Here is a 144179-nt window from a genome sequence, read left to right on the forward strand (position 1 = left end):
ATTGTGGTTTGGGTGTCACGGTGAGGTTTTAACCCCATGCTTTAGGGGTACAAATCCTTTTTACCTTCTCTCCTACCTCAGATTGTGTCTCACGCTGCAAAATACATTCCAACACTTGCTGTTTGTTCATTGGAGCAGGCATGAGGTATCTCAACACTCAGTTCGCTAAGATGCTTCTTCTCCCAGCAGACACGTTCTGGGGCCCTGTGTTAGGGTGGTGATAAATTGATAATCCCCCGATAGTACACCCCATCCCATGGTCAGGGAATGTCAGGCTCCCTACTGTCTCTGTGGTTTAGCATAATGGTTAGTATCTTTGTGTACAAAAGATTCCAGATATAAGGTAATTTAAGCGTCCTATGAAGTCAAGTACAAAGCCAATGAAAAAGTATATCTTTTTTGAGGTAAAGGATTATTATGGGAAAAATAGTGGATTGAAATGCCGGAGAGCTTGAGTTGGGTTCTAGCTTTCTGAGTGGGTTTGAAGGACTCATTCATTCTCTTTAGACACAGCTTTGTTTTGCTGTTTTCTGGGTTGGTTTTTTTTCTTTTGGTCCACACAAAAAGAAAGTTGGATTAGGCAATCTATAAGATTTTATTTCTAAAACAATTATTACTTGAATTAATAAGCAATAACTCATCCTTTGTACACTGTTTCCAAAAGATATAAGCAAGATATTTTTAAAATTTATTCATGATATAGCCCTAAACAACAAAGGAAGCATGGGCAGACTCCAGGCTATCCGGGCATTCCAGATCCCAAGGGGATATTCAAATGAGGGAGACCAGTTCAACATCAAGGGCTTGCATAATCAGGTGCAAATACTCTGGAAAAGTGTGAGTGACTTAAAGACAAACAACCCTGTACAGACAGGACAAAGGGACAACATGTTTGAGAACTTATACTTCAGTCCTATTTGGGAACCTTGACCTCAGAAAGAAGAGAACTGCAATAAAGCAAAAGCTAAAGTTATTTAATAAATATATGCATCATCATCATTCCGAATATTCTAGTGCTCACTGCACTTTAAGTGTATGAACTCACTCTGAGACTGGAGGAGATTAGCAATCTAATTGTAACTGGTTCTAGAAATGACCTAAGAGACTTGCTTCCTTATATATTATCAGTGTCATTAGGTGAAGTGTCTTTTAATTTGAGGCCCTCCTCGAACTGTAAGCTCCAACAAGCTTTTGCTAAACAGACTTCATTCACATTCTGAATCAGGTTTTTGTCTCACACATATTAACTTTTACAAAACAGAAAGAAACAATAGAGCTTATTAGGAAAAACTTGTTTTGAATAGTAAATTAAGCATAATGGAAATAGGCACATGTTTTAGCACGGTTCCCCCCCCCCCCTTTTTACCAATTGAACATTTACATCTTTTTCAAAGTGCTGTGATTTCCCCCTTAAGTCTTAAGCTGGCACCACACACTTTCAATAAATGAGACTTAACATCACTTGTATTTACTGAGAGTAATCATTGTAATACTGTGGATTCCAAATGCACAGCCTTCCGTAAAAAGAGTTTTAAGTAGTCACCCCTAAACTGTATTAATCAAGTCATTGTGGCATTCTAAGAATACAAAGAACTACCTAATTTCAAAGACAGTGTAAAATCAACTGTCAGTTTTGACTAGTTTCAAATGATGCCCCGTTCTTGAGACTGGACACCTGTACATTCAGAGGTACACCTGACTATATGGTTTGTTATTGAGAGATATGTCCCAGGTGGAAGCACTTTCAAAGCCAATATGTTTTCTTTATAACTGGTGTCAAATTGATGTATATATTAAAAAATCTTGGAAAATGATCTCAAAAAGGAAGTAACAGCCCAATGAGCCATATGTTCAGGGAACCTAACAGGTTTCCATTGGGACCAAATTTCACTTCACCTTTTTGTCCTTATGTGCAAATAAAAACTTATCTGTAAATACACCATTAAAACAATCATGCAAATTTGTGAAGTCTATAGACTGAGAAGAAATTACACTAAATCCATAATAACCAAGTTGTTGGAAGGTAAAGGATTTGATTATATATTAGAAATACATAACACAACATGGAATTGAACTAAATTTATTTGAACTTTATAGGTTTACCGCATCAGAGAGAGACACTTTGCTTATACAGAGTTGGTTAATGGAGAAAAGGCTGATGAATAGTTAATAAATTGCTTAATTTTGATGCTGATGGAGCATCTGAATCTCCAAGTTTACATTAAGAAATGTAAAGTTAATTTTTTTTTCTGTTAGATAGGTTGATATTTAACAGACTGAGATGCCAGGGAATTTTCCAAATGCCAGATAATACTCTAGCACTAAAAAGTCTGTGATGTACTAAGGGCAGAGAGGCCTACTTAGTGGTTTTCCCAAGAGTGGAAACCAAAAAGCATTAACATTTATTTACCCACAGTTCTTTATACAACTCTTTTTAAGAATTTTCAATTTTAAAACTTTTAAACATTCTGTATGATTTCCGTAGATCCTAACAATTTTGCGTTCAGCTATTGTATTGGTATACCTGGGCATATTCTAAAAGGAAAAATTATTCACTCTGTGTGTTTGTGTAGTTTTTCATAGGACTAGGTCAGGGATGAAGATAGAAAATGCCAAAATTTACTCAGGTCATTTTATTTTTTGTGTTGTACTTTTGTTATGAAACATTTCAAACAGAGAAGGGTAGAGAGAGTAATATAAATGAAACAGTCATATATATATGACAGTTTTATCAAACTTTCACATTTTATATTGATTTTTTTAAACAAACAATTGTGTGTGAAGTTATGCAATGGTAAAGGTCAGCAGAACAAAAATGATACTGAATGGATTATCGTTCAACTGCTTTCCTTTCCCATGTCTGGCTTGAGGGAAGGAAGTTTTATTATGTTAATTTAGACACCTGGTTAACTAAATAGTACGGAACACGTTAGAAGGAATTGCACTCTCCTTCAGTCCAAATTCCTACCAGTTCTCTGTAGCTGTGTTTCACTTAACCTACGTAAGCCATAAGAACGTCAATGTTTCAATGTTTTTTAATCTCTAAGGGTAGTTTATGTAAATCTGTAGTAGTAAAAACGTACGAGCTAAAGTGTATTTTAAGCAAAAGCTCAACAATCAGCTTTTAAATTCAAAAAGTAGACAGAACCTCAGGTCCTGGGCCTGCCTCAACGGGTATAAGGAGACCTTTTCCAGCGGAGACTCAGGTTCTGGTGGATTATCTGTCCAGGGGCAGCCACGGCCCTGCGGTTTTGACCAGCTTTCCCAAGGCCAGAACGCAGAGCGGAACATTCAGGCGGGGAGCTGTGCTGCCGGAGATGCCCCGGCCCGGTCCTGCCTCTGGTCACCGCGGCGGAGGGCACGGGTGGCCGGTCTCTCAAAGGCTTTCTTTCCCCCGCAACGACTGAATGGTATGATCTCCGGGGGTCCGGAAGCCCCTTAGTCTAGTCTTGGGGTCAGGAGGTCAAGCCTTGGAAGCACAACGAACGCTCAGGCCCTGTATTCGTCTTCCTCTCGGTGCTTACTAAACCGTGTAAGTCCAGTTGGGGCCTGGCTGGCGAGGGGAGGTTGCTGGGGTCTGCGGGGCTCGACCCGTGAGACTCTGCCGGCGGTGACCTCGCCCGCGGCCGGCGAGACTGCTCGGGGCGACGGCGGCGCTGGGGCCGAGTCGGCGGGCCTGCCGTCGGTCCGGGGGACCTTTTCCGTCTTCCTGGCTCCGACTCTTTTCCCAACCCTCGCCCTTCCTGACTTCGCCTGGCTTCCCACTCGCTGCCCACCGCGTTCAATTCACCAGCAGAAAGCGGTGGGCGCGAGAATGCAGGCTCCCCGGCCTCTCCTCCAAGACCCACTCTCAAGAGGCGCGCGGGGAGCGGGCCGGCCCTCGGAGCACCGCGCGGGGCAGCGCTCGCCAGCGGCTCGCGAGCGGCCCGGACCCCGGAGGGCGCCCGCGGGGGGCAGCGCGGGGGCTCCCGGGCCGCGGGGGACGCGGTGGCCCGGCCCGGGCTCCACTTGCCAGCGGCGGGAAGGACGCGCGGGAAAGAGAGGGAGCAGGAAGCGGGTGGCGGCGGCGGCGGCGGCGGCGGGCCCGCTGGAAAGGAGGGAGCGCCGCAGGCGGGAGGGGGAGCGCGGAGGAGGGAGGCCGGGAGAAAGGAGGGAGCGCGGCAGGCAGGCGGAGGGAGGGCTGATTAGCATGCAGCAGCGCTCGCGCGCCCGGCTCCATTGTTTTAACACCTCCCCTCTCCTCCGCGCCAATCTGTCACCGTTCAGCAGGCGAACGCTGCTGCCTCAAATGCTGCTCTTCTCAAATGAGACGGATAATTAGTTGCCCCGCACGAATGCCGCACTCTTCTCACCCCTGATTGCTATCACCTTCTTGCTCCTGGCAGTTTTGACACCTCGTAATCAGCCTGCTGCTTTTCTCTTTTCTTCCCGACTTCTGCTTCCCTCCTCTCTCCCCCCCACCCCCCGCCTTTCCGTCCTAGTTTATTTATTTATTTATTTATTATTATTTTAAATGCAATCCTGGTTCCTATTTGGACGAGGCCTCTGCCGAGTTAACCTTCCGCGTATACATGTGTGCATATAGATGTATATATAAAATAGTGTGCGTGTGCATGAGTCGGGGGCGGGCTTGCAGTTTTGCGGGAAACACTGCTTCCACGCGGAGAGAATTCTCTTCCCCTAAAGATATTTTTGGGAAGGGAGGAGTTGGGGAGAGGAGAGGGACGGGGGTGGGGAGAGTTAGGGAGACCTCAATTAATGCTTTAAAGATCTCTTAGAAATTAACAAACTGGGGAGTCTCGGAATCTGCTGTCATAAGTGTATTTCCCCCTCTCTCCTCTAACAAGCACTGACAGTCTAATTACTGTAGCTACAAGCAGCTGTCGAGGCAGCAGCCCGGGAGAGAAGGCGCCACCGGCTGAGCGCACCCGGCCTGCCCCTGCGCCCGGCGGAACCGCCGAAACCCGGGCCGCCTCCGGGGAGGCTGGAGAGGAGGGCAAGGCCCCGCACCCGAGAGCCCCGCGAGCAGAAGGCGGGCCTGGGAGCCAGCGGACACGCGTATCGTTTCATATTTATAAAGTCTTTACTTTGAAGGTTAAAAGATGTGAAGAAAAAAGGAGGGGACGTGGGGGAGTGGGAAGAACATCTCCCGAGCTTCCATCCACCCCTTCTCTACCTCCTCGAGCTCTCCCTCCCCCCGTGTTGGTAAAATAACCACGCAACCCGGGGCTGAGGGGGCGGGGTGAGCCAGGCTGGAGAGTAAGAAAGCAGATGTCCCCGCTGGCAGCAGCCTCAGCCTCCGGGGAAAGCTGCACCGGGGGGGGGCCCTCCCGAGGACATTCACCTCCCACTTCTCAGGCATCCCGCTCACAACTGCCTCGCCTCGGCGGGGGTGGTTTTTTCAGACTCAGCGTTTCGCGTGTGAAGCTTTTTTACCTGGGAGCTGTTCTTACCCGGCCACGCGTAGCAGATGCCAAGAGGCAGCCCCTACACGACTCGGAACTAAGAGACAGAGGGGAGACCCGGCGGGCGCCCAACTCCACTTTTCGAGCTGCAGCCAGCACCACCTCTGTAGTGCGGGCCCGGAGCCTGTTCTCCAGGCTGCCTGTCCCTTGGCCCGAGAGGGCCTCTGTCCCTCGGAAGCCGGAGCTTGGGGTAGCACTGGAACCCAATAGAAAACAAGAGTTCCCCGCTTACTAAAAGTGGTGGAGGTGTCAAAAGGGTGGACTGGAGAAGAGGAGTCAGTGATCCACTTCGAGTCACTTTCTGGGCCACAGTTTCCTTTGGTTGTCAGCAGGCTAGTAGATGTCAACTGTGTGAGAGGAACTCTTCCTCACCTAGAAAAGAGAAGGAAAAAGAATCCCCTTTCATGAGATAGGTACAGTGGTATACTCTGGCTGGAACACGCTGGGAAGTTTTTATGTTTAATTTTGCGTGTGTGTGGGAGGAGTGAGCGAGAGGGGAGGCTGGCTGGGCGGGAGGTAGGGGGGAAGGGAAGAGACTTGGATAATTGTCTAGGCATTTCCATTCAGCCCCAGCGGCAATGAAAGAAAGATGTACATGCCTCAGAACCCTTCACAGTGAATGCCTAATAATGGCTATGTCACCTTGGTGAGGAAGATGTCAGTGTGATGTGCTTGGCACCCTGAGAAGTCGAAGCACCACTCATTCTTCCACAAGTTAAGGCTCTTCACTGTGGCACAGGTGATACCTGAACAAATTGTTCCAATCCCGTATCTGAAACCCTCCAGCTTTCTACAACACTCTTTCCCAAGAAGGCTTAAATTTCTGTTTTGAGAGTTGCAAATCAGTGTTTACTTCATAAAATGGAAGCCATGCCTCGAACATTTTTAAAAATTAAGTGTGGGGTGGGGGAGGGAAGAGAAACCTAAAAGACAAGAATCATAGGGAAGAAAAATGAAAGGGAAGTCTCATTTTAAACAAAATTCTGCAGCCCTCTGAATTTGGTATCCTCTCTCTTAAATATCTGCCTCTCGTCATCAGGCAGGATGCTACCAATGAATTAACAAATTTCTCAACAAGAATGTGAACATTTCTAATATAAATTAATTAATATGGATAATCCTTACAGGGTTTTAGATTTGCTCCCATTAAAGACAAATGTTTTTCTTTAGTAAGTTTAGTTTGAAAAATAATTTTAAAATTCAAAGTGATCTACTAGTTATAATAAAATGTCACCAGATCTGGTATCACCCTTCTATCAGATTACTGGAAAGAAACATGAATTTTATGAATTTCCCCCAAATGTGATTTATTTATTTATTTAGGAACAAAGAACACATTAATTATCACAACATAAGTAACTCTTTTAATCATGTAACTAATTTCATCATGTTGCTCTACGTATAGTAAAAATTAAAACCATGTCTATTATTTAAAAAAAAAAAGTGTTCAAATAATCCTACCAGTGATCTTATCACTGAGCAACAAATGTCTTAGGTTTGGTGTTTACTCAGATGTTTATCTTGTCTGCTATTCTCTATTATTGGTTTATTCAAAAAGAACACCCACAGCATAAATAATCTAATCTTTTAAATGAAAACAAGCGAAAAGAACCCTATAAACATTTGACATCACCAAATTCAATAGATCTAACTAGAAATCCAAGCAATAAGCTTAGACATTTGAAAAAAACATAAATTATTGTTATACAATTCCATAAGTCACATACATAATTCTGAATTATGGTAATAAACACTGTAAACATGAGTACAATGAATTACAGTTTTGTACAGAATGATCTTTTAAAAGGTAATAAAAGAAAGTTACAATATAAGTTTAGAAAAAAATTCAAATAGCTGTGACACTGGATTTTTCAATAAATTATCTTGAGCTAAGTTTGCAATCAAGTACATAATATTACAAACCCAGAATCATCGCATAGAACTTGATATGTCTGTTTTCAAATGCGTCTTAAGTCTCCCCATTAAAGTGTGAATTAAGATGCCGGAGGAAATCCCCCCTGGATGTAATGGATGGTGGGAAAACTGCTTGACAGAATTCACATACTCGAGGTATATGCAGTTCTGAGCCTGTGCCACTTAGTACCGATAAGTCACTGTCTTGATTAGGAAAGGGCTTCCAAACGGGCTGCAGGAAACAAATAAAAACATCTTCTGTTATTTGTATTTAAAATCAACTTGCATTGAATTTCAAATTCAAATTTTTTGAACGGGTTATATGAAATTCCCTAATATGAAAGCGAATTACCTTTCCTTTAGAATTAGCATGAGGACATGACTCAATTCTCTTTTTCATAAAGGGCATAATTTAACTTTAGGAATCACTTAAAATACACATTCATGCACTTTATCTTCACACATTAAAACATCTTTCAGCTTTAACACCAGCATGTTTTAATACCCCTTATCCCAATGGGTTTTGGAGTTTTGGAACAACAGTCAATAATTGAGACTTTAAAAAAATTAAATTCTATCTTTTCTATTTTATATTGGAACTTTAAGTTATAGGACCTTTACTAATACACAGCACATTAGACACGATGTGTGTGTACATGCATTTTGATCAAGAGCAATGTAATTTCGCTACTATGTATAAGCAAATACACAATGAATAAATCATATAGAAATAAGTGTTCTAATTTTTGAAAATAATTTTTTTAAAGTATGAAACAAATTCTATTGATCAGTTGTTTTTTGAAACCTCAAATATTTAATCGTTCAACAAAGTCCAAAATTGGATGCATTCTTTTGACTTCTTATTTTGCTCCTGTTACAAGCGCATACTTTGGCCTTCTTACCCTTTCTTGTGGCTAACTAAAGTGAAGCCTGTCAACAGTTGCCAGTTAAAGGATTATGGGAAGCATAATTCTACAGAGCTACCTCCATTACTATAAGCAACACCTACATACTCTTAACTGTACTTATTATTAAAAAATATCTAGAAGGGCCAGAAAAAGCATTTAGTTCAAGAGTAGGTGCTCAATATATGTTTGTTGACTGGAATATCTTATTTTCCTGAAATGTTGTAAACCAAATTATTTCTAAAATTTGCTTTCTTATCTTGACATATCTAAATTCTGGCACTTTGAGGAAAATCACCTCGAAATGCCAACTTAAAGAGACCCCTTTGTGTTCCTATTACTAATATGCTTTTAAAATAACAATCTAGTTCAACTCCTGACATAGTGTTAGTTTTCATTCCCTTAACCAATCTCTTTCATCCTAGTTAACCAATCATTACATAAACAGTATATTACTAACTGAAGCATTTGGGTTTCACGACATCACTGTCTTCTTATAAACATTTTACTGGACAGCTGTGTACAGTTGGTGTAAATATACAAAGTCTGTCTAAGCACCAAGATACATTCAAATATCAGTACAGGGGGTGTATAATAACACTGACAAATACTTTTGTGAGAAGTGGCAATTTTATTACAAAAAACAGTAATATTTAAAATACATATTTGAAATCTGGAGTAAAATAATTTCCTCTCTTCCATGATAAAAGAAAAGCAGTAATAATTGTGAGTATATAACAGAGTTAACTAGATTTAAATTTTAGTGCTGGCAGTTTAAACAAAAAGTACAATTGATTAATATCCACCACTCTAATGGGAAATTGATATGGATATAAATAAAAGATTATTATGTTAAAGATACTTTTAATTAAGATCTATAAAATAGTAATAGACTCAGAAGCAATTTAGCTTCTAAATTTGATGAGCCAATCTTCTACTGCCAATTTATTTTCAAAGTCCATACTTATCCTTCTCTATTAGGAGCTATTAGTTCGGATTTGAGCTTTTCATAGCATTCAGTTGGGACCCCAATCACTGACTCAGCAAAAGTAGGAAGAAAAGAAAATCACATAGAGCAAAAATAAGCAGATATATTTTAGACTTTATTATGATAGCTGAATGTATAAAAAAAAGGTGTTAAGTAGTAATGATTGAGATAAAAGTAAAAATTTGAAATATGCAAACAAAATTTCACTTCCCTTTGTTATTATCGACAACTCAAGAATTTTGTATTTCTCATAGTAGCTTTATTAAAACAAATAAAACAACAAAATGTTTTGAAAAACCCATTTTAAGAAATATCCTTTGAATCCTAAACTGTAACATGGCCTTCAAAACAAACGAATTTCTTTGCCTTTTCTGCCAAAATATCAATTATCTAACCTTATGCCCCACGTCTTGTGACAGCTCAACACCAATTCTCCTGCATTTTTTAAGCTGAATACTTTTCCATCAAGTTGTAATCACATACCAGCTGTTTCCCTTGCTGTAGCATAGAAAGCAAATGCACAATGCAGGGTGCCATCTACTGAAACATGAATGCACAGACTAGTAAAAGAACAAGCAAGAGATGTAATGGAGAAAAAAATAACAAGCATTAGAACTGATGCACTTCACAGCTCCACAGGAATTCTACTTGCAATAAATGAAATTGTTTAATCTGTTTCATTAAGTAGTAACTATAACTGTGACTATGATGTGAAATAAGGTACAATGTAGAACATAAGTGAGTTTATAATTAAAGCTTATTGTCAGAGATGCCTAGTTTTCTCCACTACTAAAATATACCACAGCTTGACTATTGCCTTCTTTGTATGCTGATTTAAAAGTCTATAACCTATAAAAGTACTTATAAAGCCAAAGGGTATTAATCAAGTTGTTGGTGTTTTTTGGTTTTTGGTAAATTAAATATCTCAAGGCAAAGAGAAATCAAACAAATGTCTGCAAGTTATATTAGACACTTGTACCAATCTGCTTTTTTTATGAGCTTCTGTTTATTGTAACAATTACGTACTTTTCATTTGCCTTCAGGCATTAAACACCTTTTTTTTTTTTTTTTAAACTTAAAGAATCATTTTGTAATAGAACCTGAATAAAAGGGAGGGTAGGAGTGGATTGGGGTGGGGGGCTGTAAGTAGTCTGCAAGCTTTAGAAACATGAAAGTATTTGATTAGAATCATACATATGTAGAGACTATTTAAAAAATATATTAGGCTGCAGATTAGAAACCAAAACCAAAACCAAAACCAAACCCTACAGATCTACGTACTGTATAACTGAGAATGTAATAGAAGTATTATTTGAAAGACAGTTCGCTTATTTTCAGAAATAGAAACATACAATGTGATTATTTACTTATAAAAAAAAATCATGCATTCTTGTAAAGATAAGTATGATACACACAAACTTTTTGATAAAAAAATGCCACCGGCTTCACAGAATGGAACTTAATAAAGAATCCTATTATAACAATGATACTGAGTTAAAAGCTTTGAACAAGGGACTAAGTAAGAAAGTGACACACACTAGATATGGATAAGGTTTACATGTATTTTAAAATGTGCCGTAAATTTTAAGGTACTTTATAACGGAGCTTCATCATATTCACCTTTAAAATTTCATGTCATTTATTACAGGACTTGGATATTTTTAGAAAGCTTAACTTCGGCTAGTCATTAGTTTAAAAAAGATGTCTGATAATCTGAAAGATGCGTATCTGTGCATGCATGGCAAAATGTGTGTTCACACTTAATATATTTGTTAATGCAAAACAGTTACCTGCTGTGGTCCTCGGATAGCTTTTCCTGGGGAATTGAGTGAAGGAAAAGGTGCATCAGATGGGTCCTGAAGTGGGAATGTATTTACATATAATGCATTATGGTCTCCAGGTGGCAAACACGGAGCTCTATCCAGAGTTGTCCTGATACAAGAATTTACAAGATTTGAGGGTTTTGTTTTGTCAGTTGTTTTAAGGTTTTGTATAGCTGAAGCTATGGGGTCAATTCCCTGAATTTCAAATAAAGTTTCTTCTGTTTTGACAAAGTTTCCCGGGTTGTCTCTGGGCTCCATATTAAGTTGATCCTGGCACATAGCCTCACATGAGGCAGGACCAAGGACACTGGGTCTTTCTGGAGTGCTGTGTAAGAAAGTAGAGTCACTGTCCGTAGGTGGAAACTTGACATTGAATTTAGAAAGTGATTCAAAAGAGGTGTCTTCCTCATCTTGGCCCAATCCTCTTGGTGCGACAGATGTGATGCATGGTGCACCTCTATTTATATCATCTTTTGCCTGAGGCTTAAATAGCACTTCTTGTTTATCTGTTTTATCCGTACACTGTATAGGCACAGAGCACTGTGTCTCTGCAGGGGAAAAAAAACAAAAGGAAAACAGTCGCATTTCAATCCTTCTTAAAAATCTGAACGTTCAATTAGCTTTGGATAGATGAGTAGTATTTTTTCTACTGGCTTTTACAGCAACTGAAGACAACTGGGAGTTTTTTACATTTGCTACCATCTTACACAGAAATATTAGCAGTCTCCAGCGGGTGAACTGGAACGTAGCTTATTAGTCACAGTTTAACTACTTTGTCTTTTCCTAGGTCCTTGTGCTGTAAGCCTTGCATCTTGTTCACAGTTATACTGCTCTACACTTAAAAAACATTTGCTTGTAGTGTATACATCTAAACATTTTGTCACTAATGGAAGCTGCAACTGTGAGCTTGCTTAGACAAATAAGTTATTAAAAGGGAAAACCCTTACCAGGCATATATATAGTATACAGGTTATGAATCTATATGAATTAGGTCATTTACTCCCCCTAATATCTCTGTGTGACAAAGTGTATCACCAATCAGCTTAGCCATTGTCTACTCTCTTAATACTATGTGAGGGCGTGGTGGTGGTGGGTGCTGGGAGAGAGAAGACTGGAGGCAAAAGAAGGATGAAATTTTAGGATACGTGTTCAGAAAGCGCTATGTGAATATATGATTTTCTCATCTTATTAGAAAAAGGCCTCTGTAGATAACAGGTAGATATCAGGTAGATACCAGGACCTCTGTAGCTCATTTATCTAGAAGCCACTTATCCAACAAATTCAGCTCTCTAGGACATAGGCAAAAGCTAGAAAGTAAATAGTGCTTTTGAGGAGTCAGGCTAAGAGCCACAAGGCCCACAGATGAATTTTGCTCTTATTCTCATTTTAGATTTATTCTAACAAGCTCGATGATGTCTCCCTAGTTCATAGCTGGTAACAAGCAGCAAACTACAAGGTATGGATATGAGCAGTTGAAAGCAGATATAGATATCAATAAGAGCTGAAGGCACGAGAGGAGACAAGAAAAACAAAAAAGCAGATACAAGAACTCAGAAAACACTACAGTCTAGTGTAGAGCCAACAAGGGCTACATTTTTCAATGCAAAAAAACAATGATCAAAGCACTCTCCATGTTGATGATACCGAGACATTAGAAAAAGCTAGATTATATTCCACAGTGTTACTTCAAGAAGACAGTGAGGGACTGTCCTGGTGGTGCAGTGGTTAAGAATCCACCTACCAATGCAGGGGACATGGGTTCGAGCCCTGGTCCGGGAAGATCCCACATCCGTGGAGCAACTAAGCCTGTGTGCCACAACTGCTAAGCCTGTGCTCTAGAGCCCTTGAGCCACAACTACTGAGCCCGCGTGCCCTAGAGCCTGTGTGCCGCAACTACTGAAGCCCACGTGCTCTGGGGCCCACATGCTGCAACTACTGAGCCCGCGTGCCAAAACTACTGAAGCCCATGCGCTTAGAGCCTGTGCTCTGCAACAAGAGAAGCCACTGCAATAAGAAGCCTGCGCACCACAACAAAGGGTAGCCCCCTCTCGCCGCAACTAGAGAAAGCCTGCGGGCAGCAACGAAGACCCAACACAGCCAAAAAAAAAAGAAAAAAAAAAAAAGAAGACAGGTTGGAGGTTGGTAATGTGTATATTTTCATTAAATGGACAAAGGGTAAACATTTTATTTTAAACTAGCACTTTAAAAAAGTAGTCATCAGTGAAGTTGTACATTAACCAACGATGCCTATTTGAGCAGACACGTTATACAGAGCACTGCACACAGTGTCCAGATTCGTAGGCACTTAACAAATGTCAGTTCTTTTCCCTTCCTTTGGTCTTTGCAGTCTCGTGACACTTTTCTCTCTTTTGCCACAGCACATTCCAACACAGATGTTTTCTGTTTGGACATGATTGTAGTACAATGCCAACAGCTTCTTTGGTTCACCCTGTTATATGCCTACTACCCTCTCTTTAGTATGTACCATCTTCTCTTACTGGATTACAGCAGCCTTTGAACCACTTCCTTGCCTCTAAATTTTTCTCATATCCACTCTATTGTCTACACTGCTTTCCCCAACCCTCTCTTAGTTTTTCTAAAATACAAATCTGGTCGTGTTACCTTCTTAATAAAACCTTTTCATGGTTCTCCAAGACCTTCAGCCCTAAAACTCATATAAAGCTGTGCATGATTGGCCCTCTGTCACCTCTCCATGCGGTCATCTTTCACCACATCTGCTCTACTCCTTACTCCAGCTATAATGAACTTTGGTACAGTTGTCCAAACAGCCATGCTCTCTTGTCTTTGGGCCTTTGCACATGCTGTGCAGACTGCCTGAACTTCCCCCTTCCATTACTCTTTGCCTGACTCTTATTTGTCCTTCATTTCTTGGCTTAGGCATTAATTTCTCTGGATGGTTCTCTCTGGTTTCCCAAGGCTGGTTTAGTCATGACTCTTGGGTGCCCTGAGGACTATACACTGCATTGTATTTGCAAATATACCTCTTTCTCCCATCAAAGTAGGTTTCTTGAGGTCCTAAACTATGTTTTATTTCCCACTTATCTCCAGTACCCTGCCCAGCGCCTGCACATAGTATGCCCTCAATAAATGCATTCTGAATGAATCTGTGTTCTCTTTCCCACAGAGCCTAGCATAATAATGTACATTTACTAGATAATCTGTCTGTAACTAGGAGTGGTACAGTAATTGAGACCAAGCTCAACTGCTGTCGTTTTTCCTGGTAGTAGACGTAAGAGTGGCAGGAAATTCCAGGAAACAGTACTTTCTTTGTAGATTACATTTAATAATTGCAAATAACAAATCACGAAAACCAACTGTTGATGTAACCAAGTTCTTTAACACCTGAGAAGGAGGAAACACTTATCAAAATGTTCTTCAGTAGAACAGGAGAATAAAGAATCTGCTGCTGCTGATAATGACAACTATTAACATATACAGCACTTCTATGTGCCACACACTTATAACCATTGTTTGTGCATTAATTTAGGGGTTAATTCCAGGGCTACACAGCTAATGAATGAGTGACAGATCTGGAACTGGAACCCAGGCAGCCTAGAGCCTGTGCTCTGAACCATTATGATAAATTGAACATGCTGGTTTCTACATTATAGAGAAGAGTCTCCAAAATGACAGAAATGTGCTTTGAATTTCTTTTCCAGTAGTAGATATCCCCTTTGTGAACAAAACATGGAAAACCCAAACAGGTGTAATAAAGCATATATTTTCTTTTAGTATAGCTAGCTGGCATACCTCAGCACATTAATCTTTTGAATTAATCTGTTCAAGCAATGAGAGTTACTATTTACAAAAAAAAAATTTCTTTTTTAAACGTTAAGATTTCTAAGGTTACTAGAAATCCAAGCTTAGAAAACTTAAAACTCAAACAAGGTGCATGAAAGCACTTGTCATTCTGACACTATACTAAGAAACATGATCAGGTGAGCTAATTGTCTTTCTATTTTGTTTACTTCAAGACGTGTACTCCTGCAAGGAAAAAAAAGTAAAATGAGAAAATGTTTTAGGTTTCTAAATTTTAAGTATAGGTTGTCCATTTGGATGACTTTTCAGTTTAATTACCTTGTATATTGACAAAAGAAAAAGATCTGAGGGTTATTTTAACCTCTAGTCCTATATCCTTGTCTCCTGATCGCCACTGAAATATGATCCTACTTCATGGACCAAATAGTACTTTTTTTTGAAGCCACAATTACTTAAACATACATTTTTACCTTTGTCCTTTCTCAAGGCTATTGTCATGTGGATGAGAAGCAAAAAAATAAAAAGAAAATGTACAATTCTACTAACTCAGCAATTTATGAATTATATCTGTTTACTTAAAAGTAAAAATCAAATTTTAACAAAAAAATAACACAGGGGACAATAATGTTAAATAAACTCTTTCCAGCTGTATTATGCAAATCACATTTAAAGTAGTTCCTTTCCATTTGTATTCAATGTAGTGTTCACTCTTAAAAAACCTGAATAGGCATCTTTTTCCAAAATATTTCTTTTTCTTTCTTTCCCCCTTTGATCTACTACTGTCAGAAGCATAATATTTGATATTGTGGTTTGTTTGGAGCCAGCAAAACTCCACTGGAGTCTGTGGCACAAAAGACCTAAAACATTTCAAGAATAATGTTGTATTTATTATTTGTGACACAGTTAATATAAAACATAAGAATAATGTTAGGAAGCAGTTTTAGTGGGAAGGAAATTGAAGTTAAACACTCAGTATTCTAGTTGACAGATACATACTCAGATTTAGACTTGTGCAATTTAAAAATGGTCAAAGTATTAAGCCATTGATAACGGGGTAGGTTCTTTGTGTAACAATGAATATGTCACCATTACAATGTTTTGATACTACGCTGATGTTCAAAAAAGCATGATTAATTCTAGGTACTACATCTCTATAGCTAGTAGATTTTAAATAAAGATAATTCTTTTATTGGTACTTCAGAAGTACCTAGTGTCTTTAGTCTGCACAAAAGATCAAATTCTCAAGAAAATGACAAAAATTAAGGTGGAAACATTAGAGTTCCTTTTGGGGAAGCAGAGGGAAGGGAGGGGAAGAAGTAAATTATGTTTGTCTACAAAGATTGTTTTGCTTCTCCAACAGCACACTGTGTACATTTTCTGAAAATAAAACGGTAGTAGTAAGCAAAAAGTGAATTTACACTATAAAATGATTTTTTAAATAGCCTAGCTATAAGAGCTGTAAGAAATGGAAAGTGATCTTTAATTAAAGGCGTGTTAGCACTGCTGCAACATCTTTCAGAGTAAAAACTGTAAATCACAGCTCTTGGGACTTGTAGGCAGAATATCTCAAATCACAAGGGTAGAGGAGAATTTATCATCATAAATGATCAGTTTACCTTCCTTTTGTTTACAGGGGTGCATGGTAGCCAGATTCAATCCCTGGTATTTTGCTATTCATATCGAACTACTGAGGCAAATACCAGGAAGCCGGTCTGGGGTTTTAGGGAAGGGTGGAGCTTTTAAAAAACACATTGCAATATATCTGTAAAACAGATATTCCTTTTAAGTTATATTTTATACTTAATTTGTACTTTGTACCTCCAACAGAACTGGCCTCATGAAATGTGAAATGTTTATTTCTTCAATCAAATTACAAGAATCTATCCATGGTGTCCAATTAACTTTCAGGCAGAAGTTAAAAACAAACCTAATATTATAATTTTACTTACCTCATATGTGATAGTGTAGCTTCAAGGTTGCTTACTAATATATCAATTAATGTTTAATAAGACCCCCAAATAGCAACTGAAGACTTTGAGAGATATATCCTATATTTATTTTTCCAAGGTGGGACTTCTCATTAAGATGATTAGTAATTATGTCATTCAGTTCAATCTACACAGTGCCACATAGAGAGGGAAAAGGCCAATAATTATATAATGCAATACATTACAGAATTTAAACAGTACTTACCCATTATAAGTGGTGAGAGGCACAAGTTATAGATCCTCAGCACTTAATAAGCATTTAGAAATATTTTCACAATCAAAAATAAATCAGTTTCAACCAATAAAATTAATATTACTGTACATTAAATCAAACCTTACCAGTTACAGTGGCTGGTACATTAAGTTTGCTTAAGTGGTCTTTTTGTGCTTTGGCTAGCATGCATATTCTATGAAATTCTTCTTTCAGATCCCAGAAAGTCTTCTCTATATAACCTCTAAAAATAAATCAACATTTTAAAATGTAAGGCTATATCTTCAAATTTTAAAAATCATGATTGAATTTACATAGCACTTTTTAATGCACCACAAAATAATTACTGAAAGGTTAAAGTTAAAAAAAAATCATTTTAAATTCCTTGAAAATGTTTCCTAAAACAACTTTAATATTTGGACAGCCAGGTACAAAGTAAGTGATAAATTAAAGTTCTAATACATAAATGTAGCAAAGACTAGCATACCTACTTATTCATATATCACACTTATGCTGGCTGTCTCATTCTTACATTAGAAATTTCAGTGTATTGACTTTTTGTCCTCTGTGAACATCTTAAATAGAAAAAATTAAATATTCCTCACTTTGATAAGGTTAACATTAAGAGCCATCCATATAAAACAATCTGGCCATAGTACTTGTTCTATTGAAATAGGAGAACTTCAGAGAATTCAGTTTTTAGACCCATTTCTGCTATTAACTGTATGACTTATTTAGGTCATTTTAACATGGACGAGCCTTGAGTTGTTCTCTTCTAGTTTTAAAAGGCTGCTTTTTCTTACAATTGCTAAAAATTTAAAATATGTACATAAAAATATATTTCAATATTTATAATTTGTAGGGTTGGCATAAAAGGATATAGAACTACCTTTCATGGAATAAAGGAATGCCAAGACTCCTTGGTGAAGTTTCTTTTCTTGGAGAAGAAACCTCTTGTCTTCTTACCTTAAAGATATAAAATGATTACCACTTTAAATTGCTTCTAAACTCAAATGAGAATGGGTTAACAGAAAACACAATAGAAAATTTATCTTCCTCAATGAAAAATAAGTTTAGTTAGCTTACAGATATATATATATATGGTACAATAGATTTTTTTTTTTCAACGAGAACATTCAGGGAAAAAGGAAAATGAAAGTAGAAAAATAAGATGAAGACATGAAGTATTTCTGGTAACTTCTTCAATTACTATTTCCAGTATTGCTAATTCAAGAAATTTCCTCAAATTCACATCTTGATGAAATTGCTACTCTGATCACCAAGCATCTGACATGACTAGAAACTTTAAGAAAAATATCCGTGTGAGTTTCCTTTTTTTCCCATTGTTGGCCTATACATTTAAATCAATGTCTTTGTATTTTGTTATAGATTCTTTGCTGAGAAATGCGGCTGTATTAGAGGAATAAAGAAAACCAAGCTACAGCTCCTTAGCATTTAACAAACATTTTAAAGATATTATGTATTTAAGCTCCTTTAACACAAGTTCCTGCCACCACCCTGTGGCTTACACTGGTATTACATTCATCATGACACAAAAGTCAACATTTAGATTTTTAAAAAATCTTCAGTCATACCTAGAGAACTTTGTGTACCTTTTAAAACTACAAATTGATAAATCCAAATATTTGAATAAGTCCTAATATTATTCAATCATTTATAATTTGGCCCAAACTGTATAGGGTCTTATTTAAGTTCAAATTCAAACCAGTGTTTTACATTAGGTGACTTTTTAGATTTTATTCAATTAAGGTCATTGTAGCTCTTACTAAAATGGATGATTTTACTTCATTGTTTCTTATCATCTGAGTACATCTCCCTTATAATCTTGCTTTTCAAAAGGTTCTTTCAATTTCTTAAGAGTCTTATTTGTTCTTTAGGGAAAAAACCTGATTCCAGTTTGTTTCTCTTAAGATTAGTATCTTCTCCAGTTTCTTCAGTTTATTGCTCTACTTTTTCAGCTTTTTCTAAATACTAGTGTTTGCTTACCATTTCTAAAATACTATATTACTTTACAGTAATTAGCAAAATATAATCTTAGCAACCCAAACAATTTTTTTTATATATTATGTCATTAGACTTAGGTAAAATAAAGATCATTTGCTGCTGCATACTTTTTGTCTGACAAATATTTAGGCCATGTCTTCTTCTGGATTAAAACTGCTTTACTGAGCTTTATAAAGTAGTCATATCAAAAGACATTTTCACCTTCACAGTTTGTTTTTAAAAGTGGTAGACAAGGCTTTAGTGTTATGTGCAATTAGAACACTCAATGGATTTTAGTGTGGACTAGGAAAAAAGGCAACATTTTAAAGCTAACCAATCATTCAGGACGCTACAAGTATAAAAACAAACTCTTAAAAGGTTATATTATATTAAATCTATAGCAACAAAATCAGAGAAGAGGTAATATTAAGAGAATAGAAACATTTGACAATTTAAGATATTAAATAAATAATAAAACAAGTGATTAATAGAGTAATTAGCCTCCTTTTAAAACTTACTATTTGAAATTCTCAACATGAAATAAAAATGTTCTATTAGGAGCTAGAAAGAACCAAAAAGAAGTGCTTCTGTAATTTTAGTCTGAAAATGAAGGTAGTTACAGAAAACAGTAATGAAGACTACTCTGATTTTCAAAGTACTGAATTTGACATAAAGTAGGAATGATTGCTTCTGAAGTTAAAGAAGCCTAAAAACTAAGGGGTGGGGGTGGGGGTGGGAAAAATGTGAAGGAAAAGGCAGGAGAAGAATGATAAATTTTAGCTGGCTCGCCAAATAACTGGTGTTGACTTACTTCTGCGATGTTTAGATTTGATAACTGGTGTGGGTGAATTTATCTGGAAAAGATTTCTTGCTTGTGTTGGCAGGGGGTAAAAGGAGGACTGACTTATTGAGGAATTTCTATGAAGTATCTAAACTAAGGACTTCAAGCTTCTTTGGGGTTAGGAACAGTTCTGCTTACTATCATTTTTGTTATCATTATTGAAGAGACGTATTACTGATTGTACTGAGCAATGCATTGCACCTTCTATCATTTGCACCAAATAAGTCTACTGATATATTTCAAATGAAAGTTTTATGTCCCCACATCCTAAGAAAAAATTTCGAAAGAGACCATAACGTGTTAGTTCAAAAAAAAGCAAAGCAGTTCTCTGACATTTTGAAGTAGGGTTTATCTAAAATGGGTATAGAACGTTAATATTATTTTCCACTGTAGCAATCGAACGCAACTTTCTGAAAAAGATCATTTATTTTTTCAAAGGATTTAGGATTAGTATAGCTAACAGCAACTCCAACACTTTCCCCAGAAACTCAGACTTTCTTTTAAATGCTAAATGATCTTACCTAATGAAGACTACTCAGTTTGCTGAACATCCCAGTGAGTAAGTAAACATTAAAAGAGATAATTTGTATTTTTCTATTTTCAAATATTATCCAGGTGGACCCCGCACTGCAGGAAGTTGAAGTTATTACAACTTCAAATAAGAAAGCAAGAGAATTCTGAACATTATATTTTAGGAGATTTTAACATTAAATCATTCAACAAATGAATTTATTTTGAGGTACTAAAACTTAAAATACTTAACATTATAAACTGTTCCAAGTACTAGTTTGGAAATGGCGAACTTGTGGAATGAATACTGAAATAAGAGTTTTACACGTCGTACTTTTCATTTACACTTCCAGTATGGCACTGGATAAGTCATTCAACTAAATCATTAAGATAAACCCATTTGAAGCAGTTGGAAGATGTTGTGAAATGATTCCTTAAATTTCCTCTTATGTAAATTGGGAGAATTTGTTTTAGTGTAAATCAATTTAAGCTTCTCATAGATGTGTATTATATATAAAAAATGTTCTGTTCAAGACTTAGTTGAATATGCAATGATATTTAAGAAGGAGAAAATACAAAAAGTGGCTAATATTTAATTAGTCCAAAACCTTCTTATTCTTAATGCAGCGATAATGGGAAATCTTTTTGTGTTGGAATCCAAGATCTGTTAGATACCAACATTTCAAAGAAAGAAATGTATATTTTCCTCAATACCTGCCTTTTTAATATTTGGTACTAAAAGTGAAAGTATTTTTTTTTTTAATAAATCAATGTGAAAAATACAGAAATGATTCACAATAGCCAAGATATGAATTCAATCTAAGTGTCAATTGATGATGGATGAGTAAAGAAAACGTGGTATATATACAATAGAATATTGTGTGTGTATACACACACACACACACGCACACACACACACACACACATTTTAAGGCCGAACACATCAGCTTTAAAAAAGAAGGAAATCCTGTCATTCGAGACAATATGGATGAACCTGGAGGACATTATGTTATGTAAAATAAGATAAGGCAGGCACAGAAAAACAAATATAGCATGATCTCACTTATATGTGGAACCTAAAAAAGTCAAACTCATAGAAGCAGAGTAGAACGGTGGTTGCCAGGGTTTGGGGGGTAGGGGAAGTGGGAAGATGTTGAGTACAAAGTTTCAGTCACGCAGATGGATAAATTCTGGAGATCTAGTGCATAGCATGGCAACTATAGTTAATACTACTGTATTGTATACTTGAAATTTGCTAAGAGTATAAATCTTAAATGTTTTTACCACAATAAAAAAGAAAAATAACCATGTGAAGTGATGGATATGTTAATTAGATTGACTGTGGTAATCATCTCATAATGTATACATATATCAAAACATCATGCTATACATTGTAAATATATAAAATTTTTATTTGTCAATTTATAGCTCCAAAAAGCTAGGGGAGAAGAAGAAATGCAATAAAAATTTTTAATCAGAATCATGTTTTTTCTTAAAAATTTTAAGCAACTAAAGTCAGCAAAATTAAATTGAGTTATGGAACTCTTAAAGATAATTCAATTCAAACTCATTAATACCTCTCACATGGAAGGAATCTAAACTTTATTTATTTATTTATTTTGACATTGTACCAATTTATTTGATTGCCTGAAGCCATATACTTCAAAAGGAAATTAAAACCAGAAACGTTCTCTTCTTTATGGTATATAAAACAACCTCTTAGTTATTTTTTCCATTTTTTTTTCCAGAATCTAAACTTTAAAAGGCTAATACTGAATAAAGGTGGTAAGCCTTCAATGATACATATTTAACTTATAGCAATGACTATCACTTTATTCCAGGGTTCATATCAAAGATTCTCTCTAAAATTTAGTTGAGATCCTTCCATGCAAAAGGAATATTTATTTTCAGGTGGCTCAGGCAACTGAGTGTAGCCAATGTTTGGTTTCATTTCTGAGATTACGCTTTTAAAACAGAAAAGAGCTATGTTCTTACTTGGAACAATGTCAGCCAAGAAGTTAGCCCAGGTGAGATGGGATGGATTAGTAAAGGGAATATAAACTGTGGAATAGTTATAAATACTAACTTAATAAAATTTACTACAGGAAAAGAAAAAATGAGTAGTGGAAAAAGAAAGTGAAAATAAGGATTCACTTATCACTTAGATTTTTGAAACTAAGAATGAAATGTTAAAGGAGAAACTGAGGTTGAATTTACCAGTTTTAGATATATTGAGACAAAAATGTTATGGTGAAGTCAAGCACTGAATATGGCTGAATTAGGGAGAAAGTGAAAACAGGGCTGAGAAAGTGAAGAGCTTAAGGTAGAAAATAGGAACAGAAAAAAGTTACAAGAGATTTGATAAGAATATAAAAGCATATTAAAAAAGAAGTTTGAGGACAAAAGATAATTTAAAAAAATACACAGAAATTGTATTTAGAAGAACTTATGGCCATGTGAAATCTGTGGTTCTCTCACCCTCAATAATATTACTGAAAATCTAGAAAAGCAAGAGGAACACAAATCCTAGGAGCCTTGTCTGTTCCGCATGACACAGTGTGCTAGGCAAATCCACTGCCAGTGCGGGAACAATTCCAGGGCAAAATGGGATCCATCCCAGAGTTCTGAAGGAAGAGGCAAGAAAATAAACAATATAAAAATAAAATTAAATATCCCAATTACTTCCAAGTTCTTTACAAGGTTTTGATTTAACGTAAATCCCCCAAAACTTCTATCAATTCAATGTTACAATAAAACATTAAAAAAAAGTTATCTTTCTGAATTAATTTGCTTAATAGGAAGAAATATCTAATTGTGGGAATGCCTTTTTATGCAAAATAGAAAAATAACTTAAGTGACTAATTTTAAAAAGTAAGGTTTCCCATACTTCCTTCACCCCTTCTCTGAACACTACTTTAAAATGAAATGATTTGGGAAAACCCTTTTCATTAACTACTACTTTTTTGTCATACCACTACCATGGTGAGCAGAAAATATCTTCATGAAAATAGTTATTTAAGCAATTTGCATACATTATTTAACTAAATCCACATAATCTTGTGAATTAAGTACTTTAATTTGATTTTAAAGTTCACTATAGTTACTAAGGCTCTGGAGAGATCAACTATTTGTCTACAGTCTAGTAGGTGGAGTAGCTGCAATTGGAACCCAAGCCTTACCGCCCCAGGCTCTTAACCTCTCAGTTTACAGGTCCGGACTGCTAGAGAAGTGAAGTAGTAGGGTTATTATCTAGCATGGTGAGGAAGATATAGAAGGGTAACATTTACAAAGTGCACCAATGCAAACTACTTTTAAGACTCTAAAACCTGTCTGTCATACAACAAATATATTTCTCAGTGAGGCATAGTTATAAGCCAAGTTTTGATGTTTAAATACTGCCTGGGGAAAAAACCTTTGGTATGGCCCTTTTTGTGCTCAAGAATGTCCAAGAAGAAATTTACACCCCACAATCACCCTAGATAGACTTACTCAAGTTCTGCCAAACCAGTTTACGTGTTAACAGAGGCGATTTGGCAATAGCTTCTTAACCAGCATTTCACAGTTCAAGTATTTCTCAAACTTGTCATTAAAAGTTAACCATTTGACAAAGCATGACAGTGGAGTACCTTTCTGTTAAATGCTATCCTCTCAAAACCTTAATTCTCTTCCTGCCTTCCTAACTACCTCCTAATAGATGACTGGGCATAGTTATAGCAGCTGACTTAAAATCCTTGTCTGATAATCTCAATATCTGCATCATCTCAGGGTTGGTATCTGTTCCCTTGAAACTGGGTCATATTTTCTTGACTCGCCATATGTTGAATAATTTTGGACTGTACCCAGAACATTGTGAATATTATGTTGGGGAGATATTCTGTTATATGGTGCCAAAGAGTGTTGATGTTTTTGTTTTTGCAGGAAATTAAGTTGGTTAGACTCAGACTCCAAACTGTCACTCCTCTGAAGAGCAGCAGCTCAGATCTCAGTTCATTCCTTTATGCTTCAGCTGCAAAATGCTTTCAGTTTGCCCACACATCCTTGGTTTTAGGGAGAGCCAGAGACGGGCTGAGTTTAAACACAGAACTTCAGGTTTACTTTCTCTGGCTCTCTCCTTTATGGGGCTCCTTCCTTCTCTGGTGACTGTGGTTATTCTGGGCTCATTTTCCTTTCTGGTTCTTCCAGCCAGAATGGTGGTGGGCTTTCAATTGGAATTTTAGCCACTGGGATGTGGCCACCCTCCGGACAAAACCACAGAAAACTGGGAATTTCACATTAGTGACAGTATTTCACACTAGTGAGCAGCTCCTCCTTCTTGATACCTTTTTGGCTACCAGTATAATATTTAGGTTTGCTTTTTAAGTTTTGGTGTTTTCATTGGTCCCTGTTCTTAGACTAAAAATGTGGGCATTCTCTAAGGTTCACACATGGGTACACTGTTCTTCCCTCATTATACACCTTTCTTATTGTTCATTCTCGTGTTAAGTCTATTGAGTATTCATTTCCTAAAATCTGTATCTTGAGGCCCACCCTCTCTCTTTTTTTTTAAAAAATTTATTTATTTATTTATGGCTGTGTTGGGTCTCTGCCTCCGTGCGAGGGCTTTCCCCAGCCGCGGCAAGCGGGGGCCACCCTTCATCGCAGTGCGCGGGCCTCCCACTATCACGGCCCCTCCCGTTGCGGAGCACAGGCCCCAGATGCACAGGCTCCAGATGCACAGGCTCAGCAACTGTGGCTCACGGGCCCAGTCGCTCCGCAGCATGTGGGATCCTCCCAGACCAGGGCCCGAACCCGCGTCCCCCGCATTGGCAGGCAGACCCTCAACCACTGTGCCACCAGGGAAGCCCCAACCACCCTCTCTCTTGATAGCCACTCTCAATTCTCTTTCAATCCAATATATTTTCACTTGTTCTGCTGTCTATTGTAGAGCACCACATTTTAAAATATAACACAATCAGGGGCTTCCCTGGTGGTCCAGTGGTAAAGAATCCGTCTTACACTGCAGGGGACGTGGGTTCGATCCCTGGTCAGGGAACTAAGATCCCACATGCTACAGGGCAACTAGCCCACGTGCCACAACTACTGAGCTCATGCGCCTCAACTAGAGAGCCTGTGTGATGAAAACTATGGAGCCCATGCGCCCTGGAGCCTGCGCGCCACAACTACAGGGCCCACGCACCCTGGAGCCTGCGCGCCACAACTAGAGAGAAGCCCACGCGCTGCAACAAAGAGCCCGCGCCACAACAAAGACCCGATGCAGCCATAAATAAATAAATTTTAATAAGTAAATCTTAAAAAAAAAACAAAAAAAAACCATAATCACCTTTTCCTCAAATCTGGTTCACACTTCTAATCTTCATTTTCCTTTGTTAATGCAAGGTCATTCTCCTTAAAATAAAAAAATCTTAGGGAAAGATAAAAGCTTAAAGAAACTGAGATTAAGCATTCCTAGAACAGCAAAATTCAAAACAAAACTAGGGGTCTGATAAAGGGCTACCAACTTTTTACTTTGCCAAGAAAAAACTTAGTAAAAACAACTAACTATAAAGATCTATTATCTTCTTCATGTAAAAGAGAAATGGACATTTATCAAAAAAGTAGAAGGGAGAGTTTTAGATTCAGCTTTATTAAAAAGTTTTCACTCTGTCCTCAGGACAAGATGAGAAACAAGAGCCGGGGACAAGAACAGGGATTCTGTGGCTGCAGCATGTGGAAAGAGGAGGAAGAGAAAATGTTCAATCAGCAGCAGCAAGAAGGAAAGCAACATCTACTGTGGCCACAGGCCATCCAGCAGGAATACATTCTAGATGACACTTTCAGGGAATCTGGACAAGTCAGTGACCTCCTGCACATCATTATTTGGATGAAATGTAGAGGGAAACATGCTGCCTTAATGTTAAATAGTGAAGAGCAATTAGAGGTAGAAATAACGGTGGGTAAACCCATCCAATAAGGAATATAAAAATCACACCACTACTGATAAGCACAACAGGAGAGAGAAAACAAAAGATACCCATCTCGGAATTATTTGGTTTTCCAAAAGGAACTTATCAGAAAAGAAAAAAAAATCATAGTTTAATGACTTACAGAATGCCTGGGAACTACTTTACAATAGTTTTATCAGGATTCTAGGATCTATCTATTTATCTTAGAGCCAAGTATCAAGTGTATGGAAAGATGTCTAATTGGCAAAGAAAAAAAATCTTTCAGGGAAAAAGCTTTCATAACATGGCAAGAGTGCCTTAAGCAAGCAACAAAGACACTGAAAGAACATAGCATATTAGGTGCAAATGATAAATTAGGTGTGCCCTCCCCATCTCTCCCCCATCAAATTCTAGCAATATCTTAAAGGGGACTACAAATTCAATAAGAGTTGTTAAAATACAATATTGGGAAAAGTGCTAGCTAGAGATTCTATGGTAAAATGAAGCTAAGTAGTTTTCTTTTTTTTTTTTAACTTTTTTTTTTTTTCTTTTTGGCCACGTTACATAGGTTGCGGTATCTTAGTTCCCCAACCAGGATTGAACCTGGGCCCTCAGCAGTGAAAGTGTGGAGTCCTAACCACTGGACCACCAGGGAATTCCTGCTAAGTAGTTTTCTTACTGTTGATTTTGGATCCTATAATACATTCCTGTGCCTTTAAAAATTACCACGAAGAATACATGCTGTGCAACATTTCACAGGTCTAGCGTTCTGTGGAATAGCTCAAGAAATGCATCAGGCACCACACCATCTTTTAACAGCATAATGCAACCCTTTGCATGTGCAGGCATCCACCTGGGTCCACCTTGTGTCCCCCACCATGAGACCAATGCAAATATAATGCTCTAGCTGCTTGCTGTTCTATAAATAACAGAGACCTTTTTTTCTCTGATCCAGTAGTCTCATGTCTTCTTCCAGCATCCATGAAGTTGTAACTTATTAGCTTGTAGGTAGGGTAAAATCAAACCCCAGACCCTGAAACTCATGGGGTCAACAATTGTCACAATAGTATTAAATATTATTTGCCTTTTTTACTGTGTTGGCATTTATACTGATGATACAAAAGCAATGGTGAGTAAAACTGCTGGTGCCTGAGTATGACCAAGGCCATGTTACCAAACTGTACTCATTGTATTCTTCAATGCCGTATACTCGATCAAAAAGGAAGCCATTTTCACCTAAGAATATCCTTGATGATGACACAGTAAAAACTATTAATTTTATTGAATTTTGATCCCAAGCTAACATTTTTTAGTATTCTGTGTGACAAAATGGGAAATATACACAAAGGACTTCTATTTCATACTGAAGTACAGGGGGAAAAGCACTTGTGCAAGTGTTCGAGCTGCAAGCTGAACTAGTCACTTTTTTAATGGAATGCCATTTTCACTTGAAAGAATGATTATCATGCAAGCTATGGTTATTCAGACATTTTCTCAAAAGCAAATGAAGCTAGCTTCCCACTTTAAGGAAAACAACTGAAAAGATTTGTTGTTTATGAAAAAATTTAAGTTTTCAAGTGCAAATTTTGGAAAACTTCTGTTATAGTAATCTTGACAGCTGCCCAGTAAAAAGACTTTTCTGATGAGATCAGTGATGATGTTAAATGTGAGTTAAAATATTATATCATGAAATAAGTCAATATTTGGAAGTTGTGCATAGCTCCCTGAACCGGTATTTTCCAAATGACCAATTCATGATGCTACAAAATCATACATAAGTAAAAGATACATTCAAAGTACAAGACAGACCAATGGCTTTTAATGTACCAGAAGAGTTCACTGGTTTCAGCTTTCATACTGCAACTAACATTAAGAAATTACCACTTGCCAAGTTTTGGTATAGTATCAAAGGAAAATATCTACAATTTCTAAAAAGGTTATTAAAATACTCTTCCCTTTCCCAACTACATATCTGTGTGAAGCTAGATTTTCTTCATGTAATTCAACCAAACAAACAAACAAACAAAAAAACCCCACAACCACCCCCCCAAACCACCCACCACAACATATCACAACAGATCAAATGCAAAAAGCATTTCTAACTAAAAAACAAATATCTTTTTTTTTTTTGGCCACGCCACGCAGCATGTGGGATCTTAGTTTCCTGACCAGGGATCAAAATTTCTCCCCCGGCATTGGAAGCGCAGAGTCTTAACCACTGGACCGCCAGGGAAGTATGAAGAAACAAATATCTTTAAAACAGATTTTGAGAACTTTTAGGATGACAGACTATAATATATTAATACGAGAAACTAGATTGTTTTGGAGGGCTAGCCCCAACCTACTGAGGTTGAAAAAACAGCCTTTCAGGCCTTGGTCAAGATTAATCAGGGAAGAACAGAATACAGTAACTCTGTTTAGTGGGCTCTGGAGAAGAGTAGAAAAAAGAAAAATGGGAAATGTGAGAAAGGGTACAAAAAGGGGAAATATACAATATTAGAGCTATTTAAATCTGCTTAGAAGCCAGGGAAGAGGATTTAAAGAGTGATATGCCACTTCTCAGTTTCTTCTCCCCTCAAAAATTATTTCTAGTATAATAACAAAGCAAAAACTAAAATTATGTATTAAATTAAGAAACAGAGACTCACCAAGATTAACATACAGAAATCTGTTGCATTTCTTTACACTAACAATGAAGTATCAGAAATGGAAAGTAAAAGAACAATCCATTTTAAAATCCCATCAAGAGGACTTGTCTGGTGGCGCAGTGGTTAAGAATCCACCTGCCAATGCAAGGGACACGGGTTCGAGCCCTGGTCTGGGAAGATCCCACATGCCATGGAGCAACTAAGCCCGTGTGCCACAATTACTGAGCCTGCGCTCTACAGCCCACGAGCCACAACTACTGAGCCCGCATGTCACAACTACTGCAGCCTGCGTGCCTAGAGCCTGTGCTCTGCAACAAAGAGAAGCCACTGCAATGAGAAGCCCGCACACCGCAACAAAGAGTAGCCCCCGCTCGCCGCAACTAGAGAAAGCCCACGCACAGCAACGAAGACCCAACACAGCCAATAAATAAATAAATAAATAAATTTATTTAAAAAAAAAATTGCATCAAAAAATAAATAAAATACTTAGAAATAAATCTGAGCAAGGAGGTGAAAAGACTTATAGCTGAGAACTACAAAACACTGATAAAGGACACTGTAGATGATTCAAGGAAATGGAAAGATATTCCATGCTCTTGGATTAGAAGAATTAATATTGTTAAAATGGCCATACTACTCAAAGCAATCTACAGATTTAATGTGATCCCTATCAAATTACCCATGATATTTTTCACAGAACTAGAACAAACAATCCTAAAATTTATATGGAAACATACAAGACCCAGAATTGCCAACACAATCCTGAGGAAAAAGACCAAACCTGGAGGTATAACCCTCCCAGACTTCAGACAATACTACAAAGCTACAGTAATTAAAACAGCATGGTATTGGCACAAAAACAGACATATGGAACAGAACAGAGAGCCCAGAAATAAACCCACACACTACAGTCAATCTTTGACAAGGGAGGCAAGAATATACAATGGAGAAAAGACAGTTTCTTCAGCAAGTGGTGTTGGGAAAGCTAGATAGAAATCAATGAAGTTAGAACACACCCTCACACCATACACAAAAATAAACTCAAAATGGCTTAAAGACTTAAATATAAGACATGACACCATAAAACTCCTAGAAGAGAACATAGGTAAAACATTCTCCAACATAAATCATACCAATGTCTTCTTAGGTCAGTCTCCCAAGTAAATAGAAATAAGAGCAAAAATAAACAAATGGGGCCTAATCAAACTTATAAGCTTTTGCACAGCAAAGGAAAGCATAAAAAAAATGAAAAGACAACCTACAGACTGGGAGAAAATCTTTGCAAATGATGTGACCAACAAGGGCTTAATTTCCAAAATATATGAACAGCTCATACAACTCATTAACAGAAAAAAAAAAAAAAAAACCCAATCAAACTATGGGCAGAAGACCTAAATAGACATTTCACCAAAGAAGACGTAAGATGGCCACCAGGCACATGAAAAGATGCTCAACATTGTTAATTATTAGAGAAATGCAATTCAAAACTACAGTGAGGTACCACCTCAAACTGATGAGAATGGCCATCATTAAAAAGTCTACAAATAACAAATGCTGGAGAGGCTATGGAGAAAAGGGAACCCTTTTACACTGTTGGCGGGAATGTAAACTGCTGCAGCCACTATGGAAAACAGTATGGAGGTTCCTTAAAAAGCTAAAAAGAGAGATGCCATATGATCCAGCCATCCCACTCCTGGGCATATATCCGGAGAGAACCATAATTCGAAAAGATACATGCACCCCAATGTTCACTGTGGCACTACTTACAATAGCCAAGACATGGAAGCAACCTAAATGTCCATCAACAGATGAATGGATAAAGAAAATGTGGTATATATACACAATGGAATACTACTCAGCCATAAAAAAGAATGAAATAATGCCATTTGCAGCAACATGGATGGACCTAGAGATTATCATACTATGTGAAGTAAGTCTGAAAGAGAAAGACAAATACCATGTATCATTTATATGTGGAATCTAAAATATGACACAAATGAACTTATTTATGAAACAGACTCACAGACACAGAAAACAAACTTATGGTTACCAAAGGGGAGAGGGGGTGGGGGAGGGATAAATTAGGTATTTGGGATTAACAGATACAAATTACTATGTAAAAAATAGATAAATAACAAAGTCCTACTGTATAGCACAGGGAACTATATTCAATATCCTGTAATAAACCATAATGGAAAAGAACATGAAAAAGAATATGTATATATACGTATAACTGAATCACTTTGCTATGCACCAGAAACTAACACAACACTGTAAATCAACAATACTTCAATAAAAAAAACAAAAACAAAACCAGAGACTCAGAACAGGAAAGAGTTAGGATGAATTAATAATTCAGATTTGGAAACAATTTCTACAACGGAAGTTTCAATGTAAACATTAAAATGATTTGGATAGCAATTTTCTTAGAGTTTGTGATATATTTATTATGACACCTTGGGAAAAACTATGAACTTTAATGAATAAACTTGTTGAATAACTTTTTTCCTTCTAATTATTATTCTACCAGAGAGTCTATAAACAAAGACTAATCTCCAGAGAAAAGTAATATAGAAGTGTTACATATAAAAAGAAGGTATATTTGATCAAATCTCTAAAAACAAAACCAGGGGGAATGGGACATTTGCTCTGACGAAGAAGGTAAGTTGCTACGTACACACGTTTTCTCCAATCCTCTGTAATCCCCAGGCTAGGCTGTCATGTGCCATTGTATAATGGGCATTTCTATCTAATAAGAGATGATGAAAAGAAAGAATCAAGCCTTAAAGGAATACAGGGATAAATTTTTTTTTTTTTTTTTTTTTACAAAGGTGAGTAATACAAAGGTGAGAACATAAGCAGTCATATTTTTTTTAAAGTTCCTCTCTCAGGAAAGGTACTATGTGTTTTGATAATGTAAACCATATTTTACTTTGCCAAGGAAATCAGTTGATAGTTACATATCTTGACTAATGATATAATTTCTAACTTCTGTTCAAATAATAAAAACATATTTAAAAACAGGTGTTTTTATCATATACCTGTATACAATACTCTATTTTAAAGCATTTACAATGTATATAAAACCAGGTACCTGACAATAAACCTAACCTACAAATAAATATAGTTTAAGAGACTTGCAATAGAGAAAGTATCTAGATGTTGAGAGAAGCTATGGGGGCCTGAAACTCAGATGGAGATCCCTAAGTGGGTGGTGCACCTGAAGTCCAGAGTATGTGAGATATGAACAGTTTAAGGATGGAGAGGTCATCCAAGACCTAGACTTGTGAGGCTAGGATTTTATAAGCTACAGAAGGCCAGACAGCAGAACAAGTTAAAGTTCATACAGTGTCTGCCAAAACTGTCATATATAATAACTGGAGGAATACACCATGGGCAAATGCCTTTCACTGAAGAACCGTCTACAGAATAAAGAAACAAAAATAAAGAATAAGGAAACAAAAAGAAGCACTCTCTCCTCTGAAGTCATGATTACGTAATTTTAAAAAGTTATAGTAAATGAAATTGCTCTTTCAAAACCCTCAGTTTTAGCTTTCAGTTTATTTAATGTTCTCCAAAGTAGCCTGGAATAATATGGGTTCTTGCCTAGAGATTATTTTTTTTCTATTAAAATGCTGCACAAAATTTAAGTTTACATATCTATGCACATACTACCACATAAGCAAGTTAAGAATTTGTTTTCTTTCCCCTACTTAAACTAAATGTTGAGTGCCTGATCAAGCCTACCTTCAGCTCACTGGGAATTTTTATTTTTAAAGTAAGGTCCTATATGTTTTATCTGTACCATAAAATGATAATTAGGATTTCATTTTGTCATGTAATCTGGACTTCACATTGTCTTTTAATTTGCTTGCTAATTGCTTTGGGTCTCCAAATCTTTGTTTTCCCGACCAGATTGTAGCTCCTTAAAGGGGAAAGATCTTACTCTTTTTTTTTTTTTTGTATTCCTATCAAGGACTACCAAGACTGGGAAAATAGGAGGAGTTCAATAAATACTTCTGTCCACTCAGCCATAAAAAGAAACGAAATTGAGTTATTTGTAGTGAGGTGGATGGACCTAGAGTCTGTCATACAGAGTGAAGTAAGTCAGAAAAAGAAAAACAAATACCACATGCTAACACATATACATGGAATCTAAAAAAAAAAAAAAAAAAAAATGGTTCTGAAGAACCTAGGGGCAGGACAGGAATAAAGACGCAGACCTAGTAGAGAATGGACTTGAAGACATGGGGAGGGGGAAGGGTAAACTGGGACGAAGTGAGAGAGTGGCATGGACTTATATATACTACCAAATGTAAAATAGATAGCTAGTGGGAAGCAGCTGCATAGCACAGGGAGATCAGCTCGGTGCTTTGTGACCACCTAGAGGGGTGGGATAGGGAGGGTGGGAGGGAGACACAAGAGGGAGGAGATATGGGGATATATGTATACATATAGCTGATTCACTTTGTTATAAAGCAGAAACTAACACACCATTGTAAAGCAATTATACTCCAATAAAGATGTTTAAAAAAAAAAACACTTCTTGTCTAACTGATTGACAAGTGAATTTTTAGACATCAGCTTTCTTCAAACATGTCAGAGCTTCTATGTTTACTTGCAATTGCCAGGTACAGCACATCCTACTTTCTTAATGTTAGCACTGATGGCAGCTCCACAGCTCCATCACTGTTTTACTGTTCTAAACCTATAAAATCTATCCTGCTCCTCAAAGCTACCATGTATCTGCTGATCTAATCACAATGATAGCTACATTAGAAATTTGCCAACTGTCTAACTGGCATCTTTCAGTAACAACTGCATTCTTTGTATTTTTAAACTTTTGTTTAAAGCATATAACTTAGATGAAAAAAGATGTATAAAGAATAAATTATATATAGAAAATCAGAAATAAAGCATAAAAACATTTCTATACACATGAACACATGGTCTCTAAATAATTAAAAGTTCAAATAAACTCATATAATATATACTTTGTATCTCGGATCCTAGAATCTGAAAAAACTTTACAACATTCAATAATGTCTATTTTGGTTATTAAAACAGGACTTTAAGTCAGAGGGCAGTTTAGAGTTATTGAATGAGTGAGTGAAGAAAATTTACCAACATCACTAAATTCTTTTATGTATTCTACATTTTTGCTCTCTATATTTTCTTGTGTCAAAACACTCTAGACTTTTGTATAACTTCCACACAAAAAAAATAAGGGATAGAAAGATGACAAAATCTTTTGTTACACCCTACACACCTAGGGTAGCATTTAGTTTGCAACTGAAGTGGTTCCCAGAGCCGTATTATAAAAAATTCTCGTTTCCAAGATCATAAAAATGATCCAGGGGAACTCCCTGGAGGTCCAGTGGTTAGGAGTCTGCGCTTCCACTGCAGGGGGCCTGGGTTCGATCCCTGCTCAGAATTTGTATTTATATTAAAATATAAAATTTGCTAAATAATAACTGCTATCATGACATATGTTACTATGTCTGACAATGGTGTCCTGCAAACAAGATAGTAGTCTTTGCCAAGAATAAGTGTATGCATTTTTGTGTTACTTGATTTCTCACAATTTTTAACTTTTAAAGTAATAACATGCGACAGTTTCTTGGTTCTCTAAAGCACTGCTCAGCTAATCTCCTCTGGAAAGTCTATATTCATATTAGAATTTTTGAAATTATTCTCAAGATAATAAGCTATGACTATTTCTTTCCTCTGAGATGAATAACAATAGGATTCAGGAGAGTCAAATTCATTATTAAATTCTGCCAGGTTCCTTTAACTCTCATTAATATTTATCATATGGTAAATGATATACTATGCTGCCCCCACACACACCCTTGATCTTTTGGTACCCTCTTCTGTATACCACAATCTACAATCCCTGTGATGCTTTTATTTTTATTTTTAAAAATATTTATTTATTTATTTATTTAGGCTGCGCTGGGTCTTAGTTGTGGCACGCGGGCTCTTTTAGTTGCGGCATGTGGGATCTAGTTCCCTGACCAGGGATGGAACCCGGGCCCCCTGTATTGGGAGCGGGGAGTCTTTTTTTTTTTTTTTTTAAATTAATAGCTACTTTATTTATTTATTTATTTATCCATTTATTTAGCTGTGTTGGGTCTTTGTTTCGTGTGAGGGCTTTCTCTAGTTGCGGCAAGCGGGGGCCACTCTTCATCGCGGTGCGCGGGCCTCTCGCTATCGCGGCCCCTCCCGTTGCGGGGCACAGGCTCCAGACGCGCAGGCTCAGCAGTTGTGGCTCACGGGCCCAGCTGCTCCGTGGCATGTGGGATCTTCCCAGACCAGGGCTCGAACCCGTGCCCCTGCATTACCAGGCAGATTCTCAACCACTGCGCCACCAGGGAAGCCCTTTTTTTTTTTTTTTGATTTATTTATTTATTTTATTTTTTTAAATGGAAGCTTCTTTATTTATTTATTTTTGGCTGTGTTGGGTCTTCGTTTCTGTGCGAGGGCTTTCTCTAGTTGCGGCGAGCAGGGGCCACTCTTCATCGCGGTGCGTGGGCCTCTCACTGTCGCGGCCTCTCTTGTTGCGGAGCACAGGCTCCAGATGCGCAGGCTCAGTAGTTGTGGCGCACGGGCCTAGTTGCTCCGCAGCATTTGGGATCTTCCCAGACCAGGGCTCGAACCCGTGTCCCGTGCATTGGCAGGCAGACTCTCAACCACTGCGCCACCAGGGAAGCCCTTGATTTATTTTTAATTATTTATTTTTGGCTGTGTTGGGTCTTCGTTGCTGCGTGCAGGCTTTTCTCTAGTTGTGGCGAGCGGGGGCCACTCTTCATTGTGGTGCGAGGGCCTCTCGTTGCGGTGGCTTCTCTTGTTGCGGAGCATGGGCTCAAGGCGCACGGGCTCCAGTGATTGTGGCACGCAGGCTCAGTAGTTGTGGCTCGCGGGCTCAGTAGTTGTGGCTCGCGGGCTCCAGAGCGCAGGCTCAGTAGTTATGGTGCACGGGCCCAGCTGCTCCGCAGCATGTGGGATCTTCCTGGACCAGGGCTCGAACCCGTGTCCCCTGCATTGGCAGGCGGACTCCGAACCATTGCGCCACCAGGGAAGCCCAAGGGAGCGCAGAGTCTTAACCACTGGACCACCAGGGAAGTCCCCCTGTGATGCTTTTAAATACAGTATGTCTACAAAATCTTTGATAATCTTTTTTTTCAAGAAGAAGAACTTATTTTCTTATCTCTGGAGCACTTAGTGACTTGCTTCTAATGAACAGAATAAAGTGGAAGCAAAGGTGTGATTTTAGAGACTAGCTTGTAGAAAGCACTGTGGCTTCCTCCTTGCTCTCTTGGACCTCTTTCTTTCTTACTCTGAGGAAGATAGCTGGCACACTGTGATGAGAGGCCCATGTGGTGAGGTATCTTGCCAACAGCCATCTTGAAAGTGGATCCTCCAACCACCGTTAAGCTTTCAGGTGACTGGAAACCCTTGGCCACATTCTGACTTCAATCACATAAGATCCTGAATCAGAACTACCCAGCTAAGTCACTCCTGAATTTCTGACCCACAAAAAGTGATTAATAAATAGTTGTTGCTATATATTGGGGTAAATTTGGGGTACTTTGTTACATGATAGATAATACAATGAATCCTACCTCAACAAGAAATACTGTACAAACTACAGTGGTGTACAAGAGGTGAAACTCAAGTTTTCCATTAAATTGAGTACTTCTCCTCTAATGTCGCTAAACTATAAGCAGAATACTAAGGGTCATCCAATGATACAGGTTCTGCGACCTTGACTTTTTTATGTCCTTTTAGAAATCAAAGGACTCTTGCATGCTCTTTGTGTAGGATTTCTATGAACAGACTAAACTATAAATTTCATGTTTCTCAAATACAATTTTCTAAAAGGTCCTCTTTTCCCTCAACATATTCCTTTTTCCTACACTCTATGTGTCTCATTTTCCAAGGCAGCCATAGTTGCCATTTGCCATAATGTCTGGGGGTCTTTCCCTTTTCAAATATCCTAACCAAGTCCTAAACAAGGTAAACAGTCCTCAAACTACCCACCAAATAGGAGGAGGAAAGGACTGTGAGTGGTTAGCAGTAGCCTCCTTCTGTTGTTGGTTCAAAACATTTCTATTAAGTCACTAATTCATTACAGAGGCTAGGCCAACTGATTGAGAATGTAATTTCTAAAATCAGTTAAGTTTTTCATGACACAGAGAACTATATTCAGTATGATAAACCATAATGGAAAAGAATGTACATATATGTATAACTGAGTCACTTTGCTGTACAACAGAAATTAACACAATGTTGTAAATTAACTATACTTCAGTAAAAAAAATAAAACCAATTAGTTTTTGAGAAGGCTAATAAAATTAAAGCATACTGAAAACAGAAAATTGTACCATTATCTTAGCCATTTCTGCATACTACCTTCTAGGTTTTGCCTTGTGTATACATGTATACTTTGACAAAATTGCAAGCAACCAATATGGAATTTTTTCATTTTGGAAAAACCTTAATGATATCCATAACAATCAAACTCCTTCAGGAAAGGATTTCACTTGTATTACCTAAACGTGTATTTAATTATAACTTAATTAGCTCAGATCAACATATATGCCAATGGAAAAGATTTTAATTTCAACTGGCCAGTATTTTTCTAAATTAGGACTAATTTTTGCATGCATATATAGCCAGCTCTTAAATATTCAACAAATCCAATTTATCCATTCTTTTAGAATACATTTCTTCTCTTTAATCCTTTATATGTTTAGTGCTCATTAGCACTTTGGCTCTAGATATATAAAGGAAGATGAGAAAACTGAAATATAAAACTGCTAATTTTTATTATAGTACAAGAAGATTGAGTTGATGAGCTATTCAAAGAGTTAATTATGTAGCTGTCAAATAAACCTTTCCCCTGTTAGTAAAGATAATTAAGAGAACTCACTGAATTTAGCTTTATTTCCTACTTGGAGCTTTATATTTTTCCCTCTTATGGTCTGTCCACAAATAAGGTTATAATTGATGCAACATTATTAATTTTTTGGAAATAAGCTACCTTTGACATGATTTCTGTTACTTACACTTAATTTCAGCACAGCTGTTCAGATATATATATATATATATATTTGAGACATAAAGACATCTTACAAAATTAAAACAAACATAATTTAAAAAACAAATCTGTTTGAAGGTTCTCTTTGAACACTAATTGACAAACTCTAAAACTTTCATAATGACAAATTATCCAAATTCAAAATAAACTAAATTATTAATATATCTTAGAGCCTTTCACTTTATCCCCTTTGTTCTAATCAAGACTGCTACTTTCAAAAATACTTTCTATGTACTTGAACTGGAGATATTTTATTATTTTCAGAGAAATGTTATAATTGGAATAATATAAGAATTTTGACTAAAAATTGATGATAAATCATGACATTTAGAAGTCTTTGAAACAGGAAAATGGCCTGCAAATATTATTTACTTAAGCACTAAATTTATGTCAGCATTTTATAGTAGTTCAATGATTTTAAAATGTACTATAATAGGCTCTATCACAAAATTGTATTCTAAAAGTCAGAATCACTATTTCTGAATTTTGTCTTTTGCAAAATAAACCTGAACATGTTCCAGTGGCACAGTTTCTTGTGTTTACTAGCAGTTTCAGATAAACGGAAATTGGAGTGGGGGTGAAGAGAGCTGAACGATTCAAATAAAAAAACCAATAACGATTCTAAATAAAGAAATATGAACTGGGAGATACTGTAGGGAAGTTTTCATTCTAAAATTTTTATTTATAGGGAACTGTCAAACTGGATTTCTCAGATTTGATGTTAAATAAAAACAAGTTAAGACAGTCTTAGTTATGGGATAAGTAACTGAATAACCTTGACACACAAAGTTAAAATCTCCTACCTGATTTAGAAGGAAATAAATAAATAAATATAGCACTCTTGACTTAATTGTCTTGTGGTTGTTAAGTGTCCTCATTTGTTAGGAGATATTATTTCACTCAAGAGCTGTTTCATCTCACTAAAACCCAACTCATCTAATTAAAAAAATTCATTTTTAAACATAAAATTCCAATGATTCAGAAAAGCATGGAGAATAATACAATATACATCTATATCTCGACCACCCTGATTTAACAAGCATTAAGATTCTGCCATATTTGCTTCAGAACTTTTCTTCAAAAACAGAAAAGTTACAGATATACCTGAAGCCCTCTTTATTCCTTTCCCAGAATCAGTCTCTTTTCTCCCCACCTTCATTTTTCTAAAGAATATCCTTCCTGCATATGTTTTTATACTCCTACTACACATTTATATTTTTATAAATGATGTCATAATGTTTTATATTTTTAAAAAATCTAAATAAATTATTCCCATTTTTTCATTTTGTAATTTCCATTTTTTACTCAACACTGCTTTTGAAATCTAGGTATATTAATATATAAATATTTAGTTTAATTTTTCTAAAATGTTTAATTGTAAAGATGTACCATTCTGCTACTGACAGATGTTTAGGTTGTTTCTAACCAATGTACCATTAACATCTTTGTACACATCTCTCTGCAGATATGCAATATTCCTTTTTATATTGCTTCAATGAAGACTTTTGCTTAAGCTAGTTAGGCGGATTTTGTTTTTTAATTAAGCACAGGCAAATGAAAAAACTAGAATGCTATTGTCTAGCCCAGAATCATCTCTGTCTTACTATCTTATTTCTTTCTGTGTAAAATCTTTTATTTCTCTGGTAAACACAGGTGAGATAGAAAAGAGAATACTAGGAAACAGGAAATTTAAGTATTTATTTTACTTGGAAATACTGCTTCAAATATATTTAGGAACATGTAAGTTACTTGTTTGTATATAAATAACTTCTGTTTAGAATTCCAGTGGTGGATCCATTTCAGGAAAATAAAATGGGGAAAATGTGTTATGTACCACCGTTTAAATTTTGATTCTTGCAATAGCAGTGTTAGGGTTGAAAAGAATCTTATCCACTTTCTCCACCATTCCTGCCCATCTCAAATGTGATAGAATACTGACTAAATAATTCAAGAAGCCCGACTTCTCATTTATTTCCTTTAGGGAATAAACCGGCAGCGCAGTCACCTTTGATTCTTTTTCTTTTGGTATTCGTGATTTTACTTTATCATGTGGCTGATCAAGAGTCAAATTATCCTTCCTTGCTTCACTGTCTTCAAGCAGGGGAACACAGCCATAACTGTTATCTGTAAGACAAAAACCTCTTAGGAATAAGTGGGAAATCCTTGTTTTTGGTACCACCTGGAAAAGTAAAAAGAATACAAACCCAAACCCCTAATTTTAGAGTAGAGATTTTAAACTATGAATTTTAAAAATTCTTTAGATAATAGTTATTTTGACAATTTAGATTTGCCCATTTAGATTTTGGCATATTTGATTAATATTTTTTTTACTTTCATTCCCACTAAACACACAAAACCCCTACTCTTCCAATATCAGTAGTATATAAAATATGTAGAATTTAGAAAACTAGAAGTATGTTCTTTGTATGTTATCATCAGCAATGTAATTAAACTTTTATTTAAGTCATATTTTCAGGTATGCATTTCTTGTTTATGATAATTATTTGCATAATACTCTATGCTTATTATTAAAAAATTAGAAAATGCAGACATGCTGAAAAGAATAAAAATAATAAAAGCTACCCACAGTTTTTATTATCTATGAATTATTCCTGTTAACATTTTGGTTTATATTTTATCAGAATTTTTCTTTTCCAATACACATAAATTCACAAAAGAACCTTTTTTTTTTTTTGCATAGATAAAATTACATTTATTTTTTATCTTGCTTTGCTCAGTTTGCTATATATCATGAATATGTCTCATGTTTATAACTGAACACCTGTTATCACTTTTCTTGGCTACATAGCTGTTCACTACACAAATGACTGTAATTTAACTGTTGAACATTTATTTATTTCTAGTTTTCCATTATTAGAAATTATACTGTGATGAGCATCCTTGCATATATACCTTGAGTACTTAAAGAAATATTTTCTTATGATATATTCTTAGGACTTGAATTTTTGGTTTAAAAGGCACAGACATTTTAAAAGCTTTTGCTATTTACTGACAAACTGTCTTCTAGGAAGTTTTATCAACTTAAGAGTTCCACCAGATAATATATGTGAATGTCCATTTTCCCATTTCCTGCAACTGTTCATTTCTCAAATAAACGTAACTGTACCACAGTTATTAAAATATCAGAACTACTGAGAAACAATGGAGAAATAAAATAGAAAAACTTCACTTCCATCTTTCTTTTCTCCCAGAGGTTTAAGAAATAAATAAAAATTTAACATGAACATACCTCGACTGGAATTCACAAGAAGTAACTGTGATTTTAGCTTGTCAATAATAGTTTGTTGAAGGGACAGCTGTTCCTGTTGCTCACGTATTCTCTGCTCATAGTTCTCAGTCTGCTGACATAAAAACCAGTTAGCCTGATATTTACTGACAGACATGTACATATATTTACTGTCCCTTAATAATTACATATAGATATGAGTTACCCATATTGCCATTTCCCAGGTACTGGAGCATTTATTTATGAGCTAAAAATAGGATCCAATAATGCATTTATAATCATTACAAACATAAGTGATTTAAAATGCTTTAAACACTGTAAAATTAAAAAAATCTTCTTAATTAAAGAAATTTCAGTTAAGAGTTCAGTGTATAGTTTCTTGGATAAAAATTATAATTTAGAATTTAATCCTTAATAATAAAAAAAAGCATGAATGACAAAATGGATATTATATTAAAGTTATTCTATAAAAATATCCACTAACTTTAAAAAGTGAAGATTTCATGTCTTTTAAATAAACACACTTTTGAATTTACTTTTAGAGTACAAAAACACAAAGGAAGTAGCTATAGCTAAAACACTATGAAAATCAAAGGGACATGTACAAATTATAAAATTACATTGATCAGAAACTTCTAAGATTAAGTTTTAAGAAGTCAAGAGAACACATGGTTAATCTCTAGTGGATATCTTAAATACTTCAATTTCCCTTATATTTTTAATCCATTCACCTCACTATTTCATTGCAGTGGCTGTGAGAATTAAGCAATGAAAGAAGACACGAGTTTGCATTAGAGAATACAAATGCTGCAAACCCGAAATTTGAAAACGTTCCATTACAATTATCAAATTAGCACAAAGTCTGAAAAATATATGACCAAAAAATAATAGAGAATTCTTTAACAATTTCTATCACTAGAAGAACATATAAATGACTAAATTGTAAATTCCTTGAAATATGAAATGGGGTTCTAATAATCTTGGACTGTCCTTCAATAGATACTAAATATTCGATTTTGAATTGATACTTAATCAAAGTTCAAAATTAATGAAGCTCTATTATTTTCAGAGATCTATAAACCTAAAGTTCTTTATAAATTACACAGCTGTTCCTAGATTCCCAAAGTAAATTAGCTTAAGAAATGAAAGCAAAATACCACATTTTCCCAAATAAAAGGTGAAATTTTGTAAGTATTACACTTCAAACATGAGTAACTGACAAAGCTGGTAAATAACCCAAGTGGTGTGTTGTCTTTGCATGTTGCCTGTGGGTAGTATCAGATAACTTGATACTCCCATAGAACTCTGCAAAGTAACTTACACATAGGAGGAATTCAGTACATGCTTATTGAAAAAATAAAAGAAATAAAGAATCCAATTAAAAGAAAATCCGAGTAAATTTTATTATTATGAATAAAAGAATGAGTCTTTTGAATCGGTCTGAACCATATGTCCTATGACTAGGAGTCTGAGAACAGAACCTTGGATACCAAATTCCAGTCGAGGGCCAGGCTTCCCCAAATAAGACTTCTTATTCCTACATAAGCTTACATCCAAGCCCCTAGAAAGAGTGGGTAGGTTGACTGTAAGAAGGGTTTAAACCTCTAATGCAAATTCTGTAATACTTTAAATTTACCTGGCTACACAGAGCCACCGGGGCTGAGGAATCAGCAAACACACTAATATCACAGTCTGTACTATCTACTTCTGTGTATTTAGAACTTTCTCTAAAGAACTCAAAGCTTTTCATAAATATCAACGAAAAATTACCCATTCTTTCACTATTCTTTGAGAGCTACATATATTCTACTATCCAGCATTAAGTAACCAGCACAAAAAACTTAGAGACGGGCCCAGAATAAATGTATAAGTTATGCAAGCCTCAGTCCATTCTCCATGTACTATATATTTTTCCCCAACCTTACTGAAAAAACAAATGACTTGTATTTTCTTTTGGAACCAACTCAGAAAGCCTCTGCCAGGTAATTTTCATCTTCTAGTTTCTGGCTTAAAAACATACTTTAGCACATCTGCATATAACATATTACAATAAATGAATAATGCTGAAAATGTTTTCATTAGCTGGAAAAAAAAATCTATGGATCAACAATAATTTCAAGTTGAAGTTTTGAACTATTTCTTAAACAACTTAACAAAGTACTTTATAAACTTAAGCAAATTCTGTAATAATTTAAAAACCAATACTCTGGAAGTATAGCAGGGGAAATAGAACAGAAATGACCCATGTTCTTTTACTGTTCTTTCCACATACTTACATTGTATCAATTACAGTAGTCTAGCCTAAATGTTTATACGTATGATTTCCCTTTAGACTATGACCTCCTCAAGGGCAGAGACTATTTTCTCCTGAGTACCCCATCTCCAGAGTACAGCAGAGTACCTGGCACACACTGAGACGCTCAATATTAGTCGAATAAATAAACTAATTAAGTTTTATAAGGAAATATAAGGGAAATAGATATGCCTTCAGAAGTAACCTGAAGGAATGGAGATAAGGTTTTGCTTACATTTCTATAAGGAAAATAGGAAAAATAGAGACAGTAGGTCAGTAGGTAAATAAGACAAAAGGAAATTAAGTTTCAGAAGACGGATGCAAAAAAAATAGGCCATGTCTGAAGATTTTCTTTTTCTTTTTTTGGAAAAAAAGGGAAGTTTATACTATCAGAAAAAAACGTACTAATTCAAGAAGAGAAAATACATATTTAGAAAATAGTATAAAGCTTCTGACCACAAGACTATGAGAGGGGAAGTCCAGAAGAGGATACTGTATCAAACTGGGAAATAACCAGCAGAATTCAGTTTACTTGCTATGTTTGGAAACTAACAGGAACAAGAAGTTTGGTTTTTTTTTTCTTTTTAGTAAATGCTTTTGTTCACTGAACAGATGTTAACAAACTTACTATCTGAAAAGTCCTTTTAAAAGGTCAGATAATTGTTGCACTGTCACAGTATTTTTAAAAAAAACCAGTACAATTACAAAGCAAGTACATTCCAGTGCTACCAAAGACCCCACAAAACAGAAAAATCACTAACAACCACATTGAAAATGTACAACAGCAATGTCTTGTCAACACTTCTGTACAGAGCACAGACATGACAGCTAAAACAGACAGAAGAGAAGATGCTTTTGACAGCCAGTGTGTGTGAATGATTCTTTGAGTCAGATGGCAGCAACAAGTTACCAACTAGGAGTTCTGCATGACAACTAACCATCCATCTGTATCAAACACCATCTGGCCGAGATGACTCTGGCTTCTGTGTATTTGACACTCCTTCCAGTTCCAAAGACTAGCAAAACAAGTGGTCTACCAGCATCTAAAGAGGTAAACAGGTACTTAGGTACTTGGTGCCAGAATGTACTTCGTATTCTTTCTCAGTGTTCAAAAGCAAAACTTAAAACAATGGTGATTAAATACAGTACACATCTTGAATTTACTAAAAATGGTTGTCCATACATACTCTCGACTATCATAAATAAAGCAAAAAGCTTATCTTAAGAAATGTTCCTTTATCCAGGCAAAATTTCAATCCATCTTCAAAACTAAGGCAGCATAGTCTCTATAAGTTTGGACATACAGCTGCTCAAGTTTTCGTGGGTTTCATAAATATTAATATAGAGTTCTATAAATTGAATTTTTTTCTACTGCTGATACTAAAAATTCTCATTTTTCGTATTTTCCAAAGCACGTATTTCCTAAATGGCAAAAAAAGTTCAAGTGTCCTTAAGTCATCCATAATTCTCTAAATAGGTCAAACATTATCTCTTCTCATCCTCAAGAACTAATCCCAATATTCAGAAATACCATTCTTTTCCTCTAAGTATAAAAAGAGTAAAAATTTTAGTAAATATTGAATGGATTAAAAGAAAAAGCCTTGGTTTAAAAACCTTTCAAACTGTTCCAAGATTAACAAAGAGAACAAAAGCCTTATTGAAGGATTTGCTTGGCTACCACAAAAGCTCTCAATAGGGAGCTCCACAGTTCATGAAGGAAGATAATTAAATATTAATTATTCCAATACATAACACTTCAGACACAAACTAACTGTCTTATCTTGAAACTTTGGTAAACTAAAAACCAACTTCAATTTTAGGTTAAAAAAAAAAAGAGACAGTATAGGATTAGCAACTCGGAGATCTGGTTTACACAGCTCATTGCTAAACCATTCTCTGCTATATTCTCCTATAACTAGGGAGTTATAAACCCTGCCCTCTCCCACCTTCCTGATACCAAGACTTACCTAGGAGATCTGCAATTTGACAGATCAGATTATCAATCTGATTATCTACTATTAAGTGACAGTGCTGTCACCAATTTCTCTGCATGCCAAATGGTAAACTATTTTTATTTTACAATATTGCATTTTGGTCCTGTTTAATTTATTCAGCTTCTTTGAGCCTTGGTTTCTTTCACTTTGAAATGAAAATAATACTTACTTACAGGATTGAAGGAGATTGCTTATTATGGCACATAATAAGCTCTCTGCAAACATTAGTTACTTTCCTGTAATAATGAACAACGTTTCCACATAATATGTATTACTATAGCATGTAGTGCATATGTCCATTAACTAAAGCTCTGATTATCACTGTACATAGGCAATTTGTCACCAGACTTACCACACAACCACCCCATGCTCTAAGCCAGTTTCTCAGTCCTTCTAGTTCACTGTAATCTAGGACTCAGAAGCTTCTTTTCAAGAAATCAGTGTGGTATCTCCATTGAATCAAAAACATTCTGTCAAGCAAAAAAACAAGCTCTGGTTGTTCAAAGTTTACAAAGAGACAAAATAGGCTCAGAAATAATTAAGAAACAAAATTGTCGTTAAAAACTACAAAAGTAGCACATTAGTTGAAAACAATGCAAAAAACAACAAAATGTCCACCAACACCACCATAACAAAACCCCAGATATGTACAAAGTAAAAGTGACAGTCTCTTCCTTTACTTTGCTCTCCTTTCCTCCTCAGAGGTAATTACTACTGACACTTTGGCATTTGCCCTTTCAAAACTTCTGTGTACATGTGTATGTATCTTCTTTTAAAAATGTGAACTGTTCTGCAACCAAATTTTTCATCAACACATTATCATCATATGATCATTTCACTATTTACTATGCTCCAGAAATTAGAGAGCTTTATTTTCTCTATCTCACTTAATCCTTAAACTAACCTTCTGAGATTATTTCCCACATGTTATAGATGAGAAAACTGAGGCACAAAGAGTTACAAAATAACCTGCTCAAGGTTTCTCAGTAGGTAGTAGGTAGTAGAGCTGGGATTTGAATACAGGTTTGCCTGACCACAATGCCCAAGTCCCTAAATAAGCACCATGGCTAGACTCATGTGAGTCTATCTAGCTCTACCAAGGTCCTCTTTTGCTATATATTCTCCCTTCAGGCAATCTCATTCCCAGTGGTTGGTTATTTCCCAGACTTTCAAATTCTCCTTCTAGCAGAACCCTCCTTTGAACTCTGTATCTATGCGGCTAAGTGCTGCTGAAAAAGCATTTCAAATTTTACTTACTCAAATTCGATGATCTCCTCCCTCCAACTAACAAACCCCTCAAACCCCCCGCAACCCCACCAAATCAGTCCTTTTCTAGTATTCCTTCTCTCAATACATGGCACCGCTATTTATCCAGAAAGCTATAACCATCCTTGACATTTACTTGTTCTATTGCCAATCCACCACCAAGTGTCAATTTTAATCTTAAATACTCTCAAATCTATCCACTTGTTCATTTCCAATGTAGACGTAACAGTTCAAGCAGCAAACATTAATGAACTACTGCAACAGCCTAACTGCTCTTTACAATCACTTCATAAAAATTGTCTTCTCTAAATTAGGTCAAATTCCTAATAGATATTTTAAAAGCAGTTTACTTTTCTTCCTAATACTTATCAGAGTTTGAAGCTTTACATTTACAGGATTGTTTGACTAGTCTCTGCCTAACTAGTCTGTGCCACCATTTCATGAAGTAGGGAGCATTTCTGCTGCTCATTGTAGACCCAGTAACTTAGAGCAGTTCCTGATACAATACATTGAGTAGGTGCTCAAAATAATCTTTGAATGGGTATCATAATTTAAATGTTCCTAATTATTAATGAATCTTCTTGAATATATATCCTAGCATACCTGCCTAAAAGTTTTGACAGGACATATTTCTGAAAATTAAGACCTGGAACAAAGGATACAAACATTTTAAATTCTAATAGGTGGAAAACAAATTTATGGCAAAGTACTCACAATGTACAATAGAAGAAATAAGGCTTTGATCAGAAACAGCCAGAAGCACCTTTATTCTAATACCAGTAGCTTCAGTAGAAAAAAAAAAGAGTGAACTACTTTATTCCTACCGACACTTTACACCAAGATAAATGCTTTGAGGAGCAAAGAAAGGAAAAAAGGAAGAGCAGTACACAATAATGAGGCCATTCACATCTTAAGTGAAAGTAAAGACATTTTAAAATAAAGTAGTACGTAAAATAAAGGCATGTTACGCCTTTATGCATTCCTTTAAAACATGTTTTACAAGCTTTTATAGGTAACATAAGCCTTGAGAGTTTACATTTCACATGGGTCAAGACTAGCTCTAGAATAAAGGAATCTGACAACACAATCCTTATGGCTTTACATTTATTGTCAGAAAAACATTTAGATCTGTAATTTATGATAAAAAGACGGCATAAATTTAGTCTTATTTGAGGTTTTCACCTTATACCCACTGGTTAGTCAATAAGGCTCTTTGCTTAGCACACAGGATGATTTGAAATATTTTATATCCTTCACCTTACTTATCAGTACATAGAAAAAGCAGTTTATAGCACAGCATCTGAACTATTTTAGAATTAAGAAAATTTCTTCCTTTCTATACAAGTTATTGTAGATTTTTCTCTTTTAATCAAGAACTGGGCAAGAAGAGACAAATACTTCTTTTCTCAACAAGCAGATATTTTCTGATTACATAATACAAAGGCTCTGGGGACAAGCAGATCAAATGCAGGAAGTTTTCTGTAACAATCATTTATGAATATGGTAATCTGACTTTTAAATTGGCAATCAGTTTTTAAATTTTCAGATGTTTTTATTACTTTATTACTGATTCTTCTCTTGGTCAAAGAAACAATAGAGGGTACTTACGTCTTTTAAAAATATATTTGGTTTCTCCCACAAGACAGTGGCAGAAATGAGTGACAAGCCGCTTGGTATAATAAAACTGATTTAATATTTAATTCCACACTGTGGAATCTTGTGATATTTGAAACTCCCTAGGCAACGTAACTAGTCAGTCACAAGATATGGCAAAGACTGCTAATTATTACCACATATGCATTCTCATTCTTTCTTTTAGTAATATAGACTTTTAAGTGGGCACATGATCATCCAGCTAGAGAATATATGTACTGGCCTTCCCCACTGCTAGGTGTGACCATGTAACTAAGTTCTGGCTAACAGGGTATGAACAGAAGTGACCTGTCCAAATTCTGGACTACATCATTAAAAGGAAGTTGTTTGCTCTTCCCCACTTCTCTCTCTTCTTACTGGCAGGGAAATGATAACAAGTAGAGCAGCCACTGTGATTCCAGAGAGGGAAACTGTAATTTAGGGGTGAATGAGCTGCCTGACTAGCCCTGGCTACTCACTTCTGGACTGTTACATGAGAGAGAAATAAACTTCTATCTTATTTAAGCATGGTATTTCCTGATCTCTTTGTAACAATAGCTTATTCTATCTGCACAAAATTCAGGGGCCAAGCCAACTCTACCACTGCCCTATATAATAATCTCTTCTCTTATTCTTTAAGCACATTAAAAGTTGTTTATGTCAGGGGCTACTGTGATTAAGATATTCCTCTACTTTGCAACAGTCAGAAGACCTTTTAGTCTGGGTATACCTAAGTGCTTATACAAAGCAAGAAACAGAATAAGCCATATTAGACTGTGAATCCTTTAAAAGGTACATTTTATGTTTTATGTATCTTTGAATCCCTAGCATTTATTATGTTCCTGAAACATCATAAATTATTTGTAGGATGAATAAAAGAAATATGAATGGCAAACTTTATACTCTAGCCTCTCTTAGTAAGAGATGTATAAATCACAAAGTAAGGATTTATCCAAGGATAGGGAAGATTATATTTGGTTATTTATAGCAATGGGAAGAAAACAGTTTGAAAACTTGGAATGGGCTGTGATTTAACTAGGTTAGTATAATGAATATGGACTTTTGAGTCAGATAAACTGTTTCAGTATAGATTCTGCCACTTACGTTAAAAAATTAACTTATTTCTGAGAGTCTCAGTTTCTTCATTTAAAAACGGGGTTAACAATGCCAACTTTGTAGGGCTGGGAGTATTTACATATAAAGTATGTGACTCTTGTAAAATATGCTCATTCATAAAAAGTTAATTCTCCTTTCTGCTTTCTGAAGTAATATGAATTTAAGGATTGAAGGAGGGAAAAGGATACAATTCATTCAGTATTTTCTGGGATTACCTGACATTTTTTTTATGGTCTAGAATAAAGGCTATACTGTAAGGAAGAGCTAAAAATATTCATGTTTTCTTATAGACGAGAGGTTCTAAGACAAACAATTTAATGTCATGGTGGTAGGTGTGCCTAGATGTAACAATGGAAAATTTGGTATAGAGAAGAACACCTCTTAGGGGCCAGGGAAAGTAAATATACTTGATGATCAATAGTAGGGTATGAGTAGCAGTATGAAGGATCATCCTTTGAAATTTAAGTGAGGTAATTTAGGATAAAAGGCAGTATTATTCCACACAGTACCTTATAAAACTCATTACTCTATTAATATGGTATAGGTGGGAAAAAAATAGTGGATATATAAGTTCAGGTCTGACATTCAGTTTAATGTGCCTTCCAAGTGACAATAAGATATATGGGTCTAGAGCTCAGAGGGTAAATCTGGAGTAGGGAGATAAATTTAGGAGTCACTGTCATAGGTATTTGAAGCCACAGGAGAAGATGAAATAGCTCATACAAGAATATAAAGTAAGATGCAAAGAAGGCCTTGAATAAGTCTAATGTTTAGTGACCTGGTAGTAGAGAATAAACCTACAGAGAAGAATGAGGAAATGCAACCCAAAAAGGAATGAGAAAAATCAAATATGGTGTCTGAAATGTTAAAGAAAAACAGTGCTTTAAGTAAGAGGTAGTACAAGAGATATGATCAGTTATTAGATGGAATGAGGTAGTTCTGTATGTGTGAACTTGAAAGACTATGGATGATTTTAGGCAAAGAAGTCATAGACATGAAATCTGTGGTCAAGCAATTTTTTTTTTTTCAAATCATAGTTCTACTACTTATTAGTGATGTGGTTATGGGCAAGTTATTTCACCCTTTTTGTACTTCAGTTTCCTCATATGAAAGATAATTCTTCCTCATAAGAGCTGTATAATGATTAAATCAGATGACTGTAAAGAACTTTGGCAAACGTAAGCCTCAATAAATCTTAGTGATGATGATGGTGAAGATAAAGACATTTAAAAAAATTTAAAACCTTTTTCAAATTAGCATAACTCCATTTTTGAAAAAACATGATTCACATATTCTGGAAGGATATACATATATTACTAACAATGACTACCTCTGGGAAGTGAGGGAGAGGACCATCACTTTATATTCTGTGTATCTTGGATTATTTGCATTTTTTTCAATAAGCATGTGCTGCTTTTGTAATTTTGGCCAATAGTATTAAAAAAAATCACTTACCTGCCTTATTTGTCTTTGTCTCCTTTATTGATTTGGAATACTCAGATGTCTTTGCTTGACAGAATGTTCTTAAATGGATGTAGCACACTGACTTCAAAAAGGAGCTTCTGAGTCTTAAACTGCAGTGAACTAGAAGAAATGCTGTGAGAAGAACTGACTTGGAGTATGGACAGCTAAGTGGTAAAAGGCAGGCGAATCTGTACAAACTGATGAATGACAGGTGAACAGCAATAAAACATCGATAGTAGGAGAATCTAGGCTACACTGATTTTTGTTTTTTGGTAATAGATTTTTTGAAAGTTGTGGTAAAATATATGTAACATAAAATTTGCCATTTTAACCATTTTTAAGTGTACAGTTCTGTGGCATTAAGTACACTTACATTGTTGTGCAACCATCACACCATCCATCTCCAGAATTTTTTCATCTTCCCCAACTGAAAATCTGTCCTTTTAAACACTAACTCCCCACTCCCTTCCCCCAGTCTCTAGGAACCACCCTACTACTTTCTGTCTCTCTGAATCCAACTAGTCTATCCATTGTATGTATATACCACATTTTGTTTATCTATTCATCCATTGAGGGGCACTTGGGTTGCTTCCACCTTTTGGCCTCTAAATAAGGCTGCTATGAACATGGGCATACAAATATCTCTTTGAATCCCTGCTTTCAGTTCATTTGGGTATATACCCAGAAGTGGAATTGCTAGATTATATGGTAATCCTATGTTTTGTTTTGAAGAAACATCATTTATTTTCCACAGTGGATACACTATTTTACATTCCCATCAGCAATGTACAAGAGTTCTAATTTCCCCACATCCTCACCAATACTGATTTTGGGTTTTTTTTTTAATTTTATTTTTTATAATAGCCATCCCAATGGGTACAAAGTAGTGTCTTACTGTGGTTTTAACTTGCATTTCCCCAATGATGTCGAGCATCTTTTCATGTGCTTATTGGTCATTTGTTTTAACTTCTTTGGAGAATGTCTATTCAAGTCCTTTGCCTATTTTTTAATCACGCTGTTTTTTGTTGTTGAGAGTAGGAGTTCTTTATATATTCTAAATATCAATCCTTTATCAGATAAATGATTTGCAATTATCTTCGCCCATTCCTTGGGTTGCCTTTCACTCTGTTGATAGCGTCCTTTGATTCACAAAAGTTTTAATTTTGATGAAGTCCAACTTATCTAATTTTTCTTTTGTTGTCTGTGCTTTTGGTGTCATATCTAAGAAGTCATTGCCAAACCCAATGTCATGAAGCTCTCCCTCTATGATTTCTTCTAAGAGTTTTATGGTAGCTCTTGCATTTAGGTCTTTGATCAGGTTTAAGTTAATTTGTATATGGTGAAAGGTAAGGGTCCAACCAAGAACACAGACTTTCCCCCATATGTTTCTCCTTTTAATTTTTTTTTCTTCTGGCTGCTCTGTGCAGCTTGCAGGATCTCAGTTCCCCGACCAGGGATTGAACCGGGCCACTGCAGTGAAAGCCTGGAATCCTAACAACTAAGCCACCAGGGAACTCCCTCTTCTTTTAATTTCTTTCAGCAACATTTTGTAGTTTTCAGTGTGTAAGTCTGTCACCTACTTGGTTAAGTTTATTCTTAAGTATATTATTCATTTTGATACTATTTTAAATTGAATTTTCTTTTTTTTTTTTTTTAAGATTTTTAGAAATTTCATGTAATGTCTGAAACATTTATATTAACATATTTCCATACATATTTCCATACAAATACAAATATAAGATTTTTAGAAATTTCATGTAATGTCTGAAACATTTATATTAACATATTTCCATACATATTTCCATACAAATACAAATATAAGATTTTTAGAAATTTCATGTAATGTCTGAAACATTTATATTAACATATTTCCATACAAATAACCCAATGAAAGTTTAGTATTAGTTGTTTTGTTTGTTTTTTTATACTGCAGGTTCTTATTAGGCATCAGTTTTATACACATCAGTGTATACATGTCAATCCCAATCGCCCAATTCAGCACACCACCATCCCCACCTCACCGCAGTTTTCCCCCCTTGGTGTCCATATGTCCATTCTCTACATCTGTGTCTCAACTTCTGCCCTGCAAACTGGCTCATCTGTACCATTTTTCTAGGTTCCGCATACATGCATTAATATACGATATTTGTTTTTCTCTTTCTGACTTACTTCACTCTGTATGACAGTCTCTAGATCCATCCACTTCTCAACAAATGACTCAATTTCGTTCCTTTTTATGGCTGAGTAATATTCCATTGTATATATGTACCACAACTTCTTTATCCATTCGTCTGTTGATGGGCATTTAGGTTGCTTCCATGACCTGGCTATTGTAAATAGTGCTGCAATGAACATTCGGGTGCATGTGTCTTTTTGAATTACGGTTTTCTCTGGGTATATGCCCAGTAGTGGGATTGCTGGGTCATATGGTAATTCTATTTTTAGTTTTTTAAGGAACCTCCATATTGTTCTCCATAGTGGCTGTATCAATTTACATTCCCACCAACAGTGCAAGAGGGTTCCCTTTTCTCCACACCCTCTCCAGCATTTGTTGTTTGTAGATTTTCTGATGATGCCCATTCTAACAGGAGTGAGGTGATACCTCATTGTAGTTTTGATTTGCATTTCTCTAATAATTAGTGATGTTGAGCATCTTTTCATGTGCTTCGTGGCCGTCTGTATGTCTTCTTTGGAGAAATGTCTATTTAGGTCTTCTGCCCATTTTTGGATTGGGGTGTTTGTTTCTTTGATATTGAGCTGAATGAGCTGTTTATATATTTTGGAGATTAATCCTTTGTCCGTTGATTCGTTTGCAAATATTTTCTCCCATTCTGAGGGTTGTCTTTTCGTCTTGTTTATGGTTTCCTTTGCTGTGCAAAAGCTTTGAAGTTTCATTAGGTCCCACTTGTTTATTTTTGTTTTTATTTCCATTACTCTAGGAGGTGGATCAAAAAAGATCTTGCTGTGATTTATGTCAAAGAGTGTTCTTCCTATGTTTTCCTCTAAGAGTTTTATAGTGTCCAGTCTTATATTTAGGTCTCTAATCCATTTTGAGTTTATTTTTGTGTATGGTGTTAGGGAGTATTCTAATTTCATTCTTTTACATGTAGCTGTCCAGTTTTCCCAGCACCACTTATTGAAGAGACTGTCTTTTCTCCATTGTATATCTTTGCCTCCTTTGTCATAGATTAGTTGACCATAGGTGCGTGGGTTAATCTCTGGGCTTTCTATCTTGTTCCATTGATCTATGTTTCTGTTTTTGTGCCAGTACCATATTGTCTTGATTACTGTAGCTTTGTAGTATAGTCTGAAGTCAGGGAGTCTGATTCCTCCAGCTCCATTTTTTTGCCTCAAGACTGCTTTGGCTATTCGGGGTCTTTTGTGTCTCCATACAAATTTTAAGATGATTTGTTCTAGCTCCGTAAAAAATGCCATTGGTAATTTGATAGGGATTGCATTGAATCTGTAGATTGCTTTGGGTAGTATACTCATTTTCACAATGTTGATTCTTCCAATCCAAGAACATGGTATATCTCTCCATCTGTTGGTATCATCTTTAATTTCTTTCATCAGTGTCTTATAGTTTTCTGCATACAGGTCTTTTGTCTCCCTAGGTAGGTTTATTCCTAGGTATTTTATTCTTTTTGTTGCAATGGTAAATGGGAGTGTTTCCATAATTTCTCTTTCAGATTTTTCATCATTAGTGTATAGGAATGCAAGAGATTTCTGTGCATTAATTTTGTATCCTGCAACTTTACCGTATTCATTAATTAGCTCTAGCAGTTTTCTGGTGCCAGTTTTAGGATTCTCTATGTATAGTATCATGTCATCCGCAAACAGTGACAGTTTTACTTCTTCTTTTCCAATTTGTATTCCTTTTATTTCTTTTTCTTCTCTGATTGCCGTGGCTAGGACTTCCAGAACTATGTTGAATAATAGTGGTGAGAGTGGACATCCTTGTCTCGTTCCGGATCTTAGAGGAAATGCTTTCAGTTTTTCACCATTGAGAATGATGTTTGCTGTGGGTTTGTCATATATGGCCTTTATTATGTTGAGGTAGGTTCCCTCTATGCCCACTTTCTGGAGAGTTTTTATCAGAAATGGGTGTTGAATTTTGTCAAAAGCTTTTTCTGCATCTATTGAGATGATCATATGGTTTTTATTCTTCAATTTGTTAATATGGTGTATCACATTGATTGATTTGCGTATATTGAAGAATCCTTGCATCCCTGGGATAAATCCCACTTGATCGTGGTGTATGATCCTTTTAATGTGTTGTTGGATTCTGTTTGCTAGTATTTTGTTGAGGATTTTTGCATCTATATTCATCAGTGATATTGGTCTGTAATTTTCTTTTTTTGTAGTGTCTTTGTCTGGTTTTGGTATCAGGGTGATGGTGGCCTCATAGAATGAGTTTGGGAGTGTTCCTTCCTCTGCAATTTTTTGGAAGAGTTTGAGAAGGATGGGTGTTAGCTCTTCTCTAAATGTTTGATAGAATTCACCTGTGAAGCCATCTGGTCCTGGACTTTTGTTTGTTGGAAGATTTTTAATCACAGTTTCAATTTCATTACTTGTGATTGGTCTGTTCATATTTTCTGTTTCTTCCTGATTCAGTCTTGGAAGGTTATACCTTTGTAAGAATTTGTCCATTTCTTCCAGGTTGTCCATTTTATTGGCATAAAGTTGCTTGTAGTAGTCTCTTAGGATGCTTTGTATTTCTGCGGTGTCTGTTGTAACTTCTCCTTTTTCATTTCTGATTTTATTGATTTGAGTCCTCTCCCTCTTTTTCTTGATGAGTCTGGCTAATGGCTTATCAATTTTGTTTATCTTCTCAAAGAACCAACTTTTAGTTTTATTGATCTTTGCTATTGTTTTCTTTGTTTCTATTTCATTTATTTCTGCTCTGATCTTTATGATTTCTTTCCTTCTGCTAACTTTGGGTTTTGTTTGTTCTTCTTTCTCTAGTTTCTTTAGGTGTAAGGTTAGATTGTTTACTTGAGATTTTTCTTGTTTCTTTAGGTAGGCTTGTATAGCTATAAACTTCCCTCTTAGAACTGCTTTTGCTGCATCCCATAGGTTTTGGGTCGTCGTGTTTTCATTGTCATTTGTCTCTAGGTATTTTTTGATTTCCTCTTTGATTTCTTCAGTGATCTCTTGGTTATTTAGTAACGTATTGTTTAGCCTCCATGTGTTTGTCCTTTTTACGTTTTTTTCCCTGTAATTCATTTCTAATCTCATAGCGTTGTGGTCAGAAAAGATGCTTGATATGATTTCAATTTTCTTAAATTTACTGAGGCTTGATTTGTGACCCAAGATGTGATCTATCCTGGAGAATGTTCCGTGCGCACTTGAGAAGAACGTGTAATCTGCTGTTTTTGGATGGAATGTCCTATATATATCAATTAAATCTATCTGGTCTATTGTGTCATTTAAAGCTTCTGTTTCCTTATTTATTTTCATTTTGGATGATCTGTCCATTGGTGTAAGTGAGGTGTTAAAGTCCCCCACTATTATTGTGTTACTGTCGATTTCCTCTTTTATAGCTGTTAGCAGTTGCCTTATGTATTGAGGTGTTCCTATGTTGGGTGCATATATATTTATAATTGTTATATCTTCTTCTTGGATTGATCCCTTGATCATTATGTAGTGTCCTTCCTTGTCTCTTGTAACATTCTTTATTTTAAAGTCTATTTTATCTGATATGAGCATAGCTACTCCAGCTTTCTTTTGATTTCCATTTGCATGGAATATCTTTTTCCATCCCCTCACTTTCAGTCTGTATGTGTCCCTAGGTCTAAAGTGGGTCTCTTGTAGACAGCATATATATGGGTCTTGTTTTTGTATCCATTCAGCCAGTCTATGTCTTTTGGTTGGGGCATTTAATCCATTCACGTTTAAGGTAATTATCGATATGTATGTTCCTATGACCATTTTCTTAATTGTTTTGGGTTTGTTTTTGTAGGTCCTTTTCTTCTCTTGTGTTTCCCACTTAGAGACGTTCCTTTAGCGTTTGTTGGAGAGCTGGTTTGGTGGTGCTGAATTCTCTTAGCTTTTGCTTGTCTGTAAAGCTTTTGATTTCTCCATCAAATCTAAATGAGATCCTTGCCGGGTAGAGTAATCTTGGTTGTACGTTCTTCCCTTTCATCACTTTAAGTATATCATGCCACTCCCTTCTGGCTTGCAGGGTTTCTGCTGAGAAATCAGCTGTTAACCTTATGGGAGTTCCCTTGTATGTTATTTGTCGTTTTTCCCTTGCTGCTTTCAATAATTTTTCTTTGTCTTTAATTTTTGCCACTTTGATTACTATGTGTCTCGGCGTGTCTCTCCTTGGGTTTATTCTGTATGGGACTCTCTGCGCTTCCTGGACTTGGGTGGCTATTTCCTTTCCCATGTTAGGGAAGTTTTCGACTATAATCTCTTCAAATATTTTCTCTGGTCCTTTCTCTCTCTCTTCTCCTTCTGGGACCCCTATAATGCGAATGTTGTTGCGTTTAATGTTGTCCCAGAGGTCTCTTAGGCTGTCTTCATTTCTTTTCATTCTTTTTTCTTTAGTCTGTTCTGCAGCAGTGAATTCCACCATTCTGTCTTCCAGGTCACTTATCCGTTCTTCTGCCTCAATTATTCTGCTATTGATTCCTTCTAGTGTAGTTTTCATTTCAGTTATTGTATTGGTCATCTCTGTTTGTTTGTTCTTTAATTCTTCTAGGTCTTTGTTAATCATTTCTTGCATCTTCTCAATCTTTGCCTCCATTCTTATTCCGAGGTCCTGGATCATCTTCACTATCATTATTCTGAATTCTTTTTCTGGAAGGTTGCCTATCTCCACTTCATTTAGTTGTTTTTCTGGGGTTTTGTCTTGTTCCTTCATCTGGTACATAGCCCTCTGCCTTTTCATCTTCTCTATCTTTCTGTGAATGTGATTTTTGTTCCACAGGCTGCAGGATTATAGTTTTTCTTGCTTCTGTTGTCTGCCCTCTGGTGGTTGAGGCTATCTAAGAGGCTTGATGGGAGGCTCTGGTGGTGGGTAGAGCTGACTGTTGCTGTGGCGGTCAGAGCTCAGTCTAAATTGAATTTTCTTAATTTCCTTTTCAGTTTGCTTAATGTTAATGATTTCTGAGTGTTGACTTTGTACCCTACAACTTTGCTGAATTTGTTTATTAGTTCTACTAGTTTATTTGATGGAATCTTTCGGGTTTTCTACATACAGGATCAAGTAATCTGCAAACAAATGGAGATAATTTTTCTTCTCCCTTTCCAATTTGGATATTGCTTTTCTTGCCTAATTGCTTTGGGTAGGACTTACAGTCCTATGTTGAATAGAAGTAGTGAAAGCGGGCATCCTTGTCTTGTTCCTGATCTCAGAGAAAAAGCTTTCAGTCTTTCACCATGGAGTATTATGTTAGCTGTGGGTTTTTCATATATGGCCTTTATTACGTTGCAATAGTTTCCTTCTAGTCCTAGTTTGTTGAGCGCTTTTATTAAAAAAAAGGTGTTATCAATTCTTCTGCATCAATTGAGATGATCGTGTGGTTTTTGTCCCCCTCTTCATTCTGTTAAAGTGGTGTATTACATTGACTGATTTTGATTACATTGATTGACTTGACCATCCTTGCATTGCAGGAATAAATCGCACTCGGTCCAGGTGTATAATCCTTTTAAAATGCTGTTGAATTTCGTTTGCTAGTATTTTGTTGAGGATTTTTGTATTAATATTCATAAGACATATCAGCCTGTAGTTTTCTTGTAGTGCCTTTGTCTGGCTTTGGGATTAGGGTTGCTGGCTTCATAGAACTGAGTTAGGAAAGTGTTCCATCTTGATCAATATTTTGGAAGAGTGTGGGAAGGTTTGGTGTTAACTCTTCTTTGAATGTTTGGTAGAAATCACCAGGGACGCCATTAAGTTCTGGGCTTTCTTTGTTGTAAACTTTTTGGTTACTGTTTCAACCTCTTTACTAGATATAGGTCTATTCAGATTTTCTATTTCTCCATGTTCCAGTCTTGGTAGGTTGTGTGTTTCTAGGAATTTGTCGATTTTATCTAGGTTATCTAATTTGTTGGTGTACAATTGTTCATAGTACTTTTGGAATTCTTTTTATTTCTGTAAAATTGGTAGTATTGTCCCCTATTTCATTTCTGATTTTAGTTATTTGAGTCTTCTTTTTCTTAATCAATTTGGCTAAAGATTTGTCAATTTTGTTGATCTTTTAGAAGAACCGATTCTTGGTTTCATTGGCTTTATTAGTTTCTAGTCTCTATTTTGTTTATCATTGCTCTAATCTTTACTATTTCCTTCTTTCTGGTAGCTTTGGGTTTATTTTGTTCTTTTTTTAGTTTCTTAAGGTGTAAAGTTAGGTTACTGATTTGTGATCTTTCTTCACCCTTTCAGCACTGCTTTCACTGCATCCCATAAGTTTTGGTATGTTGTGCTTTCATTTTCATTTGTCTCCAAGATATTTTCTAATTTCCCTTATGATTTTTTCTCTGACCCATTGGTTATTTAAGAGTGTGTTATTTAATTTCCACATACTTGTGAATTTCTTAGTTTTCCTTCTGCCATTGATTTCTAGTTTCATTCCACTGTGATTAGAAAAGACACTTTGTATGATTTCAATCTTTTTAAATTTATGTGCCTTTTTAATGGCTTAAAATATGGTCTTAGAGAATGCTTCATGTTAACTTGAAAAACATGTGAATTCTACTACTGCTGGGTGGAATATTCTGTATATGTCTGCTATTTCCAATCAGTCCATGATGTTGTTCAAGTCTTCTATTTCCTTATTGATCATCTTTGTCTGGTTGTTCTATCCATTAATGGAAGTGTTGAAAGTGAGATATTGAAGCCGCCTACTGTTACTGTAGAGTCATCTATTTCTTCCCTTAAATACTATAAATGTGTGCTTCGTATATTTTTGAGTTTTGATGTTCAGTGCATATATGTTTATAACTGTTAAATCTTCTTGATACCGTGATCCTTTTATCACTATGTAATGTCCCTCCTTTTTTTTGTAACAATTTTTGACATAAAGTCTACTTTGTCTGATATTAGTATAGCCACACTTGCTCTCTTTTGGTTACTATTTGCATGGAGTCTTTTCCCATCCTTTCATTTTCAATCTATGCATGTTTTAAAATCTAAAGTGAGTCTTACAGACAGCACATAGTGGAATTCTGTTTTTTTTTATCCATTATGCTAATCTATGTCTTTTGAGTAGGGTGTGACCCATTTACACTTAAAGTAATTACCCATAGGGAAGTACTTACTTCTGTCATTTTGTTCTTTATTTTTTGTATGTCTTATAGCATTTTGTTCCTCATTTATCCTGCTACTGCCTTCCTCTGTATTTAGTTGGTTTTTTGTAGTGACACACTTTGATTCCCTTCTCCTTTCCTTTTGTGCATATTTTATATTTTCTTTATGGTTATCACTGAGATTACATATAATATCCTGAAGTTATGACAATCTATCTCAAATTGACAACAACTTAACTTCAGTTGCATACAAAAACCTTATGCCTTTACAGCTCTGCCCCCCACTTTGTTATTGATGTCACAAATTTCACCTTTATATGCTGTGTACCCATTAATATAGACTTAAAATTATTTTTTATACATCTGTCTTTTAAATCCTGTAGAAAATAAAAAGCAGAGCTACAAACCAAAATTACAATAATACTGATTTTTATATTTGTCTATGTATTTACCTTTCCCAGAGGACTTTATATTGTTACTTGGCTTCAAGTTACTCTCTAGCACTCTTTCACTTCAACTTGGACATTCCTTAGCACTTCTTGTAAGTCAGGTCTAGGGGTAATGAACTCCTTCCACTTTTGTTTGTCTGGGAATATTTTAATTTCTCCCTCATTTCTGAAGGACAGTTTTGCCAGATATAAAATTCTTGGTTAACAGTTTTTTCCCTTCAATACTTTAAATACATCATCCCATTGTCTTCTGGTCTGCAAGGTTTTTGCTGAGAAATCCACTGACAGCCTTACTGGGGCTCCCTTGTACATGATGAGTCACTTTCCTCCTGCTGCTTTCCAGATTCTACCTTTGTCTTTCAACAGTTTGATTATAATTTGTCTTGATGTAGGACTCTTGGATTTATCCTACATGAAGTGTGTTGAGCTTCCTGGATTTGTATATCCATGTTATTCCTCAAACTTGAGAAGTTTTTATTATTTATTCAAATAATCTATTTCTTCAAAAGAATTTCTCTCTTCTCCTTCTCCCATGATGCATATATTGCTGCACTTGATAGTGTCCTATAAGTCCCTTAGGTTCTGTTGACTTTTCTTTCTTTTTTTCTTTTTGTACCTCAGGCTCCATTTTTTCAAATGACCTGTCTTTAAGTTCATTGATTCTTTCCTCTGCCTGTTCAAGTGTATTCTTGAACCCCTCTAGTAAAATTTTTATTTTGTTCATATTATTGCTTTCCTGATTTCCTTCAGTTCTTTGAGTCTGGCTTCCTTCAGCTCTTTGAGCATATTTACAACAGTTATTTTAAAGTCTTTGTCTATTAAGTCTGATGCATGTGTTTCTTCAGGGGCTGTTTCTGGAAATTTATTTTGTTCTTTTGAAAGGGCCATGTTACTTCCCTGGTGGTCCAGTGGTTAAGTGGTTAAGAATGTGCATTTCAGCAAGCCTGGCATCTCACATTAAAATGGGAATAATTATGTTGTCTCTTGAGGATACAGATGCCTCTGTAACCCCCTCATATGAAGCTGTCTAGTGTCATATCAAACCACAGGGGCTGGGTGATGGAGTTAGATGTGGGAGAACAAAAAGATAAGTGTGATCTTGCTTCATTATTGCCACTTCTGGGCCATTACTCGTTTAAACTTAAGCAAAAGACCATTCACAAGGCATTCAATTATACCAGTCTCTCCTCAAAACAGTTATCTTCCAAGATACTAGTCATTTCCTCACATTCAAGAATTTTTGCTCTTCTTTTCACAACAGTCCCTCTAAATGCTCCTAAACCTACCACCATTCTAGGAGAATTGCTCTAGTCTTAGAGTTTCTTGAATTCCTCAATCTCATTCCAGCTACCCACTTTTATGACTCATTATGAAGATAGAAGATCCTAAACATCAATATTTACTCATTGACAATAACCTATCCTTTGAACTCTCACATTCTTCTACTCCCTCTGTATCTGTTCTCTCACTTCATGAACACTTCAGCCATAAACCCTCTTTTTGTTCTTAGTCTGTTAGATTCCTCCTAGATTAGCTTCTTTCTGATTTTAGCTTATATCGCAAAGCACATATTTCAATTGCTTTAGTACGCACTTTCTGGCCACCTAACCAGAAATTCTTCTACTCTTAACTCTACAATCTCTTAATCCTGAATTTGGCCACCCATTTGTTCTACTTCTATATCAAGAAACTTGCTGAAAAAATAACCAGCAAACATGGATTGACACCACCAAAAATTCATGGTAAAGGCTGGATGCAAAATTTTTCTTCTTTCTTTTCTTAACTGAAGCTTTCAAGTCTTTATTACCACTTTCAGAATATCCGAAAATTATTTCACTCAGTAGATGACCTTATCTTGTATTTCACAGGAAAAAAATGGACTCTCATATGATAACCCTACTATTTTTTGTTTATTTGACTTTTTAAATTGAATAAATTTGACACGTAACATTTTGTAAGTTTAAGGTGTACAGTGTGTTACTTTGATACATTTATATATTGCAATAGGATTGTTGTAGTCATATTTATCACATTAAATAATTATAGTACAATACTATTATATTTGTTATACTGTGCATTGGATCTCTATGGCTTATTTACTACTTGTTACAAATTTAAATACCATCAGTCTTATCTGCCCCCCTCCAATTCCTTAGTAACCACCATTTTACTCTCTGTTTTTTACAGGTTTGACTTTTTTTGGATTCCAGATATAAGTGATTCATGATAACCCTTTTAACTTCCTGCCACCTCCACCTCTTATCTGCAAACTTATTTTCATTTGCAGCTATTTCTCTCTCTTGCTCCCTCCAATTCTTAGAGGAATGGGTGTCTCTCCTCTTGTTCATAGTAAATTCCTTAACCTATTTCTGACTCTCCAGCGACCAACTGGTTTTCCTTATTTTCTTCCTCTTACCCTCCTGTCCTTCATATATTCCTTCACCCCATACATATAACTCAGAAATGTTATAAACATACAAGGCTATGATGAAATCTGTTGTTCTATAACCTATATCTATAATCTCCAATTCAGAACTCTACCTAGGCTTTTAGGTCCATATTTGCAACCATCCATTGGACATTTTCACCTGCATGTCCCATAGGTAACCAAACCTAATAACTAAAATCTAATTATACATCTTATTTCCCAATCCCTTAAATCTGAACCTTCTTCTCCATTCTTGGTTTCAGTTCATCAGCACCACGATTAATCCGGTCTTCTCTTCCAGATACATGGGTATCATCTTAGAATCTATGCCATCACCCTCAGAAGTGGCCTACATTCAGATGCCACCTGCTTTTCATTCTATCTCCTAAATAAATCTTAGATTTCTTCCCAAATTTATTCCCAATGCTTAATTTAAGTCCTCATTTTGATCGCTTGAAATGACTGCATTCATTCTTTCTTTTGTAAATTGAAGCATATGTACATATGTATTTAATATATGTATATTAATATAAATATAATTTTTATATATATATATATATACATATATATATATATGTATATATATATATAAATGCAACTTGATGGTTGCCACTTATTTTTATATTCCTGGATCTTAGACCATTGCTTAGCATCAATATATGTTTGTTGAGTGAATTCCAGACTATTCTCTATCCTATTTATCCTCTATCCCACTGTCAGGAAGACTTTTCTAAAGCATGTATTAAATCCTTCAATAAATTTTGAATGAATAAGAATACAGTACAAACTACATAGTCATAATCATCGAGATAGGGCTCTAATCTACCTTCACAGCTTCTTTTCCTATACTGCCCTATAGTTCCTTTTGGAGCCATAGGCTCACCTTATGGTACATAAAACATACCATACATTCCCTCATTTCCAAGATTTTATTATATACTATTCTCTCTCTGCTTGCAGGATCCGTCTTCCCTAATTTACCCAACTCCTCCTAATCTTAGCTAAAGGGTTGGGCTTAGTAGTGGGCTTATGACCCGATCCTTCCAGACTGAGACAGATGCCTCTTCTCTGTGCTCACATATTATCCTGCACAGATCTCTACTGTAGCACTTAGTATGCTATGGTAATAACTTGATTTTCCTTTTTTACTTATTGAAAGTTCCTTAAGGACATAAACTATATTTTATTTCAGTATTCTCAGAACCTCATTAAGGACCCAGTACACAGCAGACACTCAATCATGTTTCTTAAATAAATCAGGATATTTAGAGTTTAACATATAAGAATATATAGTATACATTTTTTCTTCCCCTGTTCTTGAGAAATGTAAAAAAATATTTCCCCTTCCCCTCTTTAAGATAATTGCTGCTGTGAGTGAAGGGTTCTTCCATGGCAGATAAGAGATTAAATTACAAAAGTTTTCAATTGCTTACCACTGGCCAGTGCAGAAAGAGGAGGAGACAGAGAAATTCCTGTGTCTGCCTTAACCCAAGAATATCTCAATACTCCTTTTCCCTAATTCTGTGTTTCCTAACTTTCCTAGAACAAGTACAGCATTGTTGAAGTTTCTTAATGAACCTAATGGGAAAATAAGAAGAATAAAAGCTGGGAGTTTTTGTTTTGTTTTTTAAAAAGTGATTATGCCTTATACATGAACTGGAAAGGAAAAGAAATCCAAACTTCATTTCAATAATCGAGAAAGTGCCTGTCATTATCCCATCTCTGTTTCTCTTATGCACCCCTAATGAAGACCTCTAGCCCATTAAGTTTACCTGTATAACTGTGAGTATTCTTTTGTAAATCAAAAGGAGAATCACAAAGAATAATGATAATTTCTGAGGAATGCAGTGAAGTATGTATAACAGCTAGCTTTATAGTAGATGTATCAAATGGAAAGGAGGAAGGGAATTGTGTAGTTCCTATATTTATGGAAGAAACTAAGAACCGCATGGCTAGCATATTTCTTAGACTTCAGAATTTCACAGGCTAGTAAATTTTTTTTTTAACTGAGGGAACCAACATAAGATCCTCCACTTTCAACTGCCTGTGCAGGAATAATTTAACATAGCAGGCCTTAGGCTGTTTATCTTCAGAAAGGCCTATTTGCAAGGCTGGCCCTTGACGGCATCTGGGAACTTGATTTTTGAAAACATTTAAGTGATAAGATTCTAAATGCCGTGCCAGCCTACTTAGACTATACCATGAGATTTATGGTGAATAACTACTTTCTTTCTGAGAATCTGAAATTTTGGTTGACAGAGGGTGCCTATGTAACCAGCCCTTAAAAAAAAACCCAAGCTCTTGAGTCTCAAATGGAGTTCCCCATGCCAAAACACTGCAAGTGTGTTGAGTGAAGTTTTGAAGCTGGAGAGAGGGTGCACTCTGTGTGACCTCTCACAGGAGGGAAAGAGCGTAGAAAGCCTGCGCACAGATTCCTCTAGACTCCACCTTATGTCTTTTTCCATTAGTGATCTGGCTGTGTATCTTTACAATGTCTCTGTAATAAATCTTAGCTCTGAGTATGACAGTATACTAAGTCCTGTGAGTCCTTCTAGAGAATCGCAGAATGTGTGGGTGGTATTGGGGACCCCCAAAACACTAAGTAATGATATTAAACAAGCAAACGAAAAACTCTATGATCATCATTCAATGAATATATATGTTAATAAAATTTTGCTCTTTATTCTGACAGTACAGAAACATGGAAACAGTATCAGAATAAAGGACAGAATTTTAAACGGAACAAATTCAGCATTGTAAGAAGTTCATTACATTATTCTCATTTTTCTCATTTTGCTGTAGATCAGTGAAAACCTTATAATGGACCAATAACAGACATGTGCCTGGTAACTACTAGACCAAGTAATTTTTGCCTGGTATACCTTTCTTCCAATTTACTTTCTTTTGAAACTAAAAGCACTAAACAGAAGTTTTATGTGTACCGGAGTAATTTTAAAAAGCTGAACATTCTGGTAAGCCACTAAAGACTTCACTGAAATAGTTGATTTTTAACTGTTACATTTAAAGAATGGAAGACTATTATAAATTAATAACAAATTTAGTTCCAGGATATTTTAAGATTTGTACAGTCCTCTCACCAGCCAAATAACAATGTAAAAAAAAAACCAAAAAATAAAACTAGCTGAGATAGTAATACTTCTGACTTTCAGTTTGTCATTTTATTTAAAAATTATTTATGGAAGATAACATTCTTATCTTTCCTCAATACAATCACCTTAAAATGAATTCTTCCCACAGGTCACAATGGTTTTAAAAAAGATAGCAAATAAAAATCTCAAATTTCATCCATTAATATATCACTGTGTTTTAGTTCTTCAAGGCACTTTCTAACAATATAATATTTTCCATTGCACAAGACTCAAATTCCATTTACCAGGGTAAATAACTTTCAAAACCAAAACCACATACCTTTTGCTGTAGTTCTTTTACTGCTGAATCTCTATCCATGCATGCCTGTCGAAAGGCTTCATAAGCTTTATTGAGTTGCTCGCCAATGTTTTTATCCATTCCTCTCCGTCCTGTAGCATCACTATAAATGATGGAGTAAATGACAGGTCTGGAAAATAATTGAAAAATTTAGATAGCTATTAAGTTATATAAATCTCATTTAAAAAATGTACCTCAAAGACAGTTCTATATGGTTTATCATGAACATTACAGCACCAAGTACTATAAAGTTTTATAAAGGCAAAAAAGCCTCATTTAAAATCCTGATCAGAAAATTGTAAAGCCTTAACTTCTACAATTTTTAAATATTCTTTACTAATGTTTAAGGAGCAATTAGGGTTCCAGTTCATAAAGATGTTACTTTGTAAATGGTATTCTATAAATGCAAGCTAAAAATGGAAAAATATAAAAGGCCATTTGTTATTAATCTTTATTACAGAAATGCACAACAGGATTAGCAATGTGAGAAGGGACTTCTTTTTACTAAACGGACAGTTACTCCCACTTACAAGGTAAATGCTTGCTACACTGAAATTAGAGCAAAATTAAGTAGATAAATGTTTGTGGATGGAGTTCACACTGTTGTTATCACAGAGCAATTAAAATGTGTGAAAATGCTCTTATTTTAGCACGAAATCTAGGGAGAGCTGCCGTTGGACTGTACATTAAAAAAGAAAAATCACATCCCATCAGTCCTACCCCTATGCTCTATTAGTTTTCCAACTTTTTTGCTATTTCTGAACTACAGGTGATTTACTCAGTGGAGGTAATTTACTTTTATCGTCTCAACTTGCATAACAGCTCTAACGACATTCCCTGACTCTGAGCAGAGGGTCATCTAATGACTGATTCTTCCTGTCAAGCTGTAAAAACCACACCACAGAGCCTTTCTCTTAATCCTCTGAAAGCCACAGAGTAGACAAAGTTCTCTATCAGTCATAGGGGATTTGGGGGGTACCAAATTATTTCACTCCCTTATGATTGGAAATCCTTCATAACAGTCTCTAACCTTTTATAACACCTTTATTTTATCTTCGGGTATACATGCTTTAAAAAACTTTCAGTATTTTACATTAAGATGTTCATATAACATAAATTCACCATTCTAAAGTATACACTTCTGTGGTTTTCAGTATATTCACAATGTTGTGTAACCATCACCAATATCTAATCACAGAATATTTTTATCACCTCAGAAAGAAACCCTGTACCTATTAGCAATTAGTCCCAATTCACATCTCCCTTCTATCCCCTGACAACCACTAATCTACTTTCTGACTCTATGGATTTGCCTACTTTGGACGTTTGGAGTCATAAAATACATGGCCTTTGTGTCTGGCTTTTTTCATGTAGCATAATATTTCCAACCTTTATCCATGTTGTAGCATGTAACAGTACTTCATTGTTTTTTATGTCTGAATAATATTTCATTTTATGAATATACTACATTTTGTTTATTCATTTCTCAGTTAATGGACATTTGGGTTGTTTCCACTTTTTGGTTATTTTGAATAAAGCTACAATTTGTGTGTACATATCTGTGTGAACATATGTTTTTAATCTCTTAGATATATGCCTGGGAGCAGAATTCCTGGGAGAGATGACAATTATGTTTAACTTTTTGAGGAACTGCCACAAAAGTTCCAGACATTTCCACAGAAGCTGTACCATTTTATATTTCCACTAGCAACGTACAAGAGTTCCAATTTCTCCACATCTTCACCAATAATTGTTGCCCATTTTAAAATTATATGCTACGATCCTAGGGGGTATGAAGTGATACCTCATCAGTTTTGATGTTGAGCATCTTTACAGTGCTTATTGGTCATTTGTGTATCTTCTTTGGAGAAACGTCTAGTCAAGTCCTTTGTCCACTTTTCATATATACATACATATATATATAATCTGTAATATTTTCTCCCATTCTATAGATTATCTTTTCATTTCTTTGATAGTGTCCTTTGACAAAGTTTTTAGTTTGATGAAGTCCAATTTATCTATTTTTTTTTTGTTCTTGTGCTTTTCATATCATATCTAAGAAACCATTGCCTAACCCAAGATCACATGGATTTTCACCTGCATTTCCTTTTAGAAATTTTATAATTTTAGCTTTTACATTTAGATCTTTGATCCATATTGCATTAATTTGTATAATATGGTATGAGGTAGGGCTCCAGATTCATTCCTCTGCATGTGGCTAGCCAGTTGTCCTGGTATCACTTGTTGAAAAGGCTATTCTTTTCCCACTGAATGCCCTTGGCAGCCTTGGTGAAAATCAGTTGACCATAAATCACAATGCCCTTTTGAATACCTAGGTAACATTTCAATCCCATCAGCCAGTCTTTCACTTTAAGATACTAAATACACTCCTAAGTTATTTTCTAGGCTTGATAAAAACAATTTCAAGAATTTTATTATGGGGATTACAGTGTCTTTACCTTGTGAAGCAATGAAAGAATGATATATTTTTTAGGCACGCCACTTGAAATTTGTTTTTACTGCTACCTCTGATAGATGGAAAAGATGAAATACTGTTAGGATAATTAACATTGCCAGGATCTCTGACATACCATAGACACTATGGAAACATGAGTAATTAGCATGAACACAAAGCATCACTTTGAGTATTTATTTAGATACTATTATCATTCAAAAAAGTGATTTAGGGTGGCTTAAAAAAACACACAAGATTAAAAATAAGTATATAAGCAGGAAAAGAAAAATAAGGGTAGGTAGCTACAGGGACTATAGTATACTGTAATATGCTCATGCAGAAATTGGATGATTTAATTAGCTAAGTGGCTAGGTTGTCTATCACTGTCTTAATAAGCTGCAGATGTCATACCAAATTGTCAATGTAAACCACACCTATATTTATCTGGGACAAACAAGAGGCTTGAATTGGGAACCTATCTAGTTTCTTGTTTTGTTCTATCATTGACTGACCCTGTGAGCTTAGTTCAGGGCCACTAAATCTTTTTGGACTCAAGTTTCTATCTCTTCAAAACAAAAAAAGATGTCTGGATTTAATTGCTAAGAAACTTCTTTGTTCTACAGTTCTTGAGTCTGTGAATCTAAAAATGTATGTCTGTTCCATCAAGAAGGTGCATTCTTGTTTTTAAAAATGTAAATACAGTACTAAAAACAGCTGCATCATATGCAAGTAAATCATGTGCAGCCTTCATTTCAGTTCCTTGAATTAGATCACACAAATGTCACTAGGAAGAGTTACTGAGTAAATTCCACATGGATGCATCCTATTTCCTGAAATAAGAATGTATGCTGGGGAGATATGATTCAGGTCAATACAACTAAATAAATGATACATTTAATTCCTATCTCACAACCGAGAAAATTGGGTGTTAGATCAGTGACACTGACCAGAGAAAAAGGAAACAGTCTCTGGGACCCAGCTAATTAAATTGGACAGATTTCAAATATTAACACCCTGAACTTTAAAGCCACTTGTTCCTCTATTTTTTAAAGCATTTGTTAAGTGTAAAATTAATTTCACAATTTAAGAGGCAGTCACAATTCAATTACATTTTGGTATGCCTTCTGCAAAACTTGCCAGGCTCCAGGGAAATGGTTTTATTTATAATAAACATGCTCAAACTCAAATCAAATGGCCACTCTCATCCCCTAAACCCAGGAGGTCCAAGCTAGAGCCAGCTCTGCCTTGGAAACAGTCTTCTAGTTATGGCTTCACTCTTTTAAATGTATTTTAAGGAAAGCCTTCAGTGGTAATTTCTTTATTTCTGGGTTTGGTTTACTGGTTTCCTCCACAAGGAAAAACTTAACTCACTGATGCCCAAGACAGTAGCTGGGTGGGCAGAATACAAAGCATCCCACGCCCAGGGTAATCCTGGCTTCAGGATAGTCCTGTCACACCCACCTCTATTCCTCTGACAGAAGTTCCTTTTTTCCTTTGGGTTGTTCCTGTAAGATGGAAAATGGAGGGTGGCAAGTTCCTATTCTGCCTCCCAGGTCCAGCATGTGCTTGCACAGGAAGAAGTACTAAGAAAATCCCTGGGCATCAGGCTGCTTCCTCTTTCATTGATCCTTGGTTCATAATGAAACTGTTCTAGGATAGGAGAATCAGCCTGCATGAGGGCAATAATTTTATTTTCCCTTGGTAAAATTTCCCAGCTCCAACAAAGGTGTGTCAACTACTAGGGCCAAACTTTGACTTCAATAACATATATGCCATTATGATTCAATTAAATTAGAAAAACTGAAGTACTTGTTCGCTTAATACATGTAAGGCACTATGTGGGATGCAGCAAGGGGCTTTAGGGATAGTGCCACCTTAATGTTGTGTTCCTTTTACAAAGTTTTCCACCAGCTCTTCATTTCCTGTTACTCGTATTCCAATCTGACTGATAAGGCTCAGAGGAGTTAAATGACCTGCATACAGCTACAAGGCTATAAGCAAGTGACTGGGACTAAATCTTTGAAACTCTTAGTTCAAGAATTGTTTATTAAAGCCAGCTGCAAAGTATTCTCCTAGAATGCCATGATGGATATTTCATTCCATAAAACATTTACTGAGTGCCAACAAAAAACAAAGCCTGGGCTGGGCGCCACTGATGTAGTGAAAACAAAACAGACATGAAACCTACCCTGACCAAGGCACCATTAGCTGTAACTTAAAGAATATATATGAGTACCTGGAGATATTTAAAGGCTAGAGTTTGGAAAGGGAAGTGCTCACATCTATTTACAAGGTTTAGGAAAGGCTTTGAGAGGTAGATGGCATTTGACTTGGGTTTTGAATTATGGGTAGGGATGACCTCACCCATTCCTTTTATTTGACTGTCAAATAGCAGTCATCCTTTCTAAAACAGGTTCCTGACAGCTATAAAGATGTTTTTTTGTGCTAGATAATATCCATTCTTCACCAAAACAGCCCAGGATTACATACATTTCTCATGCATCGTTCAGTTTGAACTTCCAGATCAGGACAACTCTGCAAACCTGAGACAATTCTTAAGTATAACAATTACGGTTACTTATAGAAGTGATTAATTAGGCTAGTGCTTGTCCATGATGCTTGAAAAGAAGCAAGGGTAGTAATGAAATAAAGGACAAGTCCTATATCTGCTCTGGACCTCGATTTTCCTTGCTTTTAAAATGAAGGGGTTACAAGACATAATCTCCTTCAACTTTATGATTAGACAGCATTTCTAAACAAATACAGAGTATAGAAGCTTTTGCTTGGCAAATATAGTGATTTATTTTTCCTCATAAATGATATCATGGATTTAAAAGTTACAAGCCAGTTGATATGGTAATTCATTTAAAGATAGTGAGAAGTATGGAATAAAGTTATATGGGATGTCCTAGAAGAGATATGATACTGTGAAAATATGTGATATGAAAATACATGATGTAACTGTGAAAATTAATGACTTTATTTAATAACAATTATATAGTCCCTCCTAACACTTTACTAGGTAGAATGAAAAAAAAAGTACAGGCTTTGAATTCAGATCTCAGATCTGCAGTTTTCTAGCCATTTACTTAGCTTCTCTGAGTATTAGTTTTCTTATACATAGTTTGTAGGTTTATTGTGAAGATTGAGATCATATATGAAGCAATATCTGTTAACTGTTCCTCAATATCCATTCTCTCCTCTTCTAGTATTCCTGATTTTTAGCTGATGTGGTCATGTGACTGTGTTCTGGTCATCGGCTAGTAAGCGTAACTTCCAAGACAAGCTCTCTTCTTTTTCCCTTTCCCAGTTGGATGGAATATTGTGGTTAGTCACCCGAAACACTGTGGTGAGGGCAACACTTCCAGGATGGTGGAACAAGGAGATGTGGAACAACAAGAATGAAGATGCCCAGGTCCTTGACACTGTGGAGCTGCCAGATCAGCTCTGGACATCTTATACTTTGAATTCTAATGCGTGAGAGAAATAAAATATCTGTCTTATTTGTTTAAGCCACTGTCTTTGGGGCTGAGCTGTATCCTAACTGACAGGAGCTGAGCTGTACCCTAACTGGTACAATATTCAAGACTGGTTCAGTGCTGAACACACAGTAGGGGAAAGAGACAAACTCACAGTCTTTGCCTTTTAAGCTCTAATTAGAGCTTATAATTTAGTAAGGCAGAAACACATGGAAGTGATTAACCATATCAGCAGGTCAATTATAAATGTGTAAAAATGTATAAGCATATCTTGATAGGTATCTGGGAAACACAGGTAGAAGCATTTGTAGGAACTGACCCAAAGGATCACTCAAGATTTGTACATTTCATTGTATTTAAGTTTTATCTCAAAAGAAGAAGAAAAGAAAGAACTGTTAAATAAAGAGTATAAGCAGGAAAAAGGCTCAATAGAAGGAACAATTAACATGAGAGGAACTGTGGAAGGCTTCACAGAGGATCTGACGCTTATACTGGGCCCTGAAATTCACTCAGAAAGAGCAGAGGCTCTGAGAAATCACTAGTATAGTGCATTTAGGGACTGGTGGTGAGTATTGTATTTATGAAAGTAAGGTGTATGTACAGAGAGGATGGAGAGGTCAGGGTGCTAAGACAGGTGCATAGTCAAGGCCACCATGTGTGATTGTGCTGCACTGAAAGAACCCTATGGGTACCATTCATGTAGGCCATAATAGGAAAGAGTTACACCCTAGAGTTACAGAGTGCACTAACTACTTAAACTATACACAGCAGATTTAGATACGGCCAGATTGCAGTAGACCTTGAATGTCACTCTAAGAAATTTAGACTTTAACTTGCTAACATTAAGGAATAATGGAGGATTGTCAAGCAGGAGATGGATATGTTTTAGAAAGATTAACTGGATACCAGCAGGGAATATAAACTAATGAGGGAGACAAAGTGAGGATATCCATAAGAAACTACTGCTGTATTCTGGGTGAAAGATGAGGGCTTAAACTAGAGTAGGGAAAATGAAAGATGAATGGATTCAAGACACATTTTAAAGGCAGAATCAACAGGATTTGTTGGCCAACTCTATCTGTACAACAGACAAGAAGGAAGCATTCAGGGCCCAGCAATTCTGAATCAGTTGGCCTGGGAAGGAGTCCTATAATCTATATTTTAATAAGTAAAGTAACCAGGTTATTTTGTTAAAGATAGTTTACCAGCCATATTTTTCAAAAATTAGGCAAACAGTGATGCTAGTCAGCCACAGAGAAACAGGAAGAAATACTGAGGGGGAGAGGAGAGGATATTGAATTCAATTTTGAACAAAAGTGCTAACAGAGACATAATTAACAACAGTCAGGAAAAATGTACCAATTGAGTGATAATGGAATCTAAAGGAAGAAATGATGGCTAAGTATGCCTTCCCTCCTGCTTATATTCTTAAAGTTTTTAATGTCCTCTGATACTGGTTGACAGTCAACCAGGCCAACATCTTTTTACCAAAAAAGAAACAAACAAAACCCTTACATTTTTAAAAAGAAAACAGTGGAGCGAGAAAGAAGCAATACTTGTTATTGTACCACTTTGTGTCACAAGATGTACACTTTTTTTCTCCCAAATATAAACCAAAAAAGAGGATAGGCCCACTGGACAATGTCAGAAGGAAAACTAGGATATGCATAAAATAGTAAGGCATTTTAGTATAAGTCTGTTACCTTATATGAAGACATTATTAGCCAAACAGGTAGGAATGTTATCTAACGTTCTGTTCTGTTAACCTTTATACAGTGTTAAATAACAAGAAAAATAACTTTCTGGTAGAGTGTTTGAATGTGTTATTTTTCTTAAGTCTCTCTTCTTCTACTCTACCAAATTTATGATAATGAAATAGTATTATTAATGATCTTTCACAAGAGTAGAACGTTAGCACCTATCTTCTGGTTTTAATTTAAAAAGTGTGAAAAAATATTTTCAGTAATCTTAAAAAGGTCCCCCCAACCAGAAGAGATGACACAGGTTGCACCAGATTCATAAAGGGCAAAGTTGTTTTTGAAAAAGAAGTAGTTAAAATCTCATGAGTTAACAGATTAGGGGCCCCTCCAGCATCTCTGAGTCATTTACTAAATCATAACCACTACGAAAGGAGAGAGCTCTTCTATGAAAAGAGAATGAAACTTCGGGAGACAGAGGACCTTTTCACAAAAAGGCCTATTTTCTCTTAAATCGCAGTTGAAATTGCTGAGCAGTCATTTAGCCTTGAGAATATTACCAATGATAAATGGGAACAGGCAAAAGCCTACATAATTATAAGCTGTACTCTGTGCTCTTAATTACCAGCACAGAACTCTACGGCTCTTCATACCCCTGCTTTTAATTTCCCTGAGGACACCTAGAGGCTGCTGGGCAAATGTTTGCAAGTCACAACTTGTCTTATTAGAAGTAACTGAGAGAACTCCAGTGAGAAAATAAATAAGGTTTCAGAGATATCCAGATCTCCATTCATAGTCATTCCCAAGATGTTTAGGTTGTGACTTTAAATGTATAATATGATAAAAGTTTAAAACCAGATACAACATTTTTATACCGTGCAACACACTTTCTTACTCCTACTGTTGAATACTCTTGAAGACAGGACTAAAAATCCCCGGGTAGCCTGACAAACCAACTTCTCAAACCTGCCTCTGTGCCAAAATTACGCAAATCTCTACTCTTTTGAGGGCCACTCCAGTTTTCCTCAAATGTGAATATTCAGATCTAGTTAAGTCCCAACACTTGTTATGCTACCCTACTGTGGAGGAGCAAGAGTTTATTAAAAAATTTGATTCTCTGTTTCATTTCCTTTTGCATCTGGAAAAAATAAAAAGATGCTATAAAATAAAGATTCCAAATCTTATTTTTAACTGAGACCACATCTTGTGTAAAATGTGTTAATTTCTCTCTTAATACAAGTCAGAGAATAAAAATTAAAAAGCCTAGTCAACCAAAGATAAAATCAGAGTTGAAGTGCAGAAAACATGTCCAGTCTAGATATGCTTGTTGATGGGTGAGAGTGAATAAGCTGTAACCTTTCTGTGGACCTCAGTTCCCTCATCTGCCCCAGTTTAGAATGTCTGGGGTACAGCATGCTGTAGGACATGGGTTCCCAACCTGTCAGTACATTAGAATAATCCAGGGCAGTTTCAAAAAACAGATCAGCCATACCTGTCCAAGACTTCTTGGATCATAATTTTTTTTGGTGAGGGGGGGGCGGTGAGAGGAGGAAGAGGGAGAAGCAAGTGTGAGAGATTTAGAATCACTGCCATTGGGGATCAAGTCATAACTGGGAAAGCACTGTACTCTGTAAAACACTACACAAATATGCACCAAGGCAGGGAAATAGGCTTTCATAAAGTGTCCTTTTGTTCCACAGTGATCTGCTTTATGAACTGTTCCAAAAGAAGTGTATAGAATTGAGAAACAAAAATAGCAGTTGCTAAGGTAGATGTTCTTAAAAAAAAAAAAAAAAAAAAAGGAATTTTGATACTTTGGCAGATGGTCCAGAGCAACAGCACTCTTGTTGATCTTGGTTCCATGAAATTTCCACAATTCATCAGTCTATGTGACAACTGTTTTCTCTATTAATGGAAGAGACACCATTAATGGCATTTGCACTGAAGTTCATGCTGAAAGAGAAATCTGAGTGTGACCAGAGCTCTTCTCCCACCAAGCAGTCCTTATAACTTGATTCTACCCCTACCAATACTCTAAATCATCTCAATTCTATTTAAATTCTCTAACTATCTACAGATAGTTTAGAAAGAACATAGATCCCAGTGCCATGCCTTCAATCTGAATAGGCACACAGCTATGAACCAGAAGGACCATCTTAGTCTTATAATTGAATGGGAAGCTTCCCAACAGTGGTGGTGGTTCCCTATTTCCTCCTGGGAAACATTAGGGACAGGGGTAGAGACTGACACCTGCTGAGGTAAAAATTGCTTGCTGCTTTACATAAACTACCTTATTTTAATGTTCCCTTTCCAGATAAGGAAACTGAGCTCCAAAAGGTTAAATACGTTGCCTGAGGTCAACGAATTAGAAAATGGAAGACCAAGATAAATCCAGGTCTCTTTGATGTGAGAGTCCAACATCCTAGCTCTTTTCACCCTAATTTAGTTTTTATTTTATTTTTAATCAAAGCATAACATATCTACATTTTAATTAGTAAAATAACTTTATAAGGTTTAAGAAAAACAGTAGTACCTTACTCTCCTCCCTTCCCATTTCCTGCTTCACCCTGGCAACAATTTTCAGTTCTTTTGGTTGATTCCTCTTTTTTTTTTTAAATAAATTTATTTTTATTTTATTTTTAATTTTTGGCTGCGTCAGCTCTTCGTTGCTGCACACGGGCTTTCTCTAGTTGCAGCGAGCGGGGGCTACTCTTCGTTGCGGTGCAGGGGCTTCTCATTGCAGTGGCTTCTCTTGTTGCGGAGCACGGGCTCTAGGCGTGTGGGCTTCAGTAGTTGTGGCACACAGGCTCTAGAGCGCAGGCTCAGCAGTTGTGGCACACGGGCTTAGTTGCTCCGCAGCATGTGGGATCTTCCCTGACCAGGGCTCGAACCCGTGTCCCCTGCATTGGCAGGCGGATTCTTAACCACTGCGCCACCAGCGAAGTCCCTTTTGGTTGATTCTTTTTGGTATTATCTCTGTATCTCTAAATAACATGCTAATATTGCCACTACTGATTTTTCAGTTTTACTTGTCTTCCCACTCTGCAAAATAAGGATTCAGCTCTCTTTAAAATCTCCCCTCCCTTTATATCCTCCCCATTCTCCTCATATAGTTATATCCTATTTTTTGGTTAGATTTGCATTCTACTTTAACTTTTTTATGACTACGTAATGCTATTCACTGCTGAGCCATATAATATACTATGGCTCCTTTTCCTTTCCTGAAAAACATTTTTCCTGAAAAAACTTCTTGTTTGTTTTATTTCTTATTATCATTACTACAACTCCTCAATCCATTGGGACACTTCAATTATTCTATCCATTTCATCTACTTAGAAGAATCTCTCCTTGAGCTTTCTGACTTGCTCAAGACTAGATTTGTTGATTTCTATGCCTAGAGGAAAGTCTTCATCTTGAGACCCTCTTTCAACTTGAATTTGATGATTCCCTTTATTCACCTCTCTCTCTAGCTGAATCCCTCATTTTCAGCATCCCAAATCTTCATCCTTCTTGTTTTACTCCCCAATTTGGTGGAGTAAACCCTCTAGTAGCTTCCTGATAAAGTGCCTGCAAAGTAAATTTTTTGAGACCCTGCATAACTGAAAATATCTTTACCCTCAGATTTAACTGATAGTTTGCCAGGTTAAGAGTTCTAGGTTGGAAGTAATTTTTCCTCAGAATTTTGTAAGTTTTACTATGCTCCCTTTTGTTTTTGTTGAAGTCCAGAGCCATTCTGATTTCTGATCTTGTACTTAACCCATGTGGAAGTTCATCCTTCAGTCCTTGCTAATTTTCTTGAATAACTTCTTGGGCAATTTCATTCTTTCTGTGTCCCTTTCTGGGACTCCTACTATCTGGATGTTAAATTTTCTGAAGTGGTACTCTAACTCCTCCCACCCTCCTTCTTCTTTATTTGTTTGTTTATTTATTTATTTTTCGCTGCATTGGGTCTTCATTGCTGCGCGCAGGCTTTCTCTAGCTGTGGCGAGCGGGGGCTACTCTTCGTTGAGGTGCACAGGCTTCTCATTGTGGTGGCTTCTCTTGTTGTGGAGCATGGGCTCTAGGTGCTCAGGCTTCAGTAGTTGTGGCATGCGGGCTCAGTAGTTGTGGCTCGTGGGCTCTAGAGCACGGGCTCAGTAGTTGTGGCGCATGGGCTTAGTTGCTCTGCAGCATGTGGGATTTTCCTGGACCAGGGCTCGAACCCATGTCCCCTGCATTGGCAGGCGGATTCTTAAGCACTGTGCCACCAGGAAAGTCCTCCTCCTTCTTTTTAAACAAACATTTCTTCCCTTATTTTATAGATAAAAATATCTTAAGCCTGTTGTCTTTGACAACCAGCATTATGATACCAAATGATATCTAACCAATCCTGAATAAAAAGTAATAACCAAAGAAAGTAGTGGTGTTTTTGGAGCTCCACTGAGGCTGTAGGTGTATGAGCCAAACAATGTTCTACCACCAACTGCCCAGTTCAACCAGAGCAGCTCAACTGTGATTAGTTATATACATTGGGATTTCAAGTTTGAAAAGAATCACAGGCCTAAAGGTAGATTTCCACCACCTCCACCCCTAAAATGATTTATAAATCTTTAACAAGTCAACTTTTTGGGGACAAGTAGAGACAAGTGTGGGTGATTTAGTAAGTAGAAAAAGGTCCTCTGCTGGGTTTCCCCCACTGCTGAGACTATTCTGCTTCTGGGTAAGTGTTCTACCAGGGTTCACACTTGTGGTAAGAGGTCAGTTTAAATCTACAGAAGCTTCCGGATGGGGGAAGGATCCCATAGAGTAACTATGACGTCTTCCACTCTGCCCTAGAAAAGAAAGTCACCTGCTTTTCCCAACCCCTCAGGGTATGAATAATAATAAGAGTTCATATTCTATTTCAGAAAAGTTGCCATCGTAGCAAACGAAGAGGTGAATAAGTGAGATACATCCTGTCTTTTCTCTATCTTAGCTCTATGTTTGCCTCCTCACTCACAAAAAGCAACAGAAGCAAAAAGCAGAAAATAAGTCAATAATGTAGTATATACACATAAATAAAATAACATCCTCTGTCTTAGATGGTTAAGGTAAACTTTTAAAGACACTAAAAAGTATGTGTGTTTTCCTTGCTTGAAGAAAGGAAATGGAAGAGAAAAACTGTCACTCCTGACATTTACTTACGATCATTTCCCACTTTTAAGAGAGTTCCATAACACAAGCAGCCAATTCCCCAAAATGACAGCTTGCATTTCTGTTCTCACTTTCCAGGTTGTAAACTTCGGTTATGGATATACCCATAGCACACTGCACTACACTGTTACTGTGTTCCAATCAGGCAGCTAAAATAATAGAAACTTAAATATCATAGATCCAGCGATGTCAGAATTTGGATTTTGTATTTTTTTCATAAGCTGGATTGCTAAATGCATCAGGATAAACAAGGTAAGACAATCCCACTGATCAAACCAAAAGCTCCCCAGACCAGGTTCTCCACTTTGCTGGATGTTAAAACTTGGTGAAACTTTTTGTGTTATCTTCTAAGAGTTAAAAGAAGACTTTACAGCCAAAGACCACACCCATGAGTCTCAGCTTTGCCTCATTTCCTTTTTTATCTCCAGTAGGACCTCTCTCAAACTGTTTATCAAATTCTATGGGTTGAAGTGCAAAACTAAATAGTATTAACACCAAAAAGGAAATTAGGCATGTGATGTTCTACCCATCTGAGGTAAACATAAACACTGCATTGCTCAGTTAGCTTGCTCAGCCCATGTAAGGGGTATCCTCTCTTCTGAGTAGGGGCCATGTTAGAATCTGGAGATGGGGGAGGGGGAGTTATCAGTTTAAAATGGCTATTTAATATTAAAAATCTGTTTTCATAAATCATATAAAGAAAGGCTCTACAGAATATTCTTGGGTGGGGAAAACTGCAAGAGAAAGTTTATATTCAGTATGAGGAGGTGTAAGAGAGGACTTCGTGGGAAGGAAGGGCACATATCTCCTAGGATTTGTGGTATTTTAATGTTTATAAAAAAGGAAATATGGATTTAAAAAGGTTGAAAAACATCGATATCAAGGGAAAGGCATTTCTAGTTTAGGGATAGCAAATATATAAAATCATGAAATTACATTAAAGTAAAAGCCACATATTTATTAACTATAAATAGTAAAACCACTTAAATATCCCACAGGAACAGTTGATTTTTTTCAAGCAATTTACAATAGTATATTATCTTGAAGGGACCTGAGTCCCTGATTTCTGTCCTTAGAGCAAGTCATTCTCCACAGCAAAATTACCTGAGTGCGTTTATTCTGCTGCTCAAGAGAACAATTCTCCATACCTCATTCTACTGCAAATATCTCAAGCATTCTTATAACTTCAACTAAGTAACCATCAAAATGGAACTCATATTATTTTTCTTAGTCCACTCAATTTCCTATAATTCCTTACAGCAATGACTTGAAAGACAGACTGTTTTCACTGTTAACGACCTATTTTCAATAGACCCTTCTTTTTCGCAAAGAAAAAGTATTGGTGGTAAGTGAAAGCTATTACAGATCATTGGTGCTCAAACTCTTTACTCTCATAATTTAGTAATGATAATTACCATCACAGAGAGTGTATCTCTGAAGGTAAAAGGAGGAAAACTCAGGTTACTGTCCAGGACATCTCCCCCATGAGACAAATAATTATCATTGTTATTTACTTCCCAAACTTTTTTCTTAAAAAAAAGTAAGTCTCTTAGGGATGTTTTTCTTGCTTGTACAATACCACAATGTGAATACATTCAACACTACTTAAAAATGGCTAAGGTGGTAAATTTCACCACAATTTAAAAAAATGTTTTTATAGACTAGGGATTGAAAACCTATAACATATGCATTACATAGGTCCCAAAGGCTTGTTTTCAGTTGCAAAGGCTCTGGTACCACTGCCTGTTCCAATCCTCCTCAACTTTTTTGAACAGCTGTCAAACACTGCATGTAGTTCAAAAGACTGTACACTAATTAGTCACCCACCCACAAGGGAGTTCAATACATATTCTCTCTTATCCTTTTTTGAAAATGATTCAGAATCTTGGTCCTGGACCAAAAAGAAATTTGGTTACCTATTCTCGGTAATAGTCTCCTCTTTCCCTCTACCCATGACTGAAAACCAAAGCGGCAAGCATAAAAGATAGCATGGGAGGAATGGCAGCCACAACATAAATCCAACAGAAAATAGAAACTAAAATTTGGCTTGACATAATTAAACACAACCAAGTTGAAATTGAACAGTAATATTTATTCATGCTTAGAAAGCTGTTAGAAAACAAAACGATAAATAGTAGGAAGAGCTAATCAGCTAAAGCATAAGAATACGGTTGGCTCTTGAACAACAAAGGTCTGAACTGCACAGGCCTACCTATCCACGGATATTTTCAAGAGTAAATACTACAGTACTATATGATTTGTGGTTGGTTGAATCCCTGGATGTGGAACTCCCAGTATGGTGGAACCACAGATACGGAGGAACCTTGGATACAGAAGGTTGACTGTAAAATATATGCAGATTTTCAAATGAGCAAAGGGTTGGCATGCCTAACCCCTGTGTTGTTCAAGGATCAACTGTCGTTAGAATAGTGAAGTTTTACATCAACAGGCTATCTATTTTTTACCATTTCCTCACAGATAATAGGTATGCTTTCAAAAAACATGCAAGTCCTTATTTATTTAGGGCACGCCCCCCAAATTATGCCAATAATTATTTGTTCTAGATTAATAGATAATAATTTAAGATACTCAAATATCCAAGCATTGACATAATGCCTGTATTCTTCTGTAAATAACATTTACGAGTGTCTTGAAGTCTCCTCCACAGTTCACAGATGTATACTGTTAAACTGCATTATCTAAGGTAATAGTCTTGAAAGTAATCAAAAAGTATTTGAAATAATCATTTATAAAAGTTAATAACTCTACCGAAGATTACATAATACAATACTATCCACATATTAACAGTAAACCGTTAGCTGAATAAAACGGTGGGCTTTGGTTGGATGGTTTGTATTCCTTAGAAGCCAGCCCTGTTCTTATGTGTGTGCACAGGCCATGTACATACCTAGACTGTGCTACTGATTTTCACTTCATATTAAATAAGTAAAAGCATGCTGAGCTTGCATATTTTCTCAACCACTCATTTTGAAACTCCTCTATGGGATTTGGCTAGAGTAGAAAGTCAGCTTGGTTACTACCTCTAAAGCAAGAAATTTCCTGGCAAAATTGGGAAGCTGATGACAACAAAGTGAAACTGATGCTTTCTCAGTTGAGTTTCCCTCTTGGTTTCTTTCAGGGCATAGAAGAGCTTGCCCATGTAGAAGCAACACTCTTTCCTTCATAAACTGGAGTAGAGAAGAGAAAAAACAGTAAAACACTTTATTATCAGCCTCAGTCTACCTACAGCATTTTCCCAGAACAGGGGGAAAAAAAAAAAAAAGATGGGGGACAAAAATAACCAGGATCAGTACAGCAGTTCTTCTTTCTTGACATTATTGGTGTTTCACACCCTTTCTTTTATAAGGATTTACTCTAAGGAGTTTTTGTTTGTTCACCTTTTAAAGTTCTGGACCTTTTTGCTGAATATTATTGCTGTTTTTAAGAACAATGTACAATTGACCCTTGAACAACATGGGTTTTAACTGCATGGATACACTTACAGGTGAATTTTTTTCCCACTAAAAATATACTACAGTACTATACTATCTGCAGTTGGTTGAATCTGAGGATGCAGAACCTCGGACACGGAGGGCTGACTATAAATTACATGCAGATTTTCAACTGCTGGTAGGCTCGGCACCCCTAACCCCCAAGTGTTATTCAAGGGTCCACTGTACTTTCAGATGGGTTCATGAGTGAACCCACCAAAAAGATGGGTTCAAATAGAGAGCTCTTAAGACTGTATTTAAAATACCTCAGAGCAGAGAAAGAAGGAACTCTTCTCAGTTCTTTTCAGAAAATCAGCATAGCCTTGACATCAAACTCTGCCAAAGATAACAGTAAAAAGATAACTACAAATGAAACTCAATTACTGATTTTAAATAAAAATGTGACCGAAAAGAAACCTATATGCTTGAATATTACACAATGACCAAGTGTAAGGTTGGTTCAAAAACTAGAAATCGGGCTTCTGCCTGCCAATGCGGGGGACGCGGGTTCGAGCCCTGGTCTGGGAGGATCCCGCATGCCGCGGAGCGACTAGGCCCGTGAGCCACAATTGCTGAGTCTGCGCGTCTGGAGCCTGTGCTCCGCAACAAGAGAGGCCGCGATAGTGAGAGGCCCACGCACCGCGATGAAGGGCGGCCCCTGCTTGCCTCAACTAGAGACAGCCCTCGCACAGAAACGAAGACTCAACACAGCCATAAATAAATAAATAAATAAATAAATAAAAATAACAAAAAAAAAAAAACTAGAAATCAAGGGTAAAAATGAACTTATTTACAAAACAGAAGTAGAGTCACAGATGTAGAAGACAAACTTACCAAGGGGGAAAGTGGGGGAGGGATAAATTGGGAGATTGGGATTGACATATACACACTACTATATATAAAATAGATAACTAATAAGAACTTGCTGTATAGCACAGGGAACTCTACTCAATACTCTGTAATGGCCCATATGGGAAAAGAATCTCTAAAAAAAAAAAAGTGGATGTATGTATATGTATAACTGATTCACTTTGCTGTACACCTGAAGCTAACATAACATTGTAAATCAACTATACGCCAATAAAAATTTTAAAAAACACAAAAAACAAACAAAACAACAACAATAAAAACCCTAAAAATCTACTAAAACAATCTGCCATTCTAACAGGTCAAGGAAGAAAAGCACATGATAGGCCATGATAGATGCCAAAATACCGTATGACAGAACTCAACTTCTACTCCTGATAAAAATGTTTAGTTAAGTAGTAATGAAAAGACATCATCTTGACAACAAGAAATATACAGACCAAATGAACACTCAACATCTGTTAGTTAAAACTGCTCTCCAAGTGCTAGCCAATGCAAACAGACCAAAAGAAAAAACAAAAACAAAAAAACCCAACTTTAGACACAATCCAAAATCCATTCCCTGCAAAAATCCCAGTAGCTAGAAATATTAAAGACACTTCCTTGATAAATAAAATTATTTGAAATTTACTCTAAAATTCATATTTAATGATGACACAGTAAAAACATCCACAAACTAAGAAATATGATAAGGATGGCCTGAATCAATGTTATTATGTATCACTGTTCTGGAGAAGCTAGAAATTTATTAAACCAAAGAAAGAAAGAAGTATAAAGAAGGAGATAAGATTATATTTAGATGACTGTTTTCCTAGAAAATTCAAGAGAAAAAATTTATTACAACTAATAAGTTTAGAAAGTTGGCCAGATATATGAATTATCTACATACCAGTCACAAAATATTAGTGGATGGCTAAACCCCCCCCCAAAAGTTATGTTTTAATGAAACATAAACAGTTTACTTTAAATTTTACCTGAGAAGAGAACGCAATCACCAAGGATATTTTGAAAGAGGCAAATGAAGAGGGACTTGCTTTATGAATTACTAAAAAGTGCCTAATCAAAGAGATTGGTATTTGTATAGGAAGAGGCAAATAGAACACAGCAACAGAAGAATCCAAAAAAAAAAAGACTCATGTACAGGTGGAAATTTACTATATTAAGGTAGTATTTCTAGTCAGTTGGGAAAGAATTGATTTCAGCAAATGACTTCAGGAAAAATGGCTAAACCCTATCTTATACAATGTACAAAAATAATTTTCATACGTTTTAATGAGTAAAGCATACAAAACTATAAAAAGAATTAACAGACAATACAGGAAAATATTTTAATAATTTTTGAGTAAGGACAGCATTCTTAAGCGATACAAAACCTGGGCATTTAAACCAAAGACTGATAGTTCTTGAAAATATTTGCCATATAATTCACAGAGGATTAATATATCTGTATCCTAATGAAATACAGATAATTTTGTAGAACAAGGGCAAAATATATAGACAGGCCATATCAAGAAGCGGTTAACTACATATGGTACATCCATGCAAAGGAATACCATGCTGACATTAAGATAAGGTAGAGCTACATGTGGTAAGATTTCCACCATATATTTTTCATCTGAAAAACCAGATAATAGAACTGTATGCGTATATGATCTCATTTTCATAAGAAAGCGAAACAACATGTTTACGTACACATAAGAGAGATGTGGAAGGCGTTGGAGTACCTGTGGTTGGGGAGAGGGCTGTGAAAGAGTTACATTTTCTGCTTTATGCATGACTATCACTTCAGGGTTCTCCTCCCCTCCCTAATGAGAGGGGCAAAATAATTTTTCAGCAGAATAGAGCTTGCTTCTCTGCTACCTCTCGTTTGAAATGTGTATTCCAACCGTGGTAGGGAAGCAGATCACGTTATTTTCCTTCACTTTCATGTCATTTCACTTCCTTTACTACCGTTTCTCTCTTAAGATATAACTTGTCAAAAGAATCTGTGAGATAAATGACACTTTACATAGCAAAGGCTGCACTACTTCTGCTTGTTACAGCATAATAAGAGACACAAAGACTCTTTGGTTTGAGTGTCTTCCCCCTTCTTTCTTCACTTCGTGACAAGCACAGCTTGTGACACCCGTAACTCGTCGCTAGTCAGTTTACGCCGCGCTGGGGATTCCACCTAACGCCCGGTTCCCACTGGGGGCAGGGTTTGCTTCTGCTCTTTCCGCCTCAGCCATCTATTCTCTCCGTGACCCTCGGGGAAGTTACCCAACTTCTCATTGACAAGGCTATGATGCCACCCCACAGGAAAGCTGAGAGCGGAACTGTGCAATAATCTTGGGGAAAAAACAACAGAAAGAACCGACGAAGTTTTCGGAAGAGTAACAACGATAGTACTAGCTTCTGGAAGGCAGCCCGCATCCTCAAAGGAGGCTGGGACCTCCAGGCGGGGTCCACTGCTCACCCTGACATCGCAAGCCCTGCCTCCCCGGTGGCTAGCCAAGAAGTCAAATCACCGAGAGCAGCCGACGCGGAGTCGGGCAGGATCCCTCGCCTGCTGCCGTCGCAGCGGGGGCCGTCGTTGCTGCGCTGACGTCGCGGGCCCGGAAAGCCCCTCCCGGGTCCGCTAGGGGATGGGGACCCAGGTGGTTTCTCTCGCACAAAGTCCCTTCCCACTCAGAACTGGTTGTCTCTGCAGCTCCTCGGCTTCTCTCCCTGCGGCTCCCGTACGGCCAGCGTATCCCTCTCGCTCACACACACAAGTTCTCCGTCGCCGTGCCCGACGGCTTCGGACACACCAACTAGCTCGCGAAGTTTCTTACTCACAGTTCAGGGCTTCCGCGGCAGTCTCTCACGCCTAGGGTCGCCGGCGCCCGGCGGAGTGACTCCAACCGGAAGTTGTTTTCCGTTCCAGTTCAGAGGGCAGCGCCTGCGCGCGGAGCATTAACCCTTCACCCTCCACCTCTCCAGGCCTGACCTCTTCGGCCCCGCCCCTCCCAGCCCCGCCCACTCTCGCCCCTGTCCCGCTCATCCAAGCGAAGCCCCGCTCATCCAAGCCCCGCCCAGCGCAGCCCCGCCCCTCCTCGCAGGGAAAACCACAGCCACGGAAAGGCATACAATGTCAAGTTTCAAGGTCACCTGAGTGTGTTGGCTAGCTTTTTGCCAAACCACAAATAACAGGGTCTAGCATCACCCAGTGTGTGAGCTGAGAATCACCTGAGAATTACGCAAGAGTCACCTGAGAGGCTTGTTAAAGATGTAGATTCACCCCCTAGAGATTCCCAGAGTCCAGAGCAACTGGGGTGAAGCCCAGGAACCCGAATTTTCAACATATCCCTATATGAATGTGATTACGGTGATTAAGCTCCACACTCTGAGAAAAATTACATACACACACACACACACACACCCATTTGTTTTTCCCCCAACTAGTAACACCTTTCATTAAAAGTACTTGCTAAAGTTGAATGATTGCTACATGCAAGTAGACCTTTAACATTTCCCATGACTTAACGATTCCCCATTATTCCATTTCCTAGCCATGCTTGAATATTCTCCAAGAGAGAAAGCTTAGACAGATACCTCAAGAAAAGTTTTAGCTCGGATACCTACTACCTCAGGCAAGTTGCTTAACCTAAAGAACACTGGTATTCTAAAATCTGACAAATGACAATGATAACCTACTGCACTGGATGGATGGTTGCAGAATCAATCGATAATGTAAGCAAAAGACGTGGTAAAGTTCAGAATGCTCTGTAAATGAAAGGTGTCGTCTGGAGTCACTCATGTCATGCTGGCTCCTTCCCACCACCAAGGTCATCCCTAGGACTCCTTTCAGGAAAAGAGCAGTCAAATCCACAGCACATGTGGAAGCTTCCTGAGAGCACTGAAGGCTGGGACTCTCCACATGGACTGGAGCATAACTGTATCTGGCTGAATGCATGTAGCACTTCCAGAAGCTTCCATGGTGATGACCTACTATTTATTTAATTAAACATTATTTTTAAAACTCACTATTTTTGCATATATCTGACAAGGGTTAATGGTGTTTGAAAAAGACTTTATCACCAAGCACAAGCATACTAAGGGTGCTGAAATAGTGATTTCATAGCAAAGATTAAAATGACCATGAGTACTATATATTGTTGTCAGGCAGAGCCTGCTCTAGAACATAGCTCTATATCCATAGACTTGATGAAATTTCCAAAGTTGGGAACTCTCCTGTCCTAGTGATCTTGGCTAAGCCATACCTGGACAGGTCTTCAGTCCATCCAAGAATCTTTATTCATCCTGAGAGTTGCAAGCCTAGCCCTGGGATCTTGAGCTCCTTTTTTTTTCTAGTCATGCTGTCCCATATAACTTAGAAGCTGCTATCTCCCCAGGGGAGTCCAGGATCTTGCTGCTCCTAGGATAGTATCTTTTCTCTGTTAGAGCAGAAGGATGGGTTTCTGACTGCCTCAGTTTCTCCCTGCACTTCTGAATCATGGACGTTTATACTTCTTTCCTTAGGCCAGTAAGTCCAAGAATTTAAAAACTTGCCAAATTGCAGTGTATTCTACTTGGTTAACTTGAATATTGGGCTTATTTTTTAAAGTCAAAGCCAAAACATAATTTAACAAACATTTTCTTTTTTTAAAACAGAAACTTCTTGTGTATAGCATTGTGACCAGTTGAACAGTTTTCTTGTAATAAGTAATTGAGTTAAACATGACAGTACAGCACATTTTTAAAAAGAATTTTTAAGAGTAATTTTAATTTCACAGTAAATGTGAGAGGAAGATACAGAGATTTACCACATACTCCCTACCCTGAAACATGCATAAGACTCTTTCACCATCAACACTTCCCATCAGGGTGATACGTTTGTCACAGTTGATGAACCTACATTGACATACTATTATCATTCAAAGTCCATAGTTTCCATTAGGTTTCACTCTTGGTGTTGTACATTTGATGGGTGTGGACAGAGGCATAATGCCATGTATCTATCATTATAGTATTATACTACAATATACTGGAGGATACTAGTATACTCTATACACTCTGACGTGTATCCATCATTATAGTATCATACTATACAAGAATAATTTCATTGCCTTAAAAATCCTCTGTGCTCCACCTATTCATCTCTTCCTCCCCCTAATCTCTGACAACCACTGATCTTTTTACTGTCTCCATAGTTTTGCCTTTTCCAGATTGTCATATTGTTGGAACCATACAGTAGCTAGCCTTTTCAGATTGGCTTCTTTCACTTAGTAATATGCATTTGAGTTTCCTCCATGCCTTTTCATGGCTTGATAGATCATTTCTTTTTAGCACTGAATAATATTCCATTGTCTGGATGGACCACAGTTTATTTATCCATTTGCCTACTGAAGGACACCTTGGTTGCTTCAACTTTTGGCAATTATGAATAAAGCTGCTATAAACATTAGTGCACAGGTTTTTGTGTGCACATGTTTTCAACTACTTTGGGTAAATACCAAGAAGCGTGATTGTTGGGCTGTAGAGCAAGAGTATGTTTAGTTTTGTAACAAGCTGCCAAAGTGTATTCCAAAGTGGCTGTACCATTTTGCATTCCCACCAGCAATGAATGAGAGTTCCTTTTGCTCCACATCCTCATCAGCATTTGGTGATGTCAGTGTTCTGGATTTAGACCATTCTAATAGGAGTGAAGTGGTATCTCATTGTGTTTTAATTTTCATTTCCCTGATGACATATAATGTGGAGCATCTATTCACATGGTTATTTGCAATCTGTATATCTTCTTTTGTGAACCATCTGTTAAGGTATTTGGCCTATTTTAAAATTGGGTTGTTTGTTTTCTTATTGTTGAATTTTAAGAGTTCTTTGTATGTTTTGTATAACAGTCCTTTATCAGATGTATCTTTTGGAAATATTTTCTCCCAGTCTGTGGCTTGTCTTTTCATTCTTTTTACAGTGTCTTTTGCAGAGCAGAAAAATTTAATTTTAACAAAGTCTAACTTATCCAGCACTGTTTTTGAGCAAATTGAAGGAGCTGCTTTGACTATTTCTAATTTAAATAGTAGAATTTAATAATACACTCAGAATCTAAAACTGAATTCATGAGCATTTTGAAATATGAAAGTGCTAAACACTTTAAATAAGGAAAGAAAAAATTAAACACACATTTCTTAACTATATATTTTTATCTCTTTCCACTCCCATGATGTTGTAGTCATGAAGAGAAGTGGCTGCATACTGCTCCAGTGTCTGAAACATGCATAAATGTTGGGGTAAGTGGATGAGTTTTGTGCTAAAACGGTGTCAAACATTTTCCTTTTTTTATAATGATGATGAATTTTTTTAGAATTGACATACGATATGTTTTATTAAGGTTAGGAATTGAGTTGAGATATTCATTTGAGGAATAATTCTTTAAAAATGATATAATTTCACTCTAATTTTCCTTATATTATTATATACCTCAGGTTAACAAGCAGTACTGGAGGGTAGGGTGGAATGAAAATGAGAACTGCAGCTTTATTAAAACTGTTTCAGGACCTGTTTTCAAAACTGCTTAATATTTTATTGAGAGTTCTGAATATAAATCTAGAAACAAGGAAAGCTGCCAGTATAAACACTTACTACAACTAACTTGGAATGCCAGATATGCATCAATGATCTTAGTCAAATCTTTGATGTGAAATATCATTATTAATAGAATCTGGTTGACTTCTGATTTAGAATGACATCTGGACTAGCTGTTTTTGTCTCAGACTCTCTGAATTAAATGCCTAATGAAAAATCAGAAAAATATGAGAACTCATAATAGCATCAAAAGGCAGGATTGGTGACCAGACCCAGCACATATGGCTGAGAGGCTGTGCCCTGTACAGGGCACTTGGCTGAAATAGGTGCTCACTTGCCAAGCCTTGCTACCTTGGCCTTGAGTCTTCCAGAGTTGCTATAACCCCGCTGATAAGCATCCTACTGACAGAATTTGACAAGATTTTCCACCATTTGCAAGAACTGTAGGGCTGAAATGGACATGAACTTTGTTGTTTGAAGGTGAGCAAACCTGTGACCCTGAAGGATAGTAAGAAAGCTATCTGCTTCATGGCACCTACTAGTGAATTAGACAGTAACCCCGCTACTACGTGTTACCTGCAAGTACTATGTTACATCTTGTTGCCCCATTGTCCCCCATTAGTACTTTTTTTTATTATCTATTGATATTTTGGAGCTCTGGTTTGGAGTATACAAACATGATCCCAATGGGAGTGGACAGATGTGATACTCTGTATCTAAGGATATGTGAAGCAAATAATGGAAGGGCCTGGGCAGACAGAGCTGTGTGTTTGACTCTCTGGGAGTTTAGTTTTTCATACATGGCTCCTATCAAGGAAAAGACCATTGAGTTTTTTCTGATTAACCAGGAATTCTCTTCTTCATATTAAAACAACTAGGCAATAAGGGTGAGGGATCTTGCCTCGGGCCAGTACTCATAGTGACAAAGTTGGTAAATGTTAGCTTTAGGTCCAAAAGTTAGCTGTGAACTATGCATGTCTTTATGTCTCCCAGCTCAAGATCTGTGCTGGGGAGCTAGTAGAAATCAGGCAGATAACGAGAAGAACCAAATAAAATCCACACATCTGGTTAGTAAGGGCTACACAAACCTTGGAATGAGTTTAATACAAGATGTAATATACTTGTATTAATGAGTGTAATACAAGATAAAGCATCCCTTTGAAAAGACTGTGCTGCATAAAGGAAGAAGAGCAAAGTCTCCCCAAATCCTGAGAAAGTGAACACTTTAGAAAATGGTTTGCCAGAAGCATAAGTAAGTGGAAAGAATCCAATTTGTATTTCCTGTGATAGAAGAGTTGAAATCTAAGACATGATATTGAACTAAGATTAGAAGGGAGAAATAAAAACAAAGTTGGGTAAGTTAAGGCTGTAAGGACACAGAACATGCAACATCAAAATTCAAATATTATTTGAACATAATAAAAAAGGGAATCCATACTGCAGAATGTTAAATCAATGATTAGAGAAAAAGCTTGAAAAACTCTCTCAAAATGTGAATAGAAAGGATAAATAGACGAAAACCATTAAACGTAATAGTGGAAAATAGTGCTCCAACTTCTGAAAAAGAGATCCGAGTAAATGGAACAGAAATAGCAACTAAAGATATATCAGAATATATTCGAAGTAATACTTTGATATAAGACAATCAGAGATGAAAAGAACTCAGTGGGTTTTGAAATGTATTAATGAAAAGAGCCCAACATTTTGACCCATCCTGATAAAAATTGTAATGTTAAATGATGTATCAATTCATTCATTTATTCAGGAACTATTTTGTGAGTGCTTGCTATATGTTAAAAGTTAGGGCTACAAAGATTACCAAGACACAGTTCTACCTTGAAAGAACTTAGTGTCTATTGTGGGTGATATACATACGAGAAACAGGCAATTGCTATACAATGTGGTATTACACCATAACAATAAGGGTAAGAATAGAGTACTCAAAAAACACATTGGAGAGGCCTTAGTCTAATCATGAGGGGGTGAGAGAAAGCTTTCTGAATCTAAAGTATGGAAAAAATTCAATAAGAATACAGATTAAAAAATGAAACTATTTTCAAAGGAAGAAAAAAAACAAAAAATAGACTTAACTTCAACATTAAACTTCAGAAGCTGAATAGAATAACACGTACAGCAGCCTGAGAAAGATTTGACTTACAAAGTCTATACCCACTCGAATTATCATTTGCATAGGAAAGGAAAACTAAGACATTCTTAGATACCTTATAGTTCAGAGATATTTCACCTATGTCCTGAAATAACTGGACATGCACTTCAGTTAGTCAGGAAGGGAATCAAAGTGCAAAAACTAAGAAAGGTGAAATTCTGATATAAAAGAAATATCTGTAAATATTTGAAAAAATGTAAATATTGGAGTAGGGAAAGACTTGATGCAAATATAATGAGAATATTAAAAGTAATCTTTAAGATATAAGGTCCAAGTATAAATAAATAGTTTAGTAATAATTTGTTCTAAATTTCCTGATTATAGCAACGAAAACTCAAGTGGGTAGAAGAGAGGTGGCAGGAAGGAGAAAGTTCTAATTTACTCATTTTCTTATCTTCTATATGTGAAAACAAGGAAATGATAGGCTCTCATTCTAACAATAATATTATAATGGAACATATATTATTTCAGGTTTTTAAAAAAAATATAAAGGTAAATAACTACAAGTAGAATTAAAAGCAATTATACTCCAATAAAGCCATTAAAAAATTATATGCTTATTGTTTATGTTTATTTTTTTGGCCGCACCTCATGGCTTGTGGGATCTTAGTTCCCCCACCAGGGATTGAACCCTGGCCCTTGGCAGTGAGAGCGAGGAGTCCTAACCATTGGACCACCATAGAATTCCCCATTTTTTCATGCTCCTCAATAGAGGAGAAAGAAAGGAAAATATTGCTCATGTAATGAAGATGTAAAACTCTTCCTTTCCAGCATTTTATCAATCATTCGATAAGGTAACTCTTGTGAGCACTCCTCTGCAACATTTTTTTTGCATGCATATACTCTGTCCTCATTGTCAACTCTGTCCTCACTGTCACACTCTGACTCTATTGACACCCCTTGTTCAGGCCATCATCAAATTCATATTTACCATACAATCTCCTAACTATTCTCGTAACTTTTTCTCTTGTCAAATTCTAAATTTTATTATGTTCCTTTAGCACCTAAAGTCATTTCCTATTAACCTTAGAATAAAATCCAAACTCTAAACATAGTATGAGGTTTCTTCTTACTTCTCTAGACTCATATCCTGCCTCTTCTTCTGGCTTCTTTCAACACCTCAAATGCTCCCTGTTCTGTCTTTTTCAGGTGTTTGCTAGTGTGTTTTCCTCATCCTAGAACACGTTTCCCTCACATTTTGCTTGGTCTGTTAAGGCCTCAGCTGAATGGTCTAATTCAAAGCAGGGCCCCACTTGACTTCTCTTCCAGGTTAGAACTATGGGCTCCTATTTCACCCTGTCCTTCCCCCTTTATGACATGCCTCACACTTGAAATTCCAAGACACATATTTGGATGTTTTTGAAGTTAGGAAGGCTATTACAACTGATTAAAGAAACTTGTAACACAGTCTGAGGCCTAGATGGTCATTACCCTCACAAAGGCAAACTCAAGCTGACATAGGCTAATGCAAGCAGGCTATAAATGAGAATTCTCATTAAAATTGCCCCAGTTATATGTTGGTATTGCCATTTACTAACCATATGACCAACACTGAGCTTCAGTTTCTTCTCCTGTCAAGCATAGATTATAATAATACTGTATGTTAAAGTTGTGTGTGTATGTGTGTATGTACAGTGAGATAATATACGAACAGGGCCTGGATTATAGGAGGAACTCAATAAATATTAGCTAATACAGTTGACATTTGAACAATGAGAGGGTTGGGGCACCAACCCCCCTATGCAGTTGAAAATCCACATATAATTTTACAGGCAGCCCTCCGTATCCATGGTTCTGTAACTGCAGATTCAACCAACTGCAGATTGTGTAGTACATGTTTATTGAAAAAAATCCACGTATTAGTGGACCCATGCAGTTCAAACCCATGTTGTATAGATAATATCTGTAACTTAAGTAGGTGGTTCTGCATGCAGTTGATTTCTAATTTAAGTAAGTAGTCAGAATTATCATTTAAAATGTCTTTAAAAGTTCACCCTAAGGAAGTGTAGAGATTGTACTTACTAGAAAAATCTCTTACTCTAAATCAATTGTCTTACATATGCCCAAAAAGCCAAAGGAAACTGTGGACCAAAAAACCAAAGGAAATCAGAAAATGATGTATGAACAAGATGAGATTATCAATAAAGAGATAGAAATTGTAAAAAGGAACCAAATAGAAATTCTGGAGCTGAACAGTACAATAAGTGAAATGAAAAATTCACTAGAGGGGCAACAGATTTGAGCAGGCAGAAGACGTCAGTGAATGTGATGATAAGACAATTGAAACTATCTAGATAGAGGAACAGAAAGAAAAAAAGAATAAAGAAAAGTGCATAGAGCCTAAGAGGCCTATGAAACATCATCCTGTAAGCCAAAATATGCTTTATGGAAGTTCTGAAGGAGAGGTGAGAGAAAAGGAGCAGAAAATAGATTTAAAGAAATAATGGCTGAAAACTTCCCAATTTGATGAAAGACTGAATCTGCACATTCAAGAAGTTCAATGAACTCAAGTAGGCTAAACTCAGATTCACACTGAGACACATTATAATCAAACTGTTGAAAGCCAGAGACAATGAGAGAATCTTGAAAGCAGCGAGAGAGAAGCAACGCTTTACTTACAAGGGATCCTCTGTAAGATTAACAGCCAATTTCACTTTGGAATCATGGAGGCCAGAAGGCAGTGGGATGACATATTTAAAATGCTGGGAAAAAAAAAGAAATAGGTGCCAACCAAGAATTCTATATCTGGCAAAACCATTCTTCAAAAATGAAGGAGAAATTAAGACATTCTGAATTTATGAAAAACCCACAGCTAACATCATACTCAATGGTGAAAGACTGAAAGATTTGTCCCTAAGATCAGGAACAAGACAAGGGTGCTTTTTTTCACTACTGCTATTCAACATTGTCATGGTAGTTCTAGCAAGAGCAATTAAACAAGAAAAAGAAAAGGCATCTAAATTTAAAAGGAAGAAGTAAAACTATATCTGCAAATGACATTATCCTACATGTAGAAAATCCCAAACAATCCACAGGAAAGCTACTAGAGCTAATAAATGAATTTAGCAAAGTTGCAGGATACAAGATCAACACTCAGAAATCAGTTGTGTTTCAATATGTTATCAATGAACAATTCAAAAAGAAAATTAAGGAAACAATTTAATTTATAATAGCATCCAAAAGAATGAAATATCTAAGAATAAATTTAACCAAAGAGGCAAAGGACTTGTACACTGAAAACTACAAAATATTGCTGAAAAAAATGAAAGAAGACCTAAACAAATGGGAAGACATTCTGTGTTCATGAATTGGAAGATTTAAAATTGTTAAAATGGCAATACTCCCCAAATGATCTACAGATTTAATGTAATCTGTATCAAAATTCCAATGGCTTTTTTTCAGAAATGAAAAAGCCAATCCTCAGTTTCATGTAGAATTGCAAGGAGCCCTAAATAGCCAAGGAATATTCAAAAAATTAAAAGAGTTGGAGGACTCACACTTCCCCATTTCAAAACTCATTACAAAGCTACAGTGATCAAAACAGTGTGATAAGAGTACAAAGACAGACATATAGACCACAGGAATAGAACTGAGAGTCCCGAAATAAACCCTTACCTCTATGGCCAGTTGATTTTGAGCAGGGTACAAAGACCATTTAATGGAGAAAGAATAGTCTTTTCAACAAATGATGTTGGAGCAACTGATATCCATAATGAAAATAACAAAACTGGACCCCTATCTTACACTATATACAAAAACTAACTCAAAGTGAAAAAGTAATCTAAATATAAGAGCTAAAACTATAAAACTTAGAAAAGACATAAATCATTGTGACTTTGAATTTGGCAATGGATTCTTAGGTATGATACCAAAATCATAAACATAAAAATACAATCAAGAAAAAAATAAATTGAACTCTCTAAAAAATTTTGAAAATAAACTTTTGTGCATTGAAAGACATTATCAAAAGGCAATCTGTAGAATGGGAGAAAATGTTTGCAAATTATGTATTTCATAAGAGTCTTGTATCCAGAATATTTAAAGAACTCTTTATATATTAGCCTAACAACAGAAGGACAACTCAATTAAAAAATGGGTAAAGGACTTGAAGACATTTTTCCAAGGAGACTATACAGATGGCCAACAAGCACATGAAAGGATGTTTGACATCATTAGTCATTAGGGTAATGCAAATCAAAACCGCAATGAGGTATCCTGTAACATCCATTAGGATGACTATAATAATAATAACTTAAAAAACAGAAAGCGGACTTCCCTGGTTAAGAATCCGCCTGCCAATGCAGGGAATGTGGGTTCAATACTTGGTCTGGGAAGATCCCACATGCTGTGGAGAAACTAAGTCTGTGTGCCACAACTACTGAGCTTGCGCTCTAGAACCTGTGAGCCACAACTACTGAGCCCATGCGTTGCAACTGCTGAAGCCCGCATGCTCCAGGGCCCACCTGCCACAACTACTGAGCCTGCATGCTGCAACTACTGAGCCTGCATGCTGCAACTACTGAAGCCCACGCGCCTAGAGCCTGTGCTCCACAGCAAGAGAAGCCACCGCAATGAGAAGCCTGCGTACCGCAACGAAGAGTAGCCCCTGCTTGCCACAACTAGAGAAAAGCCCGCACGTGGCAACAAAGACCCAACGTAGCTAAAAACAAAAAAACAAAAAACAAAACAGACCAAAAAAACCCAGAACATTACAAGTGTTGGCAAAAATGTGGAGAAACTGGAACTTTCATGCATTGCTGGTGGGAATGTAAAATGGTTCAGTCATTGTGGAAAACAATTTGGCAGTTACTTAAAAAGTTAAACATAGAATTAGCCCACAATATGACCCCACAATTCCACTGTGGGGTATATACTTAAAAGAATTGAAAATAGGTAATCATACAATGTAAATGCATGGTCATAGCAGCACTGTTTACAATAGCCAAAAAGTGAAAACAGCCCAACTATCCTGTCCACAAATAGATGAATGGATAAATAAATGGTGTATACACAGACAACAGAATATTATTTGGCCATAAAAGGAATGAAGTACTGACATATGCTACAACATGGGTATATCTTGAAAATACTATGCTAAGTGAAAAAAAAACCAGACAGAAAAAGTCACAAATTATATGATTTCATTTATATGAAATATCCAGAATAGGTATATTCATATAGACAGAACACAGATTGGTGGTTGCCAGGGATTGAGGAGAGCAGGAAATGCAGAGCAACTGCTTAATGGGTAAAGGGTTTCCTTTCGGGGTGATAAAAATGTTTTGAAGCAAGATAGAAGTGGTGGTTGCACAACATTGTGAGTGGACTAAATACCACTAAATTGTTCACTTTATAATGTTTAACTTTGTTATGTGAATTTTACCTCAATTTTTTTAAAAGGAAAAAATAAGGAAATTTGAATAAACTATAAACTGAGTTAATAAAAATGTATCAATATTGTTCCTCAATTGTCACAAATGTACCATACACTAATAGGTTAATAACAGGGGAGATTATGTTGTGGAGCAGGGGTAGGGGGGAAGAGGCAGGGTGGTACATGGGAACTCTCTGTAGTGTTTACTCGTTTTTTCTCTAAATCTAAAACTGTTCTAAAAAAATAAATTCTGTTAGGTAAAAAAATCCAGAAAACAAGAAAAACCTTTATTGTCCTAAATAACTCTTGGATCAGAGAGGAAATAAAACTGCAATTAGAAAAACATAAAATAATAATGAAATAATGTGAAAATGATATAAACGTGTAAGAACAGTTAAAATGGTACTCAGAAAATTCCTAGCCTTAAATACTTTCATTACAAAATAAGAAAGAAAAAAAATAAACGAACTAAGCATCCAAATCTAAAACCGAGGAAAGGAAAAGCAAAATAATCTAAAAGGAAGGAAAGGCAGTAAGAAATAGTAATAAAGATAAAAGCAAAAACTAATCATTTAAAAAAGAGCTAACCATAAATGAGATACATCCAAGCGATTAACCCTTTGACATGTCCAATCAGGAAAAAAAGAGAGAGAAAACATAACGAAAAGGGTTATCCATATGGTTATGGAGACGGTAAAAATTACAATACCATGTATACGAATACATTTGAAAATTTTGATAAAATTTTATTTATAAGCAACAAATAACCTAAACTGTGGGAAAAAATGGCATAAAACCTGAATAGATCAATAACAATAGAAAACGTTGAAAAGCTTTTAAAGAATTACTTCCAAGAATTACTTCCAAAAGTGCGTGCCAAGGACAGAGTGCTAAGATATGCTCTTTAAACATTTCAAGGAGCCGATAAGTCCCACGAAATTTTTTTAGAACATGGAGAGTTTTGGTATTTTTATCAGAAAATAAAAATACAGATGAATTTCACTTATGAATAGGAATGCAAAAATTCTCATTAATTCTTTTTCAGTATGTATTTTCTTAATATAAATTGGTGTAAGATAAATCAATTTGGACACACATTTTGCACACCACTGTTGGTTGTAACTGAATTGTGGTCTGCAGCTAGCACTGTTAAGATAGGGAGAAAGCTTTTTGCACAATGTGTAGGAACAGCTGCTTTGTTTGAGTATTGGTTGCTCTGCCTTGATAGGATTCCTTGGCTATGCCACATTGTTTTCATTCTTTTCTGTTAATTTGAGTTGTGAACTGAATTGTGAAGCCAAAATAATAGGGGAGAGGCGTTTAAGCATGTGGATTGAAGAGAAAATGAGGAAATGTGTAGGTTTGGTTTGTTTTGATCAACCAATTTATTATCTTAACCAGGGCAATAACAAAATATACTTTATAATTATAAACCTACTTTTATTACTGAGGGATGATTTTTAACAACATGTAATTTTTTAAAAATGCAATTACTGTACTGTGTAACAACAGGGCACTATATAGTTTAAAGTAGAAAAACCATACGGCTGTCTCTGATGATATCAAAAAGACAATGAATATAGTTTAACATGAAGTCTTGATACACTTTTAGCAAGCTAGGGTTAGAAGCATATTTGGTAGTTATTTGGTCTTTATGATTAATGTGTTTATCTCAAACCAACAGCCTACGTCATTCTTAATGTTAACCACTAGGGAAATTCCCACTGAGATGAGAACATGTTGAGGTTGGCTGCTATCTCCTCTGTCATTAAACACTGTTCTAGAAGTTCTGGCCAGTGTCACCACCAGAAGAAAAAAAGAAGACAAAAGTAAATTCTTCCTATCTAGGCTTTGCATGTGAATTACCTAAAATAATTTAGAATAATTTAGAAATAAATAAAATATCAGTATAATGACTGGACGCAAGATAAAATTATGATATCAAGAACTTTCCTAAATGTCAGCAGTAATTAGTTAGAAAATATAGTGGGAAGAGTACCCCTATCAAGATAGCATCCCTATGACACACATGAAGAAGATAAAATATATTGGAATACATTTTATAATAAACAAACAACCTATGTTTCCTGAGGGCTTAACGCATGGAGAGAAAGAATGTTTGCAGACAGTAAGGCTCTCTCCTGTAAGGATGATTATTTTCTTCAAATTAGTGCATAAGTTTCATGAAGTTCCAGCCAGCTCTTTTGGGGAGGAATTTAACATATTTATTTTAAATCTTCCAGTTGGCCATCTCTTTCATTGTCATAAGTGTTTAAGAGAAATAATTGGATGTTGCTCTAGTTGGCTGCTAGCAGGAGCTTCAGTCAGGTTAGACCTGGTATACAGCCCTAGGTCCCCCCTCCTGCAGGGGAGGCAGACTAATGTGTGCACCTGTGCCCAGGTGGAAGTGAGCCCTGGAGGGAGTGAGGAGATGGGGTGGGCAAGTGAGGACAAGGAAGACCTAGGAATGAATTCTAAGCTTCTATGAATGACTTGGCTTCTCTGTGATCTTGGCCAAGTATTGTCCTTTTCCCCCCGTCCGTTTGCAGTTTGGATAAGATAACTCAACATACTTTTTCAGTATAGTAAGAAGGCAGGGCAGTGGTAACAGAGAGCCATGGAAAAAGAAATGATGTGGATTTATGGTTAAGCTCTGGCTCTACCACTTACTAGCTGGAAGATCCTGTGACCATTTCCCTGTAGCAGACACTCAATAATGGCAGCTATTAATATAACAATAGTGATGATCCTTGAGGTTTAATCTTTTTGAACTATCTACTTATTCTTAAGAATATACTATACAATCTTTAATATTCACTTTTTGTGAAAATAAAGGCCAAATGGTAATAGAATAAGACTGGATTGCTATTGTTGTGTAAATTTAAATGTTCGAAGATAGGAAATGCAAAGTTTTCTATAAGGTTAATACTTTACTGTAAAGAAATATTCATAAACATGTGTTTCTTAGAAGACAGAAAAATAGTAAATGTGAGTTAATGTTTGAATGAACACACTGGATCAGGCCAGAATTGATCTTTAAAAATTTAACCAAAAAATGTATGAATATATACAGTATTTACTTTTCAACCTAGTAAGCGGTATACAACTTAACTTATGCTAAATATATATCTTTTAAGTCTTATGTTATAAAAACCACTCACTGGAGAAGGCTATATTCCAGATATAAACTTAAAAAAAGTCATTTCAAATAAAGACTTAAATTCTACCTTAAAAGTTGAGAAGAATGCAAAAAGATCACAGTTTAAAAAAATTTCCTTTAGTCTTGGCTAGGGACCCCATTTTTAAAAGGCCGAATTTCCAACTGTGGCAATGAATAAAAGGCATTACTGAATCACGTCATAAATTACTCACTTAACAGAAGGAAATTGTAGAGCAAATCTGCAACACTTCAGTTTAAGGCATCCAGGCCACCTTGCTAGTTTGAGAATCGGTAGGAACTACTAAAGTTTTGATTACCTCTTCTCCAGGTTACAAGGCTTCCTCCATAGACTATTGCCCTTAAAGAAGTAGGCAGTTACAGAGTCTGCAAGTGCCGCCCAAACTGTTCTGAGATTTCCCTTGTGTTAAACTGGGAACTTCCACTGAGAAATCCCCCGCCTTGAAGACTTCCTTTTTTGTAACTTTCAACAGCCAATCGTGACAAGATACTGAAATGAAGCAAAGACTACCAGAAAATGTTCTGTAAACCACCGTGGCTGTAGCTTTGACTTCCTTTTGAAGCAAAGATACTTTACTTGAAGAGCTAGGACGTTTTAACAAAAATCCAGAAATTGTAAACCCCAAATTATATTTGGATTAAGCACATTTTCATGTAAAAAAATTTTAAAGTAAGCTTATTTGATAAATGGCTTTTTTTAGGTTTTAAGAAGTCACTTTTTGACCTGAGCAGTATATTTATAAACAGTAGGTGAAGACTAGATTTGAGTATAGTTGTCCTTGCTTCATGGCCTACAGAGATCACTAGGATGAAGCCTAGTAATATTAAAGTTTATCCTGGATTCCAGAGCCTGACCTCATGTACTTAGAAGAGAGGTGAAACATAAAAGGCTCTTAAGAGCTTTTCTCCCTGGGACCTAAGATTCTCTCTTCACGTGGATAAGTGTATATGCCAGCACACTGGGGAAATGCTTTACAAATACATATATTCTTCTCAGGCTACTTGGAGCAAAACATCAAGTTCTACATGCAAATGGAAGGCGGCATATGCACCCCAGACATTTTTCTTTGTTATAAAATTTTAGGGCTGGAAATGTCCTTAGACACTATCTGTTCCATTTCCTTTTTATTACAGATGAGGAAACAGGAGAGGGTAAATGCTCAAAGTCACCAAGAAAGTTAGAGGCAGCACTCAGACTAAAATCTGTCTTTTGAATCTCAGTGTATTTTTCTCAGTGTAGCAAGTTATTGAACAGGAAAAGGACTATAGCGATTGAGCAGTCTCTTTGTTCAACTCCTGCATTTTATAGATGAGGAGTTTGAGACCTTACCCAAAGGTTCACAGTTAGCAAAAGAACTAGAATTTAGAACTTTGGATTCTTGGTGTAGTTTCTTTTCCACTTTAAAACACCACCTCTGTTAAATTAGATGTTAAATAAACCTGAGTTATTTCTATTCCTGAAGAAATTATTCTATAAAAAGGAAATAATTCTGAATTAATCTAAAGTGATGAATAAGCTTATGACTAAAAACATTCCATTTACTCATCTAACGTATCATGAAGTATTAATTTCCTTTAGCACCTTACATTTTATAATTAGCTTACTGATATCAGACATTAAACTTTCTTGTGTGTAATGGGAAAATAAAACCTATCTAATACTGTAAATACAGCAAATCAAAACAAAAAAGTGAGATAGCCATTGGTGGAAGGAAAACTTTTTTTGTCAAGAATTTACACTTTTGAATTGGATTTTAAAAACATAGGTTTTTAAAAAATTTTTAATTTTTATTATTATTTTTTAAAGCAGTGCTGATGTCTTAACTGGGAAATGCCCCTTTGATCTCTTTATTCTGTGCCCCCTCCCTCTTCTATTTACTTTGGCATGTGAGCTTGGCATGAGCCCAAGCCCCAGCAGAACTGGCTAATCCAGGGTAATTGGTCTCAACCTGGCGGGGCACTGTTTGCAAGAAGATCCTGAGGCCAAGACAGAGAAGCTATAGTTAGAGACGCTTGTGGAGGAAATTTTGGCTGCGTGCATGGAATTTAGAACCTCTGTCACGGACTGGTTCTGGCTCTAGGCAAAACATGTGAGGCGGATGGAAGTTTTAACCTTTGTTGTCTCTAGTGGTTCCTTTTCCTATTCCCTCCCCCTCCTTTTTTCCTCTCAGGGTCATAAACCATGTGACCGGAGCAGATAGAAACGCAGAGATTCCTGCAGGGGAGGGAGGAGCAAATTGGTACTGAGGGATTGGCAAGGATTAGGGTCCAATGATTAGAAGAGAAGGGGATTCAGAGGGTGGGGAGCTCCAAGCCCAAATTAGACGATGGGAGGCACAAGTCAGGTTCCCATTCAGGCAGAGGTGAATGGCCAAGGGTTTGCTAATCAAAGAATGAAGAAATCACCACCAAGGGACAACAAGGTTCTCTAGGCAGGTCTGGGTGAAAGACCTCCCGAAGAAGAATCCCTGGAAAGCAGAGTCTTCCCTGGGGATAGCGGAAGGCACAGAAGCCTGTGTTCTTCATTGCTGACTGGGATTCAGAGATAGACTTCCTCCTTCAGAACGGAACCCAGGTGCCTGTAACTCTGGCCAAGAAGTTAGTTAGGCAGCTGGGCTGCATGGGGTAGGTGTTTAATTGGGAAACTTCGTTCAGACTATTACAAGGACACCTGCAGTATAAATCCATGTTCCAGGCATGGTATTTGTGGGAGGAACAGAATTTTCTAGCCTCTACTTGCTGGTGAGCTGATGCTACAGGATTTCATTGGCCCATGGCCGCAGCAGGGCTGGGATCAGCAGGGATGATGGATACTCTCTTTTGCTACCACCTCAGTCTCTATAAAGTGCCCCGTGGGGAGTAGTTGGTATCACTACTTTGCAACTTAACGTAAATTTATTCCAAAGTATTGCTCCAGTGGGGATACTTACATTTTCTGTCTTAGAGACTTGTAGAATTAAAATGTCCTTATTTAACTGAATTTCTGGTCATAGTGAACAGGGGAAGGGGATTTGGTGGAAGGAGGGAGGAGGTAGGCAAGGGGAAATGTCCTTACTTCTTACAATTCTTCTACTTAAGCTGTAACCTAAATTAATGACGGGCCTCGTATCAGTAGGTACATGCGTTTAGCATGCTTATTCAATAAACATGTATTATCTATTATGTGTTAGGTTCCATGCTGGGTGTAGGAATTATTAAAATGCTTTTTCTTGCCTTTGAGGAGCTCATGATCTTAAGGAAGAGACAGACAGGCAAACAACATTTTCCTCCGCCCATTGCCAAAATGAGAGCAGAGATACGTACAAGGTGCCGTGTGGGCAGAGAGGCAGTTCTCAGAGCTAGAGCAACTCATGAGGAGATGCCTAGACATCCAGGAACTGAGCAAGCAAAAGATCAAGGGTTAAAAATCAATTTTGTACCTTTCTGCATATTCTCAGTAAATTCATTCTGATTTCTTTTAGGCTAACCTTGTGGCTTTTTGCTCACTTCCATAGCTTTATAAGTAAAAATTTTCTAAAATTTAAATTTGGTTTTTAACATTCTAGAGGATTATTTACAGTCTTGATGATAGGTAGATACCATTTTAGTGTTTTGGGTAACTCTCGTTACAAAACAAAGCTGCGAAGTACACAGATAGCCTGAGCAGTTAAGAAGTATGTTAGGCCTGTTATTTTTGAGACTAGGAATAAAAATACGACCCTGGTTTCCACAGTACTCTGTCATCCTCATTGTATGATGGCTACATATTCTTGACTACCGAAAGGAAGAGGACACTTCGTGATGTATGATGAAATGAAGGTTGATAAAACTAAAATCCACAAATATCTTGACAAACTCATGTTGTAGGCTGCTGCCACATGAAATATAACAGGAGTAATCACTGCTCTCACTTACAGCCTACATCACCCTACAACCATCCACCATCCTACAAACAAAAAACACGAAAAAATTGCGTAAGGCCAGAAAGGGATGGTGAGATGCAATTTGTAGCAGTCATACAAAAGTGACTTAAGAGTTTCATTTGAGGTGGTAATACGGGGATGCTAAAAAAATTCCAAAATGAATAGGACCTTTGAATTCCCTCTAGAATGAGGGAAGCACTAGTTCTGCTTTCAGACACATCTTTCCAGGTACCATGCTTTAAAAAGACCATAGACAAACTAGTTATGAAATACTCATCCACATTATATATGTATGATTGCAGGAATGGAAGATATTTAGCTTAAAGAAAATGAGAAGGAAATAACCGTATTTATACCTGAATTAAATTCTTCTATAGAGCTCCAAGGTAAACCTCAGACCAGTAAGTAGGAGCTAAAAGGAAAACAAATTTTGGTTCACTGTAGAAAGATCAACATTACAATAGTGAGAACAATAGTAAGTTACCTTGGGAGATAATGAGTTCCATGTTCTGGGGACAAATCAAGCATAGGATAAATGACCGCTGCTTGGGAATATTGAAAGGTTATTAAAATCTCAGATGAGATAATAATGAGTGCTATACCTATATAGCATTTCCTGTGGTCCTGGCACAATTCTAAGTGCTTTACACGTATCACCTCATTTAATCCTTAGAAGTATCCTATGAGGAAGGTGCTCTTTTATAGATACAAAAACTGAGGCATAAAGAAAGTTAACTAATTTATCCAAGTGCATGTAGCTATTAAGTGGAAACCCAGACATCTGTCTCCAAAGTCCATGCTCTTAAGAACTTCACTATAGTGCAGCTGGGATGTCCATTATCATGCACTTTATTGAATACAGATTCCTTCATTTACTGAGGGCACATTTTAGAGGCAGTGAAAAGAAATTCAGATGTTTTCTCTGTCACTTTTTATTCCTCCTTATGTCCAGTTTTGAAAGCTTCCAGCCTGCCAAGAAGTAAATGAACTGAGCATATGCCACCTCCAATCCCTGCCCAACATCTACCAGTTTGGTCTTAGGATAGGCATGTAAGAATGGTATAATTGGAGACAACAAGGTGATGGGAAAGGAAAAGGAGGGTGGGGCAGAAGTTGGGCTCCTGTGGAGAAGTGGAGGAGGTATTAGACTTGCTGCCTTTTCTCAAGTGTCAATTTAGAAAAAAAGGGCAGCCTTGGAGCAGATTCAATGCCATTAGTTAAGGAAGATGACAGTGCACATTTTGTTCCTGCAGATTTACTTAACCTTAAATTTTTTTCCTTTCTAATCTGTTATGGATTGCTAAGTAAATCTCATTTAAAAAAAATCCATGATACTTTCTACAGGATACAAGGTGAACTATCTAGGTCTCCATAAAAAAATCTCTATAAGTTGACAGAATTTCATCAGGGAATGAAGGTACCTCACCACGGAAAGGTTTGTTTCAGGTATTATATATTCTACTTTCTCTTTTAGTGGCCAAGGTAGCAATAGTTTATTGCCAAATGGCCCTTTCATTTTGATCTATGTACTGGGATTTCTCTTGTCTGAGGTTAATGAGAATTACCAACCAAAAGAATGAGTCTCATAGGCACTTTCTTTCTAAGCTGAGAAACCCAGAAAATGATTTAGCTATTAGAATAGAGAAAATAGAAGTTACCTGGATCCTTCACAAAGGCCCAGAATTTATGAATGGTGCTTTTGCATTACCTGAAACATATTTATTTTGGATTTATAAATTTATGAAATTGAAATTGCTGTGAGGTGCTTAAGGTCATCAATAATTTTCTATGCGAGCACACAGTACAGTAATTTAGTCCTGATATAGTTTCTAACATTAGCAGGATTAATAGTTCCAATTTGTAATTCTATATAAATAAGGAGATAAAAAACATGTTAGCCCATCTATAGCCTCTACAACACAACACAGTGAGAGAAGAGAAAAGAGGGAGAGACAGGAAGGATAATCCTTAAAATCTGGGTTTTTCTATGGCTTTAATAAAATTAGTCAGGCTTTCAAAGATCTGACCTTTGAAAACGATTAGCTTGACTCCAGAGGGATGTTGGGAGGATTAACCAGCTGAATCTTGCAGAGAGATTTCAAGATTTCTTGTGTGTTATTTATTCTTTGGTTTACCAGTTAAGTTCCTTTTTAGTTTGATCATATTTGGAGGGATGCCAGAGGCATGATGAAAGATTTAATAAACATGGGTTCCAAGTAAAATCACAAGCTATTGTTTGAGGGGGAAAAATTGAGGTAGTGCTAGAAGTGTAGGAGTAATTTTGTGTGTGTGTGTGTGTGTGTGTGTGTGTATACATGCTGTTCTTTACATAACCTTGTTGTATTCCTTTACTTCACAGGGGAAGAATCTGAGACTCAGATTGATTTTCTCAATTGATGGTGTTGACAGCTTTCTAATCTTTGGAATTAGAGATCCTAGATCCAAGATCATCTCTGACTTTACAATTTGAGGATGCTGTTAAGGTTTGGAAGCTGAGTGGAATGTGACTGAAGAACTTCAGATTACTCTGTTGGTGAATGGCCTATGTGCTCTGTCTCTTGTCATTGGGTTTCAGGTTTTAAAATATTGTTTGAATGGAAAAAAAAAAAACTTTCTAGAACACCTCCTTCCCAAGTCATTCATTTACTCATTAGTCCTTCATTCATCAATTGCTCTGTGCTGATCACCCCTAAACAGAGGGCACCATAGAACCAAGCTCCATAACATTTCTGTAGCACACCAGAGGAATTAAATATCACCGCTTTGTTGAGAGACAGTCTAACGGAAGGGTTAGGCACATAGTTTCTGGAGCCTTATTGTCTAAGTTTCAAATCCTGATTCCATTCTTGGATAGCTCCTTGCCTAAATTTTGTGGTAGTTTTGAGGACGGTATGAATGAGTATATCTAAAGCATTTAAAACACTGAGCGCATGATGAGACTATGTGAGATTTTTGTTGTCGTTTATTCTTTGTTATATTTGTATTCACTATCTCTATAAAATCATAATGTGAATTTATACAAGCTTTACAGGAAAAATAGACAAGGGAAATTAAATTATTTAAGCAGGATCTTTTTATTTTTCTATGCAACGTCCATATTGCTTTTTCCTTTTCCCCCTTATAGCCTATGTGCAGTTTGGGAAAACACCCCTGATTTCATGGGTAAGCTAGGATTGGCTTAAGCCAGTCAGCACATTACATTTCTCTGAACTTTGCTATTGGGGTGAGCATGTGACCCAAGCCAATCTAATCTGAGTGAATTTCAGGACTCTGCTTTGGAATACATAGCTCACTTTCCCTTCGCCTCTTGACTTTCCTATTACGTAGTCCCCAAAGCACTTTTTTTATTGTTTAAGCTAATTTGGGTTGGATTTTCTGTTACTAGCAACTGAAATCTTCTTGCTATAATACTCAATATAGTAGAAAAGAAGTCATGAATAAAGCAATAACCGCAAAAAATAGACTTTTGGGGAAGTTGCTAGGCCGCAAGCACTGTCCTAGGTACTGATCTTTATAATAACTCCGTGAGACAGGTATTATGATTCTCATTCTCTGTGAGTCAAAGAGTGAAACTCTGAACACCATGTGCAAAGTATCATGACTGCAGACCTTATACTTCCAGCAGGTCCTGTTTGTGGCATATTTTTGTGCTAATATTTTTACAGAAAACAAACGTAAAAGTCTAATTAGTCAGGCTTCCTCTTCCTTGATCTCCCAGATAATTTTTTAAACTAAATACAGAAGATAATCATTTGGGCACAGCAATACTGAAACTTGACAATTAAGGCCCTTGTGTATTGAGGTTTGAATTTTTAATTTTGTTTGTTCATTTAGCTTTATTTTATTGCAGGTTTAATATGAAAATCGTTTTTTTTCTAAAATTTGAATGTTCACTGCCTTTTCTTCTATCTCATTTGTTGTAATCAAGATATTGGGCTCACTTGCAATAGATTACTCTGGCAGAAAGTCAAACTATCTTTCTGGTTCTTTACATTCTTTGGGTTTTTAAACAAATGCTTTGAAGGTTTATTCCTCAGGAATGAAGTTCATTTCTCCCCTCTCTTATATCAATGAGAAGCCAATCAGGAAACAGACACCACAGAGTAATTTAAACAGGGTAAGTTTTATATCAAGAATAATTAACTGTAACAGATGGTGATCTATGAAGGGTAAAGATAACTCAAAAGAATACTCTAGGGCTCAGGAGGGTACCCAAGGAGGGAACAAATGTGGAAAAGATCTCTCTTCCCCAAGGCTGAGATTAAGGAAGGCCACGTTGGAAAAGGTGTGGCTGTGGACCACTGGATTGCAGAGAATTTTGCAATCCAGTTGCCCAGACTAGGACTGATCCATAGATACTGGACAAGCAGGAACCACTCCTCCAAATTGCAGCTGGGCCAAGGCTGGGAAACTGGCTTCTGGGATACCTGTGAGACTCATTGGGAAGCTGTCAATCAAGACGCTACTGAAACTTGATGACAAGCTGTCTGCACATGTGCCACAGAAACTTGATGAGGGTGAGTGCCACTGGAGGAAACCCAAGCATGAAGCTGGCAGCCATGAGATAGGAACAAGAAGCAAATGGAAGATACCGGAACCAGTAGGAGAAGTCCTGTTCCTCTTGTAGTGTCTCTCCAGTTGTCTTGCTGACAAAGCTTAACATCGTGCTCATTGCAAAGAAGAAATATTCCAACATTCCAGCTCCATTTTTTTAGGGCAGACAACAAAGGTGGCTTTGGAACTAGGAGGCAATACAGTTTTAGCTGGAACACTTTTGATGTAGGGGATTCGTTTTCATTTTACGCTGCTATGTCAGTATTCAACGGTAGCTTTTATTTAAGTATATCATCTATATTACTTGAAGGTAGGTAAAACAGGTCTCTTATAAAATGTCTCTTCCGGTCGTCACCAAACTCTTGGGGCTCCCCCAATCCTCCTTGACTAATGTCCAAAATAGGTTAGACTTTTATTTGTAATATAAGACTTTGACCCCAATTAAAATGTAACTACCTCATGAAAGAGAACTGTTATACTGTTATGGGCCATTAAACCTTAGGGTGACTGAAGACTCTAATGATAACCATTGATAAGGGAAATGAGAAATTTTTGAGGAACTAGGATGGGGGTGGTCACTGAAGAGGAACATGGGCTAAGAACAAAGAGGCTAGGAGTACAAAAGACAGTTTTGTCCATTTCTCAGTTTTGTCCATTTCTCAGTTTTGTCTAAACCGATCACATAGAGAAAAGGCAGGGAATAAGACTCTTAAGGATAAGGGAGATTTAACAGTAAATACAGTTACTGGGAACTTTGTATATGATAGGATGGCTTAGATATTTTTGAAGGGAAATAATGAATAACTGAACAATAGTAGAAGATGGAAAGTCCTCAACTGCATACAGTGGATGAAGGGGAGGGTAGTCTATGATGTCTAAGATGCCATCTGGCTCCAACACGTCAATAATTTGTCATTCTATTCCTTGGCATGATCGAATTTCTAACACACAGCTTGTTTATGAGGGGACAGGACACAGGAGAAAATTGAGAAGAGAAGAAGGTGGAGTGGAGGTAAAGGTGAGGAGTGAAAGTGTGTGCCAGGATGGTTGCAGGCAGGTGGGCTCCAGAGATGACTCTTGCCCAGTGTGCAAGGCTGAAGGTGGGGTTCTTGAGAAGAAAAATGAAACTATCCAACTTGGAACAAATATAGTGAATTTAGTATTTGATGGTACATTCATTGTGGACATTCTGTTCTTGAATTAGAAGTCTTTTTTTTTGCCCTAAGCTGAAACTTTCCCCTATCATTAGGGAAACTTTCCTGTCTCTTCTGAACTTTTCTAAGCAATGAGATTCTGAAACACACAGTTTAGCTATATCTTACATATTCCTTCATTGTTCTAGAATTATTCCACGTATTTTGAAAGCAGAGGCCATGACTTGCACATAATTTATACTCTCACGGCACCTAGAAGTGCTATGAGGTTAATGATATGTTTGAGTTATGATATATTATGAGTTAATGATATAATCAAAGGAAGAATTTCCTATTTGGCATTACATGTTAAGAAAAACTTCCTATAGCAACAAGACTCTTATTCACAGAAACAAAAGGCTAAAGGCTTTGGGCATTCACTCTTTTCTTGAATTGAGTCCCACCCAGAAACTTAAGGAAACCACCCAATTGAATACCTTGGTCCTGCCCATTTATAAGAATTATGGTCCAAATAAAACAAAGAAACTTTATGACAATGCTCAGTACGAGCTAAAGTCATGGATGGCAGGACTCCAAGCTTTTTTCCAAGATCCTCAAAATAATTCAAGGTATAAGACGAGAGAGCCAAAAATAAGTATTAATAAAAAAGATAAAGAAACATATTTATTAAGTAACTTCATTGTGCCAGGTGCCATACTATCTTAAGGACTCATCTCAACCACACTAGTAAGTAGATTTTGTTCTCACTCTGCAGATGAGAAAACAGAGATGGCAGGGTCACACAGTCACTGAAGTGGAACCAGGATTTGGATTGAGGCCTGTCTAACTCTGGAGCCCAGGCTCGTTCTACCACATGACATAGTCTCTCTTGAGAAGAGAATCTATAATCATCAGAATGAGTGGGAAATTCACTTACTTAGTTTAGGTGCATGACCTGGGTCTCCTCTAAAAGCAGAGAACATTTCCATGAGGATTAGGTTTGTAGCTTTGAATGAAATTGGCTAGAATGAAGTGGGGCTTGTCAGGGAAGCTGCCTAGACAAGGACCACAGTTTTAATCCAATTGGTGTGACCCCTGCAGGGCAGGGGTGTGACGGGGAAGATTTTTTCCGTTTGCCGAAATGAGGGGGCATGATCTGGAAACAGGTAGTACCACAGATGGGATAGCTTTGGAGTCTTGTAAATTTTTGAAGCTAAAAGTACCTCAAATATTTATTTGTTGGGATTTCCCATTACACTTTTAAAATTTATGTCATCTAGAGGAGACAGCTTTTGTATACACACATTCTCTTTCTGAGGAAACGGTTATTTAATAGCTGAAAGCTCTGAGTAGAATAAATTACTTTGTACTAGTATATGGGATACAGAGAGGTATAAAACATTATAATCTAATCTAATGAAGAGAAGAGAGATTAGAGGCGGGGAGATCAGTTAGGAATGATTATTTGACTGTACAATTGGCAGAACATGGGGACTGATTAAATGTGGGAAACCAAGGAAAGGCAGTTGTTGACGATGCTACTGGGTTTCTAAGTAAATGACTGGAAAGTTGGTAATGCCAGTGCCTGAGTGCTGAATGCTGTGCCAGACACCATTCTAGATGCTGCATGAAAATATCTCATTTCACTGAATCTTCATAATCATGCTAGAACCTAGATGAAGGATGTAGAGAGAACAGGACCATGGTGGTGGAGAAGAGTTGTTCACTTTTATGGAAATTGATATTCAGGAGGCAATCGAGCATTCATGTGGAGATATCTTAGCCAGGATTTATATTCACTCATAAAGTATTAAGGTGGTAAATCCTACCAAGAGTCTGAGGAGACTGGAATTGAAGTTCTGTATCTCAATCATTATTCCCCCTTTCCCCACAATTTTACTGGGAAATAATTGACATACACCACTGTTTAAGGTGTATGGCATGATGGTTTGATTTACAAATATTGTGAAATAATTACCATACTAGGTTTAATTAACATCCATCATTTCTTAAAGATAAAACAAAAATAAAAGGAAAAAAAAAAAACTCCTTGTGATGAGAACTCTTAGGATCTACTCTCTTAACTGTCCTATTTATCATGTAGCAGTGTTAACTCTAGTCATCATGTTGTACATTATATCCCTCTTACTTATTTATAACTGGAAGTTTGTGTCTTTTGACCACCTTCCTTCAATTCCCCCTTCCCCTCCCCTCTGCCTCTGGTAACCACAAATCTGATCTCTTTTTCAACGAGTTTGGTGTATTTATTTGTTTGTGTGGATTTTTATTAGATTCTACCTATAAGTAAGATCTTATTCCTTCTTTGTCTTACTTATTTCAGTTAGCATAATTCCTTCAAGGTCCATCCATGCTGTCACAAATGGTAGGATTTCCTCATGTTTTTGTATGGGTGAATAATATATTATGTATATATCTCACAACTTCTTTATCCATTCATCCACTGATGGACACTTCGGTTGCTTCCATGTCTTGGCTATTGTAAATAACGCTGCTATGAACATGGGGAGGCAGATATCTTTTCGAGTTAGTGTTTTCATTTCCTTTAGATGTATTCCCAGAAGTGGAATTGCTGGATCATATAGTAGTTCTATTTTTGATTTTTTGAGGGAGCTCCGTACTGTTTTCCATGGTGGCTGTACCAATTTACAGTCTCACTAACAGTGCACAAGTGTTCCCTTTTCTCTACATCCACACCAGCATTTATCTTTTGTCTTTTTGTTACCATTCCCTTTTGAAACTTCTTGACAAATAATTACTCCCTCTGAACAATTCCTGTCCCCAGACCCCCCAACCCAAACTCCACTCCCTGGGCCAGCTATAATCTTGTCAGGATGCATCACCTTGCCTCTTTTTATTTTGGGGGTTGAGTTTCTGGGTTAGCTTTTTTGGTGACCCCTGAGCAGATGTACAGATAATGTGGGCTCTTGACACTGTTCTCTGCTCTTGGGCTTCAGAGAGGGTATGGAGAAAATGGAACCCTCCTACACTGTTGGTGGGAATGTAAACTGGTGCAGCCACTATGGAGAACAGTATGGAGGTTTCTTAAGAAACTAAAAATAGAGCTACCATATGATCCAGCAATCCCACTCCTGGGCATATATGCAGAGAAAAACATGGTTTGAAAGGATACATGTACCCCAATGTTCATTGCAGTGCTGTTTACAATAGTCAAGACATGGAAGCAAGCTAAAAGTCCATCAACAGATGAATGGATAAAGAAGATTTGGTACATATATGCAATGCAATGGAATATTTCTCAGCCATTAAAAAGAATAAAATAATGCCATTTGCAGCAACATGGATGGACATGGCGATTATCATACTAAGTTAAGTAAGTCAGACAAAGACAAGTATCATATGCTATCGCTTATATGCAGAACCTAAAAAAAATGGTACAAGTGAACTTATTTACAAAACAGAAACAGACTCACAGACTTCGGGAACGAAATTTTGGGTACCGGGGTTGGGGGTGGGGGACGGATAGATTGGGAGTTTAGGATTGACATGTAAAATCCACACTGCTATATTTAAAATAGATAATCAACAAGGACCTACTGTATAGTACAGGGAATGCTTCTCAGTATTCTGTAATAACCTAAATGGGAAAAGAATTTGAAAAAGAATAGATACATGTATATGTATAACTGAATCACATTCTTGTACACCTGAAACGAACACAACATTGTTAATCAACTATGCTCCAATATAAAATAAAAATTTTAAAAAAACATGAAAAAAAAAAAGAAAATCAGAGGCAACAGGAACAAGTCTACTTATACTGCTACACACATCAGTAATTTTACTATTGAGACAATTTAAACACAAAGTGTAGATTTGGGCTATATCTATCAACAAGACAATGGCTTAATTTATAGACTTATTTGAAGTACTGCTTCAGTCAATATGGTTGAACCCAGTTTGGTGCGTAGAATTAGCCTCAGAGGCTTTCATCACTCTTTCAGGGTGGTTCCCACAGACAGGCAATGAATAGACTGAACAAATGAGAGTTATTTTGTTAGGCTAGAGCCAACAGAGGAGCAGATTTCCAAAACGTCTATTTAAGGTCTTTTAGGCCTTCTTTCCCAGAAAGCCTGAATCAAGGGGCTTCACTTAGTATCCATCTACCTTTGGTCTTTTACATTCCTGATCCTCAAATTATGATCCAATTCTGATCTATTGTGTTCCTAGTTTCGGCATGATCAGCAGACTCAAACAGCCTGTGGCCTGTGCTATTTCTAAACTTTACTCTTGATTTCAATAATCATATTTCCAATCTTGAAATTACAATCTTGGCCTGATTCCTGCTTCTCCCTTGCTAGAGTTCTGGTTTCTGTGGCCTTGAATTTGCTTGGGTATGAATCATCCCATTGTTGTGACTCATCAGGAAAGATCCTGCCACTGCTTTCACAGCTTGCGTGCTAGTAAAGATTTAAGAAGTTAACATATCTCTAATCCCCCAAATCTTTTCTTTGATTTCATCTTTACTGTCATTGAGGTCAGTTTAAGACCGGGAGAAAACATAATTGCTTTGCCTTCTCTTCAAAGCCAACATAACTTCTTAAAAGTAATGACAGAATTAAAACCTGACAGAGACTTGGAGACCTGTTCCTCTTCTAAGTACTTACACTGTGTGGGCTGCCTCATAAATGCAGCCCACACAGTGTAAAACAGTCTGTGGCAACTTGATAGAAATCAGAGATTCACATTCTGGAATAAGTGAAGACAGGACAAGATTGTTTTGTCTATAACCTGGCGTTTCCTCAGTAGATAGGAGAGAGGCTTGCCATACTTCGACGTGATAGAACCTATCAATATGAACAAGCAGGTGAGGGAAGGAAGCTGAGATGGGAAAGATGGATACAGAACTGCCCTTCCAGGGACGACTGGGTGTCCTCCACACAGAGCACAACAAGCATGATCTGCACAGGGCTGGTTTTGGCAGGTACTGATTTTCTAGCCTGGTTCAAAAAGAGCCAATCCATTCCCTGAGCAAAAGAAGACCCTAGTCCTTGCTGTTGATGAGGAAAACATTACCTGCTGCCCAGAGTTCAGTTACCTAAGCCTGTAGTACCCAAAGAACAGTATATGGACTGTTGTCTATTATCAGACCACGTGAAATGAGGAGCATAATGTAGTGGTTTTTCCTCTAAAGCTAAATTTAGTCACTTTAAAGAACTGCTTTGGGGCTTCCCTGGTGGCACAGCGGTTGAGAATCTGCCTGCCAATGCAGGGGACACGGGTTCGAGCCCTGCTCTGGGAAGATCCCACATGCCGCGGAGCAACTAGGCCCGTGAGCCACAACTACTGAGCCTGCGCGTCTGGAGCCTGTGCTCCGCAGCAAGAAAGGCAACGATAGTGAGAGGCCCGCGCACCACGATGAAGAGTGGCCCCCGCTCGCCGCAACTAGAGAAAGCCCTAGCACAGAAACGAAGACCCAACATAGCAATCACTCAATCAATCAATAAATATATCTTTAAAAAAAAAAAAAAGAACTGCTTTTTAGTCTGAGATTTGTTCCCTCCTACTTAATTTTTTTTGGTATTAATATGTGCTTTTAAAAAATAAAACAACAGTGTTAGTGGATGATCATTATTGGTTTTTATATCTTTGCTTAGCAAATTAAAGATGAACAACCTTATATTAGTCTCCAAAATATTTTTTGAAAATATCACTAGTTCATAAAATCCAAACAGTTTGGAAGTTCTGATGTAAGCCACACACTCTCCAGATATATACCAACTGACAAGGAAACAGGAAACCTAATCAGGGAGAGACCATGCTTTTTGCATGGTAGCAAACGGAGTGTGGAACAAAAGTGCCATCGAATTCCAGACCCAATTCTCCAAGTCAGCAGTAGGAGCTGCTGACCATCCTAAATGTCATCTATGGGTTTTCTGTCAAAGCTATTTTTGAGTACCATTTGAAATTATTGCTGTTGTTTGGTTATTATTGATAGTAAATCAGGAAGATGAAAATCAAGGATTTCATGAGAAGTATTGATAAAGCACAAACTATAATTACATAGTTACAGATAAAATGAATATATAATGTTATCTCAAGTGTGTGACCATTTAAACATATTAGTTTATTATTCACTGTCAGGTTAGTGTCACAAAGAGATGCTGTCAAATTGTCTGGCCAGGCTGAATCAAAATCCACTCCCTTTGGGAAATGCTCCTCTCGGAATTGATTGTTTCTTCGTCTAAACTCTCATCATATCCATGTCAGGGATGCAAATGCTGGACATTGGGTTAGGTCGCTGTGTTGGGAAGGATTCTAAGGCTAAATATGTGCTCAAAGAGAAAGAATGTTATCAGTGGTCATTGATATCTTCCAAAGGCTCCAGAGGCAAGGTAGTGGGACATATGTGTGGTGGCCGTGTATTTACCAACTTGGATCGATACCCTCACTTGATACGTAGCATATACTGCTCTAAATTGTAGCTATCAGTTAATTTATACAGAGACACTCTTTCTTGTCACCATGGTGCTTCCTGTGAACTGAATATAAAAGTGGGTTTTCATAAAATGGATTGTGCTTTTCCATAGGAGCAACGCTTTAATTGTGGGATATATTTCTACCCACAGACTCAACATCAAATATACCAGAAATAGCAAACAAAGAATGTCCCACAAAAGAAAACAGGCCTTGAAACAAGAGAATTGCTTTCTTCCTGAGAATTTAGAGATAAAAAAGACCATCCATGTCCTTGCTACCTATGTGTGGTTGACAGATCGGCAGCATCAACACCATTAGACTATTAGAAATGCAAAATTTTAGGGCCTTGCCTCTGCCTTTTGACAAGATCCCCAGGTGATTCTTGCTCTGTCAAGGAAACCAGAACCTGACAGAGTAGCGAACCGAACAAAGTCTATCATGACCACAGGATGAGGACATTCTTAGCACAAGTTTTAAAAGAGGAGCCCAGGGCAGCGGGGACACAGGACCGGGCCAAGTCATCAGGAGGGCTGAAAGGAAGAGCTGCGTCATAGGAAATGCTGCCGGGCTGTGCCTGGAAAGTCAGTGCAAACTCACCGGCCTCCTTCCTGGGAAGAGATGATGTGGCTCTTCTAAAATCCCAACGAGTGCCTTGGCTGGAGTTGGGACTCAGAGATTAATCAGTGGGGAGAGGTATAATAAACAGAAGGGGAGAGAACTAGTCCTGTCTTTTCCATCCTACTTCCCTCAGGCTGCTCATTAAAATCATCTGGGGAACTTTAGAAACCCTCTAGTGCCTGGGTACCACCCCAAGAGATTCTGATTTAATTGGTCTCAGGTCTGTCCCAAGTGTCAGTATTTTAAAAATTTCCCCAGTTGATTGTTCTGTGCGAACAGCATTGCAAAGTCTGTGATATTTTATTTCTTTAAAGACCTTTAAAATAAAGACCTTCAGGGGAAAGAATAATAAGTATTTACACTCCGTAAAAATGCAGCTCTCCTATAGCATGAATACATGCTCACATAAATTAATAAAAAATTAGATAAGCATTTAATTAGAAATATCTTTTTATTGTGTTAGAACCTAGAAGGATGGGGGTAGGGGCATGAATTTGAAGAGCTAAATATTTTTCTAAAACTACAAATACAGTCTTTGTACTTTAAATTTCCTGTCGCAAACAAATGCTCAGAAGTTTAAATTGGGATTAAGAATCGGGAGGCCTGGATCTGATATGTGACCTCCTGCTAGTGATGAACCATGTTGACACTGATGAAAGCGTGGGTGAAGGTGAAGAGTGGGTGTTAATTAGACGGCCTTGAAGTGGAGCAGCTCCACAAAAGGCTAATCCTGGAAATGCAGAGATTCTTTTTATTACCTTAACACCTAGTTGGAGAATTCCTATGAAGGAAAGGAGCAAGAAGCTAATGTTTATTGGGAGCCTATTCTGTGCTGGCTTAGGCTTTCTCATTGCATTTTCACAACTACCTTGTGAATCAGATATTTTTCAGAGGATAAAGTAGGCTCCCAGAGACTAAGTAACTTGGACATAGTAAATGGCAGGTCAGGATTTGAATTCTGGTATGTCTGTCTCTAGGGCCTGTGGTCTTTGTTTTGCACACATGCTGTGTTCCCCAGAGGGCAGAAGGGCCTGTTAGATCGTGTTTTTTTGATATCCATAAAGATATTACCCACACATGATAGATGGCTGACAAGTATTTCTTTAAGAATCCACAGCCAAGTTGCATGTGAAACACATATTAAGTAGATGTGTCCAGCTGTGTTTTACATCGTGGTGATGGATTGTGACCTGGCTTCTCTCACTTCCCATCACATCCCATCATTCTCTTTCTGGTAAATCTTCAACTATTCCCATCCGATGCTATACTCCTTCTCTCCCTGTAGAGCTGAAGAGCCAAATGCTTGACTAACTCCCAGACTCTCTATAAATCCTGTAACTGATGATTCTGGCCTGACAGTCTTTGCCAGTTTAGGTGGAGGGTCAGATTGGACCAAGTCTGGAGACACCCAAGAGAATTCAGTGAGTTGCATGGTGCTTGAGCCTTGATTTGAGTTCGATCCAGGTGGAATTGGGATAGAATCATAACTTCAAATACTCTAATTCAGAGATTCATTCAGGCTTAACACTCAATAGTTAACATTATGGTTTTCTAAGACTCTTTATATTTCTGAATTATTGATGGAACTGAATAAAACTATTGTCAAAGGTAATTCTGGAGCTGCCTCTTCTGTATAATTTGATGTATTCAAGACTGCTTGAATCACTGAGGTGAGCTCATGGGAAAATTTTTTTGATAGCAACTCCGCAAAATGGACACTAAATATTAAACACCTAAAATGAAAGCTGTAGTTTTCATTAGATTTGAATGAGAGAAAGTGCTAAAAATAAGCAATTCTATAAAAAAAGTACTGGTGGTTAAAGAATTGATAACAGTTGTAAGATTGGTTTGGCAGCAGAAGCAGTCTTGTGGTGGTTTGGGACAGCTGTAAGGGCACATGATTGTCACAAGTTATGGTTTCAACACTAAACATGGTGTGAACATTCATTAAGCCTGGTAAGAGTTAGCTAAGTGGAAAATACAGTTCTGGGACTAGTCTGAAACTTACCCAGTGCATTACTTTGGGATCTCCCCACCTCCAACTTAGTGTTTGACTGATTTCCTCTTTACTCAAAGTTTAGATGAGAGAGACAACAATGATGAGAATATTTGTGATTCACTAGGTACACAATTGTTCTAGGTTTTGTGTTAGGCACTTGTATGCACACATTAGCTCTGAAGTTAAAGCTCATAAATAGAAAGGACTTATTTCTTTATTTAAAAAGTTTTCTTCCAGTTTTATTCAGATATAATTGACATACAGCACTATATAAGTTTAAGGTATACAGCATAATGATTTAATTCACATACATCATGAAGTGATTACCATAAGTTTAGTGAATGTTCACCATCTCACAGAGGTACGAAATTAAATAGATAGAAAAAAACATTTTTTTTCTTGTGATGAGAACTCAGGATTTACTCTTAAAAACGTTCATATATAACATATAGCAGCGTTAATTACATTTGTCATCTTGTACATTACATCCCAAGTACTTGTTTATCTTATAACTGGGAGTTTGTACCTTTTGATAGAAAGGACTTATTGTAGATACAAAGTGCCAGCTTCCATCTTGTTCTCCACATTCTGAAGGAGCTATAGCATTTTCAGGGACACTAGCAACATTATTATTGAGCTCTCCTGGAACTGTGCTTGGGTGGGACAGATGTTAGAGTTAAGTCAGGGAAACAGAAGTCATGCTCTGTTCAGGAGTCTGTATTTCCTGAAGAAACTGAGCATCAGGAGTAGTCTTGGCAGGGTCTCATCCAGTTCCTTTGTTTCCCAGTATAGTTAAAAGTACAGGGGAAAAAAAGCATGAAGAAAGGGAACAAGTCTGTATTCACAGGTTGTCTGCTATATTGAAGCCTTTCCTGGGCAGACATTTTTGATGCAGCGAAAATCATGCCATCAAGGAGCTTTAAAAATAGACAAACAGAGCAGATTTCTTCTCCAGTGGAGAATGTACACTCCCTTCCAGGTGTTACATCAACAAAAGAAAGGACGCAGTGAGCAGAGTTCTGACTCAATGCTGGCTGCCACTTAATCTCTTGCCTGAGCTCTTGTGTAGTGTACCTCCTGAATAACCTTTCATGGCATCCCTGACACAAGATTTTATTTTATTTATATTAGTTTACTGCTTATAAGATAAGGGGATGGTTGAAGAAAAGTATTTCATCTTCAGAGTCTCAATATCATATGTTTTCAACTTGTATGTAGTGGGAAAAATTTCTCCCCTCCTAAGTTGAAACTCTGAGAAGAACAAAACAACAAAAAACCCAAATATGTCCAATTTTCATAGGTCAGTCAGTGGCTTTTGTACTGCAGAGCAAAACTTTTTGTGGATTCTACTGTGGGTTTCCAGAGAGGGGAAATGTAGGTACTTTCTGGAGGGTGGATCTTGGTGCTACCCCTTGAGAAACAGTGAACAGATGTAGGAACTTGAAGCCATTGAGGGAGGGAGGGAGGAGAAGAAGGAGAGTATTGGGTTTCTAGTTTGAGAAGTGAGTTAAAAGTCTTGATGATAAGCGTTTGGATATTAGTGGGAAGATGATGGAAATGAAAAGACCGTAATATGTTCATGTGAAATCTAGGCCCCATCAGAAATCAAGGTTAACAGAATTAGTCACTTTCACTTATTCTCGTTTCATAATACTTACAAAATAGCATTGTTAATCTACTTGATAGAATTGTCAGAGGCTGCAATTTGGATTCCCAAGCTCTATCACAATCTTCTTCTTTAGCTTAAATTGTAGAAAAAATACATTAAATATATTTTTGAAAAAAAATGAAGTGGTGTATTCATCCGTAATCTTATAACTCTGACCTTTTCTCTCTTAGATTTTCCTAAACACATACATATATTTAGTTGTAGTAATTATGTACATGCAATTTTGTGCTCTACATTTTGATGTATTTTCTCATAGATATTTTTATATTGCTTAATAGTTTTCATAATGATCATTTGTAACAACTGTAAAATATTCCATTGAGTGGATGTACTATAGTTAACTCTTTTCCTATTGTTGGATATTTAATCGTTTTAGATACTTCGCTTTTTTTTTAAAAATTAATTAATTAATTATTTATTTATAGCTGTGTTGGGTCTTCGTTTCTGTGCAAGGGCTTTCTCTAGTTGCGGCAAGCGGGGGCCACTCTTCATCGCGGTGCGCGGGCCTCTCTTGTTGCGTAGCACAGGCTCCAGACGCGCAGGCTCAGTAATTGTGGCTCACGGGCCTAGTTGCTCCGCGTCATGTGGGATCTTCCCAGACCAGGGCTCGAACCCGTGTCCCCTGCATTGGCAGGCAGATTCTCAACCACTGCGCCACCAGGGAAGCCCTCTTTGCTTTTTAATAAAGGTAATCAGGCTATTTACGTATACTATATATATCTATATATACGCATAAAATTGAGATATACTTGGTCTTTAGAAATCATTCTATTTAATTAAGAAACATTGCTTGTCTCTTGCTTGGCCTATGCTCCTGTCTTGTATTCTGTAATTTAGAAGATGAATGTAATTACTAAAATTCTCTTGGTGATTATTTTAAAGGATTGGTTCTCAAACTTTAGTGACTGTCAGAATCACTTGTGGGACTTATTAAAAAGCACATTTCTGGCTCTATCCTCAGATGTACTGATTAACTAGATCTAGAGTGTGGGCCTAGACTTTCTTGTGTAGGGGTTTTAGAGCACATTTGATAAGTAAACACTGTTTTCAGGAAAATTTAGGACATTTTTAAAAAAAATTTATTTAATTTTAGTTCACTTTAATTTTATTTTTAATTTTATTTATTTATTTATTTATTTATCTATGGCTGCGTTGGGTCTTCGTTTCTGCGCGAGGGCTTTCTCTAATTGCGGCAAGCGGGGGCCACTCTTCATCGCGGTGCGCGGGCCTCTCTTGTTGCGGAGCACAGGCTCCAGACGCGCAGGCTCAGTAATTGTGGCTCACGGGCCTGGTTGCTTCACGGCATGTGGGATCTTCCCAGACCAGGGCTCGAACCCGTGTCCCCTGCATTGGCAGGCAGATTCTCAACCACTGCGCCACCAGGGAAGCCCCAAGGACATCTTTTAACACAATTGCAATTAACCATGGAATGCTTAGGTTCTATATTTGAGCTTAAGTAAACTTTTAAATATAGTCTGTATAACCTAGTGATTCTTATACCTATAAGCATAAAATCTAGTTTTGACTTTATGCCATCACTCACCAGGCAGTAGAGAGGAAGTGAGACTGAGGGAATGAGAAGGAGATCGGCTACCCCTGAGCTGGAAGACAGACAGGAAGCAGTCCTGCCCACTGTGCGAGTGAGATGATGTGGGGTGTGGGGAAGATGTTGTAAGGAGGACCCAGGGATCCCTGAGCTACAAAGTGATGTGATAAAGAGACAGCACACCTATTGGATTTCTTAAGAAATCTAAACAGTGATTTAAATAAAAACAGAATATTGAAATACATGTAATCAGCTTTACAGTTTGATGAGATTAATGGCTTAAATTCACGTTCAGCATTAAAAAACTAATATCTCCACGTTCTCAGAATGAAATATCTATATGTTTATCACACTTCCTTCAAAGGCATCAGAGAATAAAATTGTGATTAGAACCCAGTATGTTTTTATATGGTGTTCTTCTATTTTAGTGTGTCCATCATGAAACTCAACACATTTGTCAGACTGTTCTTTTTCCTTTATTTCTCAAAATAAGCAGTGAGTGGGCAGATATCTTTCCTACTTTATAATCACAGGGAGAGAAGCACTGGAAAATGAAATTTTTTGCTTAGAATCTCATACCAGCTAATTGATCTCTTTTCCTGGATTATCTGAGGGTTGAGGCCTTTATAAATGCTACAGTAGGCTTAGCACTGTTTTCTGTGTGTCTCTCACATTTCTGCATGAGCAGAGACACAGACTGCCCTTTGCTATGGAATGTCTTTTCAAGAAGGTTTATATAGCAAACAGCCTTTGAAGACAGAGAGAGTATTTCCCACCAGAACAAAGGGCAGGCATGCTTGCTGTCCAGTATAAAAGATCTAAGTTTCCTAAGTTCAAAGATCCTTTTCTGAAATGCAACCCACTGCATATGCCGGCATCCATCTGGACCCATCTGCGTTGCCTCCCTGGGATTTGAAGACAAGGAAGAACTGACAGAAATATGCTATCCATGCTGCTTGCTGCTGTGCCGTGAGTTATAAGTCCTTCATCTCTGACCCAAGAGTCTCAAGTCATCAGCCAACATTCATGAAACTATGGCAGGCTAACTTGTCATCTAATCAATAGGATACAATCTGACATCCTTCACAATTCTTGACAACCACAAAATGGCATTCAGTTAAAGACTGTGGAAGAGAATTAAGGCCCAGATAATAGACTCTGGGTCTTCTGATTATAAACTCATGGTCCATGGAGAAGTTGGCACTGCCCCACAAAGTATGGCCAAAGAAGCAATAACGGCAACCACACATCCCCTGGGGGAAAAAGACACCTAAGTAGAATGCACTGCTAACAAATATGCTTAATCTATTTCGTTTGTGCTTGAAACTGTCGAATTTGGAATCACAAATATGTATGACCAAGAAATGTTGTGTTACTTTATTTTCTGTAGGTTACTAAGCAGGTAAAAAAGAAAATCCAATCTTTGTCATCATTGTGCTCCTTTTCCTTCCTTCCAGAGGTTTAAATTTTGCCCAGAAAATAGAGGCAGAGACAGAATGGTCACCACTGAAATGCACTTTGTCTAAACCAGTGAGGTTCCCCTTGAATCAGCAGCCGACCCTGCTGCTTCTGTGACACCTGGCCGTCCACATCATCTCTCCTGAAGCTCTACGTTGGGAGGGAAGTGCAGGTCACAGGATCCTCAATCTCTTTCCAGATGAGGGGAAACCTCCTCTCTCTGTCAGGCCAACTTCTTTCTCATCATCCTCATAACATAATACCATAATGTTTACCTTCAGGGAGCTCTCAAGTATTGGAAAACAAAGTCAGAAAGGAAACATTGGGACCTCCCTGGTGGCACAGCAGTTAAGAATCTGCCTGCCAATGCAGGGGACACGGGTTCGAGCCCTGGTCTGGGAAGATCCCACATGCCGCGGAGTAGCTAAGCCCGTGTGTCACAACTACTGAGCCTGCGCTCTAGAGCCCACGAGCCACAACTGCTGAGCCCACATGCCACAACTAGTGAAGCCCGTGCGCCTAGAGCCTGTGCTCCGCAACAAGAGAAGCCACCGCAATGAGAAGCCCGCGCACTGCAACTAAGAGTAGCCCCTGCTCGCCGCAACTAGAGAAATCCTGCACGCAGCAACGAAGACCCAACGCAGCCAAAGATAAATAAATAAATAAATAAATAAATGTATTAAAAAAAAAAAAAAAGAAAGGAAACATTGGGCTCCTGGAGCAAAGGAATCCAAAGGACATGGCTCTTTTTCTGGAAAAGGGCTTAAGAGGGAAGTGTAATTCGAGAATACAGCATGATTTAATATCTCAGTAAATTATCCTGCCACACTATGTTTTATATTTTTTCTTTCTTTTCATTCTCCTTGGATCCTTCCTTTAATGAAAGTGGTACCACCTTTAACCGGGTGGTAGTGATGGGATGAATTGGGAGATTGGGATTGACATATATATATACTAATATGTATAAAATAGATAGGTAATAAGAACGTGCTGTATAAAAATATAAATAAATAAAATAAATAAAAAACAAAACTGGATCACAACTTTCTGTAGAAACATAGGTTAAAAAAAAAAAAAAAAAGTGGATGACAAGTTTTGAAGTGTTGCATGGACCGTTTTAAGGGTGTAAATTCCAGAACAGTAGCCTGGGGGTAGGAGCGGGGTTTAAGGAAAGAGGCAGCACCTACAGAGAACAAGCAAAATGAATAGGAAACCTGTGGGTTGGTGCCTTTGGCTCTAGTCCTCTTTGTTCTCTTCAACTAGTAACCCTTCCTCCCTCTATCAGGCTGTCAAGGTAAAACCAACTAGCAGAATGCCTGCTTAGCCAACCCTTCTACATTTGAAGACTATGTAAATGACAATAAAACACTGGCAGTATGTGCAGATTCTCTTGCATACTAGATTCAGAAAGGAAAATATGGTCTGTCTTGACTCTCACTGCTGTCAAGTGTTTAAATTGTCCTTCCAGCATATATTTAAAACACATTGTCATTGCAATGTTACCAAACAGTGAACAAGTCAATGTATCTGAGACCACGCAGTGATTGACACTCTCTAAGTCAAACAGAGCGACATGGAACCTCAGCCTGGGACTGCCGTTTCCAGCTCTGAGGATGGCTGATGCTGTTTCTGACAGTGTGGAGAGATGTGTTGTGTTGGTTCACGACCACAAGCTGTAGAGTCAGAAGGTAGCTTCCACTCCTTGGTTGCTTGGCACACTTGCTTCCTTGAGTGGGAAAGAACCGAGGCAGAGTGCAGTGATGTCACAAGCACATTTTCAAGCAGTTGTTTTTTTTAATGTGAATGTTTGGGGGGTGGTTTCTTCTTTTGTTGATTTTGATCTTTTATTGTGTTTGGTTTGGAGAAGATGAGCATATCTGGGTTACATGCTCATGTAGGATCACGTACAGGCTCATGGAGCAAGCCTTCTGGGACGCACGGTCGCACGTGGGTGAGCAAGCTCCTTGTCCTCAATTTAAATCATTTGCTAAGTTGCTCACTAATCATCACAAGAACTCATCTAAGCTTCAACTTTAAAAAATGGAATTTGCACCTGGAATGAAAGGTCCAACTAACCTTCTCAGTTAGAGTGAAGTTCTAAGCAGCTGCCCGCACCACCAGCTCAAGCGAATTAGGATGAAACATTTTTTCACTCCTAGATTATGTGCCATTGTGGAAGGCAGAAAATGCATTTTTCATCCTTGTATTCTAAAAGTGTGTCTCAGTGCCTGGCACAAAATACATGTTTGATAAATTTTTGTCAAATGAGTAAAGGAATGAATGCCGACAATTAAATAACCATGCAAATAAAAAAAGAGCCTTGGACTTCCCTGGTGGCACAGTGGCTAAGAATCCGCCTGCCAATGCAGGGGACACGGGTTTGAGCCCTGGTCCAGGAATATCTCACATGCTGCGGAACAACTAAGCCCGTGCATCACAACTACTGAGCCTGTGAGCCACAACTACTGAGCCCGTGTGCCACAACTATTGAAGCCCACGTGCCTAAAGCCCGTGCTCTGCAACAAGAGAAGCCACCGCAATGAGAAGCTCACCACAAGGAAGAGTAGCCCCCTCTCGCTGCAACTAGAGAAAGCCCGTGCGTAGCAACAAAGACCCAATGCAGCCAAAAATAAATAAATAAATAAATAAATAAATAAATAAATAAATAAATAAATAAATAAAAAAAAAGAGCCTTTCGGGTTTCCTGGGTCTTGTTTTCAGAGGTTACTCTTTCTAGGCCATTTTTGGTCAGCTCTAATGACAACATCTCATTTTATTACATCTTTCATTTTTTTTCTAATTAAGTTTACCAGGGTTCACAAACCCTGAGAAAATAGCAAGGTTATCCACTAAAGAGTGTTTTTTGACCCACATTCCCTTAGTAAGCATCCCTGGCAATGTTTTTGACTTCCCCAAAGAGTTGTTACATAGATTTTATATTATTTAGATGGAGAAAGAAGAGAACAACATGATCAATGAAATTAAGGCTTTTGCATAATTAGGGAAAAAACACCCTTTGCCTGGCACAATTTCAATCTTCTTTTTCACCAGCTGCTAAGTCATTTTCATATCCCTAGCTGCTTCCTCCAAGCGCAAACACACCTGTTCTCCCAGCTCAGTACCCATTTTATGCTGGCTCCTTGTGAGCAGGAGATGTGAGTATTTTGACTTGCATCAGAGAGCTGAATAATCATCTCTTTATTCTGGGATGACAATACTTGTCTTTGGCAGAGGTAGGCAGCTGTGTAGTGGTCAAAAGAGTTATCCTCCTGAGACTCTGAGTAGGACAGCTCACTTAGTAAACCGTTTTAGGTAAAGCTACAAGCTTGGATTTCTCTCTCTGGTCAACTTGTTGCTGTAGCAATCTGTGAAAGCCCCTCTGACCTGGTTGTACTTTATGCAATGCCCAACGCTTCATGTCTGGTGGCCAGTCCAGAGACAACCAATCCTGTGCTTCTATGTTTACTGCAGATGAAGTCCCCAACAGATTGGGTGACTGGCAGCCTAAGTGGCTCCTCTTGCTCTGGCACTCGAGGAGGGAACTTGAACTAATGCATCAAGCCTGCATAGCTTATGTGTGAATGGGAACAAAGCAAAAGCAAGTGTCAGAGATAAGATTAAGTGAGGTCAAAGGCAGAGCAATTAGTGTGCTGACTGGCAGTGATATTTGACAAAAGTAGGGGCTATTCCCACCTCTGCTATTCCTATTATACTCCCATCAGGTACAGATGAATTATATGGAAGTCAGAGTTTCAGTTCTCAGTATCCTTAATGCCTTTTAGCTCAGAATGTTCAAGAGTAACTGGCTCATTTTTTATTGGGAATTGCTTATAGGTCCCCAACCCCCATCTGATTTATAATAGTTTCCAAAATAATGGTGTCATTCTGAGGATTTCTTTCCATTGTTCCACTCTGTATTCCTTCCATCTGGTGAGTACACCTCTCATCTTAATTAGTAAAGTGCCATCCTTTCTGGTTCTCCTTTGCCAGCAAGTCATTCAGTTCCCAAATCACTTCTTCACCTCCATCCCATAGTTTAGTATTTTGCAGCAGAAAAACTGTAACATACCACATTCTTCTCCCTGTTAGGGAAAAGTGAAATCCTCTACAGCAGTGCCAATTAAGCCGAGTTTAACATTAGCTTTAATTTAAAACGTCCCTCCCGAGACTTCCTAGCATACACTCAGGGTGTCATAAAATATGAAGCCACACTCCCTCTCCATTAGCGTCCATTTATTTGGGATCAACACCAAGCAGCAATAAACAGGCACAACATGTTCCTTTCTCTCCTATGCCGACGGGCAGCAGCTGCTCACTGGACACTTGCTTTAGCAGCAATAGCAGCATCCTTTAGGTGCCTGGGTTAAAGCAAATTGGGGCCAAATAAAGTATCTTGCTAGGCATCTCTCTCTCTCTAATCTTAGGTGTGTTTTACAGTTGAAAGTGCATCATGGCAGTGAGTTAACTGTTGAAATAACTTGTATTAAAAGGAAGACTCGATCACACTCAAAATGGAATTGGTTTGGCCAGAGGTGATTTTCGGCAGAAAGCAAACAGGCAGTGGAGGCTGCCGGGCATGATACTGTGATTATGATAGGTCTATGAATCAAGCTGCTTTTTAAAAACGTTTTGTATACCTGTTGGCGCACCTCCACCGGCCAGATCTAACCCTCCATCCCCCTCCTCCTGTCTCCTGGCAGCCAGTGCCCTCATTACCGAGTTTTCCTGATCCCCCTCCTTCATGGAACTGTAAATGCTCAGTGTATCTCTGGCCAGTAGCTAATGCTACTCTATTAGTTTAGTCTAAAGTGTTTATGTTAGACCTTCCAGATAAGCATTTTTAGTACAGGTAGGGTTTAAGAATTTTTTTCAATTTTTATTTTGTAAACATCAAGCACCTAAAAAGGAGGTTTTAAGAGAAGAGAAAGAAATCCTAGCACATGAGTAACTTCTTAATCCAGTTGTATCAGTTGTTCCTGCTGGTAAGACCTCAATGCATTTAAAAATGCAGAGGAGTAATACATTTTAAACTGTCTGGATAAGGTGATCTTCACAAATTCAGCCCGAACACAGAAGCCTTCTGTTTTTCTTCTTGTCATGTAGATCAGAGCTAGAATTTTAATAAATAATAAATAAGAGAGGTCGGAAGAAGAAAAATCCAAGGGAGATATCAATAATATCAAACATCTTCTAAGTCCCATCTGTTGCATCGTCCATTAGCCGAGAAATTGCAGAGAGCCCTAATAATAGTACTTGTGATTTAAATAGCACCTTTCAAACAAAGAGCTTTGCTATCACTAATCTCATCTTTTACAACTTCCTTATAGGAGCACCTGGGACAGGAATTATTTTCTATATGTCTTACAAATAGAAACACCATGGCACAGGGGGTTAGTGATTTAAACAAGGTCATGCTGTTCGCCGGGGCAGTTAGAGGATGTGGACCGTATGCCGTGACTGTGGTACATCTTTGTAGCAGCTACGTTGTTTAGATCTATGCAGACCCAGACCCAGATGTAATGTAATGACCTGAACAGCATTGTTCATAAGCTAATTGCGGGCAAAGATCAGATCCTCTGCTTAAGGGGATGATGGTTGCATGCGTAGTAATACGTGTTCTTTGTAAATGCATAATAAATGTCCTTTGCCTGGGTGAAAACACTTAAAGGACTGTCTCTTAACTGCCTTTCTCTAGGACAAATTTATTGTTTTGATGGTAATGTATGTTTATCATAGCCTGAGTTCAGTTCTTTCTGGGTGTGTGTTTAGGTATGGAATTTTTGGTATGCTGGTCAAATCTGAGCTACTGCTATTATAACAAATTTAGACAAAAAGCAACAGTAAATCTGATAAGAGATAAATATGTAATAAAGTTCTGTCAGTCTTAGATGCACTCCAGCAGAGTTCCCTGGGATATGCAGTTGCGAGTCATCTCCCACTGATGGAAAATATTCCTAGTCGGAGGTCCACGTCTCTTTGGCTGTGGGCAAGACCACGATGCTTCACAAGAAAAACTATAGGGAGAACAGTAGCTCCTTTTATTTAAGAAACATTGGCCCACCCCTTCGTTGTAGTGAGACAAACCGTCTGGGGTCTGGCTGCGATCCCTGGCTTAGCAGTGGCTCTGCTACAGTCTGTTCACCCACGATCTTACTGAACTGCCCATGAGCTGGACAGCCAACACCCTGAACAATCTTCTGTGACCACCCAGTCACGTGCTGGCCCTGGGGAAGAAAGTGCTCTCCCAGGCCCTTCTGGTCGGGCGCCTCGTTTTAGTCACTCCTGTACTGTTCAGGGTCCATGTGACTGTGGGGCTTCTCTGAGAGGCTTATAGCTGGTCCAGGAGAAATATATCTATCTATACGTGTATATGATAGATATATATATGGTATTAGTATAAGGATACAGGACATTTTGAGGAAGTTTCCTGATCCTAAAAATCAACAGTGAACATTAATAAAATTTGAAGAGTAAAATAAAATGAACTATGTGGTTCATACCTGTAAAAAATTTACAATCTGCTGACAATTTCATAGCAGGGTTCTAGTAAAATGTCCTAAATAACAAGGAATTATGTAGGAAGAAGGAGTTATTCCATATCTAATTTCATCCCCATATATTTTAATGGAGTGGGTGCCACTGTTTTCACTGTCAATTTTTCCTTGTCTCAGACTAATGATCCAGGGGCCTAATTACTTAGGGCATTAAGATCTTGATATTTAAGAGACATTCTTCCTCATTTTACCATGACTTAACTTTGCATGCTGACCCAAATATGGTGGAATAAAATAATGCATTATGTACTATGTTTTCAAAGTTATATGTTTACCGAGTCGAGTATCTGTCTTGGACTTTTTTTTTAATATATAAATTTATTTTATCTATTTATTTTGGATGCTTTTGTTCTTTGTTGTGGTGCACGAGCTTCTCATTGCGGTGGCTTCTCTTGTTACGGAGCACGGGCTGTAGGCGCGCGGGCTTCAGTAGTTGTGGCTCGCGGGCTCTAGAGTGCAGGCTCAGTAGTTGTGGCTCGCGGGTTTGGTTGCCCCGCGGCATGTGGGATCTTCCCGGACCAGGGCTCGAATCCGTGTCCCTTGCATTGGCAGGCAGATTCTTAACCACTATGCCACCAGGGAAGCCCCCTGTCTTGGACTTTACTTCCACCTCCCATCATGGTTGACCATCAGCATTGTAGTGGCTGCGGTTCATAGAGCCCCTTCAGCTGCACTCCACATGTTCTTTCCCCAAATGCTCCTGTGTCTCAATATTCTTCAGCCAGTATTTACCTGGCAGGGAAATATGTCTCATCTCTTCTCTGTGACTGTCTAAAGGGCTGCACATCTATAAAGTGGCCTCATTCTTCTGTTCTCTGCCCTACATCTGTGCCTTTGACAGCTGGCTCCTTAAGGGCCTGGGAATTGGTTGCATATGTTTATGCCACCAGCAGCAGCTTAGGGCTCAAGTTTGAAAACTGACATGTAACCTAAGCAGTCAGAGATAGATGCTAACATTTTCTTTCTTTACTGCATTTTTTCCCTGTTCGGTTACATGTTTTCTATAATCATGATTAGGTTTATGTTGGTTGTTGTTTTGTTTCTTTCTTTTTTTTTTTTTTTTAGCTTCCTTTTGTAATATAAGAACCTGAAATTCCCCAGAACTTGACCATGTCCTTAGATGTGGGGAATCTGGGATTTGGGCAGGCTCTAATCCTAACTGAGTAAATTTGGGTAAATCATTTGATAGAAGTCTCTGTTTCTTCATCTATCATATGGATTTAAGGATTTCTTTAAAGTTTTGAAGAGATTATTTGTGAGCATGTGCTTTGAAAGGTATAAAGTGCTGTACAGTTTGACTTGATATTATAATATTATATATATATTTTAAGTATCTATTTATTTATATATTGTTTATTTTGGCTGTGCCGTGTCTTAGTTGGGCACGCGGGATCTTTGTTGCGGCATGTGGGATCTTTTCATTGAAGCATGTGGGCTTCTTAGTTGCAGCATGCATGTGGGATCTAGTTCCCCGACCTGGGATGGAACCTGGGCCCCTTGCATTGGGAGGGTGGAGTCTTACCCACTGGACCACCAGAGAAGTCCCCTATAATAATGTATTTTTAACATATGTCTATCAAATTTCTGTAGGAAATCACATGGATGAATTTTTGTTGTATTATAATAACCAGCTATTTCACCTAATTCAGCCAAACATCTGGTCAAATCCATTGTAATGTTATTTTGACTGAATTAATTAATAGGCATGAGAAGAATCTCCCCAACCCCTATAGAGAAAGTCCAAAATAGCCCGGAAATTTAACTTTGCTATTTAATAAAGAAGCTTCCTGTTTATCTCATTAACGGCACCTGTATGACTCACTTTGGAGCCAGATGTTGTACTTCATCATTTCATAACGTGTCATTTCTGCACACCGGATTTCTTTTCATAGTTTCTGAAGCAAAATCTATTTCATCCCATCACCAGGATATTGTTGGTGACAGCTGCAGCACCTGAATAGGTAGCTTCAGGTTTATATGGACATAGAGGTGGAACATGTTCTCAGAACGGAGCCAGCAGGGGATGAGACATATGGCAGGAAGTGGAAGAAGTGAAGACTAGTTTCTTTTACAAACTCCTGCGAGTTTTGACAAGGCTCTCTGATATACTGTCAAACCACCTCAGGCTGAGAGGCAGGTAACGCTTCTCCATCTCTAGTCTGAACACTAAGATTTGCCTGAGGAAAGAACTTTCTTACATTGTTATCCAAAAAACTGTTGGGAGGCAGTGAGTTCTTCATTACTGGGTATAATAAAGAAATGGTTTGTAACCTCACAGCTCATCAGATTCACCTGTGTAGATGTTTAGACCATCTCCACCCACCAACCCCCATCCCACCTCTACCCTTAGATATTAAATTCAGTAGATCAGGGATGGCGTTCAGGCATCTATACTTGTAAGAAGTCCTTCTGATGTTTCTGATGTGCCAAAAACTAGGCAGAAATGTATTAGATAATCTAATTACCTAATGGATGACTGTTCTCGGAGATGGACTTTAAGGCTGGTGCTAATGCTGAGCTTACGTGAAAGTATGAAGATAAATCTTCATTTGAAGGGGTCAAAATCTGAAATGTATACGGACACTAATAGATAAAGTGGATTGTGAAGCGCTCCTGTGAAATATAATGTGTAGCGGTGGGGTTGTGGCATATTGAAGAGTGATGTTCTGTGGAAAGGCACTCCAGTTAGCAAAACACATCTGTGGACAGATTCGGCCCTTCGGTCTCCACTTTTACCTGAGTATAAAGTCTTCTGGGGGTTGAGGTGTTGGGGAGATTCTTCTCATGCCTGGAGTTTTCTTCAGCTTTTCCAGTGTGGAACAGTCAGTACTATTTTCTTTTTCAGGTTTTTAAAACAATGTTAAAACATTAAATGTAAGAGGTATATCCTGTAGATTGTGTTTTATAAAGATGAAGGGTAAGACTATGATGAAAATGGATCCATTTCCTTCTCTCGTTTTATCCCCCAGCTTATCCCATCTGATGACATGTTTGAAGCTAGTATGACTTTGATCTGGATAAGCAGAGTATGGGGAGCTTGATCTTCAGTTTACCTAGATTTCTTTTGCTCCTGCATCCAAGTCCCTAATTCTGTAGGACACTGGTAGGAAAACGTTAATAAACTAAGAGAAATATAAATGAGTAGCAAGCACTTCAAGAAGATTTAAAGAACTATTTTAAAGTTAGAAGTATTTTAGGGGCATCTGCTGAAAATGTTGCCTAGCTGTGGTATTCATTTTTTTCACTTTGGGGCAATGAAATTTTATGAGTCACTAAATACATATTTTGACATCTGGCTTCACTGCTTTTTTTTGAATGCTGTAAATTCTCATCATAAGAGTTTCCTTCTTGTCAGTCTTTTGATACTACACTTTCAATCATTTTCTGGGTGATTTACAGATGGTTGTACCTAATTGCTTTAGGTCTTAGTCTCTTGTGAATTCTCTAGGCTAGGGCAAGGCGTTAGGGCACGGAATGGATATGTTCAATTTTATGTGAGGACAAGCTAAGTTTTGGCCTTCCTTAACTGTGTCATTTTTATCCTCGTGCCTGTTTCTTTTGCTAATGTAAATTCTTATATCTAGCATTATTCAGGCATTGCTTTCAGATTTAAAGATTCTCTTGCCTTAAAATTGCTTTCTGACACCGCTAGTCTTAATTACAGCTACCAGTTTTGGAACTCTGATCCATGTGAGATTCTCAGATGTTTTAGTTTTGAATTTGTCTGCTGATTTTGTTTTGTAGAGAAATTAATTTTACATTGTTATAATGTAATGAAGGCTCTTTTTATGAGTAAATTTAAAAAATTCTAAATAGGATGTTTATGACCAGAAAAGAGTTTTAATTTCTATAACTGAGGAAGTATGTCTATGCTGTTTGATATATGGAGTCCTGGTTCTGCATTTGTGGATTCATGCTTTGATGTATGAACTTTTATATCAAGAGCTAGATGATAAATTGAAAACGACTATTGACAATACTACATCAAAACTGGTTGCCTAGAAAAAGTGTATTTTTTCCCCTCTTATCTCCCAGTTCTCAAATTTTATAGATTCCTCTAGTGGTGTTGGTAAAAGTTTCATTAAAACCTGATCATCCCCATGGGGAGAAGTACCTGTGAAGAGGTAATCAATCATATCCTCCATTAGACAATTTTGTGAGGAGGCATACCAGGAAGGTGCTGGGGTGAGTTTGCAATCCCACGTGCTGGGACATTTAGGATAAAGTGAAGTCCAGACTCTCTAATAACCACCTTGATTAGTGAATCTGAGAAAATGTGAGGGAATCCCTGCTTACGTGTGTATACTTTTAGGAAATTAGCTCAGAATCCCTCAGGAAACCTTAACATCTGAGATATCAACATCAAGCCCTGGCTGATCACATTAATTCCTTACCTGGTATTGCCTCATCTTAGACATTGCTGCCAGCATGGGAAAGAATGTGTTTCGAGCGGGTTGCTCTGTGCAGTTGCCAGCAATACTCTTTGGGGCGTCTAGAGGCGCAGAGTTAACTGCTGAAGCAAACTACAGGAACCCTGAGCGTTCTCCGGACTGCAGTGAGAAGGTTGGAATGAGGCATCACCCTGAATTGCTAACCTTTCCCAGTAACTCTGATTTCTAGTTGAGAACAACTTGGCATTTATTTTACAATCAGTGGAATGGCTTTCACTTTTTGTCTTGTTTTGGCTTACTTTCACTTTTTTTTTTTTTTTTTTTTTTTTTAGCCGCACCGCAAGGCTTGCCGGGATCTTACTTCCCGGAACCTGGGCTCCAACCTGGGCCCTCGGCGGTGAAAGCGCGGAGGCCGAACCAGTGGACTGCCAGGGAATTCCCATGGTTTGCTTTCACTTTTGACCTTGGAATTGGTGAGGAAGGTTTTGCCAGCCTAGCGGCCTGGAGCTCCTTGTTAGCTGCTTTTGGGCAGTGGACATTCAGCGCATTTGCCTGAAGGTAAATAACCAGTTCTGTTTTCCTGTTTTTCTGAAGGAGAACTGCTTCATTATGTAGCCTAGCTTTGGCTGGAGCTAGAAGTTAATAAAATTGAGACCCACCTCTGAGGGGCAATGCTTGAGCTGCTCGAAGTCAGTTATATTTTTTGTTTCAACGGCTGCCTACACGCCACTCATTGGTTTTTACTCTCACTAACATCACGTATATTCATCCCATAAAATTTGATTAGAATATTAGAATACATTTTTATTTTATTGCTTTTTGCATCTGAGCATAGCTTACCCAGACAGCTACATCACAATGAGCACATTATTGATAATTCATGAAGACACCCTAGGCATTGTAAGTATTAGTTTTTCTTCAAATTGAGTAGGCCTAGTCATAGAACTGAAAAGATTAATAGGAGCTGGAGCAGCAAATGAGGAAACCGCGAAGGCCAGCTTGCAAATCTGATTAAAATGTCTAGTATATTGAAATTGAGGAGAAGATGTAAAATTAAGAAAGTTACAAGCAGGAAATGGCAAACACCAGCTGAGGCGATAGGGAATGCCATATGTTATATGTTCTTCATGTTTTTTTTTTCTCTTGCTTTTTTCAAAAAAGACTATATATAAAATACATTTTATATATATATATATATATATATATATATATATACATGCATATATTTCCTTGGCACATGTATCATTAAGGATATCCTTGGGAAGTCAAGTTGATATATTTATTTTTTTGGAATAACAAAAATCCAAAGTTATTTTCTGCAGCATCAGGTTTGCATCGATACCAGTAATACTGTGACTCTAGTCATTGTTAAAAGATTTAAAATTCTAGTCAGTTTTCTTTTGGTTTTCCTGTTGGATTTTATCTGTCCAAGTTCTGAGCTCTGCTGTCTCTCTGTGTTTCTGTTGATGAGCATCCAAGGAATGGTTTTGGAGCCTGTTCCCATCTATTCTTCCCACAATATTTGTTTAACACGGGATAAACAACTGATCACAAAGGATAAACAGTGATAGAATATTCTTGATCTTATTGTATTAGGGCCATGCAAATCTAGGCAGCATTTATTACACAGAGGCCAATGTGAATTTTATTTTATTTCATAATGTGTAATTAGTTTTGAATGTCAAAATGAATTATCCCATGTATGTTTCCTGTGCAGATTTGTTTTAAAAATTTGACATTTTCCCCTTGAATTCACTGTTCAGAACCCATCTGCATATTTATATTCTTTCATCATATTCTGCTATAAACAATAATCAATAAAACATCCAATAAAAAGTCTAGAATTTCTAGTTGTCTAGAAGATCAACAGCTTTCGCAAAAGGAGCAGCTATTCGTCCTGTCGCCTCATCTACATTTCTCCAGGCCTTAGATGTCTTTGACCTTCCTAGTTTGCCTTCCAGATGGCAATAGCAACTAAATTTCCTCCACATGTTCTGTATTCATAATTTCATAGAGCTTATCTTAAAAAAAACTCTTAGCCCTGATTAATAATTTATTATCAGTTTACAGATTGGCAAAATTTATATCAAGAATTTGCTTGCTCCCTCCTTATTACAAAAAAAAAAAAATAGCAATGATGCTTTCCATTTTAGAAAGGAGGCTACCACTTAAATGACTTAGCCTTATTCTGTGTCTTAGCTCTCTGCTTTTCTGCTTCCCCAAACCTGTGGGGACTGTTCTCCTTTTGGGGAGACAATGGAAGTGAGCTCCAGTAAAATAAAGAAATATATTTCTTTGTTTTATGTTCTTTCTTTTCTGAATAGCATATCCAGAAATATTCATTCTGGATATGCTATTCTCTTCTGGAAGACCCATTTGCTAGAAAGAAAGGATTCCTAGTTCAGTCAAAAATTGGCAGTGACCTGGTATATCAGCTTATGCTAAAAATAGACTGCAAAAAAGGCTCTTGTTAAAATGCTTTCTAGACAATGATGACTTTAGCTAGCACAGTTACTAGGACCAACTTTTTAAAGGGAATTTACTGATAGGGATGCAAACATTACAATTCCTAATTCAGAAGTCCAAAAACTCTAAGACCTGCAGAGTGTAAAGGGTTAGGGATTATAAAAAGCTGTGTCTACAGAGATAGCAATAAGCTTTAGATTATTCTACAAAATCTTGAGTTACTGGATGTTTCAAGTAAGTCTCCCCTCTTCCTCCTCTTCATCTTTCTTTTTTAAAAATAAGTAAATTATCTATTTATGTCTTAGTCGTCTATTGCATATCATAGATGATAGTCTAGGTGAGGAAAATGGAACCTGGAAGTAGGGAAAAAAATAAAGCCTTACTCTTTTTATATTATAAATGAAATAATAGTTATAAATACAAAATCCCAGGATAATTTGGCTGACAAATGTATCAGACCTAGCTAATTCTTTGTCTCAGTCTTTACAAAGAGAGATGCAGAACAGCCGTCAGGAATCAATGTAATTTATGTTTCTCAGGAGAGAAAGAAGAAAAACTGAAGGAAATAAGGACTATGTCAGAGCAAACGATTAAGAAATTACACTGCTGTGAAGTTTAAAAAAACTGTAGTATCAGGAGAACAATTGAACAAGAAAATAAATGAGCTAGAGTAGAGCAGTCAGTAAGTTTTGGAAGTGGGAGGTGGGAAAGAAAGAAGACACTTTGGAACCTTAATGTAAGATAAGAAGTGAAATAGAACTGTATTCCTGTCTGTCATTGTCTCTCCTCGCTTCCGTCCTCCCCACCCAATCATCACGTAGAAGGTCAGTGAAACCTGTCAATTGGGACTGGTTTCTCATGAAGGTGTGCACCAGTCATCCAGGAGGTCATATCGCTTATGCAGAGTGAGTTTTGATAAATGTGCTTAAGTAAATACATATTCCCATTTCAACTAAATCATTTGGTGGGAATCACAGGGTAAAATGCCACATGATGAACCATATCAGTTGTCCCCTGAAAAAGTGAAGGTAGAGTTTTTGTTCTTGTAAATACGGAGAGATGGTGTTTCTATTAGTACTTGTTTTTTACAATGATATTTGCATTCTGTGTGATGTTCAGGTATGGAGTATTGCAGAGGTAGGAAGATAAGCAAGAAGGGGAAAATATAGGAGAAGTATTTTGCAGTTTTGTAACATTTCCAGCACACTGACGTCTCCTTTTTTTTTTTTTAAGTTTACTTTAATTGATTTTTCTCTGTTGTACACATTCCTAAACAGAGCTGTCTTTGAGTAAAGTGTTACTTTTCTTATATGATTTAATTGTTACTGGGAGAATCCTATTTCTTCCCAAATATTTTAGTTTCTTACTCTTTCAGCCTCTATGGTTTGACTCTTCAGAATTGACTTCATCGGGTCTTCAAAAATGTCCCATTGAAATTTCTTTGTACTGTGTAAGATGACATCTTGAGCTTCTGACAGTGGAAACCAGGGTGGGTGCGTGAGGGTGGACTTAGTTCAGTGAGATAAAGCTGCTTGAATGTAATATAGGCTAAGTGTGAGGATGGAAGGGACAGCAATGTTCCAGCAGGGAAGCTGAGCAGGGAGGTAAGAAGTTGTTACGTAGATGGGAGAGTTGTAAGTTACTTTGAAGAAAACTAGTTAGCAGTCAAATATAGCTTCCATTGGAGAAGTGAACAGATGAGTTACTTAGAATGGTTGCTTTGGGGGGCAGGTTGAGGAATTTCATGTCATTCATCATTTTAAAGAGAGTGATATACAAACAGGCTTACTTTCTATTTTAAAACAGAGGGCTCTGACAGAAGCACACTGTAATTGTGACCATGTGTGAAACTCATATATAGGCCATAACACTATTTCTACCTGCCCCTGCAGGAACTAAGACATTTGGTGAACTACTTTCTAAGACTCCAAATAGATTATAAAAAATTTAGAAAATATAAAGAAAAGATTACATGTAGCATCATCTTCCAAAGACAACTTCTGATAATATTTTAGAATATTTATTTCTAGTCTTTTTTTCTTTTAATCATCTTATGAAGGAAATAGATAGCCATTGTAGGAAGTTTACAAAATTCAGGAAGTGGAAAGAGAAAAATTACCCCAAACCCCGCTATAAATGGCCACTGTGAACTCCTGGGTGTATTTCATTCTTGCATTTTTTTTTTTTTTTTTTTTAGTGTGTATAATGTCATGTGGTAGACTAGTGGTTGACCTCAAAATTCATTCTGCTTTTCTTCCTGGATACATGGCCATCCAACTGAAATCTACATTTCCCAGGTTCCCTTGAGGCTAGCTGTGCCACGTGACAAACTTCTTATCAATGAGACATGTGCAGAAGTCATATGTGGAATTTCTGGTCATTTCCTGTAAGGTGATTGCTGGAGCCCTGTTCCTCCATTTTATTCCCATTCACAGGGCTTGATTGCTATGATGGAGCAGGAGTTCCAGGCTAAGAGGGAAATGGCACATGCATCCACCCCAGCCTGGTTTCTGCCCACAGTCTTCATCTTGGAGAACCCATGTGCCCTTTGGGGACTTCCTAAGGGGTATTCAGCAGAAGGAAGCCTGAGGGTTTGTAACTTGGATGTTAAGAGCTAAGGATCCCCAAAGGGAACTATATTCAATATCTTGTAATAAACTATAATAGAAAAGAATCGAAAAAAGAGAATATATATATATATATATATATATATATATATATATATATCCGAATCACTTTGCTGTATGCCTGACAGTAACACAATGTTGTAAATCAACTGTACTTCAATTTGAAAACAGATAAAAAAAATATTTAAGGTGTAAACAATCTGTTAAACCAAATAAAGGATATTAAAAAAAAAAAGAGCTAATGATCCCTTGGATTTAGTGGCCTTTCCTACAAATAAGCTGATGGGACCTAGGGGAAATTTGGATTTTTATATTAATATTTTTATGAATACTCTATACATTTATATATACTCTGTAAATATTTTAATAAATACATTAGTTTTGGCACATATCTCTCTGTATCATTAATTATTCTTTGAAAATATACCCTTTAACAGTTGTGTAATAATTAACCATATAGATAAACAGTTACTTATTGGACATTTTAGTTGTTTTCCATTTTTATTATTAGAAATAATTTTTGATATATTTAATTTTTGTTTTCTTTAACTTACTAATTTTGTATTTTGGATAAAATGCTACAATTGGAATTACTGGGTTAAAGGGCATATGCATCTTAAAGACTCTTAACATATTTGGGGGGTTAATAAACTGTGACCACAACTGTGAGGTACTAGGGATGGATCTGTAAGTCTCTTCCTAAAAGATAAATTATACATATGGCAGCAAGGGAAGAGATCATGTAATGTTCGTACAAGGATCACAAGAAGCCCCTTGTTATCAAGAAATTATGCCTGTTAACTCTCTAATGTTTCTATTAAAGAACAGAGTGGGACTTGCTTTTCAGTGCATTGAACAAATCAAGAAATTTGAGATTGATATTACCATAGATCTCGGCTTAAATGACATAAGACCCCTGCAATCTCTCAATTTCTGCTTCAGTAGAGGTAATAAAAGAGGAAATAATCTTTTTCCCATTGGAAGCAATTGCACACCTGCCACCTTGGAGCTTGGCTGTGGTCTGAGGTCAAATGCTTCCCTGGCAGCCATTCCTAAGACCAACAAGAGTAGCAGTCCAGAGGGGGTCTTAGATGCAAAGTATCCCACCTTCAACAGATGCCTAGGAGTTGTGAGGTATTATTTGAATATTGTTTAGTGCTGTATGTGTTAGGGAATAAGGGGAGAACAAAAGCATTTGGCTTAAAACTTCCATTTCGCTGTGATGAGAAAACCTAAGTAAAACTTTGCTCAGTATGGGGGGAAGCAGCCCTAGTTCTGGTAGCTCATAACAATGTTAGTGACATTGGAGGCTTCAGTTTCACAGATGAAATCTATAGCCTGGGGAAGGCATTACTGCTTCCATTGCACAGATGTGCCATTTGCTCCTACTCCTTATATTTTTTCCTATTTTAGATTACGATTTGCAGAATCACCTTTGAGGTGGATTTCACAATGAGATTTTCCAACCACACTTCACAAAAAACCCAAATTTTATATTTTTATTTTTTCTAAGTAAAAGATTTGGTTAGTAAAACTGTATTATTCCAATGACTGTAAGTGTTCCTCATAGCAGGAAAGGAGATAACTTCCTAGGAAATGTACACCAGACCTACTTAGGAGTATGCAAGACAAATTCTCCACTTCCTCCACTCCAAGTTGGTTTAAACCATTCTGAATTCATAGGATAGCCCATCTATTTGCCCTTTAATGTAGGAAGCAAGGAAATGACTTTGGTTCTTTGCCTTGGAGATAAGAACAGGAATGTAGTTTCTCTTAGCCCTATGTTTTCTCAATTGCAAATGTAATCTTCATTGCCTGTTCCCTCTCACATCCACTTGTGTTGCTCACCAGGGTTGCAGTGGCAGGAGCAATATACCCGGACTTCCCTGCTGCCTGTAGTCTAGCTAAGAGCTGGTTTCATATGGCCATCTTGTTTGCCAACAATTGGAGGAGCAATTATGTCACACGCTTAGACTGGCTGGTGAATAATTGGCCAGGTTCAATTGTGAGTCCTAGCCCTCCTGTTCTACAGAAGTTATAAAAATGAAGGAAGCTAATTAGAGTCTGTGGGTCAAGGTCTATAGTCTATATGATATCTCATTAGCAGGAACTAGCCTCTCATTTTCCAATTCTTTCTGCATTCCTGAGGTGAGGCATCATTCAAAATGATACTAAAGTTTAGGGGTTGGGTTAGGGAAAGAACCAGGCAAATTATGAGATAAAAGAGTAATAATGTGGGGGCGGGGCTAGGAGTGGAGAACAGCCACACCAAAAAAAATAAATAAGATTGTAACAATTTTAAAACTTTGAAACTAGACAGACCAAAGGAATAGAAATGAGAGTCCAGAAATGGACCCAAATGTGTAAGGAATTTAGTACGTTGGAATTTCAAATTAGAGGAACAGATATCCATTATTCAGCAAAAATGTCGGAGTTCTAGCTAGCTATCTGAAAAATATAAAGTTGTATCACTAACTTACTCCATAGCTGAAATAAGTTGCAGACCAATCAAATATTGAATGTGAAATATAAAACTGTAAGAAACGCTGGACAAAAACATGAGTAATAAAAAAAATTGGAGCAGGGAAGACTTTCTTTTCTAGCATGACATAAAATCTAGAAATCATAAAGGAAAAGACGGACTAGTGAAAATTTAAGACTTCTGAAAAGAAAAAAAAAAACACTATTAAAAACGTTAAGAGACAAGTACTGGGAAAAAATAATTTCAGCAAAGGTGGAAATAAGGAACAAATTCCTTTAATATGCAAAGAATGCTTATAAATCAGTAAGAAAAAGACGAATAACCCAATAGAGAACTAGGCAATGGACACGAGCAGCTGAGATTCACTTGGGATGGTAGAAATGGAAGAAAAGTGGGTGGAAAAGGACTTTGAAAGATGCTGGTGAGACCTAAGGTGAGGGGACTGGACTTGTGGGAATCATATGGAGAGCAGCAGTCACCACTGCAGACAGCTGAGTACTGCCAGTCTCGGGCAGCGGGGACCCCTGAGGGAGTCTACCAGTGCAGACAATCTGTCGCCATCCAGAGGACACCGCCCATAGCCTGTGCTGAGAGACCGTGTTGGGCTGTTTCCATATTCTAGCTCTTGTGAGGGTCTTGCGTGGAAAGTTACATGCATGTGGCATGTGGATTGTTCAACAGTTGTGACCTCTTAGCTGTGATGTGGTATTTTGTCCAGACTCATCTGATTTCCCCGTGTGGTTATGACCTTCCTGACTCCTTGGTGGATAAAATATTGAGAACTAAGGCGATGGGGATCTTCCTGTGTCCTGGGAAACAGCATGGCTAAATGTTACGTGTTCACCCCTTTGGAATTCTTGTAATATTAGGCTAACCTGACGAGAAGTGGAGTTAGCCCCCCGAAGTTTTTGCCTCATTAAGGGGTCATTTGCTAAAAGCTTGCCTGTATTTTTCTTATTTCACTTCTGCCAGCAAAACAGACCAAACCTAATTGCCTATTTTACAAAATTGCTGAGGGCTAGCCTTTGTTCTAGACTGCCAGTACAGATCCTAATCTTTGGAAATACCAAGTTATAAGTGGTTATTAGACACATTGCCTCAGTTTTCTTCTGGAGGAAATTCCGTGTGTACGCTTGTGTTTGAAGAGTCTTGGGTAGTGTGTTCGGCATGGAGGAAGGTCCCTTGGTATGAAAACTCTGCTTTGAGGCATAG

At 37.2% G+C, this 144179-nt stretch overlaps 1 protein-coding gene across 8 annotated transcripts; it reads right to left on the reverse strand.

Moving 5' to 3' along the window:
- Positions 1–5519: 5519 nt before the first annotated feature.
- Positions 5520–86781, reverse strand: TANK (TRAF family member associated NFKB activator). Of its 8 annotated transcripts, XM_068545014.1 has the most exons (10): positions 66669–66744; positions 51105–51245; positions 45988–46105; positions 44580–44684; positions 41352–41460; positions 40107–40225; positions 17964–18040; positions 17203–17318; positions 11063–11643; positions 7247–7611 (listed from the first exon to the last, which is right to left on the reverse strand). In XM_068545014.1, the coding sequence occupies exons 4-10, from the start codon at positions 44580–44582 to the stop codon at positions 7435–7437; spliced, it is 1182 nt and encodes a 393-aa protein (XP_068401115.1). In that variant the 5' UTR covers positions 44583–44684; positions 45988–46105; positions 51105–51245; positions 66669–66744; the 3' UTR covers positions 7247–7434. The 8 variants fall into 8 exon arrangements, with proteins under 8 accessions (XP_068401114.1, XP_068401115.1, XP_068401111.1 ...); XM_068545013.1 differs by lacking the exons at positions 44580–44684; positions 45988–46105; positions 51105–51245 and adding exons at positions 5520–5837; positions 86665–86781 and having other exon boundaries at positions 7531–7611; positions 41352–41463; positions 66669–66816; XM_068545010.1 differs by lacking the exons at positions 44580–44684; positions 45988–46105; positions 51105–51245 and adding exons at positions 83247–83316; positions 86665–86781 and having other exon boundaries at positions 41352–41463; positions 66669–66816.
- Between the last annotated feature and the right edge of the window lie 57398 nt (positions 86782–144179).

The sequence above is a fragment of the Eschrichtius robustus genome, chromosome 5 (assembly GCF_028021215.1).
Source record: "Eschrichtius robustus isolate mEscRob2 chromosome 5, mEscRob2.pri, whole genome shotgun sequence".
Taxonomy (NCBI): Eukaryota; Metazoa; Chordata; class Mammalia; order Artiodactyla; family Eschrichtiidae; genus Eschrichtius; species Eschrichtius robustus.

What these genes read in the sequence shown, in the direction of transcription:
- TANK (XM_068545010.1), bottom strand. Translation starts at nt 66,767, where the DNA reads ATGGATAAAAACATTGGCGAGCAACTCAATAAAGCTTATGAAGCCTTT. An exon ending in ATTCCTTTATTCCATGAAAG is followed by an intron (nt 17,319 to 17,963) that starts GTAGTTCTATAT and finishes ATTTATTTTTAG; the next exon opens with AGGTTATATAGAGAAGACTT. An exon ending in TGTACCAGCCACTGTAACTG is followed by an intron (nt 11,644 to 17,202) that starts GTAAGGTTTGAT and finishes TTTCCCCTGCAG; the next exon opens with AGACACAGTGCTCTGTGCCT.